At 37.4% G+C, this 133,210-nt stretch overlaps 1 protein-coding gene and 1 pseudogene across 1 annotated transcript; one reads left to right on the forward strand and one right to left on the reverse strand.

Moving 5' to 3' along the window:
* Positions 1-45,706: 45,706 nt before the first annotated feature.
* Positions 45,707-114,851, forward strand: LOC138172790 (Golgi phosphoprotein 3). Its single transcript, XM_069102659.1, has 4 exons — positions 45,707-45,949; positions 71,776-71,907; positions 90,753-90,867; positions 112,880-114,851. The coding sequence occupies exons 1-4, from the start codon at positions 45,722-45,724 to the stop codon at positions 113,302-113,304; spliced, it is 900 nt and encodes a 299-aa protein (XP_068958760.1). The 5' UTR covers positions 45,707-45,721; the 3' UTR covers positions 113,305-114,851.
* On the reverse strand, positions 84,470-86,202 carry LOC138172784 (splicing factor 3A subunit 3 pseudogene; annotated as a pseudogene).
* Positions 114,852-133,210: the final 18,359 nt, after the last annotated feature.

Consider the following 133,210-nt stretch of genomic DNA (forward strand, 5'->3'; position numbering starts at 1 on the left):
TTAGGGATAGGGAGAAAAAATGTAACTCAAAATCTTGTGGAAATGAATGTTGAAAACTAAAAATAAATAAATTTAATTAAAAAAAATAAAGCTGTCTTTACTTTAGAAAAGCAGATCAAAGAGCCTGTGCTAGCAGCCCACCCTGTGTGCTAGTGTGGTTGCAAGTGTGAAAGGGGCAGAAAGTTCATTTGTGTAAAGAAAAAGAATGTGAAGGATGGAAGATCCTGCCCATTTCATATGTAAATAATGGTTGAGATGAGCAGGAGGAGGGTAGAGAAGGGGGAAATATTTTTGTTTAAGAAAAAATCTCTGTGTGAAGAAAACATTTTTCCATTAAAATGTAAGGAAAGAAAGATTTCTGAGTCATGTGAACAACACCTGGGTCATGTGACCAACAATAAGGAGAACTAGACCTTTTTTCCAGTCCTCACTAATTCCACAACTTCTCAAAATAGAATTGTGTGCAGCAGGTGGACAGCCGAGCCCTAAGGTGCTCAGCAGTCGGTGTGAGCTTTCAGTTCTGTTCTCTGGGGTCCAATCAGTAATGTCCTTGCTGCATTGTAGACTTTGCCGGCATACCTGAATGTAATCATCAGTCAAAAAGATAGATTTTAGATCAAAGAGAGGCATTTGAAGCATTCCTCCCTGCCTCCCCATAGAGAGCAGATTATTTGCTTTTTTTTTTTTTTTTGCCTTTTGCCTTTTGGAGGGCAATTGAGGTTAAGTAACTTGCCCAAGGTTACACAGCTAGAGGGTGTGTGTGTGTGTGTGTGTGTGTGTGTGTCCGTTAAGTGTCTAAGGCCAGATCACAACTCAGGTCCTCCTGACTCCAGCCTGCCCCTTTACTCACTGCGCCACCTAGCCGCCCTAAATTATTTGATTTTCAAACACCTCAAAAACCAGAAACACAAAGGTAAATAAATACAACTAACAAAGAAAGCATATGTAATACAATAAATTGTCCCCTTTTTAGAACCTATTAAAAGGAAAACAAACTGGAAAAATAAAGCAATCTATTCAGCATGGCCTCCTGGCTGTTCCACAAACAAGACACTCCATCTCTCAGCTCTGGACCTTTTCTCTGGCTGTCTCCCATAACTAAAATGCTCTCCTCCCTGAAATCCACCTCTTGACTTCCTGGTTTCCTTTGAATTCCAACTTCTAGGGGAAACCTTTCCTAACCCTCTTAATTCCAGTGCTTTTCCTCTTTTCATTATGCCCTATTTATCTTGAATATAGCTAGCTTTGTATATATTTATTTGCATGATGTATTCCCCCTGAGATTGTCAACTCCTTGAGGGCAGGTATGCCTCTTTTGGTATCCTCAGGGCTTAGTACTGTACCTGGATCATAGTATGTATTTAATAAATGTTTATTGATTGATAAGAGGCTTTTTTTTTTTAAGGAAATAACAGGCACTATTAAAAGATGACTTTCTAAAAGCACACAAAGGGATAAAGATGAACAGATGAACGTGGAGCTTTACCAGACCTGAAACATCTTGGACTAAAATCTTAAAACTTCACCCGACACCTTACAGTTGAATCAACATATTTTGTGGGATTAAACTAGAAAACTGGAGGGCACATAAAAGGGGAGAAGGGATATAGGAACCTTTGTTAGGTAGCTGGTACAGTGGAGAAGAATGCTGGACTTGGCGTCAACAAGACCTGATTTGAAAATCCTGCTTGAAATACTTACTGGCTATGTAATCATGGGCAAGGCAGGTAACCTCTCAGCCTCAGTCTCCTCATCTGTACTATGGGGATGATAGCACCTACCACTCAAGGTTGTTGTAATAATAAAATGAGCATTTGTAAATTACTTCACAGGGCTTAAAGCATTATATAAGTGCTAGTTATTATTATTATTATTATTTATTGCAATGGATATAAATTGCAAGGATTTGGTACCCAGAAAGACCACTGTACCTGAGAGTGTACTGTGCCTATATGGACAACATGCTGTCTCAGGAGAAGGGAGTCAAAGCTTCTGGGAGCATCCAAAAGGATGGGAGGGAATGGACCCACAGATCAGGTTCTATGGCAAATGGGAAAAAAAATTAGTGTGGGGGAGGACAGGGCATAAAATGAACACATGAGCAGGGACACAGGGAAATTTCTATCAATGAAGTACTTCTGAGTGAGACATAACTGGAAAAAAAAGACCTATAATCTAATAACATTGAAATAGTTTTTAAAAAAGATTGTTCTTTAAAAAGACTAACAATTGGTAAACCTTTAGCTAACCTGATTTTTTAAAAATGAGGGCAAAAAATCAGATTAACAAAATATGAGTCAAACAAGGTGATACCACAAACAAAATGAGAAAAACTATAATGAATTATCAGAGCATACTATACAGAGTTATGTTCTAACAGCACTGAGAATGCAAAAGAATTGCTATAGATGAGTGCCTTCAAAAATATAACATACCAAACTAATAGAACAAATCAAAATCTTAATCCAATCTCAGAAGAGAAAATAGAACTAAATGGAAAAGAGCTACTAAAGAAAAAAATACTCTTGATTCTAATGGATTCCACCAAATTTTAGAGAACAATTAATATCGATACTATACAAATTATTCTCGAAAACTGAGAAAAAACACAGACAAATATAATCTTAATAGCTAAATCAGGGAAGGATAAAGCAAAGAAGGGGAGTGATCAATATCACTAATGAATGCCAGTTTTAAAAACTTGTCAAACAGACTATCGCAATTCATCTGAGAAACTATTCATGATGACCAAGTCAGATTTTTATCATGATTTAAGACTGGTTCAACATGAATAAAATTATCATTAGGCATATTAAAAATAAAAACACCCATGGGCAGCTAGGTGGTGCAGTGAATAGAGCACTGGCCCTGGAGTCAGGAGGATCTGAGTTTAAATCTGGCCTCAGATACTTGACACACTAGCTGTATGACCTTGGGCAAGTCACTTAACCCCAATTGCCTTGCCTTCCCCCCTCCAAAAAATAAAAAATTAAAACACCCCAAAAGTAATCAATTAGTAGATGAAAAAAAAGTCTTTGATAAAGTACAATACTTACGCTCAAATCCTAAAGTATAAGCATGGGGTGATTTTATTTTAATATCATAAAAGTATCCAACTGAAAACCAAAGGCAAGCCTCATATGCAAGAGGGTACACTGGTGTAAAGCAAGGATCCCCACTTTACTCACTATTTGACATAATTCTAGAAATGCCAGCAATAACAAGACAAGACAAGGGAATAAGCATTTATATAGTGCCTATTATATGCCAGGTATTATGCTAATTTATGAATATTACAGATATTGGTATCTCGGGATTCTCATAACAACCCTACAACGTATGTACTGTTATTACCCACAAGACAAACAGAGGTCAAGTGACTTGCCCGGGCTCATAAGACTATTGATTGTCTGAAGCTGGTTGACTCCACATCTAACACTTGATCCACTGTACTATCTCCCCACCAACAGGAAGGAATTAAAGGTGTGAAGATGGACAAAGAGCAGATAAAACTATCCTTATTTTGCTGACGACATGATGGTTTACTTTTAAAATCCTAGGGAATCAACAAACTAATTGAGATAATAGCACCAACAATGTGTAAGCTACAAACTAAACTCATGAAAATGAACTATTTGTATATAGTTATAAAATTTAAGAGGCACTAATGGAAAGATAAATCCAATTTAAAACAACAACATATATACAGTATTTTGGGATCAAATTACCAAAACATACAAAATATGTATATAGATTCAATTACAAAGGACTCCTTAAAGAAATAAAAAACAACCCAAATTAGAGGAATATTTAGTGTTCTTGGCTAGCTGGACCATTTCAATGTAATAAAAATGACAATGCTATCCAAGTTAATTTATAGTTTTAATACTATAGCAATCAATCTATCAAAAGGATACTTTACAGAACTCAATAAAGTAATAACAAATTGATTTGGAGAAACAAAAGCTTATAACATAAAGGGAAATAATTTTTTAAGGTAGGAATTAAGGGGAAGTAATACTTCCAGACCTCAAACTATATTATAAAGCAGAAGTCATCAAAAACATCAGTCATTGGTTAAAAAATAAAGTAGAACAATGGACCAGACTGACAAGGGAGAATATGATAGAAATTTGCATAGGTACTGCTAGGGAACATGGCAGAAATTAAGCTCAAACTAACCTCTTAGAACAAATTCCACAAAATCTATTTATCACCAATATTATATTTTTAAAAATCAAACTGTGCTAGAAACTGTAGCCAAAGAACTTTAAATTTAAATTGTTAAACTTGCTTGAGTCTTGGGACTGAGATAACAGGAGAGGGTTTTAGAAAACAGCAGCTTAGTCATCTGACAGGGAGATCTTAGCTCTTGTACTAGAGAAGTTGTTTGGAAGAGGAATATTATTTTGCAGATTGAAGAAAAGACTGAGTGATAGGCTTAAAGCAGAGTGGACTTCTGCTGGATTTTCAGGTATTGCCCTTCAGCAACCATCTGTAGTTTAAGAAAGAGGTATCAAACAGGAATAGTCTCAAGCATGGCCTCTAACAGATTGATATGTAATAAAGAAATATTTTTTTTAATTTTTAAAATACAATAGAACATAGACAATGTGAATATGTTTTTCTAAGTCAACATGTGACCTGAAGTGATCTTTGTGTATGGTTCAGTGGCCCCCATTTCCATTTCAGTTTGACCGTACTAGTTGAAGAGAAGTAAGCCTCTCTGAGGTACCTGAGTGTTCTTTGCTGGCTCCTCTCTAGAGTGAAAGGGAAAAGCAGGGATAAAAATTCAGGCTTTGCAGCTGCTTAGTTATAAATATGCTGCTTGCTGTTTGTCCTTCATTCTCAAAGAAGGCCTGGACATCAGGGAGATGATGCTATGACATGCAGGTAAATTGGATTTAAGTGAGGGAGGGCTTATGATGTTATAAATGTTAAGAGAGGTGAATGGACAACACAGCAGAAGAGCTGGCTGGGTTTGTCTGCAATTTCTAGAAAGCTGTAAGCTTTGCTTGACTGTAATTAAAAAAAAAAAAGTTCTCTTTTTTCCTGACCTCTGATTGGACAATGCAGAATCCTAGAGCATGGAGAGTTGGTTGGGCTTGCCTTGCCCAGAGAGTTAACCTGAGGAGCTATGCAGTTCCCTGGCTTAAATAAAATAAATATAACTAATATATAATATAAATAAATATAAATAAAATAACAGCATAATAAGTTCTAAATATAGATGATATAACATTATAATTCTCTTGTTTACGCCTTATTGTTACATAAATGTTTCGTGTTTAAAGTTTTGTGTGAATGAGAAATTCACTGGTGTATCACGTAGTACCAAGTATTAAGAATGTATCACCCCTAAGGAGCACAAGGGAGTTTGAGTCAAAAGATGCTTGATAGTGACCTTGTTCTGGAAATCCCACATGTGCCCATGCGAGGGCAGGTTGTCTAGGAGAGGATACCCAGAGAGAAAGGCTGTGGTCATGTCCATGCACCTGCTACACCAAGAAACTAAAACATGTAAGAGACTCGAGAAGTTATTTTGCAAGAACTATTAGAGAAACTGGAAGGCAGTTTTGATTAAAAAGAAGTTCAGAGTAGTATAAATTCCAAACATGTAAGCAATATATGAAAATTCATGCTATATAACATATTGCTTGTATTTTCTGACAATTGATATGTTGGTTAGTTTTACTGGGCTATTTTTTACCTCTTTCTAAAATATTTGTTGAAGCAGATGGTTCACTGAGGAGGAGAGAAGAGGGGAAAGGACATATTCAAATCTAAACATGATATCAAAACCAAAGGGCATCATTAGAAATAAAATAGTTTTAATTAGTAAATGGTTGGAGTAAAAAGTTTCATGTTATAATCACTCTTTTATGCTATTTTGTTTAACTTTTTTGAGGGCATTATGCTTTGTAGATAGTTTAGACATCAGTCTGTTGAGGTTCATATAATACCTCAAAACAAAAGTTAAGAAATTAAAGAATATAAAGTTTCTTCTTTCGAAATTACAATTAGGACAAAAAAATTATACCCAAAGCACAAATAAGATCATATAATGTAAAATAGACTATCTGAAATATGTAAAATTAAAAGTGTTTTCAGAAGTAAAATCAATGCAGCTAGCATAAGATAAAATATATAGACTGGAATAAGATATTTACATTAAATATTTCTGATAAAAGCCTGATATCTGATATCTAGTGGGATTTGGCAGAAATGTATGTATGTATGATATGATGTTCAATAGACAAGTAGTCAAAGGACATAGTTTTCAAAAGAAGAAATATAATTGTCATCTGAAAAAATGTTCAAAATCACTGATATCAGAGAAATTCAATTCAGAACAACTCTGAGATTTTTCGTTCCCATTGAGCTAGCAAAGACCCAAAAAGGTAGAAAGATTCATTGAGAATGGGAAAGGGAAGGTATTAATTCACCATTATTGGAGTTATTACTTACTTCAACTGTTCTGGAAAACAAATTGGAATGAGGAAAAAGTAGTTATAAATTGTTCATATCTCCTGACCTTCTACTAAGACTGTAGTCTAAGGAACATATTGAACAGTAAGAAAAATTGTAACAAAACTCATCTGGAAGAACAAAAAGACTAGAATCTCAAGGGAATAAAGAGTAAAAATATAATTGAAGGGGAACATAACATAATAAATAAGCAAAAAAACCCACAAAAAATTAACTAAAGACTGTAATCCAATGTTTAATAAACCAAAAGAACATGAATTATTGTAGTAGTGACTTCCTTTTTAAAGGAAAAACTGGAAATCAATTTGTCAGAAATTAGGTCTAGACCAATATCTAACTCTATTTAACACAATAAATTCAAAATGGATACATGGCCTGAGTATAAAAGGTCAGTCAGACCATAAAAATATCATAAAGAATGAAATCAGGTATCCTTCAAAACTATAGTTAGAATGTGGGTTTTTAAATGCATTTTATCACCCACATTTCCCATTTTATCTCACCTCTCCACCTCCCAGAGAGTAAAATCCTTTATAACAGAGAAATTTTTTTAAGTTCATAAAAATTAACTAGCAAGTTAGAAAAGTCTGACACAAGCTATAGTGTTGCACATCTGTTGTGCCCTCCCACCTCCCACCAGCAAAGAATGAAATGCATTTTCATATCTTTTCGTAACTCTTTGGGTCATTGATTCAGTGATTGACCGCAGTACCTAATCAGTGGACTCTTGGATAATCTTATCTCATAAATTAGTCTACTTTTTTAAGGAGAGAGGAAAATTAAATTGCCATTATCAAATGGGGAAAAGAAGAAAATCACAAGAATTGAAAAGGAAATAAGGAAAATTATTAGAAACTATTTTCTCCAACTATATGCTAACAAAAAGTTATCATTTAAACGAAATGGATTAATACTGATAAAAATATAAAATGCAGAGATTAAAAACCCCAGGACTAGGTATATTTATGAGTGAATTTAATCAAACATTTAATGTACAATTCTAATCACATAAACTGTTTGCAGAAATTGGATTATATTAGATATTGTCTGCCTCCTTCATCCCCTACCTTCCTCTTCCTTTCTTCTTGTGTATTCCTATTCTGCTCTCTCTTCTTTCCTCTTTTAATATCATTAAAAGAAAGCAAAACCACTCTCAGATCCTTTGTCTTTTTGAATAACTCTATGACTCTTGATGACATTAGAGTTCTTAGGAAACATTTTTTCCTCTTCCTTTATTAAAATGTAAGCACATCATCCTTGTTATAAACATTTCCAATTGCAAAAATATGTTTAACTTTTAATGTTTCTCAACTCCTCTGTATGTATTTCAGTTTCTACTCAACTCTGGTCTTTTTGTGAGGAATACTTGGAAGTCTTCTACTCCATTAAAGGTCTGTTTTCTCCCAATGGAATCGTACTCAGTTTTACTAAACTGTAAGCCTACATCTTTTTCCTTTTGGAATATTGTAATCCAAGATGTCCTTTTGTTTATAGTAGAAAATGCCAGATCTTGTGTGATCATGAGTGTGGTTCCTCAGTACTTACATTTTCCTTGTTGATGCTTGCAGTATTTCTTTTTTTTTTTTATATGAAGTTCTGGATTTTGACTATGATGTTTATTGGGGTTTTAATTTCAGTTTTCTTTAGAGAAGGGATCAGTAGATTCTTTCTATTTTTACTTTGCCCTCTGGTTCTAATAGGGCAGCTAGGTAGCACAGTGGATAGAGTACTGGGCCTGGAGTTAGGAAGACTCATTTTCCTGAGGTCAAATCTGGCCTCAGACACTTACCAGCTCTGTGACACTGGGAAAGTTACTTAACCCTGTTTGCCTCAGTTTCCTTATCTATAAAATGAGTTGAAGAAGGAAATGGCAAATCACTCCAGTATCTTTGCCAAGAAAACCTAAATGGAGTCACAAAGAGTGAGACACAATTGAACAATAACAACTGGTTCTAGTAAATGTCAGAAGAAAGATTGGAACCTATTTATTTTAGATTCTAAGCAGCTAGGTGGTACAGTGGACAGAGCATTGGGCCTGGAATCAGGAAGACTCATCTTTCTGAGTTTAAATCTAGCCTCAGAAACTTACTAGCTGTGTGACCCTGGACAAGTCATGTAACCCTGTTTGCTTCAGTTTCCTCATCTGGAAAACGAGCTGGAGAAGGAAATGGCAAACCACTCCAATATCTCTGCCAAGAAAACTCCAAGTGGGGTCATGAAGAGTCAGACACAACTGAAATGACCAAAAAAAAAGTAGCTACCATCCTTTAAACCTGTTGAGTAATTCCTGTTTCCACCTTACCTTAGAGGGGAGAGATGCAAGCTTTCTCTCCTGATAAAAACCACAGAATTTTTTTGACCAGCCTTCCTCTTGTAAGTTATTTCCTTTGCCCACAAGAGCTTTGTGGAGATAAAAAGACAAGGCAGATCCTGCTAGATTACATTAGGAAGATTATGTTTTAGCATGACCTTTATGTATATTATTCTTTCTAGTCTATTATTAGAATATCTATCTATATTATTTTATTTTATTATTATTTTCATCTTCTACAAGACACTATTTGGTGTTGTCTTTTCTTTTGTAGTAAGGTTCAGGGTTTTTGAAATCCCCTATCAATTACTCTTTCATGTAACTATTCTCCCTCAACTGCTTCACAGTAATCCTAATGTTAGGGGAAATGAGGCGGCACTTACCATTATAGCTACAGAGAGATGCGTATATGCATGGATACATTCTCGATCACTGTTAGTTCAGTTATGTTCCCAGAAAAGAATAGCACCTGTACTTATAAAAGTCTCAAATAGCAAAGAGATTCTAATATACATTAGGAAAAGATTGCAAAGTAGACATTATAGAGGGTGTTGGGACTCTCCTAGCTCAGTGGATGCCAAAATAATCTTGCCTAACCAAGGCTCCTAACTTGTGTTTCTACCTCCAGTCTCTTTCCTTTGTAATCTTTTCACCCAGCTGCCAAATTAATCTTCCCACTGTTTGCCTCTAACCCCTTCTCAAAAACCTTCAGTTGTCTATGAAGTAAAATACAGAAACGTCAGCCTGCCATTCAAGGCCTATCATGATCTGACTTCTACTTATGTTTCTAACCCCTTCACCTACCCTAAGTTCCAGCCCAATTGAACTACTAGTCATTTTCTGGTCTTATCTTTACTTCTCCCTCCTCAGTGTATTTAAGCAGGTTGGGTCTGCCTTCTGGAAGACTCTCCTTCCATATGGCTATCTAGTGAAATCCTTTGCTTTTAAGGTCCACTTCTTATGTTCCCCCCTCTAGAAAATGTTCTTGATCTCCCTACCTGAAAGTGACTTCACCATTTTCCAATTTTTTTATAGCATTCTATCTAGATCTCTCCTTTACCCCTATTGCCTCCTACTTTGTATCATACTTATTTGTGTCTCAGTGTAAATTCCTCGAGGGTAGAGATTGTTTTTCATTGTTCTTATCGTCTAGTATAATATCATAGGCAGAGAAACAGACATAGAATAGGATATTGGTAAGTGCTTGCTGAATTGGTACTTTCCTGAGGTGACTAATAAGAGATGGTGTTCAGATAAAGATCAAGCATATTTAGTTTTTTTTAATTTACTTTTTACTAATGACAAGTTTGCCAAGAAATATACACAGAATATTTACTGGAATGCTTCCTACTCTTTACCAGGAATCCAGTTATTGATCACTGAGAGTATTTATAATCAACTAACTTGCCTTTTCTTATTAAATTACATCACTAGAAGACTTCATAGAGCAAGTCTAAATGAAACTGAATTCTTGAATGTATTCATCCAACGTGTATACATTTTTTTAAATTTCATGAATGATTTCTGGAATCTTTTCTTATCCCTCAATAATTTTAAAAATTATTATTATCATTATAATAAACTTAACATTCACAAAAAGGTTAATGAGAAAATAATCAAAACAAATGAGGAAAATCTGCTAAAATCCTAAAATGTGAACTTTTACATTTTGAATATGTTTTCATATGATCAGAACTAGAAGGGACCTTGAAGATCATCATCTATTAGGGCTATCTCATCTTTGCAAATGAGGAAGCAAAGGTAAAGAGGAATTGACCCTGCTTGTGTAGTTAGTAAGTAAAACATACAGGGATTCAAATCCCAGCCCTCTCATTCCAAACCTAGGTGAAAAAAGAAATTATAGATTTTTAAAGACAACAAAAAATTTTGCTTATGACTCCTCCCAAATTTGATTAAGTAATTATAAATCTGTTTTAAAAAAGTCATTGTAAATCTATATACTATTTGTATTCTGTATTAATCTCATTTTATATGATTTCATATGTCTTTCTATGGTTCCTTTTTTTTTTTTTTAAAGCAATCAGGGTTAAGTAACTTACTCAAGGTTACACGGCCAGGTGTTTCTGGGTGGGTGCTAAGTGTCTGAGCCCCGGATTAGATCTCCAGGTCGTCCTGACACTGGAGCCGGTGCTCTCACTTGCTGTGCTACCTGGCTGCCCCACTATGGTTCCTTTTATGCTTCATAGCTGATGTGGTATAGTGTACTAGAACCGGAGTTAGGAGACCTAGGTTCGAATCCCCACTCATTAGTGTCGTGACTGGGTGGAAGTTGCTGAAACTTTCTTTCTAAGGGATGTTTGAAGAATCCTTGAAAGAAGAAACTGTTTACTTGTGCAAAACGAAAAAGTTTCTCTTGTGAATTCTTCCTCCACATGAAGAAACTGCAAAGTAAGGTTTGGAGGTTATGCTCTAGGGGGAATAAGGTCCCCCAGATATCAGGACCAGAGAAAGATGATCAAGAAGCAGAATATGGATGCTTGTTTCTGATCATCCTCTTTCTTAGCATATATTTGGACTCTAAGCCTAGAATGTAGCTGAGGGTGCAGCCCATAGGAATGTGAGAACATGCTCAATCATAGACATATGAAGTTCCTTGTTTTTCGTGATATGGAGGCCAGTGGTGTTATTAAAGGACTGGAACAGAAAAGAGAATGGAAGGACTTACTGCCCAAGGGACAGGGAGTGGCAGCAGGGCCACAGGTCTGGAAATACTGGTTCTTGGAGATGTTTTACTGTGGCTCCTCCCTGTTCCTTAGGGATCAAGACTCTCAACTCCTAAGGGGTCAAGAAGGCTGGCACATCCACAGCTCATTTATAAACAGGTGGAGGTGGCTGGGGAGGGACAAAGCCTGCCTCGAATACAATTGTCTGAACAGGTTCCTGTTAATTATTGAAAAGGGTTGAGGTAAATGTCACTTCTTGTTCCTTTGCCGTGTAAATCTGGATGGGTTGTACAGTGATTTGATGAGAATGACTAATTGAGCAACTTGCTACTGTATATATACAGGTATCATATCTACACATATATAATTTCCCTCCTACCTAGCCAGCCAAGTATCTTAATACTAGTTGGAGTGCATAGACTAAGGTTGGGGAAGCTCTAGGTCCTCAAGTGTGGCCTTTTGACCGAGTCCAAGTTTTACAGAACAAATCCTTTCGTTAAAGGGACCTAGAAGGCCACATGTGGCCTCGAGGCTACAGGTTCCCCACCCCTGGGATAGACAATCTTAACATCTGCCTCTCTGACTCACAACTTTAGTGGCTCGGACATGTAAATATATATAATTATTTTTATTTTTCTTGCTCTATTTCCTCATGCTCTTTTCCTAGGTCCAAAGTTCCCTGTCAAGTCAAGCAGCATGTATTAATTACCTACTATGTGCTAGGTGCTAAGCTCTGGGCATACAAAGAAAGACAAAATAGTCCTTGCCCTCAAGAAGTTCACAATTTAATAAGGGACGAATCACTAAGCACTGTCTACAATTGCCTAAGCTGTCCCTGTTGTACTGTAATGCCAAGGAAGGCAACTCCCCAAGGTTCAGAATACCAGCATAAGTGCTCTCCATTTTACTCAGTGACCAACCAAGAACAGAGAAGATCAAAACATGACATCATTCCAAATACAGCATTTACTAAGGGTGATTAAATAATCTCCAAGGACTACCCCACCCCAGGACCTTCCAATCATTCAATCAATTACAAAGTCCCTGTTCTAAATACTACTCCACCCCTAGGCTATACCTTCATTTAGTCCATCACAAAACCCCTCTTCTCAAATGGAGATTAGTTTCCAAACATAAGTAAAGTATATTCATTTGTTCAACCATAGAACACAAAAAGGTCAAAAGTTCCCCACCCCTGGATCACAATTGAATCTACCCCAGAGTTACATCAAGTTTAAGCACAGCACTTAATACCCAAATGGAGGTCTTTTCTTCATCTTGACACGAGGCAAGTTCTCAGCAATCTTAGTTCCTGGGGAGACAAGGCTTAGCAAGACCACAAGATACATTGCCAGTCTCTTCATTAATTCATCCTCTGTCTGCAGAACAGTCCTAGAACCCCTGAAAACATTAGCAAAACCCTCTCCCAGGATTTCTGTAAACATACAACAAGAAAATCCTTCTTCAGGGCTTCTGAACCAACAGAAAGGTTCCCAGACCCCTGCAACAACAGCACTGCCCTTCACCAGTGGACAATATTTATTCTCTGTCTGCAGGACAGTCTCAGTAGCTCTGAACCAACAGAAAGGTTCCCAGACCCCTGCAACAACAGCACTGTCCTTCACCAGTGGACAGTATTCACTCTCTGTCTGCAGGACAGTCTCAGGAGCTCTTAGCCAACAGCCAGGTTCCAGGGCCTCTTCAACAACAGGACTGTCTTTTGGCAAAACAACATCAAAACAGACAAAGTACCAGCAAAACAGCCATGTCTCCTCAGTCCTTGGCAGCTCAGGGGGCAGGTCTCAAAAGTCCAGGGCGATTCAAAGTGGCCCTCAGCAATCCTCTCAGTCTCTCTCTGCCTCCACGAGGGTGCTGCTTCCAAAAAGTTCTTCTGCCTCTCTCTTGTCTCTCCAAATCTACGTCACCAGCTCCTCCCAGTTCAGGACTCTCTTTTCACATCAACAAGTCCATCCCACAGGTGGGATTAGCAAGCTCTGGGTTTTAACACAATCAATTTGAAAACCAAGGCAATACAGGAGGATCTTTATATTCCATAACTATCACACCTGTCACACTATACATAGACATGTTTATATATGCGCATATGTAATATGTATGTATGTGCATTTGTGTATATATATAATATATAATTTTTGTTCATTCTCTTCACCTCCAAAAAAAAAGAAGCCAGGGAGGAAGGAAGATGGGAAGGAAGGAGGGGAGAAGAGGAAAGAAAGAAGGAGAAAAGAAAAAAGAAAGGAAGGTAATCCAGAGTCTTGAAATACAACCACTCAAATGGAATGATGGCATCATGTAATCCTTTGTAGTTCAGGGTTCTTTGTAGCTTGACTTTGCATACCAACAAAACAAGCAAAACCATAATGCACCCTGTTCCTCTTGATAAAGATTATTACACGTGTTTATATAAATAAAAGAACAAAACTGTATTTCAATCTTTTGAAATGAAGTTTTTAATCAATAACTGCAGATTTACTCAACAAAGCATTAATTCATGCCTGGATTATAGCAATGGACCCATGCCATCACCTGTCCCAAACAATCCAGGCAATCCCTTTAATTTTAGACTAATCTAGACCAAATTTAGACCAAAGAGCAGAGGGTTAATATAATGGAAAGAATACTGGACTGAAAACTGAGGTCATTATTCTAGTTCTGGGGTCACCATTTATTATGTGATCTTAGAAAAATTGTGTAATCTTGTTTGTTGGGAAGGCAGGGCAGTTGGGGTTAAGTGACTTGCCCAAGGTCACACAGCTAGTAAGCGTTAAGTGTCTGAGGCCATATTTGAACTCTAGGGTCAGTGCTCTATTCACTGTGTCACCTGGCTGTCCCATAATTGTGTGATCTTGACACAAGATTACATCATCTGTAAAATATTGGGATTCGACTAGGCACTTTAACTTGAAAACAGAAGGTTTGGGTTCTGCTTTTGTCTCTGACACTTATTACCTATGTAACCCTGAACAAGTACCATTCTTTGAGCCTCAGTTTCCTTATCTGTAAAGTGAAAATAATAACACCTGGTGTGCCTGCTTTACTAGTTATGGTGACTATCGAATTAGGCCAGGTGTGTGGGAAATGCTTTATAAACAGTAAAATGCTATACAGATGTAAAGGGCTATTATTTAAAAATTGAAGGGGAGGGATCACAGGAGCACTTCTTCAGAAACAATGCTAACCAACATTCTCCCCACTAAAAGAAATCAATTCTCTATCACCTGATAAAAAATCTAACAGAAAACTGATTGCCAAACCCAGCTGCCTAAAGTGAGGCTTGAGTGGGGAGAAGCTAAGATCAGGACTCAACCTCCTGAGCTACTTGAAAGACACTTCACAAATGAAAGCTGACAGCTAACATTCTCACATGTTTGGTTCATCCAAACAAGAGAATATATCTTTTAAAGGGCAGCTTTACTTCTACCTCAAAGCAACTTCCCCAGTGATAACATTTTTCTTTGGAAAACATATTATCTATATAGATAACATATATCTATATAGATTATCTATCCTGCCTTTCACTGGGGTAGAAGTTTTTGATCCCTGTAACTGCAATGCCCTATTTCATATCCAAAAGGTCCCATAACAATGTAATGACCTACAATAGGGCCCAGGAACTTACCTTGGAAATGAAAAATGATTCACCTGGTGATGTTCTGGAAATCACAGGAGGAAGATAAGATATTGTTTTGACATGGAATCCAACAGGTTTCCTCCCTTCTAGCTCTAATTCTATTCGTCCCGCATCCCATAATCCCACTATGTTTTCCCCACCAGTAAGGCTAGATCTTGGTAACAATTTAGATTTCAAGTTGCCATGATTCCCCTTGGTTTTCTATTTTCCATATTCCTATTCACTTGCAGAAGACCGAAGAAGTTGCCTTTACTCCCCTTCTTTGTCCTCTGGAAACTTCACTTCAGCCTCTTTTAAAAGTCTCAGGGGTCATTTAGGAGAGATATTGGGAGGTAAAAACCATAGGGCTTCACTGATTAGATGAGGAATGAGAGGAGGAATCAAGGGTGGCATACAGGTTGTGATCCTAGGAAACTGGGAAGAAAGTGGTGCCCTCTACAGTAATAGAGGAGTTAGGAAGAAGGAATCTTTGGAGAAAAAGATAATGTGTTCAGTTCTGGACATGTTGAATTTAAGATATCTGCAGGACATCCAAGTCAAGATGTCTAAAAGGCAGGTGGAGATGTAAAACTGAAGGTTGAGAGAGAGATCGTTGCTGTTCAGTTGTTTCAGTTGTGTCTTACTCTCTGTGACCCCATTTTGGGGGTTTTCTTGGCAAGGATACTGGAGTGGTTTGCCATTTTCTTCCCCAGCTCATTTTTCAAATGAATAACTGAAGCAAACAGGGTTAGGGTGACTTGCCCAGGGTCACACAGCAAGTAAGTGTGGTTGGATTTGAATTCAGGAAGATGAGTCTTCCTGATTCTAAGCCCAGTGTTCAATCTACTGTGTCACCTAGCTGCCCCTTTATGTATGTATATGTGTCAGTATATAGAAATATACACATATGTATGTATAGGTATATATACATTATATATGTATGTGTGTATGCATATGTATACACAGAAACATATGTGTGTATATTTATAATAGCATTGTTTTTAAGAATACCCAATGCTTTGGAGCATGGTCAAAACCTAGTAGGCCCATCCTCAAAAAAACCCTCTCTTGATTCATCCATCTCCATTAATTATCGTGTTACATTTTGCTTTCCTTTTGTAGTTAAATTTTAGAAAGCTGTCTACAAGAGGTGCCTCTACTTAATTTCCTCTCACCCTTGTCTTAATTCTTGACAGTCTGGCTTCCAACCCCATCATTCAACTGAAAATGCACTCTTCAAAGTTACTAATGCTATCTAAATTGCCAAAACAACAATATGCATATAAATGTAACATAAATTACATGTGTGTGTTCATATGTAAGAAATGGAGATCTTAGGCATCTCATTCAAGAGATATCCATGATATCTCTCTGTATTATATACCATATCTTTGGCTCAAGAACTTCTAGAGAAAACTCTGCTAAATAAAGTATTATAAGATCATGAGATCATTGATTAAGAGCTAAAAGTAACCTTGGTGACCATCTAGTCTAGTGATCTTTGGACTTTTAATCTCATATCCTTATCAGTAAACAATTTTTGAGCAGCCACTCCCAGTATTTATTTATAAATTCTATACCTGTAATACTATACTAAGGTATAATATACACTATAAATCACAAGGAATAGACATTTAAAAGAATGAGAAAAAGATGAAATAACAAGTTTAAAGGATAATTTTCATTTTATTTATGAATAATATAAAACTGTTTTTCTCAGTTCCATTTATTCCGAAATTTGACTCTACTACTTTGGCCCTTTTCTCTTTTCTCTAATCTTTACTATTTCTCATAGTAATCTCATCAACTCTCATGGTCTCACCTATTATCTCTATGCAGATGATTCTCAGATGTATTTTTCCAACCTGAATCTCACTCCAGACCTCCATTCTCAAATCTCCCACTGCCTGTCGGAATCAGATTCTCTTGGAGACATCTTAAACTTAATGTGTCCAAAATTGAACTCCCTCCAAACTTCCCCTCTTCCTAACTTATCTATTACTGTGGTGGGTACCACTTTCTTCCCAGTCCCACAGGTGCACATCCTTGGTTTCATCCTTGACACCTCAATCTCACTCCTCACATCCAATCTTTTGCCAAGGCCTATCAATTTTATCTTTGCAACATTTCTCACCTATGCCCCTTTTCTCCTCTGATACTGCCTCAACCCTCGTGCAAGACCTCATGCCTGGACTACTAAAGTCTCTCCCCACTGTAGTCTCTCCTCCATTATAATGGGAATGTAAATTTTAAAGATCTTCCCTGCCCCTAGGCTGAAGTGCACCTGGAGCCTGGGGTGGGAGGCTTGTTTTTCAGTAGATACTTCTTGATTGGCCAGTGGATCCAGAAGGTTGTTACATTCTCTGAGCCAGGAGAAGGCTATATAAGCCCTGATGTGTAGCTTTGTTTTGGGGCTCACTTTGAGAAGTGTTCTGTGATTTCATATGGATTCTGGGAAGCCGTTGTCCAGAAACCCCTGGCTTTGAAAAACCCAGATGTTGAAACCCAGATGTTGATTTGGTACGGATGTAATGGTTGGACAGTTTGGAAAGCTGTCTACTTGATCTGTTTCTGTCTTGATAATTCTGCCTGTATACTTTGAAGTTCAGGGTGCTGACCTTTTTCCCCTGAACAAGGTAAACGATATATGTCTGACTGATTAAAGTAAGCTTGTTAACCCATTTTGAGTTGCTTTCCTTTATCAAAGCAGATCCAGGAACCTGTGGTAGCAGCCACCCTGGGGACTCTGGGGTGCTTGGGGCTACATCCATTCAGCTAATATGTTGGTCTTTCTAATACTCAAGTCTAACCATGTAGTCCCTCCCCCTTCATTCTGCAAACTTGAGTGGCTTCCTATTGCCCCAGGATCAAATGCAGAATCCTCTGTGTGACTTTTAAAACCCTCCATAACTTGGCCGGTTCCAGCCTTTCCAGTCTATTTATGTGTGATTCCCTACCACCACGACCACCATGGACTCTGTGATCTAGTGAAACTGGCCTCCTTGTTTCTCCTCAAGCAAAACCTTCTATCTCCCAACTCCCAACATTTTCACTGGCTATGCCCCACTCCTGGGACTCTTCCTCCTTATCTGCTCCTCCTGTCTTACCTCAAGTCTCAGCAAAAGTCTTAGTCTACAAAAAGCCTTTCCCAGTCCTCCTTAAGTTTACTGGCTTCTCTCTGAGATTATTTCCAATTTATCCTGTAAACAGGGTGTCCTCAAGGTCTTAGTGCAGTTTTAAGCTTTAGCAGCTTAAAAAGGACACTCTGTATATCCCCTTAATACACAACTCTTTGTATATTGTCTCCTTGATTAGATTATTAATTCCTTGAGAGCCTTCTTTTTCGCCTTCTTTGTATCCACAGTGATTACCACAGTGCCTGGCACAGAGTAGGCATTTAATAAATGCTAGCTGACTTACAAACTTGTTTTTAATGACTTATAGCTGGAAAAAATGACAGAAAAATACATAGATCCAAATAAAAAAGTACATTATTATCTGTGCTTACTAAATCATGATACTTGTTTTGCAGTTCTTTCCATAAATAAAGCAAAGGATGCTTTAAAAAAAAATTTAGCTAGTGAATTTCTATATTCTGTGATATCGATCAACTATTCTTGCATAGTAGTTGAAAAGTGTTTCATCTTTGTATTTTAAACAAATGAGTTCAAAGCCCACTGAGACTTATCTGGAAAAATTTTTAAACATGGTAGGAAATTCTCTTTCCAAGCTTTTTAAGTGTGTGGACCTGAGTTTTTAAAGGTGACATATTTGCATTGTTTGGGGCAATAAAAGCTTAAATGTCATTTCAGTGTAGAGCTAAAAATGAAATAAAATTGAATTTGAAAAAATGTGTTGTCGATCATAATGGCTTTATATTATCATTACCCAATATCTCAAAGCACAATACACACTTAGGAAGAAGTCTATAGATAATAATAGTGAATATAAATCCATATTTTAAGTCATCTTATTGATAAATTTGTTTTTTTGTCTGACCTCTTGTCCAATCTAATTTTTTTTTTAACCATTTTTATTTTGTAATATAGCTGATGAAGAGTTTAAGGAGTAGAAGTGTCAATTCTACCATTTTTTCATTTGCTTTTGCTCATGTTACCAGTAACTGTTTCTTTGATGGACTCTTTTTTGAAGACATTTGTCTATTTTGTAAAGGTTTCTTTAGCTAAAACTAAATAGCATAATCCATAAATCCACTTAACTAGGCATGTATAATTTATAATACACTGTAATAGGATAAAGGCAAAGAACAAATGAGGGCATGATTGTCGACCTCTTTGCATTATAGAATTCCTACCCTTCTCCCAAGATACCTTCTGTAACCTGTGTGTCCTGTGATCATCTAACACCCAGACCAAGTGACGGTCTGTATACTAATCAATCTGTATATTAGGTATTAGTACAGCTTGATTTCTTCTGTATGGTACTGTCTCCTTCCATTTGGAGCAGTTTGTTATTGAGTTTATTCTGCTTTGCTCAGAGTTCTAAGAGAAAAAGTTCTCTAATTCAGAGTTCGGAGGCAGTTGTTTTGAATGTGACAATCTGTAGGATACTGTAATAATAGGCCCACTAGAACTCTTTTATGACTATGGCACAAATGTGATTTATCTTATTATAGACAGAAGATGAGAATTTACAAATTGTAAACTGAGGTGAGGATATTTTGCAGAGAACATCTAGTATCTGCATGAAAAAAAGATAAAGGTGAAAGAGAGAAGGAGGGAAGGAGAGAAGGGAAAGGTTTGGTTCAAAATTGCATTAGCTAAACTGTCAGTGATAGTTGCACAGTTGATGTTGAGGCTTAAGCCCAGCTGAGCAGAGAGACAGCTTTGAAACAGAGAATCAAAGAAGTGATGTGCTCATTCAGCTGAAAAGCTATGTTCATTCACTAAGGAACTTTTATGCACAGTTCCTGAGAGAGAAGTAGGATGCCAAAGCTGACAGTTCCAGAGTTGTGTTACCCCAAGCACATGGGCTTTCCTCACTGATGTTCTTCTTGACAGGTTTTGATGTAAGTCTATCTTCTCTCAGAAATGCTGAGTACATTGGTAGGAAAATGTTACTAGGATTGTGCATGGATTGTGATATATTTATTTTTTCCTGAATTTGTTTAAATATATAAGGATTTGTGATATTATTTCTTGGCCTAATTGTTGAATGGTTATGTTTGAAATCTAAAAGTGCCATTATTATAACTGGTTTTGTATAAATGGAAGCACATTTATGGGGGGTCAGGAGCTATAATAGTGAGTAAGAGAATGTATTCTCCCCATAATAAATGAATTTGAGTGTAATTGCAAGGTGTGGGTTGGTGTGAACAAGTTATCCCAGGAAATAGGTGACTTTATACTCTACGTGAGAGGTCTGAGGTGCTAGAGTACATGTAGATCAACTGTTAAGGACATATGTGACTCAGACTAGTATTTTTTGGTTCCAGTTCAGTGTTGAAACAAAATGAGATGCTCCTAAGCCATTCTACAGTCAACAAAAGTAGGTTTATTTAGCTCTAGCAAAAAAAAGGACCAATAATTTACATGAATCTATTGTCTCCTCTGATTGAATTGTAAGTTCCTTAAATGACAACTGTTGGAGAGCCTTTGGGAAAACAGGTACATTAGTGAGCTGCTGGAACAGTGAATGGTTCATCAGTTCTGGAAAATAATTTTAAACTATGGCCAAAAATGTCACTAAACTATACCTACTCTTAGACCTATGCCCCCACAAGATCAGAAATAGAGGGGAAAGACTCATATATATATGTGTGTGTGGGTGTGGGTGTGTGTATGTGTATATATATATGTAGCAAATCTTTTGTTATAATAAAGAACTGAAAACTAAAAACTTTTGTCCATCAACTAGGAAAATGACAACAAATTATCAAATATGAATGTAATAGAATATTGTTATGCTGCAAGAAATGACAAAAATGATGGTTTTAGAGAAATCTGGGAAGACTTGTATGAACTAATGCAGAGCGAAGTGAGTAGAAACAGAAGAATAATTTATACAACTAACCACAATGTTTAAAAGAAAAACAACTTTGAAAGACTGAAGAACTCTAATAAATATAATAACTAAACATTACTTCACATGGCTAATGATGAAGCATGCTCCTAACAGAGTGGTGATAGACTAAAGGTGCAGAATAAAACATATTTTCAGACCCAGTCAATGTAGGAAATTATTTTACTTGACTACATATTTTTGTTGCAAGGATTTGGGTCCTTTTTTTTTTTTGGTTTGTTTGTTTGCTTCTTTTTTTTTCTATTTTGGGAGGGGGAGATTGAAAAAAGAGGGAGGCTATCAATGAGGTTGTGCCACACAAAAAAAGAGTGTCATAGACGCATTTTTCCCCCAAATGTACCAAAGATGATAGAAGGAAAACCAGAAGAAATACAGACAAGCTTGACAGTTTCAAAAATTACATGTTGAATTTATTATTTCCTAAAAAAGTAAGCTGTATATAAGAGATTTGCAGTTTTATGTATAATCTTATAAATGCTTATTTTGCTTAATATTAGGTTCAAAATTTTTGAACTGTGAAAAAAAGAATTACAATCTTCTTGAGGGCAAAGACTTCTTTTTTGTCTCTGTGACCCAATACCTGGAACACTATAAGTACTTACTAAATGCTTTTTGACTGATTAATCTTGAAATATGACCAAGTTATCCTTACTGGTAGCCGAGTCGGCAGTGGGCTATGTGGTATAATTTGAGGGGAACTAAGAAGACCTCCCTTTTATTTACACTATATCCCCCAGCAGCCTAGTCTGAAATCATCACCAAGTCTGAAATAAGGTATTCCTCTAAGTTAACAGTCTCCTCTTTTAAAATTTGAATATCCTAGAAAGATTAATGCATTAAACTGTCAGTCATTAGCACTCGGCTTTGATGAATTTAATTATGTTTTTTCTTCCAAGCTGAGACCGTCTCACTTAAGGGATAGATCCTGGGGGAGGCACAGGGAAAAGGGAGGGAAGGATAATTTTGGAACACTAAGAGTTCATTTATAATTTCTCCCATCTGAAGGAAGGTAATGGAGTTCAGAAGTGGGAGAAAGGTGCAGAAAAGGGAGGTAGGGCACTATAAAAATACATTTCATAAAAATAAGTAGCATCAAAGAGACACTCAAGGTTTCCTGTCCTATTTTCTTTTTTTGTTTTTCAGGGAGATTGCACAATGGCTAGAGAGTTAGGCCTGGGATCAGGAGGGCCTGAGTTCAAAATCTGCTTCAGATACTAGCTATATGACAAGTCACTTACCTTCTATCTGACTCAATTTCCTCATCTGTAAATTGGGGATAATAAGAGCACCTACCTCCCAGAGTTGTTATGAGAATCAAAAATTGTATTTAAAAAATAAAATGTCCCTCCCCCCCCCCATTTTGTCTATATCACAATATATCCCGGATCTGCTGATATGCTGGGACTTTAATTGTACTTACCTCTATTTTCCATGGTGACATGCTCAAAATCAAAATATCATTTGTATGAGATTAGCTGAAGTCTGTCCATCAAACTGGCATTTAATCTTTTTTTTTTTCAACCGTAGATCCAATTAAAAAAAAAAAAAAGCTCAAACCAAGCAAACAAAATAACCCACCCAAACTGATATCTGCAATTATACCCTTTTAAAAGCTAATTACAAATCATTAGCTACTGCCTGAGGCTGTCACTTCAGTTCACATTAACTGAGATTGCCTTCTGACAAACAAATTCAATACATTCTTTTATAAAGTCATTTATCTTCAAATAGTATAGGATGTTGGAGTCATGGAAAGCTGCTTACTTTTTGAGGCTAATTTGAAAGGCACTTAGGTGACTAAAAATAGTGACAATTGAAAGGAATGGATTCTGAGAGCCAGAGGAGGCATAGATGGGGGAATCTGATCAACAAACATCTCCAGTTTACTACTGATTCTGTTCTAATGGTTTAGAATGCAAGCAGACCTCAGACCCCTATGCTGGCCTTTGTCAAAGCAGAAATAGACTATTATAACTTTGCTATTATATAAGGTACCATAGCCCAGGAAAGTTCCAGCACATCCTTATCCCAACTATACCTCTCATAAATGAGTCTTAGGTCCAGAGTAAGGCTATATTTCCCTATCAGGACTCTAGGGACATTCCTTTGCTGGGTGATTCAGCTTGAGCTCCCCCCAATGTGCCTCCCCTCAGGTTTTTCAGTTGAAAATCTTTTCGTCAACTGGTCTTAAGTAGTTTTTAGATTGGGGTACTTACTGAGGAAGTACAGTAAGAACATTTGGTAGAAAATATCACATCAAAAGTCTGCAACACACTCTCCCACAAATACATATAGAGTTTAGGAGAATGTGGGCTCAGACTTAGCACATGTGGCAAAGGGGTATCTCACAGTTCCTGGCTGCTAGAAGTCCTTTTCCTCCATTCATAGGGGAGCTGAAGAAATTCTCCTAGGCACAATGTCGTTCTTTTACCAGGCTCCTTGTGGAGTGATGAAATGATGTTCAGTCTGTCCTTGGTTCGCCATGTGAATGCGGTCATTAGCTGATCCAAGGATGCCACTAGGACACCAAAGAAATGTTGTTTTTTTCCACCTCCCCCTTCCCCAGTGGGAATGAGGGCGGTAGAAGGGAAAAAAAAATAAATGCAAGATAATTGAAAAAAATAAAATTTAATTAAAAAAACCCCATTGGGCTCTTTGAAAACCCATGATTTCTAAAAACCCTGGGCATCATTGTGCAATGACTAACTTTCATAGACTTGGCTGTTCTCAGCAATGCAAGGATCTAAGACAACTCCAAAAGACTCATGATGGAAGATGCTGTCCACATCCAAAAAAGAACTATGGAGTCTGAATGCAGATTGAAGCATACTATTTGATCTCTTTTTTCTTTTGTTTTGTTTCTTCTTTCTCATGGTTCTTCCCATTGATTCTATACTTCTTTACAACATGACTAGTTTAAACATGAAAACATGTTTAACATGAGTGTATATGTAGAACCTATATCAGATTGCATGTCATCTTGGGGAGGGGGGAAGGAAAGGAGAGAAATAGAGAAAACTGAAAACTCAAAAGCTTATGGAAGTGAATATTGAAAACTAAAAATAAATTTTAAAAATGTAAAAACCTAGGCACTTCATTTCAAGAAATCATAAATTAAAGTTAATTGAATCTACTATAACCAGAAGGGAAAGTAAAGATAGAAGGAATCAACTAGTCACCTCTTGAAAGGTACTCCCAAAAGAAAAGTCCCTGGAATATCATAGGCAAAATCCAAAGGTCCGTGTGTGTGTATACACACATACTTATGTATCAGAAATGTAAATAGCAGCAATACATATACCCATACATATTTATGTATCAGCAAACATTGAAAAAAAAGCAGTTCAAGTACCAAAAAAACACTATCCGGACCATACAAGACCTGATAGTTTTACTATAAACCAAAGGAGATCTTAGAATATACTATTCTAAAAGACAAAGATATAGTTTGCAACCAAGAATAACTTTTCCAGCAAAACTGAGTATTAACTTACAGGGGGAAAAATGAACCTTTAGTGCAGGAGGACTTTAATGAGGGAATGTATATATCAGGGGTTACAATATGTAGAACATGTTACCAACTTTGAAGTGCTCTATGGCAAGACCTCTATTAGTGAACAAAGAAGAACATGAAATGGTTACACTATTGAAATCGATGTTGCATATCTCTACTGGGCTGGAACCATGTTTGTGAGTTAATGTTAATGTTATGGCTACCATTTTGGACCTATCATATTCTTTCTTCTTTCTCAGATAGAGTTGTTCCTGCTTTTGTGTCTGGAAGTAAGCTAAATCTTATTTCAGTTCTCTGACATAAAATGAGTGTAGAACTAATTATTTTTTAAAATAAGTTTATTTTTTAGTTTTCAACATTCACTTCCATAAGTTTTCCATTTTTTCCCCCTCCCCTCCTTCTCCCTCCCCAAGATGGCATGCTGATATAGGCTCTACATATACATTCCTATTTTCACATTGGTGGTGGTGTATAGAAAAATTATAATGAATGGGAGAAACCATGAGAAAGAAAAAACAAACAAACAAAAAAAGAAAATAGTCTGCTTCGCTCTACATTCAGACTCCATAGTTCTTTCTCTGGATGTGGATGGCATTTTCCATCATGAGTCCTTTGGAATTGTTTTAGGTTCTTGCATTGCTGAGAAGGACCAAGTCTATAAAAATCAGTCATCGCACACTGTGGCTGTTGCTGTGTACAATGTTCTCCTGGTTCTGCTCACTTTACTCAACATCAGTTCATATAAGTCTTTCCAGGTTTTTCTGAAGTCTACCTGCTCATCATTTCTTATAGCACAATAGTATTCTATTACATTCATGTACCACAACTTGTTCAGCCATTCCCCAATTGATGAGTATCCACTCAATTTCCAGTTCTTGGCCACTACAAAAAGAGCTGCTATAAATATTTTTGTACACGTGGGTCCTTTTCCCATTTTTATGATCTCTTTGGGATACAGATCTAGAAGTGGTATTGCTGGGTCAAAATTTTTATAGCCTTTTGGGTATAGTTTCAAATTGCTCTCCAGAATGGTTGGATCATCTTACAGCTCCATTAACAATGAATTAGTGTTCCAACTTCCCCACATCTTTTCCAACATTTATCATTTTCCTGTTTTGTCATGTTAACCAATGGTACCTTAGAGTTGTTTTGATTTGCATCTCCCTAGTCAATAGTGATTTAGAGCATTTTTATATGACCATATATAAATTTTAATGTCTTCCTCTGTTCATATCCTTTAACCATTTTTCAATTGGGAAATGACTTGTATTCTTGTGAATTTGACTCGGTTCTCTATGTATTTTAGAAATGAGGCCTTTATCAGAGACACTAGTTGCAAAAATTCTTTCCCAATTTTCTGCTTCCCTCCTAATCTTGGTTGCATTGGCTTTGTTTGTACAAAACTTTTCAATTTAATGTAACCAAAATTATCCACTTTGCAATTCATAATGTTCTCTATCTCTTGTTTGGTCATAAATTCCTCTATTCTCCATAAATCTGACAGATAAACTGTTCCTTGCTCTCTTAATTTGTTCATAGTATCCACCTGTATATCTAAGTCGTGTACCCACTTGGACTTTATTGTATATGGTGTAGAGCTAATTCTTATATATCATTGCTATTACTTATATTGTGGGGGGAAGAAGCTGCCATAACTTAGGAGTTAGAATCTCTTCTATTGGTCGTTAGTACCTTCTCCACTTAACTACCAACTCTATTTGTTATTATTTTGAAGAGAGCAGGAAAGCTATTTAAAACTCAAAAAACAAGCCAGTCCTTACTCTATGAAAAATTTTAGAGATTAGTTCTGGCTTCACCTGGTTCTGAAAAGTCACCTGAGGGGCGGCCAGGTAGCACAGCGAGTAAGAGCACTGGCCCCAGTGTCAGGATGACCTGGGGATCGAATCTGGGCTCAGACTCTTAGCACCCACCCAGAAACACCTATCCGTGTAACCTTGAGCAAGTTACTTAACCCCGATTGCTTTAAAAAAAAAAAAGTCACCTGAGAGAAAGAGCGATTTGTCCTTATTGTGAATAGGACCTTATTATCATAGATTTGGAGCGTGAAGGGACCTCAGAAGGCATGGAGCCTAACTCTCTCATTATATAGTTGAAAAAACAGGTTAGAGAGCTTAAGGTAGTTGCCTAGGGTCCAGGGCTCCTGACTGTATGTAGATGGAGGATTGAACATTGGCCCTCCTGACTCCAAGTTCAGCATTCTAACCACTGGGATACTTTTGAAGAAGAATTAAACAGGGATCAAGACTGCCGTGAATTCTCAGAATATCATATACATTAACGTTCAAATTAAATAGAAAAACACATTCCAAAGCCAAATGCTACATAAAAAAATTTTTTTTACTTATATCCAATTTGGGGTTATCTACATATATCTTCTAGGCTATCAAGTGGTTAATAGAGTTGACTGTATAGTTTGTTATTTCCTCATTTTGTCTATATACCAGCCTGTTGAGACTTTAAAGCTTTGGAAAGAAAGATTATGAAACTGCTAAGAGTTTGTGAATATGAGGTCACAGTTTACATTCTGTGCCAACTTTTTTCATCAACTTTTTTCAGTTTGAAAAAATGAGACGGGGCGGCCAGGTAGCACAGCGAGTGGGAGCACCGGCTCCAGTGTTGAGAAGACCTGGAGATCGAATCCCGGGCTCAGACACTTAGCACCCACCCAGAAACACCTGGCCGTGTAACCTTGAGCAAGTTACTTAACCCCAATTGCTTAGGGGTGGCCAGGTGGCTCAGCGAGTAAGAGTACCGGCTCCAGAGTTGGGATGACCTGGAGATCAAATCCCGGGCTCAGACACTCAGCACCATACCCAGAAATAACTGGCCATGTAACCTTGAGCAAGTTACTTAACCCCGATTGCTTAAAAATATAAAAAAAAAAAAAAAGAAAAAAGAAAAAATGAGACAATTGAAGCATAATTATGGTTAGTTTTAATAAAAAGATGTGAGATAAAATCAGAGTACTAGAGATTAGAGATTTGAAGTTGGAAAAAAATCTGAGAAGCTATTAAGTTCAACCCCTTCATTTTACAAATGAGGAGATTGGCACCCACAAAGGTAAGGGATTTGTCCAAAATTACACAGGTGATATCAGAGCCCAGATTTTAGCCCAGGTCTTCTGAGTCCAAATTCTGTGATCTGTTCTACTATACCCAATGGTATCTGTGTACCACTACTCTCCAAAATTTTGCTTTTCTTGACAGTTTTAAATAGTCTGCTTAATTAATCTTTACTCCAACAAGTTAAAAACTTCTAGAGAAAAGTGAAGGGGATTTCCTTGATTTTTGAGTGCAGTAATTTTTCTTTTACTGTAATATAAGTAAATTGTAGCAAAAAAGTTATTATTACCAGTATTTGCAAGGTAATTCAAGGAGAATACAAGTTCCTTCAGGGCTAGAACAGGCTTACTTTTATACTCAGGGGCATGACACATAGTAGACATTTCATGTTTGTTGATTGACTGATAAATAGAGATTTGCAATCCAGACTTGTAAAATATTTTGAATTCCTAGGAGAGAGCTATGGAAAGGTAAACTACCAAAAACAAGCTGGGGTTGGTGGTGGACATGGGGGAGGGGGAGTTGGATTTCTTTTATAAATTATCTTGAAGGGTGGCAGCTCCTTGTGGTAGAAATATTAATGTATGGGGAATGAAAGGATCTGGCTGTGAATGTCAGTTCTGCTATTTACAACCTCTCTAACCTTAGGGAAGTTACTTAACCTCTATGACCTTCAAGCTTTTTATGTAAAAAATGAGGAGGCTGGACTAGAGAACTTCTATCAAGTCCCTTCCAGCTCTAAATCCTATTATCTTTTTTTTAGAGGGCAATTGGGGTTAAGTGACTTGCCCAAGGTCATATGGCTAGTTTGTGTGTGTGTTAAGTGTCTGAGGCCACATTTGAACTCAGGTTCTCCTGATTCCAGGGCTGGTGCTCTATTCACTGCGACACCTAGTTGCCCCCTAAATCCTATTATCTTAAGGAGATATCCCTTCCCAAAGACTTGAGACCAAAAGCTGGATGAGAGAGAATAGGACACTTTGGAGCCTCAGAAGTCTGCACACTGACCCTCTTTACCTATTATCAGTCAAGCAGCAAGGGAAGGAGTTTTAAGGGACAGATATCAATCTCCTCCATTCAGTAGCACCAGCTTTTATGGAACAATGCACAGGTTCTGTGTTAGGCCTGAGGGAGAAAGCCCCAGTACAAAGAGAATAAGAGAGAATCTTGGCCTCAGGGTGCTTCTTCTGGAAAGCCTAAACCACAGTACAGAATGTGCTATTCCTTCCCACAGCAAATTGCAGAGAATGTAGGATTTCGAGTATTCCATGACAGCTATAAGCCGTTGGCACTGAGCAGCCACAAAAACAAAACAAAATGAAATTGTTGACCCTGTTGCTAACAGTGGGTGTTTAAAGAGAAGCAGAGTAAAATGCATTGGTGGTTAAGAACAATGAAGTGTCAATGGCATTGGGACAGAGTAAATAGGTGAAATGAAATGACAAGAACTTTACAAAGCTTGAAAGAGAAAGAGGTCAGAGGAAATCATCTGAAACAGGAACCAGGAGAAAAGAAAACATTCATTGAGCCTAATTTTTCATTTAGAGGGGCTCCAGTTTGATGAATTAACTGAGAGTCTATGAAAAATTTGAGTGAGTAGTGACCCTTTTATTTAGTGCACTTTTATTAACACTACTTTCACTTACACTTTTCTCCCATGAGTAAACCTTGTCACTGAGCTGTAATTGTTAACTTGGAGAAGTTTGTCTGTTTTGGGTAGATGAGATCATGAGACTCCAAGACATGCATCTAGCAATCTGAGAGGGTTCTATGCTTGTAGCAGGTTCATCCATTTATGTCATATTCATCTGCCTTTCCAAACAGTACACAAGATGATCTCTGGATGGCGTGACTAAAATTTAGTTGCTAGGGGGGAAATCTTGAGATTATTTGGAAAAAAAATTTAAAATTAAAAAGTACCTCTTCCCCTTCTCTCTCCTTCTCCCCTAAGGGATTTTGAAAGAAGTTGGGATCAGAGAAGGGGGCACACTGCTAAGAGGAAAAAAAGCATGTACTATAAGTGCAATACATTTTTTAATAGTGAAAATTTTTTAACAAAGTTTTTGTTTCCCCAAGCATGTATGGAAGTTTCTTTTTATTTTCCCTTTCTCTAAAATTTAAAGTCAAAAAATGTTTTGGATTAGTTTAGTCAGGTGTGCCTTCATGATGGAGAGTGGTCTAAAAGCTCACTTCCTAATAAATACTTTAGCACTTGTGTCTGTACATTTACTCTGACCCAGTGGTCCCACAGAGGGTTCTGGTTAATTCAGTCAAACAACTGGCAAATTTAGTTAATTACTTTGGACTTCTTTGTTTCATTGAATTGACTTGTCTTGACTGAATTGAACTATCTGATTACTTATTTAAATATTATGTAGCTTCTGCTAACATCAAGATGAATAATAATAATGATAATATTTTAGTTTTAAAGATAAGTACTATTCCTGTGCATCTGTTGGGAAGAATGCATAACAAGTGATGTCCAAAGTAAGGGTATTTGCTTGTCAATTATCCCATTGGATTCATAATCATGATTTCCTTTCCAACTGAGTCCTATTAAGAAACATAATTTGCCTATACTTCACCATTTTCACCTCTTTTTTGGTTGAGGACAGGCATTGGCTTATTAGCATTTAATGCCGTATTTTTTTTTTTTAACAAATAAGTAGATGATTTTAAAACAAGCAGATTTTGGATATACTGGATCATAAGCCTATTTACCAAAGGGCTCAAAAAACAAATTTAAATTCTAAAAGAAGGCAGATGTGTGTGTGTGTTGTTGATTGGAGGTGGGGATAATGATTAGAATCAACGAAAAACTATGTAGATTATTTAAGTGGAAAACAATCAAACAGTTGTTAGCACCTGCTGACATTGATTGTGGAATTATAAAAGTTGAAAGAACCTCAAATTGTCACCTAATTCTTCAGTCTCCTTGTTCCAGCTGCCTTTGCCATGCTTAAAAAAAAATCTACAGATGAGATTCCACAGCTCTTCTAGGTAGCATGTTTAAATATTTATCCTAACATGTGTTTAAATATTTATCTTAACATATAACCTAAATCTTTTGTTACTAGTCTAAGTAGGGCAGAGCAAGTCAGAGAGCACCAATAATAAGGAAGAGGAAGGGAGTATAGGTGCCTGGCCTAAAATTATTTCGACCTTGATATTTTTTTTTTCAAAGCAATCGGGGTTAAGTAACTTGCTCAAGGTTACACGGCCAGTTATTTCTGGGTGTGGTGCTGACTATCTGAGCCCGGATCTGACACTGGAACTGTTGCTCTTCTTACTCGCTGAGCCACCTGGCCGCCCCTAAGCAATTGGGGTTAAGTAACTTGCTCAAGGTTACACGGCCAGGTGTTTCTGGGTGGGTGCTAAGTGTCTGAACCCGGGATTCGAACTCCAGGTCTTCTTAACACTGGAGCCCGTGCTCTTACTCGCTGTGCTACCTGGCCGCCCCTTGACCTTGATATTGAAGTTAATGTTGTGCCCATAAATAGTCATTAGACTTTGCCTTGGGTTTAAGAACAGTCTTTGTCTTTTGCAACTAAAATGCATTCCTTGTTGCCCATTTCTCAGTAGAAACTAAGTTGCTGCTCTTCCCTACCCAGACCTTGTAGACTTAAAAGTTTTTAAATTGACTCTCTCCTCCCCTTCTTTCCTTCTTTCCACTTCCATCACTTTCTCCAAGCCAAATAAACCCAATATCTTGAGCCAATTATGAAAATAATCACTAGGAGTTCTCATAACCAAGGTTTTCAAAAACAAGAGAGAATTAAAAGTCTGTTAACCTTCTAAAACTTTAGAAGGTCAATCTGAGTTCACAGTTAAAAAAACCTTTTCATTAAGAATAAGATGGTCTTGTGAAAAGTTCATCAATATTCTGGGTAACAAAGCTCCTGGTCTCCAAAATTATCTTTGTACCTAGCCCATGATAACTTAACAATTTAGTTTATTCATGGTAAGGGCAGATTCAGAGAATTCCAGAATCCTGCATTACAGCTTTAACTAACATGTTGATCAAATGCCAAAAGAAAGCTTGGCTAATAAAAGAAAAAGGTTTTTCATTTTAAATGTTATTGTTAAAGTAAACCTAGTAGATCTTTGCTTTTGCACCATATCTATTGTCTGCAAATACATTACTATATCAACCTTAAATACTTCTGGAGAAACTGAGATTGAGGCATGTATCAAAGAAGTAATCAACTAACCTTTCAAATTTAACAGCTCTAGATCTTATTTCTTTTAAAATTTTACTAGGATTTTGTTGGAGACTTATGACTAAACACCTAGTAACCTTTTCTATACAAATCTGTTAGTGTTTACTGTAATGTTACAATATTTCTAAATATCAATGATTCATCAGCACAGGCTTGCCCACAATAAAAGAACATTGGAACCCCTTCTCGAAGAGTTGGTCTCGTAGGAAAAAAAATGCATTCCTTGGTGGCCAATGGTCTATGGACCAGCTGATGTTGTCTGTTACAGAACCTATAACTTTAAAAACTTTACAACTTAATAGGACACTTCAGAGTTTGTGCTCCTATGGAGTAATCTTCCAAAACCTCAGGTCATCCCATAAGTGTCTATTGTTGTTCAGTCATTTAGTCATTTCCCACTCATTGTGACCCCATGGACCACAGCATGCCAGGCTCTTCTGTCCTCCACTATCTCCTGAAATTTGTCAAAGCCCATATTCATTGCTTCCATGACACTCTCTCTCCATTTCATCCTCTTTTGTCCCTTTCTTCTTTTGCCTTCAATCTTTCTTAGCATAAGAGTTTTTTCCAACGAGTTCTGTCTTCTCATCATGTGGCCAAAATACAGAAGCTTCAGCCTCAGTTCTTGTCCTTCCAGTGAATGGTCAATTTCTTTAAGTATTGATTGCTTTGATTTTCTTGCTGTCCAAGGAAATCTAAAATTGGAATAATGAGGAAGTTTGGCCTTGGAGTACAAAATGAAGTAGGGCAGAGACTAACAGTATTGTGAAGATAACTTGGTGGTCATAGCAAACAACAACCGAAAAGGCAGTTCTACAAAAATGTGGAGAAGCTCTTTGTCAGTCACTTTGAATGAGACCTGGAACTGGCTCAGATCATGAGCTTCTTACTTGCAAAATTTAGACTTAAATGGAAGAAGATGGGGAAAACCATCAGACTGTACAGGTATAATCTAAATAACATCCATTACAAATATGAAGTGGAAATGATGAATGTTAAAGGATTTGATCTGGTGGATAGAGAGCCTAAAGAATTATGGACGGAGGTTGACAGTATTGTACAGGAGGCAGAAACAAAAAAAAATTCTCAAGAAAAAGAAGAGAAAAAAAGCAAAATGGCTGTCTGATGAAGCTTTAGAAAGAATTGAAGAAAGAAGGAAGGGGAAAGGAAAAAGGGAATGATATACCCAACTGAATGCAAATTCCAGAGAATAGCAATAAAAGATGGCTCTTAGTGAGCCATGGAAAGAAATTCAAGGTCTATTAGGGCCATTCAAAATTAATGGAGATTTACTACTACTGCTACAAAAAACAATAACAGGTAGCAATGCAGTTCTTAACTTACACTATGGTGTTCCCAAAGTTCAGTTTTGTAGTTGTTTGCTTGGAATTTAAAACACACTTCTAAAGATGAATAATGTCATTTGTAATGATATTTGGAACAGAGAGAGGCCTTACTCCTGGTTCTCTTCCTATCTGCTTTTTAGTCTCCTTTGCTGAATCTTCATCCAGGTCTCACCCACAAACTTTAAGCGCCCTACTGTGCTCTGCACAGCTCCTCTTCTTCCTCATACTAGTTCACTTCATAATCTCACTGACTCCCAAGGATTCAATGATCATTTCTATACGGATGAGTTTCAGATCTGTTCATCCAGCACTCAGCTCTCTGCTCTCCAATTTTGTATCTCCAAATGCCTATCAGACATCTTGAACTGTAGGTTCTCTAGGTATTTTTTTAAATTTTTTTGGAGGGGAGAAGGCAAAGCAACTGGGGTTAAGTGACTTGCCCAAGGTCACACAGCTAGTTAAATGTCAAGTGTCTGAGGTCACATTCGAACTCAGATCCTCCTGACTTCAGGGCTGGTGCTCTACTCACTGTGCTACCTAGCAGCCCCTGGTTCTGTAGATATTTAAAACTTAACATACCCAAATATGAATTCATCGTCTTTCCCCCCAAACCCTACTCTCTCTCAGATTTCCGTATTACTGTTTAGGGCATCACCATCCTCTCAGTGTGCCAGGCTCAAAACCTGGATGTCATTCTTAACACCTCATTCTCAAGTCTTTTTATCTAATCTGGTGACAAGGCCTGTCTATTTCACCTTTGCAACCTCTCTGCAATATGCCCCCTTCTCTCCTCTGACAATGTCACCACAATAGTACAGGCCCTAATCACCTCATGCCTAGACTACTACAATAGCTTGCTGGTGGGTCTGCCTGCCTCAAGTCTCACCCTACAGTCAGCTATCAAAGTGATCTCCCTAAAACTCAAGTCTATGTCACTGCACTGATGAGTGAACTCCAGTCGTCTCCTATCACCTTCAGGAACAAATAGAAAATCCTCTGTTTTGGCATTCTACGTTCTTCATAGTTTGGTCCCTCTCTACCTCTCCAGTCTTCTTATAACTTATGTCCCCATATATATGTCTCCTCCATATACGTAGTGACATACAAAATGAGGAAAAGTGAGTGTAATCTGAAGGTGAAGAGTAGATGAAACATTTGTAATTTAAAAGGGCATGCCATTTTTAACAGTTTTAGAACTCAGTGGCACTGGTTCTATACTGCACTGTAAAATGAATATTTCCTTGGTATGTTATTGTTCAGTCTTGTCTGACTTTTGTGACCCCATTGGGGGTTTTCTTGGCAAAGATACTGGAGTACTTTTACCATTTCTTTCTCCAGCTCACTTTATAGATGAGGAAACTGAGGCAAAGAGGGTTAAGTAACCTGCTGAGGGTAATATAGCTGTAGTCTGAGGTCAGATCTGAACTCAGGTCTTCCTAACTCCAGGTTCAGCACTCTGTCCTTTGAGACACACACACATATACATACACATATTAAATTTTATTTTTTCAATGAACAAAAATGTTTTCTCTTCACCCAAATTGAAAAAGGAAGAAAAGCAAAACTAAGAGAATTTGTACATTTGTGAGAAAGAGAAGGCCTACAGGGGAATTAATAGAGCCGAGAAAGAGAGGAAAAAGCAGGGGACAAAGTCCGTGCGCTACATCTTGAAGGGAAAGGATGTTAGGTCTTCATGGGTCATCCTTTGAGGGGGAAAAGAAATGGTGAGGAAGAGATGGCCTACAGGGGAGTTAATAGAGCCGAGAAAGAGAGGAAAAAGTAGGGGACAAAGTCCGTGCGCTACATCTTGAAGGGAAAGGATGTTAGGTCTTCATGGGTCATCCTTTGAGGGGGAAAAGAAATGGTGAGGAAGAGATGCTTTGTCTACTAAACTGCTAGGCTGCTCTTCAGAGATAGAGAGGTCAGATGAACTGGGTATGAAGAAAGGCTGGAGGATGGGTGCAAGATGTGCATTTTATAAATGACTGTATGTTTATGACATAGGGGAACCCCACTACAAAATATCTGACAAATAGAAGATTTCCAAAGAGGAGGAAGTAATCAACTCTCTGGACAACTCATTCAATTTTTAGTTAACTAATGATTACGAGAATTTTTCTGAGCTCAACCAAAATTTGTTTCTTTGCAAATTGTACCTGTTGTTACTGGTTCTGTCCTCTCAGATCAAAGAGAACAAATCTAATCAATCTTTCACGTGGCAGCCCTTCCTGTGCAGAAGACAGCTATTATCTCCTGACTGAGACTTCTCTTCTTTAGGCTAAAGATGCCCAGTAGCTTCAGCTGATCTTTATATGACACAGGCTCAAGGTCTTTTACCATCTTGGCTGTCTGCTCTGGATGTTTTCCAACTTACCAATGTTCTTCTTAATCTGTGACACCGAGAACTGAACATAGCACTTTAGATAAGGTCTGACAAGGACAAAGTACAGAGGGACTCTCTTTTTTTTTATTCCTGGAAATGATTTCCCTCTTAATGAAGCCAAAATTTACATGAATTTTTAGGCTGCTATATCTCATTGCTAATTAATATAGAGCTAGCAGTCCACTAAAATGCTTAAGTATTTTTCAAATAAACTGCAATTTAAACACAACTCTCAAATATTGTACCTATGAAGTTGATTTTTTGTATCTAAGCACAAAACTTTACATTTATTCTGAATTAACATCAGCATTATTAGTTTCGCCTCAATGCTTTAGATTATCAAGACTTTTTGTCAGTCAGTCAATAAACACTTATTAAGTACACACTATGTACAAGGCACTGTGCTAAGTGCTGAGGGGACAAAGAAAGGCAAAAGACAGTCCCTGCCCTCAAGGAGTTCACAGTCTAATGGGGGAGACGCCATGTTAACAAACATGTACAAGAGGCAACAGGCAGGATATAATGGGAGGGAGGTTAACTCAGAGGGAAGGTACTAAGATTAGGGACAGGGAAAGGTTTCTTAGAGAAGGTAGGACTTTAGCTGAAAATTAAAGGAATTCAGAGAAGTTAGAAGTGAGAGATGAGGAGGGAGAGAATTCCAGACTTGGGGGATAACAAGTGAAGATGCTTAGAGTTATATGCTAGAAATAGCAAAATGGGCAGTGTCACTGGATAGCAGAGTACACAAGACTGGGGAGGAGGGATTGAAAGGTATAAGAAAACTGGAAAGGTAGGGAAGGGTCATGTTATGAAGGGCTTCAACCCGACAGAGGATATTACATTTGATTGTGGAGGCAATAAGGAACCACTGGACTTGCGAAAGGGGGCAGGGCCACATGGTAAGATTTGAACTTTAGTAAGATCAACTTGATAGCTGAGTAGAAGATGGGGTGGGAAAAGACAGAGCAGGGAGACCAGCTACTGCAATAGTCTATGTGTGAGGTGGTGGCAATGTAGAGGAGAGAAGGGGGCATATAGGAGAGATGCTGTGAAGATAAAATCAATAGGTCTTAGCAACAGATTGATTATGATGGGAAGAGAGTAGAGGATGTCACCTAGATTGTGAGCCTGTGTGACTAGGAGCATGGTGGTACCCTAAATGGGGAAGCTTGGGAATGGGGAGGGTTTTGGGGGAAAGACGATGAATTTCATTTTGGACATATGTCTATGAAATATTACAGTTTGACATATCTAATAGGCAGTTGGAGATTCAAGACTGGAGGTCAGCACAGAGTTTAGGGCTGGATAGGGTAGATTTTGCCTCTTGACTCTGTCATCCAGTTTACTGGCTTAGGCCAACCACAAATATAATTTGAAACATGTCACCTATTTCTTTATGTAAGTAATTGACTAAAAAAACACTTTAAATGGAAGAGGGCTTAGCACAGATCTCTGGGATACTTCCCCAGAGACCTCTAACCATGTTGAAATTGAACTATTAAAGTCTATTCTTTGAGTTTTACCATCCAGTCAGTTCTGAATCTCATTTTACTATTGTTTAGACTACATTTCTCCATCTTTTCCACAAGAATAGCATGAGATACTTTATCAAAAGCTTTGTTGATTTTAGGTAAATTGTATCTATTGTATTCTTCTCATTTACTAGTTCGATAACTCTGCCAAAAAGAAGGTTAGACTGATATAACCTATTCATGATGGAGCAATTCTCACTCTTTTTAACTATTTTCCTTTCCAGATGTCCAGTAAACATCTCCTTAATGATTGTTTCTAGAATTTCTCCCAAAATTTTCAAGCTCCCTCGCTTGTAGTTTGTAGTTTCTTCCCTTCTAATGAAAATTGGGACAGTACTTGCCCATGTCCAATTTTGTGGTACCTCTCTTGTTTTCCAGGATCTTCAAATAATATTTCAATATCTTTTGTTTTCCAAGATTCCCAGTGCCTCTGCAATCATATCTACTACTTCTTTCAGTATCCAAGAATGTAGTTCTTCTGGGCCAGAAGATTTGAATTCATTGACTACCTCATATTTAACTAATTTGTGTTTATCCTCTGGGATATATAGAGTGTTCAGGGAGGACCAGCACCTTTGGTGTGAAGGTCTGCTAAGCCCTTTTCAGGGCTGTTCATCCGCTTTATGCCTCCAAGAAGCTGTGGCATGCACAGTGGCCACATTCCAGTAACACCATCACAGCGGATGGGTTAAACCAGGTTGTGTAGCAGGAAGCACCCTAGCATACCCAGGATGGCTGTTAGCACAGGTTCTTAGATCTGTTCTTCTAAAGGAAAGCAACTCAAAATGGGTTAACAATCTTACTTTAATCAAACATATATATCATTTACCTAGTTCAGGGGAAAAAATCAGCACCCGGAACTTCAGAGAATACAAACAGAAGTTACAAGCTTACTTCCGCCAGCACAGTTGGTGGGCTATGGAGCAGTGAGAATAACGAGAAGAGGGTGTAATCAATAGTCATACAGAGCCAAAGATACAAGGAGCTCACAGAGTTTTTATGCCCCCCCCCCCCGAGAATGTAGACACCCCCAAAGAATGCAGACAAGGTAGAAAGATCCTACATCTAAGAAATGCAAATAATGTAGAAGGAGCCTCCCTTAATCCTGTTTACTATTTACTCTTGCTTAAGGTTAGTTACTTATTAGGGTATTATTCTAGGACCATATCTGGAGGCATAAACAAAAAAGATTACCCACCCTCTTGCTATCTGCCTGGTAACCTTTGCAGGTAACAGTATAGGTCAGGGGAATACACCTAGTGAGGTCAAGGGACCCCATAATGTTCCCTTCATAATACATCCTCTTGCTTGTCTGCCCTGTAGCCTTTCAGATAATAATATAGGGAAGGGGAACATTTCATTAGCAAAGCTGAGAAACTTCTGAAAGTTCACTACACAAGCTGACAAAAATATACAGCAGAGAAACAGACCAGCAGACAGGGCTTCCAGCTGTCTGACCATTACATCCATACCAAGTTAAACGTTACCAGAGAGGGAAGAACCAACATCTGGGTTTTCAAAGCCAGGGGGCTCAATGGCTGCCCAGAGTCTCATCTGGCCAAATCACACAACTCTTCCCAAAGTGAGCCCCAAAGCAAAGCCTCACATCAGGATATATATATATATATATATATAGCCTTCTCCCGGGTCAGAGAATATCACAACCCTTACGACCCACTGCCCAATCACAAAGTAACAAGGTGCGGACATTCCTAAAAAACAAACCTCCTGCCACAGGCTCCATGTGACCACATTCAGCCTATTAGGGGGCAGAGTATATTTTCAAATCAAGGAAGGTTCTCAGATTCACTTAAGCCTATCAAGGGGCCAAGGGCAGTGAAGATGTTTAGATTCCCATTATCATTACCGGTTGAGGGTACCCAACAGGCCTCAAACCCATTGGTGAATTAGTGGGATGTCTACCCCAAGCCAATGAAGACTTTCCCCAGGTGGAATGGGTGCATGAGAGCAACTTGTTCCAATGAGCCATGAAGGCAGTGGAAGCGGCAGCTGTGGCCCTTGGTCAGACATTGAAGACCCCACGGTCATATACTGCTTCCTGGACCATCGCCAGTCACCTTGACTTTTGTCTTGCCACTGGCCTTTGATGACTCTGGAAGAAAGAGTGAGGCTGATGACTTTGTGTAATTTTGCCTCACTGAAATCCAATTTACTTGCAATTCAAGACATCACCCATCATTCATTATTTTACCATTTAACTATTCTGGGGGCAGCTAGGTGGTGCAGTGGATAGAGAGTGCCAGGCCTGGAGTCAGGAGGACCTGAGTTAAAATCTGGCCTCAGGCACTTCCTAGCTGTGTGGCCCTGGGCAAGTCACTTCACCCTGTTTGCCTCAGTTTCTTCATCTATAAAAGAAGCTGGAAAAAGAAATGGTAAACTACTCCAATATCCAAATGGCATACTTGAGTGAAACAAGGCTGGTAGATGAAGGCCAGCTTCCTAAAGTTGGAATTGGCTATGATGAGAAACACTGTGAAGCTGTTGTAGATTTTGCTCTCAGATTTAATCTAGTCAGCAAGCTTGTATGCCTCCTAAAAGGAGTGAACGATAGGCTCATGATGATGTGACTGCCACTTGTAGGAAAGTAGCAAGCTACTATCATCAGTGCGTATGCCTCCACCATGATGAACCCTGATGAGGTAAAAAAAAAATTTTGTGGAGACCTGGAGACCCTCACCATCAATGTGCTGAAAGAGGACAAGCTTGTCATTCTGGGTGACTTTAAGCCATAGAAGACACAGACTATTAGACATAGCAGGGAGTCAATGGGAAGAATGGAGTTGGATGGTCATGTACAACTGAAGACTCGTGACCATCACATCACCAACATTGTCTTCTGTTTACCTAAAAGCAACAAAATGTTCTTGGTACACCCTAGCATCAAGCACTGGCATTTAATAGATTATATCATTGTGAAAAAAGACAGGCCGGATCTGAGAGTGGCAAAGGTGACATGTGGTGAAGAGTTCTGGAACCATTCATTCCCATTCAACAATAGCAGGGGCCCCAAGGCAAGATAAGGATCAGGAGACTCAACATCAACAAATTAAAGCACTTCGCCAAGTGTGAACAGCTTGTTGCTGACCTGGAGGGAAAGTTGAGTTAGCACACAATTAGCAATAGTGGAGAAGAAATGGAATGGACAGCTTTCCAAGACTTAGTGTACAGCGCTGCATTTGTTCACTTGGGCCAGAACACTTGGAAACATCAAGACTGGTTTGAGGAAAATGATGGGGAAATTCAGAAACTGCTAAATGAAAAAGAACTCCACAGTAGGACAGTTTGTCCATCTCTAAGAAGGCAGCATTTAACTCCATCAAAAAGTAAAGTGCAAGCAAAGCTTAGAGAGATGCAGGATTCTTAGTTCAGTAAAAAGGCAGATGAAATTCAGTTTTACACTGATAGTAACAATCCAAAGTGATCTATGATGCCCTGAAGACCATTTATGGGTCAAAGACCTATGGTGAATCTCAACTACTCAGTGCTGAGAAAGCCACACTAATTGGTGATGAGCACATGATCCTGGAGAGGTGGGCTAAAAACACTTCTACAGTGTTCTCAACAGACCATTATCAATCAGTGCTGAAGTCACTGAATCAATCCCTCTCTAGCTGAACTTCCAACTGATGAAGAGATTTTAAGCTCCTCTCATGTGGTGCTGATTCTGTTCCAGCAGAGATTTACAAGGCTGGGGGTCCAGTGCTTATACAGAAGTGGACTGAATTTTTCTGGGTTTTATGGCAAGAGGCGGTCATCCCCCAGGAGATTAAGGATGCATCTACTGCGCATCTCTATAAAGGAAAAGGAAACTGGCTGTCCTGTGAAAATCACAAGACTAGTCTCTTTCAGTAATTGCTGGCAAGATTCTTGCCAGAGTTCTTCTTAATCAGCTGATCCTTCACGTGGAAGATGGTCATCTACCTGAGAGCCAGTGTGGCTTCAGAAAGGGCTAAAGAACAGTTGACATGGTGCTTGCTACCTGACAATTGCAGGAGAAATGCCAGGAGAAGAACAGAAGTTTGTCCACAATATTCATTGACCTGACCAAGGCCTTTGATACTGTCAGTTGCGAGGGCTTGTAGAGTATCATGGTGAAATCTGGTTGCCTGTAGAAGTTGATCAATCTTGTATGCCCGTTTCATGTCAGCATGCTTGCACAGGTTCTGGATGAAGGAGGATGCACTCACACTTTCTGTGTCACCATTTGTGAATGAAGCAGGGCTGTGTGCTTGCTCCCAAGCTTTTTAGCACAATGTTTTTCAGAATGCCTTCAATGAAAATGGCATCAAGGTCAGCGGCCACACTGACAATAAATTATTTAACTTGAAAAAGTTATAAGCCAAGACTAAAGTGAAGGGAGAGTTGCTCCATGACTTTTTGTTCATAGATGACTGTGTACTCACTGTAGCCTCTGAGCCTGAGATGCAAGAGTATGGATCGAATCTCTGACACTGTGTTAATTTTGACATGACAACCAACACCAAGAAAACAGAGATCCTCCACCATCCAGCACCACACCATCCATCCATGGAATCATCAGTCACAGTAAATGGAGAAATTTGGAGTGCTGTGGATAAGTTCACTTATGCTGGCAGTATGCTTTCCAGGGATGTACACATTTATGATGAGGTTGATGCACACACTGCCAGAACTGGCTCAGTGTTTGGTAGACTCCAAAGCGAAGGGTGGGAGAGAAGACGTATTAGATTACCTACCAAACTAGGTCTACAGAGCCACTGCGCTGACCTCATTATTGTATGCCTGTGTAACCTGGGCAGTATAACAGTGCCATGCCAGAAAACTGAACTGCTTCCATTTGAATTGTCTTAGGAAGATTTTTAAGGTCACCTGGCAAGATAAGGTATCAGACACTGAGGTCCTTTCTTGAGTTGAACTGCCACCAAACATTCAAACTCTACTGCAGAGTGCAACTCTGAAAGGATGGCTATGTAGCCTGTCAAACATACATTTACCTAAAAGACTATTTTATGAAGAACTCAGACAAGGCCAGTGGTCATATGGACATCATAAGACATGATACAAGGACACTTTCAAGGTCTCTTTGAAGAACTTTAGTATCAATTTAAGACATGAGACACTGGCACAGGACTGCCCAGAATGACATGCCCTCATCAAAGAAGGTGCTGTGCTCTGTGAGCAAAGCAGAATTGCAGTAGCACAAAGAGGATGTGTAAATCTAGAGATATCACCATCCCAAATGTTCAGACAGACTGTGCCCGCCCTATGGTAGAGCCTTCTGAGTTTGTACTGGTCTGATTAGCCACATTTGGTCACACTGTACCTTGATCGGCATCATGATATCATTGGTGGTCTTCTAGTATGAAGGACAAACAACATTTATTCTTTATCGGTTTCAATATTTATATTTGTAACCTAGCTTAGCACATAGTAGGTACTTAATACTTTCTTGATGGATGGATTGATCAAGGACAATTAGATGTGTTCTTATTATCTCCTTGCTTATTTTGGGTGTTCATCTCTCGTTAGCCATTTTTGTTTTGTCATTTCCCCTGTAAGGGTCATTCTCGTTAGCATAGAAAACAAGCAAGGTTTTTATCCAGGTCCTTCCATAAACCCCCAAACCTTTCTCTCAGTCTTTTAACTTCCTCTTAGGGAGGCCTCTTGGTGTAGTGAATAGAGTGCTGGACTTGGAATCAGAAAGCCCTCTGTTCAAACACTGCCTCAGATACTGGTTAGCTGAGGGACACTTCGTAATAAGTCTCACAGCCTCAGATTCCCCATTTATAAAATGGGAATATAACAACATCTATTTCACGACAGACGGGGCTTTTGTGAGGCTCAAAAGAGATACGTGAGAAGCATATTGCAAACTTTAAAACACTATATAAATAAATATGAGCTATTGTTATTTCCTCTTTACCATCCATCGCAGTAGTCAAGGTTGTCTATCTCACAGGAAGAATTTTTGGGTATTTTTAAAAAATGGGATTGTGTCACAGAGCAGCTTGAAATCACAAGGGCTACACAATTTTCCCACTGCAATCCAGCTTACCCCCTCCTTATTACATTTTGAGCTTAGCTTGTTGTCCTGTCACATTAGGGTAGGTTCTACATTCAAAAGGGCTAGAACTCCTACCAAACTATTGGGAACTTAAGAGTTAATTAAACTTACAGGTATTCAAAGTATACAAATACATTGAATGAAACTAAATAAGAATTCAGGTGGTGTCATAAAAACACTTGATTAAGGAGTCTGGAAATCTGGGTTCTAGCCTTCACTCTGCCATTCTGTGACCTTGGACTCTCTGAGTCATAGTTTCCTCATTAGTCAAACTAGGAAGTCAGACTGTATCTTCCAAGGTTCCTTTCAGCTCTAAAATAGTATGAATTTAAATACGACTGTTCCATACCTCAATGGTACAATGGATTTGTGATCTTATCAATGTGGATATCATAATCAATCTTTTTGATTCTGTCTTATTCCTGTCCATGTCCTCCCATAAATTTTCAAGAATGTTTATTGAATATTTTGGAAGTTTTCATCTCTCTCTGTGTGTATGTATGGTTATGTACATATCAAGTAAGTAGATTGGTCAAAGATGGAATAAGGGATAATGGAAGAATGGAATAATGGAAGAATAATGGAAGAAGGAATAAAAACCCTTTTTTTCAAAGAATAAAAATCAATTTTATCTCCTTCCCATTCATACCCCCTCCTCACTGGCAAATAGTAATAATAATAAAAACAGAAGAAAAACTATGAATGTGACTATTCAAAACAAAATTCTGTATTCTCCAAGCCCAAAAAATGTTTCATTCTGCACTCTATCATCTCTACCAAGATGCAGGAAGGTAGCAGGTTATATCACATGTCCTCTGGAATCATAGTTGATTCCTCCATTGATCACAGTTCTTAAATCTTTTCAAGTTGCTTGTTTTCACAAATGTTATTAGATAAGTAGTTCTCTTGGTGTGACTCACTTCATTCCAAATTAATTCATATAAATCTTTCCAAGTTTTTCTGTAACTGTCCCTTTCAGAATTCCTTATGACACAACAGTATATCATTACATTTATATATTATATATTTTTTTCTACAGCCATTCTCTAATTTATAGGAATCTCAGTTTTCCAACTCTATGCTACTACAAAAATAAGATTATTTTTGTACATAGATGTCTTTTTCTTTTGCTCTCTTTGGGAGTATAGACCTAGTAGTGGTATTACTGGGTCAAAAGGGCATGAACAGTTTAGTGGTATTTTGGGTATAGTTACAAATTATTTTTCAGAATGGCTGGACCAATTCATACTTCCATCAGCTGTAGGTTAACCTGCCTGTTTTCCCCACGAAGACCTTCTAATAGTTGTCAGTTTCCCTTTTTGGTCACCTTTTGTTAGACTGATAGGTAAGAACCGGAACCTCAGTTTCTTTTCTGTAATTAGTAGAAAATTTCATTTCAAAACGATTTATGCAATTTACTTTTAAGATAATAGTGTCGGATTTACTCAGTCACAGATATCACAAGCTTGTAAACTCGGGCAGAAGCGCTTGCATTTATTTAGACCATCAGATCACACATCCTCCTGGATTCTCTGGATGGAACCTGGCCCTAGGCTCTTTCTGTCTTTCTTTCCAGAAATCTTAGCAGCGGAGCCATGACTTCAGCGGACAAATCACAAGATCGCAGAGCTAGACCCCGGCAGCCGCCTAGTCTAACCACTTCTTTTTGTAGATTAGGAAACTGAGCCCGGGCATTTAACTGACTTTCCCTAGACTACGCCGGCTTTAAAGGCCCCGCCCTCCCAGCTCCTCTGCGCCTCCCCCCTCCCAGCACCCGCCCCTCTCCCAGGAAGTACCGCGGGGGAGGGGCGCGGGCTGCATTCCTCTCTGCGCTGGGTCACTTTCCCAGCGCATGCCCAGAGTGGGGAAGCGGGGAGGGAAGCCCGCAGAAGGGCCCCGAGGCAGTCACGAGATGAGGGAGGTGGCTTCGAGGGCTGGGAAGCTGGGGTGGGGGGGGGGGGGGTGGGCCGGGGAAGTGGCGCGGGACAGAGTGGAATGCAGCCCGCGCCCCTCCCCCGCGGCCCCCCCCCCCCCCCCCCCCCCCCCCCCCCCCCCCCCCCGTCCCTTTTCGCTTCTTCCGGTCCCTCCCCCCCCCAGCCCCTACGGACTCTGCCACATCCTCCGGTGACATCAGCCCGCGCCGCCATATTGGAGGAAAGTCGCCGCCGCCACTTCCCCCTCGGCGCGCCCGTCACCGCCGCCGCCCCCGCAAGCAGGAGCCCCCTTCCCTGCCCGCGCGCCGGCCTTCTCCCGGCCGCCGAGCGAGCAGCCCCGAGGCCCATCCTTCATGACTCCCGCGGGCGCCGGCGCTGACGGACGTCGCTGCCGCGCTTGAAGCGGAGCCCGTGCGGGCCGTCGCGGGCTAGCGGGGAGCGAAGGCGAGGCGGCGCCCTCCGACCCGCCGCCGGCCCCGGCCGCAGCCATGACCTCGCTGACCCAGCGCAGTTCGGGCCTTGTGCAGCGCCGCACCGAGGCCTCGCGCAGCGCCGCCGACAAGGAGCGGGCGGCCGGCGGCGGCGGGGGGGGCGGCGGCGGCGACGACGCGCAGAGCCGCCGGGATGAGCCGGACGACGAGGAGCAGGGCGACTCCAAGGAGACCCGGCTGACGCTGATGGAGGAGGTGCTGCTGCTGGGCCTGAAGGACCGAGAGGTAGCGGCGCGGGCGCGGGGGTCCTCGGGGGAGGGGCGGGGCGGGGGGCCGGCTCCGGCCACCCCAGCTCACGAGAGGCCAGGGAGGCCCCAGAACCCGATCTCCAGGCAGCCGCAGATGCTGTGTGTGCGGGGAGAAAAAAGTCGTGGCCCTTTGGAAGGCCAGATAAAAGTTTTACGGGCGCTGTCCACGCAGAACGTCTAGAAGCAATTTTAGTGGCAGCTTAACAAGGACCAGAATCCTGTGCAATTTGCTTTCCTTCCCTGAACCCTGCACTCGTAGTTGGCTGAAGCTTGTCCAGGAAGCTTTCTGTGCCTTTCAATGTGTCCGGTTCTTTTATTTTTGGTCAGTAGGTGAGAAGAGATAAATAAGGAAGAATCCAGACTTTTTTACCACCAGACTTTGGCAGGGTATTATTTCCTTATGGGAAAGTTTATCGTGAGAATTGCCATTTGATCTTGCAGTAAAATAGTTTGTAAAGTTAAAAGGCTTTTAAAAATTCTTGCTCTTTTAAAAAGAAATGCTTTTAGAGTTTGATGTGCCAGAATAGTTTTTTTCAATGACCTGTAATTTTTCTTATGATGAATTGAACTTTTAAAAAGAATTTACCAGTATTGCTGGTGACATTTTGGTCAAGACAGGAGGTAAATAGACATGATTTCCTTGTCAGGGCAGTGCTACATCTCAAGTCTAGTGTAAGTTTATTTTAACTCAACAGACTATTTTTTTTTATTTTAGGTTTATTTTAACGCAACAATACGGGCCTGCTGTATTGAGGAACAAACTCAAAAGAAGAATCAGTAAATTTTACTGTTGTATATTCAGAATTTGTGAATATGGGCATAGAATTTCTGTACTGTGAGACATTTTTTCCTATCCAAATTTAACCTTTCTTTTATCTGTTAGGTTATATTCTGTGTTAACTTTTCAGTTTTCATTTATATATTGCAATTCTTTTAGAATACTGGTGTTTGGGAACATAAAAAAACTCAAATTTAACTTTATAGCATTTAGTCTAGCGCGTTGCAGTGCCTCCTACTCACTTGCTTAGCCTTGGTTCTATAAATCAGTGACTGTCTTTGACCAAGTTAAACTTGGTGTATTTTCAATCTCCGAGCATAAATGAGTAGTAATGCCTGCTTTTTAATCTGTTTCATAAATGTCAAAGGAAAATGCAGTATTGCACAAGAGTTGTTTTTAACCAGAAAACATTGATTAAACTTCTGCTATATGTCAAGCACTGGGAATACTGAGAAAGGTAAAAAGTTTGTCCTTAAGGAGCTTTAATTCTGATAGCCGAGGAAACCTGTAAAAGATGGAAGGGAAGACTCTAGTAGCTGGGGGTATGGAGGGGAAAGAAGTGGGGTTGGGGAATAGAAGAGGCCAAAGATAGACTTTCTGGGGGAAGTGGCATTCAAACTGAGTCTTGAAAGAAGCCAGGAATTCTAAGGCAAGGAGGAGGGAGAACACTTGGAACAGGTGGCTGGAGATAGAACGGCTTCTGTTAGCAACAGCAAACAGTAGGTCAGTATTGGCTGGTTCTTAAAAGTGTGTAGGAGTAGTGTGTAAGAAGAATGGAAAGGTAGGAAGGTGTCAGGTTGTGAAGAGTGTTAAATACCAAACAGGATTCTGTAATTGATCATGCAGGTAAGAGGGACCCATTGGACTTTGTTGAGTATGGGGCTACACTTTAGCAAAATTACTTTGGCATCTGAATGGATGGATTGAAGTGAGGAGAGACTTGAGGCAAGAAGTCCAATTAATTAGGAGGTTCTTTAGTAGTCCTCCAGGTGAGAGGTGATGAAGGCCTGGATTAGGGTTGTGACTATGTGAGTGGAGAGAGGGTGGATGTATAAGAAAGATCGACAAAATTTGGCAACTGATTAGATATGTGGGGTGAATTAGAGTGAGGATTTTTTTTTGCTTTTTGGAGGATGGTTGGGGTTAAGAGACTTGCCCAAGGTCACATGGCTAGTTTTTGTGTTGTGTCTGAGGTCCTATTTGAACTCGGTCCTCCTGACTCCACAGCCAGTGCTCTATTCGTTGCGCCACCTAGTGGCCTTGATAGTGAGGAATTTAAAATGACATCGAGGTTGTGAACCTGGGCACCAGGGGAGGATTCCTTGACAGCTGTAGGGGAAATTCAGGAGATGGCAAGGAATGAGTTCTATTTTGGAGATGATTATAGGGCATCCAGTTTGAGCTATTCAGTAGACCGTTGGTGACAAAAGACTGGCGGTTAGGAGACCAACTAGGGCTAGATTTATTGATCTGGGAATCAATCATCTGCATAAAGATAATTGAACTCTTGGTAGCTGATGAGACTCAAGGTGAGAAAGAACCTTTGAAGAGAATCTTCAAATTCTGGACTGACCACAGATAGTAGGATTGTGGTGGTTAAAGATCTATCAAAGGAAACAAGAAATTACTTGGAACATTTTAGCAGAAAACCAGTGTTTTATAATGTTACGGAAATACTATAACAACTTCTAGAGTTTTGAGATGACCAGTGAGAAATTTAATTGGTCTGTTTTCATTTTGTGAAGGCTTAAATCCTTTGGCTTTCTCTGCATTCTTATTTTTCCCATGAAGATAATTTATCCCCAAGCCTCTCGTTTGATTTTATTTGTTATTTTGAAATTTAGACAGTTCAGTATTTTTCAGTGGTAGAATCAGGCTCCAAGTAATTTAAGCTATGTGTTTCCTTCATTTTAAGAATGACTATGCTTTCAGTGTGATTGGTATGATTAGAGTAATTGGATTTAGAACTCACAGGGACTCTAAAGATCAAATCTAATCCTCTGATTTCATGTATAAGAAATTGAATCAAGGAGAGGTTCTCTGACATGCCTAGGACCATACAAGCAGTAATTCACACCCAGGACTCCCAGACTCTTAAAATTCAGTATCTTTTCACTATGCTCACAATAGCCCAAATGTGACTATCCAGGATAGCTTGTTGATCTCAACACTAGCCATAATTAGAGAAAAGATTTGCATCTGCTTTGAGAGGTTATACTTTTGTGGAGGGTTAGCATAGTTGATTTTGATACTCAATTTTTTTCCCCTCCATAGTAGAAAATAGTTACTAGATTCATAGATTTCTGGTATACATAACTTGGATCTCAGCAAGGCATTTAACAGTCTCACAAATGGAAATGTGTAGACTGAATGATAGTACTGTAAGGTGGGTTCCGAATTGGTTGGATGACTAGAGCCAGAGATTATTGAGAAACATCATGGTGTAGCAGAAAGAGCCCTGGTTGAAGAACAAGAGTATCTACAATATAAAATGAAAAATCCATGGCAATTAATGGTTTAGGACAGCCAGTGTAGAAGACAGGGTATTACTGGGAAGTTGATATTTTTTATGTTGGAATTCATGTATTTAAATTAAATAGCTATAAACCAAGTTTAATTGTATACATTGGTATCTTAGTATTTGTTAAGTGCCTACTATGTACTAAGGTACTGTGCTAGCTAAGTGCTATTTATAGTAAACTATTTCTTTTTTTAAAATTTAAAAAAAAATTTTTTTAATTTCATTTTTCAAATGCTTTATTAACTTTTGATTTACATCATTCATTTCTGCCAGATTTTGAGTTACAGATTTTCTCCCTGTTTTTCCCCTGCCCACCGCCCTAAAATAGCAGTCCCACAAGATATCCCCTCCTCCAATCTGTTCTCTCCCATATTTTCTCCCTTTTGACTTTTCCAGTGGATCTCTATGTCCCAGTGCCTGTATATCTTATTGCCCAATTACATGTAAAATAGTATTAATAATAGTATATATATATATTTATATTTAAACATTTGATTTTAAAACTTTGAATTCCAGATTCATTCTCTTCCTCCCTTGTCACCCACCCTTACTGGGAAGATAAAGCAGTTCAGTATGGGTTGTACATGTATGGCTAATGCAAAACAATAACATAGTAGATATATTGTAAAAGACTGACTATATTTCCCTCCCTCCTATCCCACCTCCCACTTTGATCCCGTCCCTTTTCAAAAGTGGGTGCTTCCAACTTCCCTCCCCTCCAGCCTTCCCTCCCTTCCATCATCCCCCCTCTCATCCCCTTCCTCTCTACTCTCCTGGAGGGTGAGATACCCTATTTAGTGTGTATTTCATTCCCTCCTCAAGCCAAATTTAATGGAAACAAGGTTGACCCATTCCCTTTTGCCTTCTTATTCTTCCCCTCCATTGTAAGCATTTTCCCTTGCCTCTTCTATATGAGATAGTTTACCCAATTCTGTCTCTCCCAATCTCCTCTCATTATATTCCTCTCTCACCTCTTAATTTCACCTTTTAAGTATCATTCCTTCCTGTTAAATTGGTCCTGTGCCCTCTATCTATGTATACCTGTAAATATGTATATACACATTCACATATGTATTCACATACCCAATACCCTCATATATAGACATATATATTTCTGTTCCCTTCAACTACTGAGAAAGCTTCCATAAGTTACAATTATATTTTTTCCATGTAGGAATGTAAATAGTTCAACTTTGATAAGTTCCTTATGATTTCTTTTCCCTGTTTACCTTCTCATGCTTCTCTTGCTTCTTGAATCTAAATGTCAGATTTTCTATTCAACTCTGGTTTTTTCAGCAAGAATGCTTGAAAGTCCCCTATTCCACTAAATGACCATATTTCCCCCTGAAACATGATACTCAGTTTTGCTGGGTAGGTGATTCTTGGTTTTAATCCCAGCTCCTTTGCCCTCTGGAATATCATATTCCAAGCCCTTCGATCCCTCAGTGTAGAAGCTGTCAGATCCTGTGTTATCCTGCTTCTGTTTCCACAATATTCAAATTGTTTCTTCCTGGCTACTTGTAATATTCTCTCCTTAATCTGGGAATTCTGGAACCTGGCTATAATATTCCTAGGAGTTTTCTTTTTGGGATCTTTTTCAGGAGGTGATTGGTGGATTCTTTCAACCTCTGTTTTGCCCTCTGGTTCTAAAACATCAGGGCAGTTTTCTTTGAGAACTTCCTGGAGGATGATTTCTAGGTTCTTATTTTGATCATGGCTTTCAAGTAGTGCGATAATTTTAAAATTATCTCTCCTGGATCTATTTCACAGGTCAGTGGTTTTTCCCATGAGATATTTCACATTGCCTTCTGTTCTTTCATTCGTTTGGATCTGTTTAACAGCATCTTGATTTCTCATAAAGTCATTAGCTTCCATTTGCTTCAGTCTAATTGTGAAGCAACGAATCTCCTCAGTGAGCTTTTGAGATTCCATCCGGCAAATTTTTTTTAAGGCATTCTTCTCCTCATTGCCTTTTTGAGCCTCTTTTGCCATTTGAGTTAGTCTATTTTTTTAAGGTGGTATATTCCTCAGTCAGGCTGTTGACTCTCATTTCATAAGTTTATTGCATCATTCTCATTTCTCTTCCCAATTTTTCCTCCACTTCTTTTATCTGCTTCTTAAGGTCCTCTATGGCCTGTAACCAGTTCGAGTTTTCCTTGGAAGCTTTTGATGCGGGAGTTCTGACTTCACTGTCTTCCTCCTGTTCCGTGCTTTGCTCCTTTTTGTCCCCAAAATAGGAGTCTAATGTTGGAATCTTCTGTCTTCTTTGTTTCCTTTGCCTGGTCATGTCGCCCCTCAGTCATTTGACTGGGCTTTTTGCCACAGTAGGACTCTGCCACCAGACAGGGGATCTTTCATCCCAAACACTGGGGTTTTCTCACCTGCTGGAGTTATTAGATGGGTGCCCTCTCTGAGGCCTCCACACACTCTGGCAAGCTGTATACACACCTTAGGACCTCTGCCCTAGACTGCAATCCAGATCCAAGCAGGTTAAAGCAAGAGCGATTACCCTTCAGACTGGTGCTTGGTCCCCCTACACTCTGCAGGCCGGGAGCTGAAGCTGCCATGTGGAGCAGCTGGCTGTTAAGGCTGCTCAGTGGCTTCTCGCCCTGGGGGCAAAAGCCACGCACTCCCACTTACTGGGTTCCAAAGTCCAGACTACACTGACCTCTCACTTTGTCCTTTGCCATTATGTGTTGATAAATCTGCCAAGGGCCACAGCTGCTGCTGATCTGGAGCCCCTTGGGGTCAGGCCCGCCCTGGGGCTAAAGCCTTGGCGTGGGGCTGAGCTGGCCGATTCCTGCCGGACAGCTGGGCTGTCCTCAGCCGGAGGTTAGCTTCTCTGTGTCATTTTGTGGGTTCTGCAGCTCCAAAGTTTGTTTAGAGACCCCTTTTTACATGGATTGTGGAAGGTGGAACCTGGAGCCTCGGGGAGGTCCTGCTTCTATTTTGCCATCTTAACTCTGCCCCCTGTATATGCAGTACTTTCAATGGTCTGGTGCTTCTTGCTTCCACAAAAGTACATATTTTTTAACACCAAAATTTTCCCCAGTAACTGAAATTGATTGAAATAGCATCATAGAAGCAGAGATTAGAGATTTAGATAATAAAGTATTTCTTAAGAAAATGTGAGTGAGCAGTGGTCTTTCTGTGAAGAGACCTGGTATTGCTTCCTGGTTCCAAAAGTAATCATAATTATTTAGAAATGTTTGCATAAGAAAGGATACAGTCCTTCAACACTTAGCTCTGGTAAACTTAGCTCCTTTCTTTTCTGTACTGGAGAGTTTGGTCAATAAGGCAGAGTATGTTGAGTCCTTGGAACAGCCACCAAATCCTTGGATGGGCTTTTGGTGACCAGAAAGCCCCTCCACAAAGTCTGAGGCCACCCAGAAGCTTTTTCTATTGCTATGTGGCTTGAACAGCCTTGGGGCCCCTAACAATTAAGTCTTGGAATCAACTTTTTTCTCTTTTAGGGAAAGAATTAGCCCAGAGGTGTCAAACACTTGGCCTGCATTTCTGAGTGTAGCCCAAACCAGATTAACATGTAATTGAGAAATATTTAACCAAATGAATTTTTTAAAAATTGGTAACATTACATTTTAAAACTAAGTCAATATGCAGGCCCACAGGGATCCTTATATACAGATTGGTGGCCCCAGTTTCTATTTGAATTTGATACCCTTGAACTAGCCTCACATTTATGGAGGAGGGGTTAGATATCAAGGGTTCTTATTCTCTTTCATTTCACCAGAGTGCAGAGAGCCAGCCTCTCAGAGTGCTTGGCTGACAAAATGAGATTGGATTGGATGGGTAGAAAGGTGGGACCTGTTACAGTTGCTGTGGATTCCTAGTAGTATTTAGGTTACGACATAGGAGCATAGATTTAGACCTGGAAGAGACCATAATTGAGATACAGAGAGGCTAAATGACTTGCCCACAGTCACTATATTCTAGTAAGAATTTGAGTTGGTTTTGAATCCTGGTTTCCTCATTCCAAGTACAGTGGCTTATCTACTAGACGCTTTGCCACTTCTGAATTATAACTGCTCTGAGGAGACCAATTATTACCTACTTTTGCCCAAAGGGGTACAGTTGGGGGAATGTTGGGAAATAAGGATAGTTATGGTTGTGTTGGACACAATTGACTAACACAATAAAGGTCATCTGACCAGTAGGTCACATATCTCTCGGGGCACGCCATGACCTTCTCAGGATTCCTGGTTTCCCACATCTCTTAGAAGGGGATGGGGGAGTGATTAGGCATTTATAACTTTTATATGTCAAGCACTATGATGAAGGCTTTGCAAATATATCATTTCATCTTTGGAGATTACTGACTGAGCTAGATGACTGCTAAGGTTTAACTTTTTGATCCATTTTTTTTTCCAAGAAGAAAAGTACACAGAGAATTTCATTGTGACTTGTTATTGGTTAAACCAGTTATCTTACTAAAATAATATATCAAAAGTGGGAATAATTCTGTTATTTGGAAAAGCATTTATTTATTAAAACATTAGTATTGCCCTTCTATCTTTTAATTTGAAGAATAATTGGTGTATACTGTCAGTAAAATAGTGAATGGAGTTTCATGTGGCTTATGATATTAATCTTATTAGATTCATATATGCTTTGAAACTAAATATCCTTAAAAATAATAAAACTTTAAGTGATAATTTTATTTTTAAAAGACAGTGAATTTTAAGGTTTTTAAAAATCACAATTTTCAGTAATTTTTGTGAATATTATTTAGATTTTGGTTTTTTTTTTTTAGATGAGTTAGGAACTTGGTAGGAGCTAACATTATTATCTCTGTTGAAAATGCACAGAAACCTGGTTGAAAATTGTGTACTTATGGACCTGTATTGTACATTAGTCTTGAAATTGGTCATATTTCGGGGCGGCTAGGTGGTGCAGTGAAAAGAGCACCGGCCCTGGAGTCAGGAGGACCTGGGTTCTGCCTCAGACACTTAACACAAAAACTAGCCATGTGACCTTGGGGAAGTCACTTAACCCCGACTGCCCTCCAAAAAGCAAAGAAAAAAAAAGAAATTGATCATATTTATAATAAAGTTAGCACTAGTGAATTTAGACCCAGTGTTAATACTTTAATTGCAGACCAAAGCTGTTAAGATTTTAAAAGATTTTTATTGATATTTTTATTTTTATCACCTGCCTTTCCCCCTGAATCTCTTCTCATACCCCCTTCCAGAGGGCCATCTCCTATAACAAAAATCAAAGAAGAGGAAGAAAAGAAAAAACAGCCCCAGTTCATTAAAGCCAATCAACACATCAGAAAAGAATGGTGCCTAGGTAGTCTTAGTGAGGTGGAGTCTTTTCATACTTCTTGGGGACATGTCCAATAATTGTGATTTTAAATAACGTTTAGTTCAGATTGTTTTGTTGTTCTTTTCATTTACTTTGTTGTCATTGTGTATATTGTTTTCCTAATTCTGCTTATTTCAGTATACATCAGTTCATATAAATCTTTCCATGCTTTACTAGTCATTGTTTTGTTATTTGCTGTTTTTTATAGTATAGTAACATTTCCATTATTTTTATGCACTATGGTTAATTTGATCATTTCCTAATCAGTGGTCATCTGTTTAATTTTTAGTTCTTTGCTACCACAAAATATTGATATCTATGGTATTCTTTTTATCTTTAAAGTTTTTGGGGTATATGCTTAGCATTGGAATCTCTGGGTCAAAGGGTATACACATTTTTAACAATTTCTTAGCATAATGCTTTGCCGTAAAAATTGTGTCAATTCACAACTCCAGCTATAATGCAATACTGTCTGTCTTTCTACCAGCCTTCCAGTAATGACATTTTTGGTTATCTTTGCCAATTTGCTGCATAAGAGGTTATTTTCAGAGTTGTTTTGATTTATTTCTCTTATTATCAGTGATATGCAATATTCTTTCATATGCTTAATAGTTTACAGTTCTTTTGAGAACCATTTTCATATCCTTTGATGATTATCTAGTGGAATAGAGTCAGATTTATAATATGAAAGATCCTTAGTCTCTTAGTGGGCAAATTTAGATTTTTAAGAAACCTTTAAATGTCCAGAATTTATATTCAGTGGCACATTTTGGTTTATGTTAACCAGAAACCTTTTTACTTGACTCCCTCTGACTTTAAAACTTTCTGATATTTATTGTAGCAATACATTTCTCTGCCTCTGCAAGCATATTTAGAGTGAAAATAATTTAAGATCTTGCTTAAGGAAGATTGGATAAATTTTGTTTTGTAATCATAGCAAATTTAAGGATTTCCTTGGCATAAGTGCTTTGTAAATAGTAAAATGCTATCAAATGATATTTTGACAAACTATTGCAGAACATTTAAATTGATGATTATTTGTTCTCTTGGACTTGGTGGTCTTATTGTTTGTAAAACTATGTAAACAACCTTGAAAATCCTTTAAAGTTTCTTCATATATTAATAAAATGAGAAGTGTAGTCCCTTTCCCTGTCCTTTTATATGCTAGTTGTTATTGTTATTATGACTTCCAGTGAATAACAGGGCACTACTTAATTAAAACATTCTCAGAGAAAAAAGCTCCTTCAAAGAATTTGTTATTTTAAAAAAGAAAAAGAAACGTAAACAATTTGAATTGGTATTAGTGATATTTTAGTACTCTTTATTGACCATTTCTGATATTTTTAATGTATCCTTTAAAGCCTTCTGTATTTATTTCTTTTTCTAGTGACTGGGTTGCTAACAAGGTAAATTATTGAAATGTATCCTCATTAATTCAATTATTACTGTTACATCAAACTTTCTGTACTGTAGAAAGTTGATTATGTTAGAATTGTAGGCTTAGAGCTGCAAGGGTTTTTAGAAGCTATCTAGTCTAATCCCTGATTTTACAAAAGATAAAGCTAAAACTTGGGAAAATGACTTCTCTAAGGTTCCATAGGTGGTAGGTAGCCTGTTGTTCTTTCCATTATACCATAGTGCCTTCCAGTAAATTTAAGAATCGTGTGTTATATATCTTAATTCAGTGTGGATCTTGTATTTATAATCATTGGACATGATATTTTCTTGATAGTATGTGCTGAAGAAAACACTGATCAAGTTAGTTACTTGATTTAATATTATACACATGTGAATTGTGTTGGATTTAGTGTTCTAAAATCTATTCTAGCAGGTAATTGTTAAACAGATGTGCTAAGTATGTAAAAATGAGATTATGTTGAGAAAACAGCCCCAGTAAAATAACTAAATTGGAGAAACTATCTTCTAATATTTTAAAATTATTTATCTCTAATCATCCTTTATGGTTTATTTTTTTTAACTTCGGATACTTGAAAGAGCTAATTTAGCTTTCATTTAATACATTCCCATTGTAATGGATACCTTAAAAATTCTTTGTTTGACAAAAAGCTACCCAAGCCCAAACATATTAGGTACACTCATTTTAAGCTGTGTTTAATATAAAAGTCCAGTAAAATAACTTGGATGACCCTTTCGGACTTCTTTTAGCACAGTTTATAATAACAATTTTTAATGATACAGGACCTTGGATTCTTTAACTTTACCTCTAGCTGCACCCTTTTTTTGGCTAACTACATCAAAAGATGCTTAGGAGAAATAAAAGATGAACCTGTTCTGAGACTATATGCAGTATATGAATTGGACCACTTGTAAATTGCTATAGCCAAACTGGTTAGTATGTGGCATTCCACCTCATGACCAAGAACTATGTTGGCTTAAATGGAATGAGTGGCTGTAATATACTTTTTTCCATAATCTTTGTTCTGCTGCTTGTTTATGGTGGTTAGTATAGATTTGTTGAGAGAGAAGGCTAAAAAAATCCTTTGCTGAAATGAAATTTTAAGGTTATGAATTTCAGTCCTTGCTGACCTCTACGTCTTTAAAATACTATTGTTTGTACAACTATAAAGAATGAATGTGTGGCTATTGTCCATTTATTTTAAAAAACATATTTTTGCTACATTTTGTTTTGACATCACCTACATTGCCAGCATATTCCTCCCCTGTTCTTCCACAGAGCTATCCCTGAATAAGAATAAGAAGATAAATTTAGCAAATCTAGTTAATGCATTGAGAAAGTCTTGACAGTTTGATGCATTGTTCCATACCCATTGTCTCCTACCTCTGCATAGAAATTGGGTTTATGTCTTCTGCTGCTCTTAATCCACGTGAACATGAGACATACTGATTGTTGTATTTTAGTAAGATTATTTGCCGAGTTAGCAGGACATCATGAGTATGTGATTAGCAGTTTTGGTGAGGGACAGACATAGTTGAAAAATTACTTGTAAGTAAATTCCACGTTGATTATAAATTCTAGAATAATGTATTTGGATATCAATTCTGGTTGATTGATTTTGTTGTTATTATTGTTTTAAATTTTGGATCAAGAACAGGAGAAGGAAGACGTGTACTTAAATATTTATTGAATTAATGAAAACCAGGAAGAAACTGTGGGATGAAGATGTTAACAGTATATTAAGTTACAGAAGGCATCAATGCTTTCTTACTATCGAGAATAGAATAGTTTAAATATACCTTTTGTCTTAATTCTTTATACTGGAATCATTAAAGTGATTGAAATATAGATAAACACTATTTGAATATGAAGTATAAAATCTGTTTCCATGAAAGAGTTTATAACCAGGGTACAGGTTAACGTTGTTGGTTTTCTTTTCTTTTTTTTTTTTAACCAAAATTGAGTACTTTTCTCCGTGGAATTTTCTTTTTCTTTATTTTTGCTATTTGGAGGGGGCTTGCCCAGGGTCACATGGCTAGTTTGTGTGTGTGTGTGTGTTGAGTGTCTGAGATCGAATTTGAACTTAGGTCCTCCTGACTCTAGGGCTGGTGCTCTATTCACTGTGTCCCCTAGCCTCCCCCGAGTTGTTTGGTTTTTTTAAAGCAATCGGGGTTAAGTAACTTGCTCATTTTTGTGTGTGTGTGGGTGCCGAGTATCTGAGGCCCGAACTGATCCCAGGTCTCCCGACTCTGGAGCCTACACTCTTACTCACTGCGCCACCTGGCCGCCCCTAAGCAGCTGGGGTTAAGTAACTTGCTCAAGGTTACACGGCCAGTTATTTTGTGTGGGTGTTAAGTATCTGAGCCCAGAACCAATCCTAGGTCTCCCGACCCTGGGGCCCGGTACTCTTACTCACTGCACCACCTGGCCACCCCTTTGTTTTCTTGTGAATTATGATCCAGGATGAAGATCCTTATCTTTTTTTCCTCTTTTAAAAATTTATTCAATAAGTCATATAACCTTTTTTTTTTCCTTGTGTTTTCTTGTTCCTCCAGGTAGCATCTGATGATATCATTTGTACTGTCAAATATTCCCTGTATTATGTAAAAGGTATTATTGGTATTATTAATAGAATACTTTTCCCCCATCAAGATAATGGGTATATTTCTAATGGTCTCCCTTCCTCAAGTCTTTTATCCCCTCTACCAAAAGTGTGAAACACATGTCAAACACTCCAGAGGGCAGCCCAAGCCAGATTAAATTGTAATTGGTAAATATTTAACACTGTAAAGAAATAAATGAAAGCATAGATTTTAAAATTTCCATTTTAAAACTGAGTCAAAATGTACACCCTGAAGTGATCATTATGTACAGATTAATGGCCCTCTTTCTATTTGAGTCTGACACCACTGCTGCCAAAGTGATATTCCTAAAGCAAAAGTCTGACCATGTTACTCCCCCTTACTCAGATCCCAGTTTTTGCATGTTACTTCTAGAAACAAACATAAACTCTTCTCTTTGACATGTAAAGCTCTTCACAACTTGGCCAATTTTTATCTTTCCAATTTTTTTGCACATAACCCCCTGCATGAACTCTGTGATCCAGATATAGTGCCCTTTTTGCCATTCGTGCATGACACTCCCGTTTCCTGTCTCTTTGCCTTTGCACTGTTTTTTTACCTATACCTAAAATGTTGTTCCTCCTTACTCCTTGAAATCCCTGGTTTCCTTCAAAATTCACCTCAGAGTCCATATTTTGCATAAGGCCTTTGCTAACACTTCCCTTTACTTCCCAAATATATTCTCAAGGTCTTGGGACTGTTTTCCCTTTGCAGACATATAGTAGAAGCTTAATAAATGCTGGTTGACTGTGCTAGATGCTAGAAGTTAAAAACATCAAGTTTGTTTGGTTTTTTTTCCTCTTGATAATAGCCACAGGTTCTTATTTCTGAGTCAGTCAGTTAAAAACATGTTTGAGTAACTGTTACCTTTAAAGCGTTATTCTGAGATAACACCCATTAGACTGTTAGGCCCTTGAACAACAATTGTCTTCTGCCTTACTTTGTATCCCTATCCCTTAACACAATATCTTACACATAATAATCCTTGTAAATGCTTGTTGACTTGACACACATTTAAAAAAAGGCAGAAATAGAAAGTCCTTTCTCTCAATGAACTTCCAGTTGCAGAGACAGAATTTAACATGCACAAAAAAATTGGGAGACATAGAATATATACAAATTGAGGGGATACTCATCAATTGGGGAATGGCTGAAGAAGTTGTAGTTTATGAATGTGATGAATACTATTGTTCTATAAGAAATGATGAGCAGACTACATGAACTGATGCTTAGTGAAGTGAGCAGAACCAGGAGAACATTGTACACAGTAAAAGCAACATTGTGTTGTGATCAGCTATGTTAGACTTAACTCTTCTCAGCAATAAAATGATCCAAGACAACTCCAAAAGACTAGTGATGGAAAATGCTAAGAAAGAACTGTGGAGTTTGAATGCAGATTCAAACATACTATTTTCACTTTGTTGTTGTTTTTTTTGTCTTTATCGTTGTTTTTCCCTTTTGTTCTTGATTCTTCTTTCACAACATGACTAAGGTGGAAATATGTTTAAACACAATTGTACATGTATAACCTATAGATCCAATTGCTTGCTGAGTTGGGGAGGGGGGAGGGAGAAAAATTTGCAACTCAAAATCTTACAAAAATGAATGTTGAAAACTCTTTCCATGTAATTAGAAAAAAATTGTTAAATATGTATGTGTATATATATATCTGTGTATAATATATATTTTGTGTATATACATATCTATATATATCTATGTATATACATATATCCTGTGACTACTTAATCTGTTGAGCAATAATAACTTCTGATGTTATATTTCTGTTCTGTTATCAGTTTATTTTCACTATCATACCCTTAGAAATATTTGCTATTTTTGGGCAGGTAGGTGGCACAGTGAATAGAATAGGCCCTGGAGTCAGGAGGACCTGAGTTCAAAATCCAGCCTCTGAAACTTGACAGACTTACTAGCTGTGTGACCTTGGGCAAGTCACTTAACCCCAATTGCCTTACCTTCCTTCCTCAAAAAAAAAAAAAAAGAAATATTTGCTATAAAAGGTTCCCACAACCCCCATGGCTCATTTCTCTCTTATAGTTGTGTGATTTATTTGTGAAATAAGTTTATACTTTATTTATTTTATATTATTTTATTCATTACAGTTATCTATTTTATATTTCATGATTGTTTGGTTAAGAGTCTCCCTCTTAGTCCCTCCTTGCTAAACTTAATATTTAGGTCATGTATTCATCTGGAGCTTATTGTGATGTATGGTATAAGATGTTAATCTAAACCTACTTTCTCCCAGACTGCTTTTCAATTTCCCCAGCAACTTTTGCCAAATACAGAGCTATTTCCCCAGGTTATTTAATGTGTTCTAGTTTATTGAATGCTGTGTTCTTGAGTTCATTTTGTTTCTGACTCTTCCTTTTCTAGCCAGTTCCACTGATTTTTTTTCTATTTTTTTTATCAGTATTAGGTAGTTTTCATGATTATTGCTTTATAATAATGTAATTTGAAGTCTGAAAAAGTTTCCCCATTTATTTTTCTCTCTTCCCTCTCTCCCTCACTCCCAACCAGGATTTAGATCTTTTCTTCCTCCAACTGGATTTATTTTTTCTACTTTTGTATTTTTTTAAAAAAGCTTTATTTCTAGTAAATTGACTGATGATCATATTAGTGTATTCATGCTGCTGGGAATGGACCTGTAGGAATGGTAGCCTAGTGAGCGAGAGCATAAGGGAGGCAACTTGGTGCATTGGAAAGAACTACTTGCTACTTGTGTGGCCTTAGGTGAGTTACTTAACTGCTCTGGTGAATTGAGTGGATTGGCCTACATGACCTCTGTCTTCTCTTCCAGGTCTAAATCTATAATACCTTTAAGTGTGTCTTGGCGTAGAAACAACTAGTGCATTCCAGTTCTAGTTCCAGTGTGAGGTATAAGGTTACATAGAGTTGGTAGCTAAAAAGTCTTATAGAGGATATTGATTAGTTTTGCTTGATTAGAACAGAAAGTTTAAGTTGCAAAATAATTAGGGAGGAATAGTTGTAGGGTGCAATTTATATTGTAGAGAATATTGGTTTGATCAATGAATGATGTGAAGAGGGCCTTAAGTCATACTAAATTTGCATTGACTTTGGAGCTGTTCTTGGTTTTAGTGATGTGATGAAACTGGAATTTTAGAAAGTTTTTTGTACTGTGTAGAATGGATTAGAAGAGAGTGAGACTTGAGGTAGGGAGGCTGTTGTCCTTTGTTTAAGCAAAGATTATTAGGTCATATTGCCATTTGTGTTTGTAGAAATAAAGAGATAAGAAGGCAAGATCTGATAGACTATGAGAAAGAATAATGGGTAGGATTGCTTTGGGAATTAGGGGAACAGAATGAGCTTACGGTAGTGTTTATTTAAAAAACAAAACAGAAAACAAACCCAAAACCCGATTCTTAGGACTTCATTTTTTTTTAAACACTGTCACATAATTTTTCTTACTAAAAACATTAGTTTTCTACAAATAACTTTTTGTTTTGTTTTCTTTTTTTTACAAAACCATCACCATATCCTGCTGGGAAATTTGCTTCAAAATCCTACAGCTACAAACTACTAACAATTGAGTTAAATTATAATGATTTGACAGTTAATTAACTTCTCCATATATGTTTGTTGCTAATCTACTTAACTTTGAATATAGTAGAATCTCACTTTTATACTTGTTAATTAAGTATCATATTCAGAAAAAATAAATTTAAAAAATAATCATTTCTGATAGCTTAATTATTATACTTTTAGAGATGAAAGCTGTTGTTTGAAGAAAATCTTGAAGATTATTTAGAAGTACACTATCAACGTGAGATTTCTTTGACTTTCTAGAGTAAGACTAATGCACTATTGAATGTACACTAAAAAATCTTTATAAAACAAATCATTTTAAAAATATATTTATTTTACATGTATTTGTAATCTCTCCTTCCCTACTGAATGGTAAACAAAAGAAAAATAAAACATTCATAGTCCAGCAAAACAAATTCTCACATTAGCCACATCTAAAAATGTATGGCTTGATTTTTATATTAAGCCTACCACCTCTGGAAGGAGGGTGGGTATCTTGTCACCTGGGTTTACGACATATCATTGCATTAATCGGAGTTCCAGAGTCATTTAAAGTTGTTTTTCTTTAGTGTTGTTGCTGTGAAACTTGTTTGTTCTCTTGGTTTTATCCTGGTTTTATCAGTTTTTCTAGGTCTTTTGGAAAGTCTTCCTTTTATCATGCCTTATAATATATAATATTCCATTCCATTCACATCCTACAATTTATACAGGCATTCCCCATTTGATGGGCATTCCTTTAGTTAACAGTTCTTTGCTATATCAAAAACTATAAATATTTTTTGTACTTATGGGTCCTTTTGATCACTGTGTTAGAGGGCTAGTGCTGATATTGCTGAACCAAAAGGTATTTTCTTCTTTTGAGAACTGCCTTTTTACATCCTTTGACCATTATCTTTTGGGCAACGACTGCCATGCATGTATTTGAATCATTTCTTTATATATCTTGGCTATAAGACTTTTTTCAGAGATTTGCTGTAAAGATGTTTTTTCCCCTTAATTCTTTCCCTTCTAGTCTCACAATACATAAGAAAAAGAAAGTTTAATTACATTGGTTTTGTTTGTGCAATACTAAACAAATTGCTAGTTTTTCACACAGATTAGGTGGTTTGAACTTAAGGATAAAATTGTAGGTCAAAAATTGCATAAAACAAAGTCTGACTAGTTATGCTGGATTTGTAGTCTGACTTGGTTTGAATGATGGTTTTTTGCCACTTAATGATGCTCCATAAGAGTAGCCATTGCTTATTTTTATTTTCATTTATTTATTTATTTATTTTTTTAAGCAATTGGGGTTAAGTAACTTGCTCAAGGTTACACGGCCAGTTATATCTGGGTGTGGTGCTGAGTATCTGAGCCCAAATTTGATCCAGGTCATCCCGACACTGGAGCCGGTGCTCTTACTCGCCGAGCCACCTGGCCGCCCCTAAGCAATTGGGGTTAAGTAACTTGCTCAAGGTTACACGGCCAGGTGTTTCTGGGTGGGTGCTAAGTGTCTGAGCCCGGAATTCAATCTCCAGGTCTTCTCAACACTGGAGCCGGTACTCTTACTCGCTGTGCTACCTGGCCGCCCCCGTTGCTTATTTTTAAAATAGATTTTCTATTGCTTGACACCCCCTGAAAACTGTACAAAAAAATAGCCAGCATATTTCCCTTAAGTTTTTCTTCTCTGTAATAAACATCCTCAGTTCTGTTAGTTAGTGGTTCTCTAATTCTCCTGGTTGCCTCTGGTCTGTCATCCCTCCTGAAATAATGGTACTCAGAACTTTTCATGATATTTTAGTTGTTAATTAATATAGACTATAGTGGGGTTGTTACTTTCCTTCTTCTAGATATCTTATATCTTTTGATAAAATTTTCTTAAAGGTAGTTTCCTATTCACATACTGTGATTATGGTCTCTTTTCATCTTTGTAGTCTCAGAAATTAGCATGTAGTAAACCATTAATAAATATTTATTGAATTGACAAGCAGGCATACCCTTCCCACTTTTAGGTAAATTAAGCTTTGTATTTTTTACTTAAACTGTTAAACTTAGGTGTAGAACTTAAAATTTGTACTATTTAGACTTCATTTTGTTAAGAGTTTATCTGTCATAACCGATCATTCTTTGTGGATTTTCTTACATGCCACTGATGGATTTGATAATAACACTGTACATAGTTTTTATCTAGTTAGAAAATTGTTAATCAAATTAGGGACAGAGAACCACACAGATAAAACAGTTTAGAGAAAATAAGAATCGTTCAATAACAAAATTTGGGATCATTTTTGGACTTAATTTATCCCAGCTATCTTTTTGTCCCTTGCATCTCTCTATCTTTGGTAATAAAATTAGAGAATTGAGACTGGTTCTGTTATTTCATTGTCATAGGCAACTCTGTAGTGAAAAAACTTTATCTATAAATGCTAGTCAGCATTTTCTCTGTAACTGTCTTAGTGTGTTGCTTGGGATGGTGATTTGCCCAGAGTCAGCAAGCCTTTATTAAGTGTTTACTTTGTGCCAGATGCTGCTAAGTGCTGGAGATTTAAAAAAAAAAAAAGGTAAAAAAATAGTCCCTCCCCTTAAGGAGCTACCATTCTAGTGAGGGAGAAAATATGAAAAAAAAATTGCCATGCAGCTGATATGTGTTGGAAGTTGTATTGAAACCAGGTTGTCTTGCCTTTCAAGCTACTCTATATACTATGCCACCCTGTCTCTCTAATAATAAATAATACATTGATTTACAATATGAAAATAATTTCATAAATTAAAATATGAGTCCATAGTAAAGTCATTTCATTGTAGCTCCTTTGGGTCTTAATAAATTTCATCTTATTGAATCCTGGCTCTTATGTATTGTCCACCTTCAGATTGACATCTAACTAACCATTAATGACTGCTCCTTCTGTCTGGCTTTTCAAGATGCTCCTAATCTGTTGAATTATATTGTTGTCCAGCTTGTTTCTCTTCTTCTTGTGCATAGAATAGCACAAAAGATTCTGTAAAAGGGTTTGTTAAGATTTAGATAAACATTCCCAGTTGATAAATGGTCAAAGTATATGAATAGGCAATTTTCATATGAAGAAATCTAAGCTATTTATAATTATATGGAAAAAAGCTCAAAATCACTATTGATTAGAGAAATGCAAATTAAAGCAACTCTGAGGTACCATCTCACACCCACAGTATTGGCTAACATGACAGAAAATTGTGGACTTGGGGAGGTGGCTAGGTGGTGCAGTGAATAGAGCACTGGCCCTGGAGTCAGGAGGAGCTGAGTTTAAATCCGGCCTCAGACACTTGACACACTTACTAGCCCTGTGACCTTGGGCAAGTCACTTGACCCCAATTGCCCTTCCTCCCCCTCCAAAAAAAAAAAAGGCAAAAAAGAAAATTGTGAACTAATCCAGCTATTTTGGAGAACAGTTTGGGACTATGATCAAAGGGCTGTATAACTGCACACCCTTTGATCCAGCAATACCACTACTAGGTTTTTATCACAAAGAGATCAAAGAAAGGGGGAAAGGACTATTTGTACAAAAATATTTATAGCGGCAAAGAATTGGAAATTGAGAGGATACCCATCAGTTGGGGAATGCCTGATCAAGTTAGAGTATATGTTTGTAAAGGAATGCTACTGTGCTGTAAGAAATGATGAGCAGGATATTTTCAGAAAAATCTGGGAAGACATGTGAAATGAACAGAACTGGGACAATATTATACCCAGTAACAACAATATTGTAAGGATGATTGTGAAAGACTTGGGTACTCTGATGAAGACAATCATTCAAGATGGTTAATTCCAAAGGACTCAATAATGAAAAATGCTGTACACCTCCAAAGAAAGAACTGATGAGTCTGAATGCAGATCCGAAACATACTGTTACTTTTTTTCCCCCGTTGGGTCTGTATCTTCTTTCATGTGACAAATATGAAAATATGCTTTGCATGATTGCACATGAATAACATATCAAATTGCTTACCCTCTGAGGAAATGGGAAGGTAAGGGAGGGGGAGAGAAAAATTAAAATTCAAAATAAAAGAAAAAGTTAAAAATTGTCTTTACATGTAATTAGGGGGGAAAATAACATTGTAAAAAAATTAGATAAGCTCTGTCTACAAGGCAAAGGGCAGCTAGGTGGTTCAGTGGATAGACTGAAATCAGGAGGACTCATCTTTTTGAGTTAAAATCTGGCCTCAGACACTAGCTGTGTGACTTTGGACAAGTCACTTATCCATCTTTGCCTCAGTTTCCTCATCTGTAAAATGGACTTCAGAAGGAAATGGCAGATCACACCAGCGTCTTTTCCAAAAAAACCCCAAATGGGGTCATAAAGTGTCAGACATGACTGAAAAATAACAAGGCAACATGAAGTCTAGTGAGTAGAATGCAGATCTTGGAGGTAGGATGTAGTCGTTTGTCCTTCTTTCTTCAGGAAGATGATGCCATGACCTGCAAATGAATTGGATGTAAGTGAGGGAGGACCATTCAATGACACTAGCCTCACTTTCTCCGCCAGAGCTGTCTGGGTCCAGAGACCAACTATAGATTAGGACAACTGGAGATGGCCCCCTCTTGGAAGCAGGAATACCTGATCTTATGTTTTTTTAACACTGATTGGTGATGCGACCTTGGGCAAGCCATTTAACTTTTCATTACTTCCAGGAAATTTTTGTAAGTTGCTATGCAGTTGCTAATATGCACTTGTAGAAGTACTTCTTTCTTTGGGAATTGCTTATGCTAATACACTCAAAGGTTCCCTAAAATGGTCTACAGTATCTTCTTCAAAAAAGAAAGTGGTTTGTTAGGCATGAACTATAATCAAGCCATACTGGCTCTTTTTGATCATTTAATATATTCTAGAATTTTGCTTGCTGTTGAAGTCAAAGTCCTTGGCATATAATTTGCAGACTCTCTTCTCTTTGCCCTTTTTTTTTTCCCCTGGGTTGCTAGGGTTTTTTTTAAATTAATTTGTTTGTTTCCTTTTAGTTTACAGGATTCAATTCCACAATTCCTTGAGTTTCACATTTTGTCCCCCTCCCTTCCCTTCCCCCCATGGCAGCATATAGTCAAGTGTAGGATCTATAAATACTTTCACATTATACATTAGTCACGTTATAAGGACGGATTGTACCAGCTGGAATGAAAAATAGTAAAGAGGACATAAAATCAAATAAGAGAAGGAAAAAGATCAGGTATTTTGCTTCCACCTGGATATAAACTTAGTTCTTTCTAGTTCTTTCTCTAGATGCACACATTTCTCTCCATCATGAGTCTTTTGGGATTGACTTATATCCCTGCATTGCTGAGAAGAGTCCAGTCTATCAAAGTTGGTCATCACACATACGTTGTGTCTGTAATTGTGTACAAATTTCTCCTGATTCTACTCTTCTCACTCAGCATCAGTTTGTATAAGCCTCTCCTGGTAAATATGAAGGCTGTCTGCTCCTAGTTTCTTATAGCACAATAGTATTCCATTACATGCATATACCACAACTTGTTCAGCCATTCCCCAATTGATGGGCACCCCCTTAATTTCCAATTCTTTGCCATCACAAAAAGAGCTGCTATAAACATTTTTGTACATATGGGTCTTCCTCCCACTTCTATGATCTCTTTGGGATATAACCCTAGGAGTGGTATTGCTGGATGAAAGGGTATAAAAGTATGTATAGCTCTTTGGGCATAATTCCAGATTGCTCTCCAGAAAGGCTGGATCAGTTCACAGCTCCACCAGCAATGCATTAGTGTTCCAATTTGCCCACATTCTCTCCAGCATTTGTCATTTTCCTGTTTTGTCATCTTAGTCAATCTGACTGGTAAGATGTGGTACCTCAGAGTTGTTTTGATTTGCATTTCTCTAATCAATAGTGAATTAGAGCATTTCTTCATTTGCTTATAGATATCTTTAATTTCTTTCTCTGAAAATTGCCTGTTCATAACCTTTGACCATTTATCAATTGGGGAATGACTTGTATTCTTATAAATTTGACTCAATTCTCTGTATATTTTAGAAATGAGTTCTTTGTCAGAGACATAGGTTGTAAAGATTCTTTCCCAATTTCCCACCTCCCTCTTAATCTTGGTTACATTGGCTTTGTTTGTGCAGAAGCTTTTCTCTTTGCCGTTTTCTACCCCTGTGATTTTTCTCCGATTCTCTAGAATCTTTCAGAGCTTAATTATGGCACCTCAGCAGTCATATCTGCTGGTTCTATCATTTTCCTGGGTTTTAGTTTAATTTTAACTTCGTGATGACTCATCATAGATAGCTAAGTGCTACCTGTCTCCTTTTTTACCTTAGCTTTGATTTTAAGGGGTTTTATTTTGTATTTCATTTAAACAAATAGTTTCTCTTTATTGTATAGAATACAATGTTAAAAATTGTTGACAGGCAAGTAAAGTCAAAAAATGAGTCAAAGTCGGGGTGAATCGGGGTCCTGGAAGTGCTGAAGGGAGCAGAAAGCAGAGAGCAGGTTCAGGAGTGAAGTTGTAGATGAAGTGAAAGGATGTAGACATCAGAGAAGGCAGTTTTGGAGTTGAGTGTAATGGTGGCAGTGCAGCAGTTTAAGTGTTACTGAAATTGGAAGTACAATCATCCCCATGTGTTGCTAAAGTTGTCAAGATCAATGTCAAAGAAGTTGACGTGGTGTAGGAACTGTGAAACTAAACTCTGGAGAAGGGTCATAAGATAATGAAGCAGGATATAGACTGACTGCCTGCTAGGTGCTGAAGTTAATGAGGAAGGTAGGAGTGTCCTGGTTAGTAGATGACCACATAATGATGAGGAAGGGGTGATGTCAAAGGGTTTGAACTTCAAAGGGAGTAGATTGTTGAGTGATGGTGGTAGACCTGTGATCTGGACTCCAGAAAGTTTTTACTGAAGACTTCGAGATGGTCCCTAGGCAAATTGGTATCAAGGACCATAAACAGAGGAGCATTTTCTGTTTAACTATATTTATTTAGATCCTGAAATGAAAGCTTGAAGGTGGGCAGATACAGTTGTTTATTCTAGGCTTTAGTAAAAGTTAAATCTAAATACTACTCTACAGAACTTTTAAGTGAGATCTTATAATAGATGTCATATAGTAAAGGCCAGTTTAGCCCTTTTAGTCAATGTACTTCTGACAAACAAGTATGCATAGCCTAGAAGTAATAGTTCCAGTATAAACTAAATATGTTAAACATACAGCTCTTGTGAGTTTTTGAATATCCATTCAAATACTTTCCTAACGGCAAATCATAACTCTTATATCGTATATTGAAAATTAGTTAAGACCATATTACAACAAAGATAATGAAGTGGACATCTGTGAAATAACAAGACAGCAGTGCCAATTACAGTTTATAGGAGTGTTTATTAACCTCGGTGACTGCCTCCCTAATAAGGGAGACAGCCCCAAGCCTCCTGTAAGATGCATTTTTATAGAACTAGGTGTTGCTAATCAACAAAATGCGGTTCCAAGAGGGGTACCATTTCTAGTAAGGTCTTGGGTACCTAACAAGAACAGACTTGTTTCTGGGGTATGTTTCTAGCAACACATGTGAAAAGTTCCCTCACTATTATAGCCTATCAGGTGGTTTCCAGGGACCCTGGTAGGGGCCCCTTCTGGCAGGTTTTAGGGGGCTTTGATGTATAATTTCTGGTGGGCACTTCAATAACATTTAGCTTCACTGATGATTAGAAGTTACTGGCCTAGTAGGCGGAGAAACTTTATTTTATTAAACTTAGCTGGAAAAGCAATCTTAACAGAGATAAAACAAGAATTTTAACCTTTCTTAAGTGGGGGGGAGGGGCTGGGAGAAATTTAAGTGCTTAAGGGATGCTTTTTCATTCACTCATCAATTGTACAAGGCTCTGTTAACATAGATAACAGGGGTTTAGGATGAGTAGGTTATTTTTCTGACTTGTAAAGCATTTTTTTTTTTTAAGGAAAAATTCTTTTTGCAGTGATTTCACAATCACAGACTTATTTTAGCATCCAGATAGTCTCCTCTTTCAATTGAACAGAAGTGCTTGAGTTCTAAATTATTACAGTGTTTTTGATGGTAAAGTCCCTTATTCTTGTTAGGTTTCTGAAGTGGATGAAATTTGTAAACAGAAAGCAGTGAAATTAATCAGAATACAAGGATCCATTGGATATCCTACTAAAGACACACATCTTTCCTTGAAAATGATAAAAGACTGTGTTATATCACTGTCATGTCTTTGACCTTTTGAGGGTATATTCTCAGTAGTCTAATTGGTTAAAAGGTAAGAACACTTTAGTTCCCACTCATTTTCCAGAATAGTTGGGCCATTTCATAGCTTCATCAATATAACCTATTAATTTGTCTTTTTGGGGGGGCAGCACACAGTTAGAGTTAAGTGACTTGGTCCAGGGTCACATAGCTAGTGTCTGACGTCAAATTTGAACTCAGGGACTCTTGAATCCAGGGCTGCTGCTCTATGCACTGTGCCACCTCATTGTCCCAATTTGTCTATCCTTTGACAGCCTCACTAATGTTTATTATTCCTGGCTTCTGTTATTTTTGTTAATTTGCTAGTTAGGAGAAACCTCAGTTTTATTTTGTAATCAATGATTTGGATCAGTCTTCTATGTGGTAGTTGATTAAAGTACTTTTGAAAGCTTTGCTCACCTCCTTTGTTAGACTACTTATCTATTTGGACCTGGATGTTGGTTATGTTATGTATGTATGTAAATTCCATTATGTATTTCGGATATCAGACTTGCTTCAGAGATAATTGGTGCCAGTATTTCTCATCCACTGCTACTTATTAATAGCTTTATTGATTTTGTTCATGCGCAAATTTTAAATTTATGTAATTGAAATTGTCTTTTTTTTTTATCATCTCTATCCCTTGGTTTAGTTGAGAATTCTTAGTTACACTGATAAAAGTTAAATCCTTTTGGACATATATATGTATATACATGCATACATATATATGTATTTATGTGTACACATATCATAATGTGATATTTTATATGGAGGTGGTATACAATAGTCAGATTTGCCACTGCTTTGTTCCATTCGCTACATATATAGACAGACATGAGTACTTGTAATGTTTCTTCTTTTCTATTTTAAATTGCTTTTATTTTCTTGTGACTTGTGCATACTTTCATTGTAGTATTCCTGACTAGATTGATTTCAGTATTTGTCAAAATATTTGAACTTCTGGGGCAGTTAGATGATTTGTAAAGAAAAAAGAACAATATTTAAAATCAGAAGTTTTGGTCATAATAAATGTAAGGAATACCTTATAGGGGGAGACAAAACTTTTCCTCTCAGTGGTATGCATTAAATTTCTGTTTGTGAAGCTAGTTTTTCATCTCTACTTAAAAGAATATAAGGGAACTAAATTTAGAAGAATAATTTCCCTTAAGTAGACTTTCTCAATATTTTATATAGAGATATGTTGAGATATAAATATATTTATGCTGCGATATATTTTGTATGAATATTGAGGGTATGACTAGTAAAGGGCTAGAAAGACATAGCATTTTGCAAGAAACTTTGTTGTATACCCACAGCAGTTTTGATTTTGAATTAAAAGAAAATTAAATATTTTACCACCACTATTTTTTTTTTAAACAGGGCTACACATCATTTTGGAATGACTGTATATCATCTGGATTACGGGGCTGTATGTTAATTGAATTAGCTTTGAGAGGGCGCCTTCAACTGGAGGCTTGTGGAATGAGGCGCAAAAGTCTTTTAACAAGAAAGGTAAGATAAAGGGTATTTTTGTTTAGTGTTTGGATAAGAAACTTAAACATGGAAACTGTCTCCAAATGAAAAATATTACAACTAATTAAACGTTTTGAAATTAAAGAGGAAACTTTTTTTTCTCCATCAAAACCCATATGTGATATAGGTAAACATTGGTTCAGTTAAATTAAAATGTTTCTAACATTATCTCAAAGTAGTCTGTATCCATCCTTTCTTGCCTTAAAAAGATTCCAACCTCTGACTAATATATTAGGTTATTGTACATTTGTGCTTTATAATATATTTCATTTCATTAAGCTAAGTTAGGAGAGGTCTTTTCATAGAGTGTCAGCTGTAATTACTGCTTCTGAAATCATAATTCTGAAAGAATTGGCAAAATGTTTCTTTTTTCCACAAAAGTTTGCTATTCATGAGCCAGCTATCCTGTTTCTATTTATCTTTTTTAGTAACATTTGAATACTTTCCAGAATTCAGCTTTCAACACTCTTAAGAATTAAGTCTCTGTGTAGGTAGACAGCTCTTACTTCTCTTGATGTAATGAAAGTGTTCAGTGTTGGTTACTCTATAGTGAGTCTTTCACCCCTTTCTTCCTTTCCTCCTCTTCTTAAAGCAGAGTATAGTGCCTTGGATTTTTCTCAGAAAATTCTAAAATGTTCTTGAATATAAGAAAACCATATTTATTTTGTGTAATCTGCATTACCATATTCCTTAGTGGGGAGTGTTTTTTTTTTTTTTTTTTTTTGAGGGGAAGTTTAGAACATCACCTTCTTAAAATTAAATGTGTGTATGCACACACACACACACACATATATATGTATATATGAATGAAATGAATATTCCTGTTTTGTACTGTAGAGATTCTTGATATTTATACCTTAACACTTAGAATGCTTATAAATAAAAATGTGGCACTATTAGAAAATGTGGAATTTATCATGGTACTCATTTTCTTCTTGTAGAGAAAAGAACTAGGTAGGGACCACAAAATCTTCTTTGTCCGGTTCCTAGAATTGGCTTCTTCTCCAAATTACCTCCAATCCTAAAACCAGAACTATTTGTCTGTGTAAAAGTTATTTTTTTTCTGTGTAAAAGTTATACTAAGTGTTTTCATTTTTGTAAGTAATACTATTTCATGATTTTTCATAGTGCCTGATAGAAATGTGTGTTAACCACTCTCATTTAAAAAACGAAAACACTTTTGGTAAGATTGTTAAAGGGGCTATCAGTCATTCATACCTTAGTGCTAGTTAATTTAATCAGATTGTTTTTGTCTTAACATCACAGAATCTCAGAGTTGGAAGAGACCCCAAACACTATATAATCAAATCTATATCTAAGCAAGAATTCTTTTTGTAACATACTCAAAGAAATGACATGTGAGTTTTTGCTTGGAGACGTCTAGTAAGGAGAAACCCCAGTTTTCACTTTCCCCTTAAATTTTCCTCTTTGTAATGTCTGACCACTGCTCTTAGCCCTCTGGAACAAAACATATCTAATCCCTCCTCTGTAAAACAGCCCATTAGAACAGCTATCACATACCTCAAGGTCATTGTTGCTTAGAGTAAACTACCCAGTTTCTTTATCTAGTCCTCATGTTATGAGCTGGAGACCCATTATTACCATCCTTGTTTACATCCTTTAAACGCTGACCTCCATATTCTTCCTAAAATGTTATGCCCAGACATGAAGTTTCCTAAAATTAATTTGATTAGAGAATATGAAGCTGGTGAAGTGTGTTAAAGGGGAAGGAGTGCTTATCTGGAAATCAGGACCCAATTCTTTTTTTTTTTTTCCATTTTTAAATGCTTTATTAACTTCTGATTTACATCATTCATTTCTGCCGGATTTTGAGTTGCAAATTTTCTCCCCGTTTTTCCCCTACCCACCGCCTCAAAATAGCAGTCCCACAGGATATCCCCTCCTCCAATCTGCTCTCTCCCATATTTTCTCCCATACCCCTTTCCAGTAGGGCATGGTGGATCTCTATGCCCCAGTGCCTGTATATCTTATTACCCAGTTACTTGTAAAATAGTATTAATAATAGTATATATATATATTTAAACATTTGATTTTAAAACTTTGAATTAAAGATTCATTCCCTTCCTCCCTTGTCACCCACCCTTACTGGGAAGATAAGCAGTTGAGTATAGGTTGTACATGTGTGGCTAATGCAAAACAATAACATAGTAGATATATTGTAAAAGATTGACTATATTTCCCTCCCTCCTATCCCACCTCCCACTTGTTCTATTCTCTACTTTAATCCTGTCCCTTTTTCAAGAGTGGGTGCTTCCAACTTCCCTCCCCCCCCAGCTTGCCCCCTTCTATCATCTCTCCTCTCATCCCCTTCCCCCCCTACTCTCCTGGAGAGTGAGATACCCTATTTAGTGTGTATTTCATTCCCTCCTCAAGCCAAATTCAATGGGAATAAGGTTGACCCATTCCCTTTTGCCTTCCTATTCTTCCCCTCCATTGTGACCATTTTCCCTTGCCTCTTCTATATGAGATAGTTTATCCCATTCTGTCTCTCCCCATCTCCTCTCATTATATTCCTCTCTCACCTCTTAATTTCACCTTTTAAGTATCATCCTTTCCTGTTAAATTGGTCCTGTGCCCTCTATCTAGATAATGTATACCTGTAAACATATAAACACACATTTACATATGTATTCATATGCCCATATACCCTCATATATAGACATATATGTATTTCTATTCCCTTCAACTACTGAGAAAAGTTTCATCAGTTACAATTATTGTTTTTCCATGTAGGAATGTTAATAGTTCAACTTTGATAAGTTCCTTATGATTTCTTTTCCCTGTTTACCTTCTCTTGCTTCTTGTATCCGAATGTCACATTTTCTATTCAACTCTCTTTTTTCCAGCAAGAATGCTTGAAAGTCCTCTATTCCACTGAATGACCATATTTTCCCCTGAAACAATGATACTCAGTTTTGCTGGTTAGGTGACTCTTGCTTTTAATCCCAGCTCCTTTGCCCTCCGGAATATCATATTCCAAGCCCTTCAATCCCTCAGTGTAGAAGCTGCCAGATCCTAGGTTATCCTGATTGTGTTTACACAATATTCAAATTGTTTCTTCCTGGCTGCTATTATTATTATATTATATATATTATTATAATATGCTATTATTAATATTCTCTCCTTGATCTGGGAATTCCGGAACCTAGATATAAAATTCCTAGGAGTTTTCTTTTGGGGATCTTTTTCAGGAGGTGATTGGTGGATTCTTTCAACCTCTGTTTTGCCCTCTGGTTCTACAACATCAGGGCAATTTTCTTTGAGAACTTCCTGGAGGATGATTTCTAGGTTTTTATTTTGATCATGGCTTTCAGGTAGTGCAATTTTAAAATTATCTCTCCTGGATCTATTTTCCTTTTTTAAAATTTTTATTTTTTAATTAATTTGTTTGTTTCCTTTTAGTTTACAGGATTCAATTCCTTGAGTTTCACATTTTGTCCCCCTCTCTCTCCTCCCCCGCATGGCTGCATATAGTCAAGTATAGGATCTGTAAATACTTTCACATTATACATTAGTCAGGTTATAAAGACGGATTGTATCAGATGGAATAAAAAATGGTAAAGAGGACATAAAAGCAAACAAGAGAAGGAAAAAGATCAGGTATTTTGCTTCTACCTGGATATAAACTCAGTTCTTTCTAGTTCTTTCTCTGGATGCATATATTTCTCTCCATCGTGAGTCTTTTGGGATTGACTTATATCACTTCAGGTCATCACACATACGTTGTGTCTGTAATTGTGTACAAATTTCTCCTGGTTCTACTCTTCTCACTCAGCATCACTTTGTATAATAAGCCTCCCCAGGTAAATATGAAGACTGTCTGCTCCTCATTTCTTATAGCACAATAGTATTCCATTACATGCATATACTACAACTTGTTCAGCCATTCCCCAATTGATGGGCACCCCTTTAATTTCCAGTTCTTTGCCACCACAAAAAGAGCTGCTTTGAACATTTTTGTACATATGGGTCTTCCTCCCACTTCTATGATCTCTTTGGGATTTAACCCTAGGAATGGTATTGCTGGGTCAAAGGATATGAAAGTATTTATAACTCTTTGGGCATAAGTCCAGATTGCTGTCCATAGAGGCTGGATCAGTTCACAACTCCACCAGCAATGCATTAGTGTTCCAATTTGCCCACATCCTCTCCAGCATTTGTCATTTTCCTGTTTTGTCATCTTAGCCAATCTGACTGGTGAGATGTGGTACCTCAGAGTTGTTTTGATTTGCATTTCTCTAATCAGTAGTGATTTAGAGCATTTCTTCATGTGCTTATAGATATCTTTCATTTCTTTCTCTGAAAATTACCTGTTCATATCCTTTGACCATTTATCAATTGGGGTCCTGGATCTATTTTTCAGATCAGTGGTTTTTCCCATGAGATATTTCACATTGCCTTGTATTCTTTCATTTGTTTGGATCTGTTTAACAGCATCTTGATTTCTCATAAAGTCATTAGCTTCCATTTGCTCCAATCTAATTCTGAAGCAGTGATTCTCCTCATTGAGCTTTTGAGATTCTTTTTCCATCTGGCAAATTTGGCTTTTTAAGGCATTCTTCTCCTCATTGCCTTTTTGAGCCTCTTTTGCCAGTTGTAAGTTAGTCTATTTTTTAAGGTGTGATTTTCCTCAGTCAGGCTGTTGACTCTCATTTCATAATTTTCTTGCATTGTTCTCATTTCTCTTCCCAATTTTTCCTCCACTTCTCTTATCTGCTTCTTACGGTCCTCTATGGCCTGTAAGCAGCTCAAATTTTCCTTGGAAGCTTTTGATGTGGGAGTTCTGACTTCATTGTCTTCCTCCTGTTCCATGCTTTGCTCCTTTTTTGTCCCCAAAATAGGAGTCTAACGTTGGAATCTTCTGTCTGCTTTGTTTCCTTTGCCTGGTCATGTCGCCCCTCAGTCACTTGACCCCTGGGCTTTTTCCACAGTAGGACTCTGCCAACAGACTGGGGAGCTTTCGTCCCAAACACAGGGGTTTTCTCAGCTGCCAGAGGTATTAAATGGGTGCCCTCTCTTGAGGCCTCTATGGGCTCTGGCAAACTGGATACACACCCCAGGACCTCCATCCTAGACTGCAATCCAGATCCAAGCAGGTTAAAGCAAGAGTGATTTCCCCTCAGACTGGTTGCTTGGTTCCCCTACACTCTGTAGGCCAGGAGCTGAAGTTACCAGATGGTGCTGGCTGGCTGTGCAGGCATCTCAGTGACTTCTTGCCCCAGGGGCAAAAGCCATGCACTCCCACTTACTGGGTCCCAAGTCCAGACTGCATTGACCTCTCCCTTTGTCCTTTGCATCTGTTTGTTGATAATTCTGGAAATAGCCACAGCTGCTGCTGATCTGGAGTCCCTCTGGCAGGTGTCTGGTCCGATCCGCCCTGGGGCTAAAACCTCAGCTCGTGGGGCCTGGTCTTGGCTCCCAGAGCCCTGCACTGGCCGATTCATGCCAGCCTGCCGGGCTGTCCTCAGCTGGACGTTAGCTTCTCTGTGTCATTTTGTGGGTTCTGCAGCTCCAAAGTTTGTTCAGAGTCCCCTTTTTACATTGATTGGGGAAGGTGGAAGCCGGAGCCGCTCGGAGGTCGTGCTTCTACTCTGCCTCTTCCAGGACCCAATTCAAAACCTGCCTCTGACAGCTTGCTACTTGGGTGACTTTGGGTAAGTCACTTAGTTTCCGTCGGCCTCAGTTGTAAAATAAGGAGGGGATTGGACTAGGTGGTCTGTTGTCACGTCTCTCCCTTCCAGTTCTAGATCTGTGAATTATGAAAAACTAAGGTAGGGTGAGATTCAAAAGGGGGGAAAAGGAAGGAAAATTAAGTAGTTACATTGTCATTGATCATAAATAATGAAAGTATGAAGTCAAAATTCCTGATTTTCTTGAACTGTAGCATGTTAAAACATTTATTATATTTTACTGCTTAATAAATATAGAAGTAAATATGAGGCACTAAGTTCCTACTCTTCTCTTTTATGCTAATTTCCTAAATGACTTGAGAGATGCAAAGTTTTCTTTCCTATCTTTTAAAAATTCGAACACTTAAAAGATGTTAGTGATAATTGAATAGCACTTTTATGTTTTAAAAATATTCTTGACATTTTAAGATAATTTTCCTCTATCAGATTGAATTTCCATTTAAAGAGGAACATAAATAATTCTTATCCTGATAAGTCTTTTGCTCCAAACCATTTTCATACAAATATGTATTGAAGATTGGTTCTATAACCATTCAATTTTGACTTTTATCTTATGTATATTTTTAAAAGAGAGAAGAGGATATTGGATTTTAAAGATACAGAGAGCTATTTGGAAATAAAGAATAAAATGTTTTATTTCTTGCTAATTAATAAGCTTGGGTTTTTTTAATGAAATTTTTTAAAGCTTTTTAAAAAAATGTTATCTTTCACTAATTGGAATCAGACCTACACATTCTTTATGGATCAGATTACTTCTTTAGAAGACTTGCTTTAAGTGATAGCTGTGAAATTACTTATTTAACATATTTTGTTAGATTACTTAGATGAGATTAAGTATGTGATATGTTTTGGGAAGATACATATCAAAGTAATTGGGAAATTTTTAAAAGTTTTGGTATGTAAGTTGATTAGCTCCAGTTATTTGGATTCCCTTATTTGGAAAACTTAAGTATTATGTAATTTACAGAAGCTCAAGAACTTGTGTTTTCAGTGGTTTGGGTATTCTTTTTACTGATACAGATCACAGAGCCTTAGTAGATGGTTTTGAGTTGTTGTGGCCAAAGTATATCATGAAGACTTACGGCAGATAAGTCACCCTTTGCTCTCAAAGGCCATCTCAGCAGAGTCATGGTTCTGATAGGTCCTACTAAGTCAGAAAGGCTTTAGGTATAGGTGATGGACCTGTCTAGTTTGCTGAGGTTCATGAACAGAAAGCACATTTTAGACCCTCAGAAAATAATCATTGAAGGAAAGGGAAATAATTTGCTTAAGTATTTCCTGTGTACCAAGAACTTTGCTAATCCCTGGGGGAAATGTGAGCAAAGTCCTTGTTCTCATTGAGTTCTAATATTTTAATGTAGGAGGTATGTTCTAAAGGGAGATAGCAAGGCTTCATGGTCCAGTACGTGGGGCCCTAAGGGTTGCACAGCAAGCTGAATGGCTTTACTGCAAACTCATCCATCTGCTTACTAGGAAGTGTGTGGCTCTCAGTAAGACAAAGGAAGAGGAAGACCAAGTATTTCTTCCATGTGGGCTTCATTACCTGCTTTGTATAGAAAGGCTCACAGTGCAGCAGGAGTCACACTGATGCTGCCCCACTGGGGCCTACCACTTATACAGCCTCTGGCAGACAGTTAGCCTTTCTTGCTGCCGTGGTGGAGCCTCTGCTAAAGAGAAGGAGATTATGGCATCTGAGGAAGAAGAGCATTTGTTGTAACCAAAGCCTGACTTGCCTGAGACATAACATTTAATAAAGCACATTTTTTTGAATTATACATTTAAAAGGAAAAAAAAAAGAAAAAATTTCTGATTTATCAGTGACAAGTCACAAAATGTTAGTCCCAAGTAGAGTTATTTTTCTGTGGTGCAGTATAGTTTAAATGTTACTAGATTGTTGGCTTCTGGAGGGCAGGAACCATGTATTTTTCATCTATCTGTATGTACCTTATATATACACATATGTATATGTGTGTATATATATGTATATAGTGTATATAGTATATTAAGAAACAGCATGAATTTGTAATGAAGAGGAGACCCGAGTTCTACTAGTTTTATAATCCTGGGCAAGTCACAATCTTTCTGAGCCCCACTTTCCTGGTCTGTAAAATGGGATAACAATGCTTGCTTTTTTGTTGTTGTTGTTGTTATGAGGATCAGATGAGATAATGCTTGTAAAAAGTTTATTACAAATCTTAATTAGCTATTTAAAAAGGAGCTGCTGCTATCGAGTGTAACAGTAATGATTCTTGAATTTCAGGAACGAAATCAGTGACAGTGAAACTGAACATACTGATCCAAAAAATCACAGTGTTGCTATTTAGTTTCCTCTCCCAAAATTCTACAGCAAGATAACAGGCAACCCTTGATTACCCAGAACCTATTTGAATTCATATATGCAAAACTGAACTCATTATCCCTAAACCCTCTGCCTTTTCATTCTTCCCTTCTACTGTCAAGGGTACCACCATCCACCTACCTGCCTCAGGCTCAGAACTTAGGTGCCACCCATGACTCCGTATTACCTTTCATCCCTACCTATAACCATCTGTTGCCTATTTCTGCAATTCTCTTGCATACACTACCTCTCTCTTCCAAAAGGGTTACCACCCTGTTCATGCCCACACCTCCTGAATTTTTACAGTAGCCTGCTAGTTCGTCTGATTGCCACCCAGTTCTCCCCACTCCAGTCCATTCTTTTTTTTTTTTTTAAAGCAGTTGGGGTTAAGTAACTTGCTCAAGGTTACATGGCCAGTTATTTCTGGGTGTGGTGCTAAGTATCAGAGCCCAGATTCGATCCCAGGTCATCCCGACTCTGGGGCTGGTGCTCTTACTCGCTGAGCCACCTGGCTGCCCCTGTCTTTTTTAAATTTTGCAACATTCATTTTTGGTTTTTATTTTTTTTTCCTTTTTACATTTGTATATTGTATGTGTGTATGTATATGTAATTTGTATATTTTTGCATTTGTTTTTTTTTTATGTTTAAAACTTTTTATTCACATTTTGGCTTTTACATTGCCATAGTATCCCAAGTATCTTCCCTCCCCCAAAGAGCCATCTCATATGACAAATAGCATTTTTAGAGGCCCCCCTCCCCCCCACCTAACAGATAACTGACAGCTACATTGAAAAAAATCTGAAAACAAGTGTAACACCTGTGGACTTCCTGCCTCCAAAAGAGGTAAGTTAGGAGTGAGTCATATATACAAACATAGCAAATGTGAGGATTTGTTCTGCTTGGCTAGGCTTATTTGTGGCAGGGATTATGTTTCTCCCTTTTTGATGTGGGGGGCAGACAGGAAGGTAAAATGGCATACTGGGGAGGGGCAGCTATTGATAGGGTTGTTAAAAAAAAAAAAGAAAATGATAAAAGAGGGTCATGGAAGTATCTTTAAAAATCCATAGAAAGGAACAGGAGGACATTTACAGGGAAAAATACAGACAGGAAGGAAACTTTGAAAGTAATAAGCTGAATTGATTATAAATATTTTATTTTAAAAGCAAGTTCATAACAGAGGCTCATAGTTTCACGTATATTCCTCTTTTTATGTTCTGCTTTGTACCTGGAAATGTTTTCTACCTCTTCTTCTGTTAAATTCAAGACATTTTTAAAATTCCCTGCCTCTGCAAAGAGAGGGCAAAATTAGTTATGTATTCCCTATTTCCCACTTTCCTACTATATAGATGGATGTAAAGATTGATAGATTGGAAACTCTCAGAGCCAGACTTGCCAGCAAATGGGAATCTGTACTATTCTACCTATGCTAGGGATATGCTAATAAATGTTTAACAACAAGCTTTCCTTCCAGATATATTTGTTGTTGTTCAGTCATTTCACTTGTGTCTGACTTTGTGACCCCACTTGGAGTTTTCTTGGCAAAGATACTGGAGTGGTTTGCCATTTCCTTCTTCAGCTGATTTTACAGATGAAGAAATTGAGGCCAACAGAGTTGACTTGCCCAGGGTCACACAGCTAATAAGTGCCTGAGTCCACATTTGAACTCCTGTCTTCCTTACTCTAAGCCCAGATATATGCACGTATCAACAGAACAACAAATCAAGTCCTGATTTGTAGTGTGTGTGGTCTCTGAGGTGTAAATGCTTACAGTGAAAATGTAGTAAGTCATTCAGAGCTGACTCTAGCACACCTAAAATTTTCCCTAGGACACTGGGTCTGATGCTCCTTTTGAGAAACAGATCCCTTTAAGAAGCTGGAAGGACTATAACTAGAAAACATCAACTCATTTTTTTTATGTATTCATATGCCCATATACCTTCATGTATAGACATATATATATTTCTATTCCCTTCAACTATTTTCATACTGAGAAAAGTTTCATCAATTACAATATTGTTTTTCCATGTAGGAATGTAAGTAGTTCAACTTTGATAAGTTCCTTATGATTTCTTTTCCCTGTTTACCTTCTCATGCTTCTCTTGCTTCTTGAATCTAAATGTCAGATTTTTTATTCAACTCTTGTTTTTTTCAGCAAGAATGCTTGAAAGTCCTCTATTCCACTGAATGCCATATTTTCCCCTGAAACATGATACTCAGTTTTGCTGGGTAGGTGATTCTTGGTTTTAATCCCAGCTCCTCTGCCCTCTGGAATATCCTATTCCAAGCCCTTCGATCCCTCAGTGTAGAAGCTGTCAGATCCTGTGTTATCCTGCTTCTGTTTCCACAATATTCAAATTGTTTCTTCCTGGCTGCTTGTAATATTCTCTCCTTAATCTGGGAATTCTGGAACCTGGCTATAATATTCCTAGGAGTTCTCTTTTTGGGATCTTTTTCAGGAGGTGATTGGTGGATTCTTTCAACCTCTGTTTTGCCCTCTGGTTCTAAAACATCAGGGCAGTTTTCTTTGAGAACTTCCTGGAGGATGATTTCTAGGTTCTTATTTTGATCATGGCTTTCAGGTAGTGTGATAATTTTAAAATTATCTCTCCTGGATCTATTTTACAGGTCAGTGGTTTTTCCCATGAGATATTTCACATTGCCTTCTGTTCTTTCATTCGTTTGGATCTGTTTAACAGCATCTTGATTTCTCATAAAGTCATTAGCTTCCATTTGCTTCAGTCTAATTGTGAAGCAACGAATCTCCTCAGTGAGCTTTTGAGATTCCATCCGGCAAATTTTTTTTAAGGCATTCTTCTCCTCATTGCCTTTTTGAGCCTCTTTTGCCATTTGAGTTAGTCTATTTTTTTAAGGTGGTATATTCCTCAGTCAGGCTGTTGACTCTCATTTCATAAGTTTATTGCATCATTCTCATTTCTCTTCCCAATTTTTCCTCCACTTCTTTTATCTGCTTCTTAAGGTCCTCTATGGCCTGTAACCAGCTTGAATTTTCCTTGGAAGCTTTTGATGTGGGAGTTCTGACTTCACTGTCTCCCTCCTGTTCCATGCTTTGCTCCTTTTTGTCCCCAAAAGGGGAGTGTAATGTTGGAATCTTCTGTCTGCTTTGTTTCCTTTGCCTGGTCATGTTGCCCCTCAGTCACTTGACCCCTGGACTTTTTTCCACAGTAGGACTCTGCCACCAGACTGGGGAGCTTTCGTCCCCAGTGCTGGGGTTTTCTCAGCTGCTGGAGGTATCACATGGATGCCCTGTCCGAGGCCTTCACACACTCTGGCAAGCTGTACACACACCCCAGGACCTTCACCCTAGACTGCAATCCAGATCCAAGCAGGTTAAAGCAAGAGTGATTACCCCTCAGACTGGTGCTTGGTCCCCGTACACTCTGCAGGCCAAGAGCTGAAGCTGCCACATGGTGCTGGCTGGCTATGGAAAGGTGGGGGAGAGGCAGCTTCTTGCCCCGGGGGCGTCCCAAAGACCAGACTACACTGATGTCTCACTTTGTCCTTTGCATCTGTGTTGATAATTTTGGAAATGGCCACATCTGCTGCTGATCTGGAGTCCCTCCAGCAGGTGGCTGGTCAGGCCTGCCCTGGGGTTAAAACCCCTGGCTCACAGGGGCCTGGGCTTGGCTCCCAGAGCATTGAGCTGGCTGATTCTTGCCGGCCTGCCAGGCTGTCCTCAGTGGGAGGTTAGCTTCTCTGTGTCGTTTTGTGGGTTCTGCATCTCCAAAGTTTGTTCAGAGTCCCTTTTTTACATTGATTGGGGAAGGTGGAATTTCCGCTGGAGCGCTCCTATGTTTTTGCATTTGCACATCGTTTTCTTCACTTTCCTTTATTTTATATCTATTCAGTTCATGTAAATCTTCCCGTTTCTTTGGCTTTATCATTTGTTAATCTTCTTTCGGGCATAATAATATTGGATTACACTCCATATACCAGTGTTTATTTGGCCATTCCCCAGTTAATTGGCATCCACTTTATTTCCATTTCTTTGCTATCACAGAGAGGGTTGCTATAAGTATTTTGACACACATAGGGACTTTGACCTTTAAAATTGATTTCCTGGGGTATAGTCTTTGTAGTAGAATTTCTGGGTCAAAAAAGTATGGATGTTTTAGGCATTTTACTTGCATAATTCCAAATTGCTTTCCAAAATGGTTAAACCAGTTCATGTTCCACCAAATAATCCTCTAGTGTGTCTGTCTTCTCACTTCTCCAACATTGACTTCCAATCTTCTGTTATCTTTGCCAATTTGCTGGGTGTGAATTGAAACCTCAGCAATGTATTGATTTTCATTTCCTTTACTATTAGTTACTTGGAGCATTTTCTCATTTGGTTGTTAATGGTTTGTAATTCTTCTTTTGAGAACTGATTATTTTTTGACCACTTTTGTTTGGGTAATATCTTTTGGTTTCACATGTATCGGGTGTTTATGTATGTTAAATATGAAACACTTATCTGAGAAATTTGATACCAAGATTTTTTTTTTGCAGAACTCTTTTTAATATAAAACAAAAATTTAAACATATTTCAAATCTTCACTATGTCCACAATTCTTATCTTCACAAGACACATGCTAGAATGTTGGATCACGCAGCAGTCTTTGGGAACATGTGCCTGTGTGGAATAAAAAATGTCAAATCCTAGGATGCTCAACCAAGTCACGGAGCTTGGACTCACGACACTAGAGCAGTCCCTGGCGTTTCAAGTCCTCAGATGTTTTCTTTTTCACAACATTTCCACTGGAGTCCTCATCTTCCTCCTCAGTGTCAGGCTGCCACCGTTCAGAAGCCTTCTGCAGTTTCAGTTTGGCCCACGAAGAGACAGCATCTTCAATCTGGGTCACATTAGCAAAGTGGGCTGTATTTGGAATGCCCAAGCACCTCATGCCATGAGCATGACGCCACTCTGCAAAATGCCGCTGGAAGGCCTTGGGTCCTCGGTAGGGGTAGTTGCCACAGATCTCACAGTTATAGTTGATATTGAGTCCGTGCAGCTTATACAGCCAGTAGGGAATGGGTTTGCTGTCCCAACCCAGGGGCAGGTTTTTGGGGTTGTAGATAATCTCATTCTCTTCGTCTTCACTTTCACTCTCACTTATTTGCTCTTCCTCTTCCTCCTCTCTTTCCTCTCCTGTCCGTGCCTGTTTGTGCTGCACATTTTCATGAGGGAGATGCCGCTGTTCCCCAAGAATCTCTACATATTCATAGATCTGGGCTTCAAGGAAAGCAATGTCTTTATTCCTCTCAGTGTCCCTCTTGGTTCCTTTTGATTTGGGATTCTTTGCAAACAGAGAGGAGTCAAGTGATTCCAGGGACTTGCCCTTAGTGCTGAACAGCCTCTGGGCTCGCTCTTCCAGTGTACCGCCACATTTCAGTCCTAAAGCCAAGAGTGCAGATTTCAATCTGTCCAGACCCAAGGAGGCCAACTCCTCCCAGGAGGAAAATGCAGAGAGGTCAAGATGGGCTCCAGCATGGGTCAGTGCATTGCTTGTCTCTTTCGGCCAGCCTGGGGAGGGTACCATTGTCCCACTTCTTCTCAAACTCATTCTGAATCTTCCCAAACAGTTCATTCTGGTCTTGGAGGGGCTTCACCCTGTCTGTGTAGTCCTGGAGGTACTCAAGCAGCATCTCCAGGTACCTCTTATATTCTGCATTCTTCCTTTCCTTGGGACTATCAAATAACTGGTCAAAGATAGACAGGTATGTGATATAATCCAGTTTCTCAGACGCTTTCAAGTTAATGTACTTAAGATAGCAGTCATGCAGATCCAGGTAACGGCCATATCCTTCTTCATCTGTGAACTCCACCAAGTTTTGTGCCTCTTCACTAGGATTTTCTCTGGCTTTCAGGAGCTCCTCAAATTCCACTGACATTGGCACACAAATCTCGTTTGGGTGCTTCCAGTGGAATTCTTTTATCTGTTTGAGTCTATTATAGAGTTCTGCAAATTCATTTGGTCCTGAAATGGCACTGAGCTCCTCCTTTCTTAACCCATCCTTGTCATCATACAAATCTCTCAGGTTCCCACTGACTTCCATATACCTGTCCTGCATAGCCCGAGTGCGATGGTCTGAGTTGATCTGGTCCCGGAGCGTGGACTTCTTAATGAGCATCTCCTTGGCCCTGACGTCCATGAGGCACTCCTTCTCTTCATGGTAGCGCCGCCGCTGCTGCTCCAATATGGTCTCCATCTTGCCTCCCCACCCCACCCCCCCGCCCATCCCAAGATTTTTAAGGGGCTTACATTCTAATGGGGAAACTAGCATATGTAGGGGAATCAGTCAGTAAACATTTATGGCTTTTTACTTATTGAAGGAAGTCAGGAAGCAGAGATAAGGAGGGAAAGAATTTCAGGCAGGGGTGATAGCCAGTTTCAGTGCCTGGAGCTAGGAGATGGAGTATCTTGTTTGAGGAACCTCAAGGAAAACCATTGTCAACTGAATGAAGAATAAGTGTCAGGGAGGGAGTTTGATGGAGAGTGTAAGAAGACTGGAAAGGCAAGGAGGGGCTGGGTTATGAAGGGATATATATAATTTTTTTTTTAAGCAGTCAGGGTTAAGTAACTTGCTCAAGGTTACACGGCCAGTTATTTCTGGGTGTGGTGCTGAGTGTCTGAGCCCGGGATTCGATCTCCAGGTCATCCCTACACTGGAGCCGGTGCTCTTACTCGCTGAGCCACCTGGCCACCCCTGGTTTTATAATTTTTTAATACTTTAAAAAAATATATTTATTTATTTTTAGTTTTTTTTTTCTTTTTGGAGGACAATTGGGGTTAAGTAACTTGCCCAAGGTCACACAGCTAGTATTTGTGTTAAGTGTCTGAGGCCAGATTTGAACTCAGGTCCTCCTGACTCCAGGGCTGGCCTTCTACTGACTGAGCCACCTAGCCGCCCCTATTTTTAGTTTTCTACATTCATTTCCATAACATTTTGATTTTCAAATTTTCTCTCCATCTCTCCCCTACCCCCCACCTCAAGATAGCAAGCCTACTGAATACCCTTTCTCCCAATATGTTCTCTCTTATATCCTCCCCAACTTTCTAGTGGGGCAAGATGGATTTCTATACTCCAGTGACTATATATCTTATTTCCCAGTTGCATGTAAAAAATAATTATTTTAAGTATTTGTTTTTAAAACTTTGATTTCCAGATTCTTTCCCTTCTTCCCTCCTCACCCACCCCCACTGGGAAGACAGGTAATTCAATATAGGTTGTACATGTGTAGTTGCAAAAAACATTTCCATAGTAGTTATATTGTGAAAGAGTAACTATATTTCCCGCCATCCTATCCCGCCCCCACTTACTCGATTTTCTACTTTGACCCTCTCCCTTTTCAAAAGTGTTTGCTTCTAACTACTGTCTCCCCCAATCTGGCCTCCCTTCTGTCATCCCCTTTCTTATCCCCTTCCCCCCCTACTTTCCTGTAGAGTAAAATACCAAATTGAGTGTGTATGTTATTCCCTCCTTAAGCTAAATTCAGTGAGAGTAAGGTTGACCCTTTCACCTTCTTGCTCTTCCCCTTCATTGTAACAGTTTTCTCTTGCCTCTTTTATTTGAGATAATTTATCCTATTCTATCTCCCTTTCTCCTTCTCCCAATATATTCTTCTTTCACCTCTTAATTTTATTTTTTAGATATCATCCCTTCATATTCAACTGAGTCTGTGTCTTGTGTCTATGTATACATGTACACACATACACACACTGACATATATTCATGCACACATACACCCTGCTGTACATACATATATATGTATGTGTATACACACACATATATTCCCTTCAACTATGTTTTATATTTGATCCTGGAGAAAATAGGGAGCCAGTAGAGTTTATTGAAAAGGGACAGAGAGGCATGGTCAGACCTACACTTTAGCACAATCAGCTTTTGACCTTTAGAAAATAAATCTGACTGAGTAAAAGATGGACTGAAGTGGTGATAAACTTGAGGAAGGGAGACCATCAGAAGGCTGATCCATGTTTGAGGTGGTGGGGACCTACATCAGGATTGCTTTGTATAGGTTAACTCATTTGATCCTCTCAATGGCCCTGGGACGTAGGTGCCATTATTATCTCCATTTTATAGATGAAGAAACTGAGGCAAGTTAAATGACTTGCCCATGGTAGTTACATAGCTAATGTCTGAGGTGAAATTTGAACTTAAGCCTTCTTGACTCCAGGTCCCTTGCTGTGTTCATTGGACCACTTAACTGAAGTGGACAAGGAAGGGCACTTCACTGAGTTGGGGAGTGGGGCTTTGGGGGAGTTGATTGATAGTCCAACTAGGAATATTAGAAGAATTGATAGGAGTATGGTTTGAGAGGAAAGGTGGTTTCAGAAGAAGGAGTAAAGTGCAGGATAGTTGGGCCTTTGCTGAAATAAAGTTCAGGGAAAGCCAGTCACCATTTAGGAGAAAGAAGGGCCAAGAGTGTATGTTCCTCCAGGACATAGTCTCTGTTTTCTCATCATGTTTTTCATCATCATCACCTACTTCTTTCCAGGCTATAATGCTTCCCTCACACCTTACTTAGAGATCTTTTAGATCCTCACGCTCTATTTCCTTGAAGTCTTTGGAAGCTGCTTTCTTTCTTACCTCATTCCCACAGGCTTTATTTTTGTGTAGCTACCTGAATCAGATTGCACTGGATTTTCTAGACTGACTTTGCTTTTAAATGACTCTTCCACCTATGTCATAGGCTTCATATCTCCATATCACATGTTATTTACCAAATGGATCACCAAATGAAAATCAGCATTTTTGAGCTGAAAGGGACTAGATCTTCTATCAAGAACCCTTATACTAGGGGTGGCTAGGTGGTGCAGTAAATAGCGTATGGGCCCTGAAGTTAGGAGGACCTGAGTTCAAATGTGGACTCAGACACTTGACACACTTATTAGCTGTGTGACCTTGGGCAAGTCACTTAACCCTTATTGCCTTGCCTTCCCCCCTCCAAAAAAAAAAGAACCCTTATACTATATTATAGTTGTTTGTTGTCCTTTGTTTTTGAGGAGGAGCAAAATGGCATTGCTATGTCTGGGTCATGGTACAGTGTAACAGATTGTGGCTGGTCAAACCAATATGAGCTCAGAAGGCTCTACCACAGGTTAGAAACAGATAGTTCATACGAACATAGGTCTCTAAATTTGTGCATCTCACATTTCCTTTGAGCTGCTGCAATTCTGCTTTACTTACAGAACACGGCACCCTCTTCGGTGAGGGCATGCCACAGGATCCTGTGTCAGTTTCTCCCATGTCTCACAATTGATTCCAGAGTTCTTTAGAGAGATCTTGGAAGTGTCCTTGTGTCACTTCTGACCTCAGTTTGAGCACTTGCCTTGTTTGTGTGAGTTCTGTGTAGAATAATTATTTTAGGCAAACCTGTTTGGTATTTGAACAACATATCCTCTCCCTCTCTTTCTCCCCCCTTTTTCTCCCCCCTCCCCCTCCATTGGAGTTGTGCTCCCTGCAGTAGATTTGAATGCTTGGAAGTTTAGCTTGAGAACCTCAGTGTGGGGTATGATATCTTGCCAGGTGATCTTCAGAATCTTCCTAAGACAGTTCAGATGAAGTGAATCATCTTCCTTATTCAAATATATTCCCTTACTAAAGAATCCTAATACCTATGGTATGCTATGCTATGCTATGCTATACTTAGACTAGACTAGACTAGACAAGACTTAGACTATACAAGACCCTTATACTATAACCTGATAAATGGTCATTTTAACCTCTGGTTGAGTACTACCGCTGGCCCCGCCCCCCCTACACACACTTCTCAAGGCAACCTATTTAACTTTTGAACCATGCTAATTGTTAAGAAATTTTTTCTGACACCGAGCCTAAATTGTTTCTGTAGCTAGCTACTTTTAGGTCTTTCCTCTGGGGTCCAACTGAAGTTCTAATCTCTTTCCCCTGACACCCTTTCCTTCACTTGGCTCCTTATACCCCTACCCTTGGACCTGTGAGTCCTGGACACTTTTATCTCATACTCCTCTCAGTGATAATCACTTCATTGTCTCAAGGAGATAAATCTTTGAGCCATACCTTCTTCTCCTTCCCTAACCTCTCTCCTCCCACCCTGCAGGATGGGATTCTTTCCACTATTTTACTCTTAATTTAAAATGCCTGTGACATAATATCATCAATTCTTACAGTCTTCCAAATATTGCCTTATCTGAATTATCCCCATTTCCTTTCTTTTAGCTGCCCTTATTGCTGGACATTTTTTTCCTTTTTGGGTAATTACTGATACCACTCGTGTCTTTAGAGGAACCTTCTCTATTTAAATTTTATGTTGTGAGTTTTTGGCCTTTTATTTAAAAAATAGCTGTAAATAACCACTGAATAATAAAATGTCACTGCTTAATAATGCACTGAAATGTAAAATGTGCTTTTTCATGGTTATGGGTTACTTTATTGGGGGCATTTCTGGTTATTTGATTCCTGCTGCTGGGGAGGCTAGTGGATCACTTTAGTTTCTGAGTTTTGGGCTGCTGTAGGCTTTGCTGATTAGGTCTCCTGGTCAGCCTCCAGGAGTGGGGGATTACCAGACTTAATAAGAATGATCTAACCAGCCCAGGTTAGAAAAAGGAAGTCAAAGCTCCCATGTTTGAGGAACCAACTTCCAGCCTGGGAAAGACAGGAAGACCCAGTCCCAGTAAACAAATAAGCAATTTAACTTTTCCTCAATTTTCATCAAATGATAAAATAATTTTTAAAATCTGCATTTTTTTCATTTACTACTGCTTCTGCTTTAGGTGATTTGTAAGTCAGATGCTCCAACTGGGGATGTTTTACTTGATGAAGCTTTGAAACATGTTAAAGAAACTCAGCCTCCAGAAACAGTCCAGAATTGGATCGAACTGCTTAGTGGTAAGCTGTAAAGATAAAAAAATGAACATTGAATTTTGTTAACAATTTTTTAAAATTACTGTAGTTATTTGGAAATAATCTTGTTTCATAATTATAAGCTTATTTAAATAGATTACTGTAACATTTATATAAACAAAACTTGAAAGAAATTAAGTAATGAGTTGATATGATAATGGTTTTCAGAATTCTTATTCTAGGGACCCTAGGTGTTTTGGGTGATTGGGGGAAGAACAGAGGTTGGAATAGACAGTGGGTTTTGTTTTTAGAAAAAAATATATGTAAAATAATATAAAACTTAAAAGAATTAGTTCATTATATAAAAACTAGAAAATCACATTCATTAGCCAAAATATCTCCTCTTTATATAAATCATAACTTGTATGTGAATTTATTTTCTGACCCTGTTAGTATTCAAAGTAGTATATTTAAAACTGCTTATTTTGAAAGGTTTATAATTACTTTGAGGAATCGTCTCTATATGAGAATAAACTGGATTGTTAGTGTGTGACATGTGTGTCTAGAAATGTTTCAAATGGAAAAAGATATTCAAAGATTTTGTTTCCTCAATAATGTATCAGTTAAATGAAAAAAGAAAACAAACAAGATTTCAGTTACTGACTGATGCTTATCTATTCCAACTTTATATCCTGAATAATTTAAACGGTCCCATTTACTACAAACTTTGTCACTTGGAATAGAGTCAGTTTTAGTGGAAAGTGTCTCATATGACAGTGTAATTTGTATGTACTTCAGGAGAGGTAAAGAAAGATGTCACCTCCATACCATACACTTTTTTGTTAAGTATATGTAGGAAGAACTTTGTAGATGACTGTAATCACAGGAATTTGTTTATAATAGGAAGGCTTACACCTCATATGTCTTATATTGTACATTATGGTATATATTGAGTATAGCCAGTAAAGCCAGTCTTCATCCTCATCTAAAGTGTAGCCTTTGATTGCCCCTAATGAACTTTTTGGTTTAGTACTGGTAATTGGGAGGAAGGTGATGCTATTGGAAAGATTTTTAAAGGTGCAAATTTAAGAATTGGTCAAATAACTCCTTTATTTAAAATAGAAAAGAATAAACAAGATTCCAGTGTTGTTGAACTTGGTACTTGGTAAGATATTTGGTTTTATACTTTTTCTGAAATGTTGAAACCTTCCAAGGAAACAACCTTTGAACCTATATGCTGAAAATTCTTTAACTTAGACTACTGATTTTATTTGTTACAGAAGGATAAATTTTTAATCTGTATTCAAAGATCACCTACTTCAATATGGGCATTTTACAAAAGGGTAAATGGTGGATGTTTCAGAGGATGTAGTCATCTAAAACATTATTGTACTTCCATAAGAAATCTTCTTAAGACAGTTTATCTACTGAGGGAACTAGAGTTGACTTTGAAACACATGAGCTAAAAATAATAGTGGATTCTGCTTGTTAACACTAAGATTTACATAATGCAATTTTTATTTTTTTTAATTAGATTTTTTTCACTGAACAAAAATCTGTTTTCCTTCCATAAGAAAAAGAAGGAAACAAAATTTTTGTAATATGTATAGTCAAAGAAAACAAATTTCTGCATTGGCCACGCCCCCAAAATATGCTTTATTTGGCACCCTGAGTCCACTGCTTCTCTGTCAGGAGGTGGTAGAAGTGTTCGACAGTACAATTTTTCTTAATTTGGTACAAGATTAGATTCATTTTTTTTTTTTTTGCCTTTTGGAGGGCAATTGGGGTTAAGTAACTTGCCCAAGGTTACACGGCTAGTTTTTTTTGTGTGGGTGTTAAGTGTCTGAGGCCAGAACCGAACTCAGGACTCCGGGGCCAGTGCTTTAATCACTGCACCACCTAGCCGCCCCTAGATTTATTTTTTTTAACTGCCATATCATACTCTTGGGTCATTAATATTTGTAGTTCATTCACACCAAGATATTTTCTAAATTGCCATCTAACTTTCCTATCATCTCAAACTTGAAGTTGATTTTTTTTAAACCTAAGCATAAGATTTCCCCATGACTTTTATTTTAGATTAATTCCTGTATTGCCACCTACCTAGATCTTTTTAAATGCTGATTCTGTTAATCATTCTGTTAGCATTCTGTCCCAGATTTGTTTTACATGCAAATGTAATGAGTTTGCATCTATGTCTTTATCCAAATCATTGATAAAAACGGTGGACAACAAACTGCCAAGTACCAGTCCACTGGAGACTTCCAAGTTTACATTGAACTAGTAATTAGTTAAATAGTAATTAACTCCTCTTTGGGTCTGACCATCTCTAATTCCACTTAATTGTACTATTGTGCAGCCTGCATCTCAATTTTTTGCTTCCTTTTCTGGGACCAAGAATGTTTGATTTTTGTGCTTCTGCTGAACAAGTTGTTAACATCCAAGCAATGACTTGGGTAAAATTTATGAATAGTATGCTGGATATCTTGGAGACTTACAGATGACATTCACCTGTAAGGGCTAGCTAACACACTGAATGGAAGAATCGAGATGCAAAAGGATCTTGAAAGACTAGGCAGAGGTTCCCAAAAGTGGTAATACTGCCCTCTGGGAAGTGCTGGAATGATGGGGGAGTGGGATAGTAGCCTTGGATGCAATTGGAGGGCATTGAATAAAAATAATGGTGTCAGTGGAAGCAAAAGGAAAGAAGAGAAGAACATTTTAAAAAACCATACATGTTTCATCTGTTATATAACAGAGTTAAAGCTGTAGTAGTCATGCTGTTTTCCAAATAAAAGTTATAACTGACCCAGTGGTCAAGTTCGTGAACAAGTCTTAAGCAATTGGCAGGGGAGGTGTTGTGCATTGTCGGGAAGTCTAGCATAGGTGAGTAGGAATATGGGCATGTAGTGACTTGTTTACAAAGCTACTATCAGGTTACGTGATGAAATATTGTGTCATCAAAATTTCAATGCAGGAAAGAACCCTAAAATTTACAATAAATTATTAAATTTGAGATGCATCCTTTAAAAATATATTTTTTTAGATGATGCAGATTTACTGGGAAATAAGATATACAGGCACTGGGGTATGGAAATCCATCTTGCCCTACTAAAAAGTTACAGAGGGGATGGAGGAGGATATGAGAGAGCAGATTGGGGGAAGGGGTACTCAGTAGGCTCGCTATCTTGGGGTGGAGGGTGGGGGAAAGACTGGGAGAAAATTTGTAACTCAAAATCTTGTGGAAATGAATGTTGAAAACTAAAAATAAATTAAAAAAACTAAAATAAATAAAATGATGCAGATTAAAAAAAACATTAAAGGATTAAAGAAAGTAGATTTCTGAGTAATTTTTCTTTTTTTGAAAAGGGGGTGGTAAGCCAAAGAAGTTTTGAGAACCTCTGGGCTGGAGCATTGAGCTGAATCTAAAAAGATGAAATTCAATAGAGTTAAAAAACCAACTTCACAGGTACAGGAAAGAAACATGGGGTAGATAGTAGTTTCTCTGAAAAATATCTAGGGGTCTTTGTGATACGTATGTTCAGTGTGATGTATAAGCCAAAACAGCTAATGAGATATTGTTTGGCTGCTGCTGCTGGTCCTTCATTCTCCCATCAGGTGGGTGATGCCATGACATGAAAATGAATTGGAGTCTTATTTCCTTTCTTCCTTGGGCGTCATACTCATACTGCTGTGTGTTCTGCTCAAAGGAAATGTAAAAATTGCCGAAATCTTTTTTTTCTGAAGGATCAAACCTTAAACCCAAATCACTCTGACTCTTATTGATTGGTCCACCTATAGGTTCTAGGCCAAGGCCTACTTAGTCATTGTTTGGACCCTGTTTGGCTCAGAGTGAATGTAAATAGTAATTGTTTCTGTTTTGGCCAAAAACCCTGAGGGTCTTCCCCCTTCCAGATATATATATATATATATTTTTTTTTAACCAGGTAAAGAGTCCATTTCTCTGCTTCATTTCTAACCTAGCCTTAAGTACTGAATGGGCATAGTCTCAGTCAAACCTATATTTGCCTACAGTAAGGGAACTCAGGAATAGAGAGGTGGTAGTCGTGTACTATCCTCAGATCCACAAGTTTTTAATTTGGAGCCTTTGAATTTATTTTTCATTGTTTCAATGACTATTTCACTGTAACTTTCCTTTGCAATCCTATTTTATTTTATGCATTTAAAAACATTCTGAGAAAGAAACTGTAGGTTTCATTAGATTCCCAAGAGAACCACCACACAAAAAAACTTAAGAACCCTTGTCCTAATCAGACTACATCTGAAGTATGATCTTCAGTTAATGAGACATAAGTTGGAAAGCATTTAGATTCCAATCTTGTTGATATGGAGGGGAAAGTATAGAATGCTTACCCATTTCCTTCTTCCCCTTCTGGAGGGTGAAGTCAGCCTATAGTTTACACCACCTTACCCCCTTTTTACTTCATTAGTTGATTCTACCTTATGGGGTGTAGAAATGGATAACTAGTCATTGTAGGTTTTATACAGCTAATTATTCTTAAGAGTTTCAGAAATGTCATCCTATTCTGAAAGATTAGGAAAGAGTTGAAATTAAAGTAGCCTAGAGTTATTCATGGTGTGATTCAGCGGTACTATTTAGCAACAAATAATTACTTAACTTATATAAAAGGAAAGTTAGGTAATAGTCTCAATATAAAGCATTTTGTGTGTGTGTGTGTGTGTGTGTTTGTGTGTTTTCAATCTCATTGATCAGTTTGATGAAGGACCCTGAGTCCATGTCATGGGACTTTTTTTAAGGGAACTGAGGAGTAAAAGAAAGTAAAAGGAACTGAGCTTGTAAAAGAAAATAAATACTAAGGAGTTAAAATGATGCTGTCTGTAATTTTTGGAAGAACTGTTCTGTGGAAAGGGGATTACACTTGTTCTTTTTGACTCTAGAAAACAAACCAAAGCATTGGATGGGAAGTTATAAAAAAGTTAGATTTAGGCTTGATGTCAGGAAGAACTTTCTAACAGTTAAAGCCATCTGAAAATGGAATGTGCTGTCTTGTGAAAGTTACCTCTAGAAATTCATCAAGCAGAGAGATGCTCGATAAACTTACTTATCAAGTATATTAGAATGGGGATTTCTTTGTTGGACTAGATGATTGTTGAGGTTCCTTCCAACTCTAAATCCTATGAACTTGTATGTATATCTCTACTATTTTACAATTTTTTTTTAGTGGCAAAAATAGAGTACTGATTTTCACAGGGCAGGTTTTCATAAGTTTCTTATTAGAAATTCTTAGATGGGAGTAATTCAGTAAATCCCTTCTGTTACTAAAATTACATCAGAACTAAGTTCATTATCTGGTTTCTGGATGAGTATTAGTAATTTTGTTTAGCAAAGATAACACAAATTGTTTAAAAATCCACTTTATTATAATAGAGTTTTTAGTTGCTTAACAAGGTGAATAGGTTTGCTACGTCTGTCATGCCTTTGGTAACAATTGAATTTAGCAAACATTTAAGTGTCTAGTGGTCTGTGCATCCTACTGACACATTTTGTTTACAGAAGCTTTATTAACTAAATAAATATATATGAAGCAGAGGAGAGTGTTCCAGGATATCAGAAAGAAGGGTTTATATTATTAAATACTGACTAAAATACACACACACACACACACACACACACAATGCTTTATATTGAGTTGTATACTCATCCCCAAAATCTAGTTTGATTTTGAAAATGTATAATTACATAGGTTGAATCTTCCATAAAAGTCCCATTCCAGTGATTCAATATGGCATTGAGGTAACATTGAGTTCTTCTTTGAGGGATCTGGTGACACTGAATCTTCTTATCTTATCCATGCTGGAAGTGCAGCAAGCCTTTTCTGACCCTAGTACTGCTTGGCACAGAAACTTTATACTGTGCCATTTTTCTAAGTGGGGCCAGTTTGCTCCTTCTTATGCAGCCTGATGGCTCTCCATTCCTGGGGGCTCACATATTGGTGCTGGACTTAGTGTGGACACCCATTCAGAATTTAGTCATATTGCAGCTCAGAACTCTGGAACTCAAGTGATCAAATATTGAGTGGTCACCAGTTTCAGCCTCCCCCCCAGCAGAGACTACTGACATGTGCTGCCATGCCCATCTAATGCTCAGTTTTTTGAGACTGCTAAAAAAAAGGCGTGCAAGTAGTAAAGGCTTTGAATATGGTCCTTGAAATAGATGGCAGTCTCTAAAGGCAAGCCTAGCTAATTTCAGGGAAGTGCATCTCTAGTAGGTTTGGGTCCTTGATATCCCATAAGTAGAATATTAAATGGCCCTTAAGATTTTACTGCATCCTTTCTATTCTTCTATGAGAGTAACAGAGGTGAAAAGGAGGGCAGGAGATCCTAAGAGTCACATAGATTTCAGACCACTGGTAGCTTGAATATGACAATCAGACTGTTGATATGGTATTGGAAGAACTGAACCCCAAGAATATTAAAATTCTCATGATAAATGAAGGGAGGATGGCTCATAATTTCTTATTTAGAGACAAAGAAAGGAGTTATCAAGAGTTGGTTTCATTATGCACCTAAATAGAATGTGAAACTTCATTTCATAAGAATCTTACCTCACCTTGCAATGGTTATAACATGAACAAATGCAAAAAGAGCATTATATTGCTAATTGTAGTTTTTGAACCAACATGTTGCAGAAGCTAAAGAAAGAAAATTCGATGAAGAACTTTACAAGGTCCTCCAAATCAAGTCAACGTATATTAATACCTCATGACTTCAATGCAAAAGTGGGCATAAAGACACTGAAAATTTTTGGAAAGTGTGTTTAAGGACAAAGAGGGCAAAGGCTTGTTGACGACTTTTTTAAGAAGAGAATCAGGAGGTACTAGATATGGCAAGTACTAACCAGTACTCACAATAAAGAAAGTTATCTCATCTTAAAAAACAGAAAATAACTGGTGACCAGTGTAGGCATCATTTACAAATCAGGTATCTGTGAAACAATTGACTTGCTTAGAACCAAGCTAAAAATATCAAATTTTGGAGGATAAAGAGGAGATGTTAACCATAAACAGTTAAAGTACCTCCACCTGTCCTATCCAGAGATTGGTGGTGAAAAAAAAAATGGAAAAATGTGTCATGAAAAAGACACTAATATGGACCATAACCATTTCCTCTAGAAATTCAAATGATACAAAGCAGTCATCACCACAAGAAAACTAAAAAAGCCCATACATCGCTTCAGTGAATACATGATCTTACCAGAGACACGGCAACCAAGGACCACAATGATTTAAAATATAAACTTACTAGCGAAATGTTATAGGAGATCATAGAAGACACAGAACAGTTATCACTTCATAAAACAGTACTGGTGGAGTAGAAATACTGAAAGTTTGGCATAATACTCAATTTGGCAGTCATTTTTTTTCCTGTTAATGCCACAGTTAAATTGTTAATCTGTTTCATTGGACAAAATTATCCCTAAGTTGCATTTGTTATGAAACTTAATATTACCTTTTGAAATAGAGCTAAACAATACAGTGAAAAGAAAACTGGATTTGAAGTTAGAGGACTAGGATTTGAAGCCCAGTTCTTTGGCTTGCTACTTTTGTGACTTGAGGTACGTCACTAACATCTCTGGACTTTGGTTTCCTTACCTAAAAAATAAGCCTGTTAGACCAGAGCAGGGATTTTTAACTTTTTTTGGTGCTACAGACGCCTTTGTTAGTCTTGTGAACTTTATGGACTTTCTCTGAGAATAATATTTTTAAATGCACAAATTAAAAGACATAAGACTATAAAGGAAATCTATTATATTGAAATATAGTTATCAAACTTTTTTAAAAGTTGCTGAACCCTAGGACTACACACTGGGAGTAAATAATCTCCAAGGTACCTTCCAGATTTAATCTATGAGTGTGATCTATGGATTTAAATTATTAATTAGTAGCTGAATGTGCAAGGCACAATAGTCTTATATAGCTCTGGGAATACAAAGACACAATGAGATAGTTACTACCCTTGAGGAGCTCAGTATTTTCTGATCTTATTAACAATTAGGATATTTTTCAAATAATGTAGATGTCAACCCATGCAGGATGCCTGTCCATCCTGTGACAGTTTCCTAATCCTCCTTCAGTTCTTCCCAACAAATTCACCATAGGAAGGGAGTCCATCCAGAGTTCTGGGAACCTTTCTTGTTTTCTCCTATCATCACAAAGATACTAGTGGAGTTGTTGGACTGTCCAAAGGATCGCTTTGGAATTTGATTATTTTTATATTGTGGTCTGCTTGCACACACCATGGACCTCAACATGAAGGAGAAGACCTTTAAGATCCCTTCAGGCTCTAGATACATGAGGGTATGATCTTTGTCCCTAATATACTGTATGGATAAAATAATTGAAATATCACTAAAGAAGACAGACATGAGAGGAACAGCTACACCAGATACATGCAGGTGAAATCTCAGTGGTGACACAATATTAAAAGCATTAAGGAATCAATTTCTAACCCCTCTGAAAGAGGGGGAATATTCTGAATAGCTATAAAAAAATACAGGGTGATATTATTACAAAAATGATAAATCCAGAAGACAGTAGTAACTACTTACCTATTCTCTTTTCTCGTCCCTACTATCTACACACATATTACTGGGTACCCTTGATGAAAAAGAAATAGGCTTTCACTAAGCGATTTTCTACAGTAGTCCCATTTGAAAGCTATAGAGAATACAAGATTTTTGTATTATTGTCTGGTTATGTTCTTGAAGTATTTAATTTAGAGCAACAGATAGTATGACAGACTCTTCTGCTTCCTCTAAAGTGTCCTCCTGATTATCAGTACAAGATAATGACTCTGTCTTAAGGGAATATCCTAGACAGAATTCAAATAAAGAAGGGATTCCCTATAAAATGGTGAGTTCATGTTTTCAGATGACATACTGCTTTTTACATCTGAGGCCCAAATTACTGTAGAGCTTTTTCAGTGAAGTCCATGGTCATTCAAAAGAAATTGAAACTGACTTACCAATCCACTTAGGAAAAATAGAAAAAGATGGGACAATACTGATTGCCCAGACTTTTATATAGCTGTCAGCCTGTTAAGGCATAAGTTACATAGGCCTTGGACAGATACTTCAAATAGACTATCTGGACCCAGAACTGAATATGAAGAAAAGTGGTATGGATTTCATTGGAGGAAGCTCTTTCAACTGTCTTAGATTAATATGACACAAAAACTCTTTTTAAAACACCAGTATTATTCTTCTGAGATGTCATACAAGTATTATTATACCCATTTTATAGATGAGGAAACTTGAAGGGCGGCGTGGTACAGAGAGACTTATATAGCACTTTTAAGATTCACAAAACCCTTTATGGACGTTATATTATTTGACCTTCACACAATTATCTTATGAAGCAGGTGCTATTATCATCCCTATTTTTAGAGATAAAGAAACTGAGGCTGAGTGAGTTTAAATGATTTGCCCAGAATCATACAGTAGGACATTTCTGAGGCAAGATTTGCTCTCCTAAATAAGATATACAGGCACTGGGGTATAGAAATCCATCTTGCCCTAGAAAATGGGGGAGGGAGGGATATAAGAGAGAACAGATTGGGGGAAGGGGTATTCAGTAGGCTTGCTATCTTGGGGTGGGGAGTAGAGAAAAATCTGTAACTCAAAATCTTGTGGAAATGAATGTTGAAAACTAAAAATAAATGAATAAGTTGAAAAAAAAAACCCACCAGTATTTTTCTACTATAGGCATATGGCTTTGATTTATGGAACATGACAATACCTATAGAGTCAGAATCTTAAGTGACTTAAAGAGTATTGGAGAAGATGTATGGTGGGCATAAATAGAGTTTAGCATTTTATTGTTAATGATTTGTCTTTATGAAGTGGCATAAAAGATGTGGTCACAGCATGTATGATCAAAAAGAAAGATAGGTCAGTCATGACAAGTAAAATGAAAGTTAATGGATGGACAGCCTCTCTGTTCTGTATAATATTATAGGAGGATATGGATTAGAACAGCACAGGATGAGAAGATGTGGTAAAGTTGTGATTTGAACTGTTGGGTAAGAATTCCGGAGGTGATAAAATCAAAGCTCTGCTGAAGAAAAGGCTGAGTACAAAATGCAGCAAATTAAATTTTCACAGATTTGAATTTTCACCAGTGCATTCTTCCTCTGAATAACAGGTAAAATTATAGTATCAAAGTTCAAATTGACCTTCCACATATAGACCCCTTTTATAGCATAAATGTTACCATTTAGAGACTATCAATCAGGAGTTCCGAGTATGCTTTTAATATAGGTAAATCACTTAATTGCTGTGCCTCAATTTATATGCGTATATCTATACTTACATGTTATCTGTGTGTGTGTCCATATATATGCATATACACACATATAAACAAAAAATGAATGAAAAAGCATCTATTAAGGGCTAACTATACTCCAGATTCTGATGAGTGTTGGTGATACTACTGTAAACAAGCAAAACAGTTAATAATTTTAAGCTGCCTGTATTCTGATATAGAAGACTAATTAACAGTAAGGGGAGGAGTGTTTCAGTCAGAAAGTCCCATGGATGGATTGGATTTGGATTGTGATTGGAGTTGTTGAGTTATTCATTGATATTTTCTTTCTAGTAATGGTAGTAGTGTTGATTTGATTATTCTTAGAGTTAAGAGTTGGAAAGCTGAGCGGTAAGGAGGTGAGAAGGTGTATCACCAAAGCAATTTTCACAGCACTGACAGCGACTGAATATGCCGGTGTAGTTCTGAATTGCAAAATATAATAGACTCCATATAGAAGACAGAAGCAAAACATTTATTTATTCAGACACCAGAAAAACAAATCCATCATAACAGCAAAGAAATCTATGCAAATTAACACTGGAGAGGGCAACACCATACCACAACTTCCCCCCAAGTCTCCTTGCCTGCATCTTCTCTCTCTCTCTCCCTCTATCCTCCCCCCCCATACTAAGTGCTCTGACTCCCAGCTTCTTCTGGGCTCTGCTCCACCCTTCCTGCAAATTCTTCTCACCACAGGTTCCATGTGATTACATTTGGCTTATTAAGGGGCAGGGAAGATCTTCAAATTCCCATTACTATTACAGAAGAGTGTGTATATATATATATATATATATATATATATGCAGGCCAAAAAAATAACTGGAAGGTGGGGGATGTGGGTCTGGCCTGGATATATGGAGATTAGAATACCAGGGTACTAGAGTGGAAGCTTGAATTTTGAATCAGAGTCAGAGCCTGGAGCTCAGGAATAATAGAACTTTGCAGGGAAGCATGAAGATAGCCAGGTCTGAATGAATATGGAGAATTCTCACTGATGAGAAACCCAGTGTTCCAGTCTACTGTTCATGTATATTTCTAATTTTTTTATACTTTAGATACTGTACCTTTCAGCTTTGGGGGAAGTGACTAAACTTCCAGGATCTGTGTTCTTTGAGTGCATATTCTCATTGGAAGGCTTGCTAACCTTTCCTGAATCTGTGACATTGGAAAGATATACATCTACCTAAATTATCATACCTCCATAATCTTGAATTCAGAAATTCCTCTCTAATTATATTGTCATGTTCTTCCATCTTTCCCTTTGCTTTATTCTTCCCAAGTTAGTTTTCATTTTCAGTGAAACACTTTCGATTCCTACATCTTCCTCAGTTATTGCAGTAAAGTTTTCTTGTCCCGTTCGTTCCTTCCTTCCTTTCCAGTAATTGCCCTCTGCTAAACTACCTAACTATATACTGCCTTGATCACTTGAATATCTTGCCCCTGTGTCTATTTGCTCTTCCCTTAATGATGTTCCTCTAAAATGGGTTACCTCTACCATCTGTCTTCTTAATGCCGAGCTGAAGTATGCTGCCCAGAGGAAGTCATAGCACATATTCCATCTCTTGTTTTCTCTACTTGCATGGCAAACTCCCTGCTTCATACTTTTATCATCTGTAGCCTGAATTATTTTGGTGGACTTTTAAATGGCCTTTCTACCTCGTTTCTCCTCATTCTTCACAACTGCCAAAGTTATATTACTAATGCACAGCAATGACTGTTATTACTCCTCTGCTCAGAAAGCTCCAGTAGTCTCCTGCTGCTGCTAAGATAAAGTACAAACTCCCCCATCTGGCAGTTAAAGTCCTTTACCATTTACTCTAGTATGCTTTTTAAAAATTAATGTTTTCTTCGCTTCTCCCCACCTCCACTCCCTAGTCTGTCATGAAGCATTTTAGCACTTGACTTGTTCCAGGCACTGTACTTAGCTCTAGAAATACAAAGAAAGGCAAAAAAAGGACAAAACAAAAAAACCCCCAAAACCCTGTCACTTCCCTCAAAGGAGCTCACAGTCCAATGGGGGAGAAAACATAAAAACAGCTGTGCATGGACAGTATATGCAATAAATTGGAATGGGCAGATCAGGAAAGACTGCTTGTAGAAGGTAGGATTTTAGCTGAGACTGGAAACAAGGGAGGCCAGGAGATAGGAGATGGAGACAGCATTCTGTATATGCAACATAGCCAGTGGAAATACCTAGAGTCAGGAAATATCCAAGGAGACCAGTGTCACAGACTCATAGAATATGTGGGGGTGAGATAGAAGAAGACTGGAAAGGTAGAAGAGGGCCAGGTCATGGAGAACTTTATATGCTAAACAGAGGATTTTATGTCTGATCATGTAGATAATAGAACGGGATTTTATTGAATGGGGAGCAGGGAGGAGGCTGTGTGTGAGACAGAGAGAAAGATAAAGAGAGAGAGTGTCAAATCTGCACTTTAGGAAGTTCAGTTTGAAAGCTGGGCAGAAAACTGACCAGAGTGGTAAGAGGCTTGAGGAAGAGATGCCAACCAAAGGGTGGTTGAAATAGTTCAGGCCTGAAGGGATGAGGACCTGTACCAGGATGATGGCAGTGTTAGAAGAGATAAAGGGGTGTGTGTAAGATGCTACCAAGGCAGAAATGACAGAGGTTGGGAGGTAATCGCTAGTGTGTAAGCCTGGGTGACTGGGAGAATGGTGGGGTCCTGAGCAGCAGTAGGAAAACTAAAAAGAAGGGAGGGCTGGAGGATGAAGATAGTGAGTTCCTTTTTTTGGATGTGTTTAAGATGTCTATGGAGCATTTGGTTTAAGATGTCTAATAGGAAGTTGGACATGCAGGACAAGATTAGAAGAAAAAGGTTAGGGCTGAATAAATAGATTTGGGAGTCATTAAAGATATTGTAATTGCACCCTTGGTAGCTGTTGAGATCATCAGATGAAATGGTGTAGAGGAAAAAGAGAAAAGGGCTTAGGACAGAACCTTGAAGGGGCACCTGTGGTTAGAGGGCATGATGCAGATGAAGATCCAGCAAAGGAAGCGGAAGAAGAACAATTCTGCTTGGAGGAAGAAACCCAAGATGGTAGTGCTGCAAAAACCTATAGAGAAAAAATGTATCCAAGAGAAGAGGGCCGTCAGCAGTGTCCCGAAGACTGTAGGAAGCATAAGTATTCAAAAAAGGACATTAGTTTTGTGGTCTAAAAGTTCATTGGTAACGTTGCAGAGAATACTTGCAGTTTAGTGTTTAAGTCACAAGCCAGTCTGCAGAGAATGAGAGGAAGCAAAGTGAAGATGCCCATTAGACAACTTTTTCATGGAGTTTAGCTACAAAAGAGGCTAAAGAGATACGTGAGAGCGATCTAGTGGAAGTTTTTTGAGGTTGAGAGATACGAGTATGTATGTGAGCAGTTTGGAAGCAATTAGTAGATGGGGAGAGATTGAAGATTAACAAGAGAGTTAGGAATGATAGAGGAGGCAGTCGCTAGAGAAGACAAGATGGAATGGAAACATTTGTACAAGCAGTAAGAGAGTGTGCCTTGGCAAGAAGAGCCATCTTTTCATGTGAGTCAGGTCAAGGAGGAAATAATGGGTGAAGGCATCTGTGTGGGATGAGGAGGAGGGAAGAAGAGAAATGGCCTCATTTGTTTCAGTGAAATAGGAGAGCAAAGCTTTCCTCTGAGAGGCTGGGGAAAGGGAGAGGATATTCTAGAAGGAATATCAAGCTTTATTTAGAAAAGCCATGATACCGAGAGGGATAGTGATTGGATTTAGGGAAATGTGTAAGAACTGTTTTACGCTAGGGGGAAAAACCGTAGTAAAATCTGTATAACAGACATGCTTATTAGTCAGCCAAAGTATTCCTATGTTGATCACATTCCAAAATGTGTGTCTTAGCCTGTGTGTTTAGTTGATTGCACAAGTGTCAGGAGATAGGTACAATTTTTCATTTTTGGCCCTCTGGAGTCATACTTGATCATTTCATTGTTCATAGTTTTTAAGTTTTCTGAAGTTCATTTTTACAGTTTTGTTGTTGCTATAAATTATTTTCCTGGTTCTGCCTCAGTTTGCATCAGTTCATACAAGACTTCCAGGTTTCTCTGAAACCATGCCTTTTATCGTTTTTTGTGGTATAGTAGTGTTCTATTACATTTGTAAATGATAATTTGTTCAGCCATCTCCATTTGATGGGCGCTCCCTGTTTCCATTTCTTTGCCACCACTAATCAATCTACAGTACTTTTCCACATTTATCTCACCTTAATCCCCTTCACTCACACGTAGTTCACACTGGCCTTGTGGAAATCCTTGAGACTTGTGCTTTTTGCAGGCCTCGAATGCACTCTTGTCCTCATCTCTTTGTTGTCCTAGTGTCTTTCTAAGCTCAGCTAAAGAACAGTGTCTCACATGGGGCTTTGCCGATCCCCCCAGCTGCTAATGCTCTTCCTTTATTGCAGTTACTTTTTTACATATGTGTGTATATATTGTTTACGTGTATAACACTCCTTTTTGCCTTTGTGTTTACCTTATTTAATATTAGATACTTATAAATACTTGTTCATTGATTTGCATATGATTGGATTTTAATAAAGAGAAGTAGCTTACGTACAGCAGAAGTTTATATAGGCAGGTTAATGGGAAAAAAACTTGAGTTTTTGAAAAACGATACTATTCCTTTTTTTTTTTTGTCCTGCAGTTGAGTGGTTTGGTCAGAAGGTGTCATCAGACTACCACATTTACCCAGTTTTGTGACATCACTATGAGTGAATTTAAAAATTTTCTTTCATGAGAATCATGAAGCAAACTATCAGTCTAACATAGTTTCTTCTTAAAGATTGGCCAGAAATTTTAAATGACTTATGGAATTTTTCCAGTCCTACTGATATTTTAGCCCTAATAAATGTCATCTCATATGGACTTAGGTTTAATTTGTCTTCTACTCCCATTTTGCTTAAGGCATACCAGTATACCCCAATATATTAGAATTATATGAAATTTCATATATTTACTAAAGATAACTTGGGCAAAAATTTCCTTTACAAAAAGGTTTTATTGAGATTTATAAAACAAATTCTACCCTCTTTTGTAATTTCATATAAAAAATTTTGATTGACAGTTCCCTCAAATTTCATCTCTTATGTAATGATTTGTACCAACATATAAACATTTATATATTTTGTATATGTGTAGAATTTTAAATTTGTCCTGTGTATATTCGTGTGTATGTGTATACACACGCATGCGCGTGTGAGAATGATACTGTGTTCTAAGTCAGTGGAATTTTACCTACCAGAGTAGGTAGGATTTTTAGCTTTGTCCTAGGTTTCCCTTTTAAGTTTCCTAATGAAAAGTTTATATTGTCTTTCTTTCTGTTTAACTATACCCTTCTAGATAGGACTCCTTCATTTTACCTCTAAATTTTCATTTTCTGCTACTCAGAATAGAATAGCAGTCATCTAACTTTGTGAGGATAGAAGTCTTATTGGAGGGGAATTAGACTTGTTCAGCTTGGCTGCAGAAGACAGCAGTAGGAGCAAAGGTGGATGTTGTTAAGAGGTAGGTTTAATATAAAGCAACACTTCCTGATCACTAGGGCTATTCAGAAGTGGAATAAATTGCCTCATGGAGTGATATATACTCTCCCTGGAGAGATTTAAAACAGAGACTAGATGACCATTTATCAGTAATGTTATAGAGGAGATTCCTTGTCAGTTCTGGGTTGGCCTGGATGACTTTTGAGGCCCTTTTTATACTCCAGGATCCTATGGGCTTGGGAATCTTTTTTTCTGACTTTGGCTATAGTGGTGTTATACTAGTAAATTTGAGATAGAGATGTCCCTCCTGTTTCTCCCCCTTTCCCCACTGGCCAGCCAAGATCTCAGTGGTGTGGCAATTTATTTTCTAAACTGGGCCCACAGTCACCCTCAATTTACAACTAATGGTATCCTAGCTCCCTGATTTGGGAAACAGCCAGCCTGCCCATTACCTTTTCATTTCTGGAAGCCAATCTTTTTTCCTCTCCTTTGGCAACACAGTAGCTATGTCCTAGATAAAAGAAGATAGTTTTATTTCTTTCTAGAAAGAAAATATATCAAGTAGCACTAATAATTTATTTTTTTCTTGGGAATGAAATCTGTTATGGACTGTTCCATTTTCAAAAGAATTCTTTCTATTTGATTTAGCAGTCTTTTTCCTTTTCTTATTTTTCTCTATACTCTAAAGCACAGTTCTTAATGTGAGGTCTCCTAAGTCTCTTCACGTGCTCCATAGTTTACTAGGTGAACTCTACTGCCTTCTTTTGCACAGGCCATTTTACCCCTACCTGAAATCAGTCTCTGTAGCTAGGTGGCACAGTGGATGAAGTCAGGAAGATCCAAGTTCAAATTTGGCCTTTGACACTTACTAGCTGTGTATGTGTTTGTGCTCTGGGCAAGTTGCTTAACCTCAATCTCAGTTTCCTCGTCAGTAAAATGGGGATTATAAGGGTTGTTGGGGGACTCAAATGAAATAATATTTGTAAAGCACTTAAGACAGTGCCGGATAAGTAGTATGCACTATGTAAGTGTTGTTACTATATCTCAGCCTTCTGAAATATCTTTCTATTCTCTGATCAGGTATAGCCCACTACGTGAAGCTTTTCTTTCTTAATCCTCTCCTAGTCCTTAGATAGTTATCTTTCTGGTGCATTTACCATATTCTGACTTTAATTATAGTTATTTGTGAACATGTTATGTCATTTTTCCTTCATATCACCAGTACACAGTAGGTACTTAATGTTGAATTGAATTAAATTATACCAACTGTTGTTATAATTAGGATTTTTAAAAAAGCAATTCTTTCTATGCCTATATATAATTTTTGGTAGTTTACATGTTTCTTCCCTTCAACCTGATCTCAGGATGTCCTAGATGTTTTTTTTTCCCCCCCAGGTCCTTTTTTTTTTTTTTTAAGCAATCTGGGTTAAATAACTTGCTCAAGATTACACGGCCAGTTATTTCTGGGTGTGGTGCTAAGTATCAGAGCCTGGATTCGATCCCAGGTTATCCCAACACTGGAGCCAGTGCTCTTACGCTTTGTGCTACCTGGCCGCCCCCCCTAGGTCCTTTCAGTATCTAGCCTACCCTGTTTTATCATCAGGTGGGCTTTGAAACACGGGGTGGATCCTTAGGCAAGGGTACCAAGGCTTGTTCCTCAGTCCTTCCAACACTCTGGTGGATCCACTGTAGCCTATCATATTTAAGTTGTGTTAGCTAGAACTGAGCACAAGACTTCAGATGTCACCTGAGTAAGGTAGAAAGGATGACAGTTCTATCACCAGATTGAGATAGTACAATTCTCTTAATGTAGTTTAACTTTTTTGGCTCAAGTCACACTCTTTGTGTTCCTCTTAAAAACCCTGTGTCTTTTTCACTTGAATTAATGCCTAATCATACTTTCTACATCTTCTCCTTGTCTACTTGATGAACCTAAATATGCCACTTGACATTTTCCTTTTATCTCTCTCCCTCTACCTCCTCCCTTAATCGTTTTGTCCTGTCATCATTAAGCTTTTTTTTACTGGTCTTCTCTTCTTAGATACAGTCCAATGTACTGCCTTCCTTGGAATTTTTTTCCTTCTGACCGTAAGCACCAAAAAAGAGAATGTTTCTGTATACATAACAGATTCAAAAAAATGATTTCTATGTGAAGCTGCATCTTTCGTACACCTTGCTTTGAAAAAATAGGTAATACTATATTTTACTTTTAAAACCATCTTGTTTTTCTTCCTTTCCAACTTTACTCTAAGTACTAAAAAAGGTCTATGTAACACCCGCCTCCCCTTTGCATTCCCCTTGTTCCCAGTTAAAAACCAAAAGGAAAGAAAGCTCAAACAATATCACCTTTTTGTCAGGAGATGAGTAACTTATCATAGGTCTTTAGTAACATGATTGACCAAAGTTTAAGTGTTAAGTTTTCTTTACAATGTAGTTGCCCTTCTAGAACATATTCTAGTCATTGTTCCCATTTAATTCATATTACCAAGGATTCTCTGAAGTTTTCTTTTTCTTTTCTTACAGGGCAATATTCTACATTCACTACATTCACATTTTTAGTTATTCTCCAGTTGTCTAAAAGCAATCTAAGGTACCTTTATGCTCTAGTTCTTTGCTCCCTTTAATTTCTCTCTCCCTTTTCTACCTATTAACACCGCTCATCACTGTTTCCATTTTAAGTTTGGTATGTTTCTATACCAAGGAGACAGAGAAGTGTGTGTGTGTGTGTGTGTGTGTGTGTGTGTGTGTGTGTGTGTGTGTGTGTGTGTGGTGTATGCACACAATCTTCTTTTGTTTCAGGTATCTGATGTCTACTCCCCCAACTTATTCATCTGTGTTTGTAGACTCTTCTCTCGTGTGAGAAATAGCAAATTCTGCCCCTTTTTACTCTTCTACACTAGTATATATATACCTTTTAGCTTCCATTCTCTTTCCCGTGTTCAAGTTATTTAGCTCCCTCAATATCCATTGATGACATTAAAGTTCAGAAAGGACACTTCTTTCTTGTCTCCCTTTTAGAATGTTGACAATACATCATTGTGCAGTTCTTTTGGTAGCTTCGATAAATTTACCTTTTTGAGTTTCTCTTGACTGTTGTATTTTAAAATTCCTACTCTAGTCTTTTCATCAGAAATGCTTGAAAGTCCTCTTCCATTAAAATTTCCTCTTTTGCCTACTATACGTTTATACTCAACTTTGCAAGATGTTATTTTTAGTTTTAAATCTATTTTAGCCTCTTATAATACTGTATTCCAAGACCCACCCCCTCATTCAAAATACAGGCTTCCAGGTCTTTATGTAATCCTGATTGTGGTTCCTTGGTACTTGAACTGCTACTTTCTGGATGCTTAGCATAGTATTTTTTTTCTTGAGTTTTGGCCATGCCATTCCTGGGGCTTTCCCTTATCAGTAGTACTTTTCCACCATTAAACACCTCAACCAAAATGTTACACATATGAAATTGTTATTAACAGGCAAAAGTACTAAACTTGCATGTTTAATATTGCATATGCACTTAATGTATGAACAAGCAGGGAATTCACAATGAGAATCTACAGTTACAGAAAGAAGCCTATACATTATTTGAGAAAATTATTAAATCATTAAAAATTATCTGAAAACAATACATTTCTAAACATTGTTTCCTATGAATGCATAAAGAAGCATATAATTTTTTTAAAGCAGTTGGGGTTAAGTAACTTGCTCAAGGTTACACAGCCAGTTATTTTGTGTGGGTGCTAAGTATCTGAGGCTGGAACCGATCCCGGGTCTCCTGACTCTGGGGCTGGTGCTCTTACTCACTGCACCACCTGGCTGCCCCTGGAAGCATATAGTTTTTTAAAAAGTCCTTTTTTTTTTTTTTTACCAACAGATGCTACAGGCAACATCTTTTATCTATGACATGCTGAGAGGACTATTTTATGTTAAGATTGCTGTCTCCATAGGTTTAAAAGAAAATCCCAAAAAAAATGATAGCTGTGGTAAAAGTGCTTTGGTATAGTAAAAATGACTTATAGTAAGTTTCAAATATCAAAGAAGCAGTTATCTGTAGTAGTCTTTGGACTAGTAGAAACTTTTATTTTGCCAAAATAACCATGCTTTTAGGTTTCACATTATTGTACTCTCCAACAGAAAGTGGGAGGCTTGTTAAAGTATCATTTTCATACATGTGCAATATAGGTGAACAGTATTTCTTAGTAATAGTATTGGATGTAATCTGGTTTTACCAGTTGTATACTTACTATTATAAGTAAAAACCTCTTGTGATAATACAAAGTGGTTATTAGAATGTGCAGATTGATGCAGTGACTTTCATTCACTTCTTAAAAGACACCACCATGGGAAAAAGACACCAAATAGGAAACCATCCATTTGAGATATTGGTAGGCTTAATAAAGTTGGAGTGCTACTGGCACTCTTGAATTGAACTGTAGATCTTGAGACCTGGTTCAGAGTACAATATTAAAGCAGTTGATATGATAACTTTTTGTAGACCTTCACAGACACTGGAATTTTCTCAGTAATGTATATTGATTTTTTTCTCAGTAATGTATATTGTTTAACAATGTGTACTTAAAGTCTTGGACACTAGAGAAATGTCAAATGTTCCTCTTAACATAAATAGAATTTGATCGATTACATATTGGACCACAAAATATTTTTAAATTTTAAAGTTAGTATCATTTAACAAACACTGATTAATAAATGTTTGCATTATACACTATTTAAAATGTCAAACCTAGATGGGCCCTACCTAGACATTATATTTGGGAGTGACTCAGTCTTCATACCCCCAAAGGCTGCTGTATGCAATATTTTAGGCTGCCTACTTTCTTCTCTAGAATTGCCTTCATGGATAAATCAAAAGTTAACAGTGACAAGGGATGGGCAGCAGTTTGATCCTGTGTAATAGACTAGAGATTTTAGATCTTTCCTTTTGCTTCTCAGTGAGTGGGCAGAGAATCTGATTTCTGAAAATCAGGCCCTTTTAGAGTATGTATTTCCAATTCCCTTTATGGAATCTGTGAATTTCTGGTTTGTAGGGTTTGTATATTCAGTACCACTAAACCTGCCTATTGATAGGGGTTATAACTGCTAATTTCTTTTCTTTTCTTTTCTTTTTTTTAAGCAATTGGGGTTGAGTAACTTGCTCAAGGTTATACGGCCAGTTATTTTGTGTGGGTGTTTAGTATCTGAGGCTGGAACTGATCCTGGGTCTCCCGACTCCGGGCCGGTGCCCTTACTAACTGCAGTACCACCTAGCACCCTATAACTGCTAATTTCTTAATGTTAAAATATAGCATTATTTTTTACAGTAGGTACTGAAGTAAACAATTGCATTTATTTTATTGATTACATTTTCTGCTAAGAGCAATACAATAAACTTGAAAAAATTTTAAGTTGCTTTTAATAGGAAAATTGAATAGGAATTATTACAAATTTGAAATTTGCACCAAAAATAAATCATAAAATATATAAAATTATCATTCATCAAGTGGAGCCTTTAATCTCTTCAAGAAAAGCAAATTATATTTGTTCTCAAGTAGAAATATTACCACTTCAAGTTTCTGCACTCTTAGTGCACTGAAGTGCCATGAATGATCTGCAAAGTGGTATAATTACTGTAGAAAGGAAAGGCCATTGAGATGAGCTTATCTGGTTTTAAATGAGGCATTGTAATTTTCTGTCATTCTAGACAGATAATGCTTTTTGTATTTGTCTCCCAAAAGGAAATGTACATTTAAAATCATCAGAAATTTATCCTTGACCAGAATTCACTTTACATGTTTGTTCAGAGCCTGGCAGTGACTGAGAAAGGCTGGTTCTCAATTTCATCACCTCTAAAGTTGTTTGGGGAATAGATTATTACGGTGGAAGTCAATTGTTTTTTCTAATCTGTCTCAGATTCCCAAAATGAATTTTTTAGAGAGTAAAATCTTCTCATTTAGCTTTTAGATATGCCTTGCTATCTTTGGTACTTTTAAAGATGCCAAAAAAATTAATTCATTTCTATACTGAGTTAAAGCCTGCAATTTTCTGTATTGGCTCTTTGGTTTGAAGAGTGCTTTAATAGTAGGATATGTATATTCCATTACTCTAGAAAAACATATTTGCTAAAATTAATTTTCTTGTTCACTATCAGAGTATTAAGTTTACCTTTGATCAGAAATTTTAATTATTTTCTAACTTCTGAAATCTTTTGTTTAGGTGAGACATGGAATCCGTTGAAATTGCACTACCAGTTAAGAAATGTTCGTGAAAGATTAGCTAAAAACCTGGTGGAAAAAGGTGTACTGACAACAGAGAAACAGAACTTCCTCCTTTTTGACATGACAACACATCCACTCACCAACAACAACATTAAGCAACGCCTCATCAAGAAAGTTCAAGAAGCTGTTCTTGACAAATGGGTGAATGACCCTCATCGAATGGACAAGCGCTTGCTGGCTCTTATTTACCTCGCCCATGCTTCTGATGTCCTTGAGAACGCTTTTGCCCCTCTTCTGGATGAGCAATATGATTTAGCCACAAAGAGAGTGCGACAGCTTCTGGATTTAGACCCAGAAGTTGAATGTATGAAGGCCAACACAAATGAGGTCCTGTGGGCTGTAGTTGCAGCCTTTACAAAATAACTGTTGTTGGACTCTCCTTTCATATTGTTTCTCTTCTATTGACTTCTTGTTTTCTGTAATTCGTACTTTTCTCACAATATGAACCGGATCTTGTTTTATGGAAACAATAGAGATGGCTTTTCCTGTATGTTGTGTGTGTGCAAGATTCTGCTGGTACGAGACACCTTCCTATTTCTGTTATTAAAAAAAATGCTGCCATATTGGCATTCCATTTAGTATTGAACTCAAGTTGCTTGCTGTTCTTAATGTAAATTTTTGTTTGTTTCTACTATGCTTTTACTTTCAAAGTACCTCCACTCCCACATGCACATCTTTTGGATTACCTCACTTTGAGTTGTTCCATATGTGTCTGTATTTCTAGCGTTCTGCAGTACAATTCAGACAAGTTCACAAAAAAGGCCTTTAACTCACCAAAGGTAAATATCTGTATCTATTAGGACATTTTATACATAGACCTCAGTTGAGATGTGTATTTAGCAAAGTTATTTTTAAATTAAAACAGCACATTAAATACTTATGTAAAATGCCCCCTTGAAGTTTTGCTTCTAATGTAAATCTTATTATATACATATACTATGGTTTAATAGTTAAAAATCAAAATGAAAGTTTGTGTCTAAAGGTCCAGTTGTTTCACGTAACAGGTTTGGAATGAAATATGCATTCCAGTATATTCTGTATATAGTTTGAATTGTATATTAACAGTCCCCTTCTGATCCTATTCCTCTCAATCAAAGTATTTTTTCAAGATTTTATTAGTTATACACCTGTATGTCCCCTTGCTTCAACCATTGCCATTTGGTCAAAACCGTGACCTCCTTACTAAGGGGAAGAAAGAATGTGTGTGTGTGGCTACATTTATGTTTATAATTGATCCCAGTATCTACTGAGCTGTGCCATTCATGGTACTCTGCCTATGCATCTACATTTTGGACATTTATCATCCCGTTCATATAATTTCTGTATGGAAATAGGCTTGTGACCAGTACTGATCTTGAGTATGGTTTTTTTAAAAAAAATTTTGTCTGCAAGTAAGTTAATGTTTGTCTCTTAAATGTCATTTACCTACTTAACACTTTTTGGGGGGGGACAGGGTCGGGGAGGTGGGAAGCAAATGTCAATCCTCGCAGGTGTTGCATGTAAATTGTTAGCGAGTAATGACTACAGCTCAGATGATTAAGATTTATGTAACAGGAAGCTCTGCTATGTTTTCATTTTTTATATATTATAATTATGATGATTTGCTCATTATTGTAAAATTATAAACTTTGGCTTTATAAAATTTACTTATCATTACTTTACCACTGCTTATCATACCACCATTGATTTCATAATGTAAATACTAAACATTGAAGAATAAAACATCAGATTTTTTTTATCACCATAGTACCTACTAATATTGGGGTTTCAGGTGTTTAGAATTATTTTGTTTAACATTGAGGGCAAAAATACTAGATGGTGTATAATTCTAGAGTTGAAATTTAAGGGATCCCTAATCTGTATACTAGCTTTTTACCTGAAGTAATAAATAAACTATGATCTTGAAAGTGCCTGAACCAGAGCAAGCATGTCATTTGTAATTTTGTTTTCCAGATAGGTTTCATTTGTAGGAAATTAGTAACTTGATGTTACATTGTATAATTGTAATTATTTTTTTGTGCAGCTGTAACATTTTTTTTTTTTAAAGCAATTGGGGTTAAGTAACTTGCTCAAGGTTACATGGCCAGTTATTTCTGGGTGTGGTGCTGAGTATCTGAGCCCGGATTTGATCCAGGTCATCCCGACACTGGAGCCGATGCTCTTACTCGCTGAGCCACCTGGCCGCCCCTAAGCAATTGGGGTTAAGTGACTTGCTCAAGGTTACACGGCCAGGTGTTTCTGGGTGGGTGCTAAGTGTCTGAGCCCGGGATTCGATCTCCAGGTCTTCTCAACACTGGAGCCGGTGCTCTTACTCGCTGTGCTACCTGGCCTCCCCAGCAGCTGTAACATATTTTCCATTTTTCCTCAAAGTTCACTTAAAGTGACAAAAAGTGTGAGATGCTAATTTAATGTATTTTTTCTCCCTCATAAAATGAGTAAACCATTTCCAGTATTTTGTATATCTGTTGAGGCAGGTAGCTATCACAGTAGTCAGGGAGACCTGAATTCAAATCCAGCCTCAGAATTGGCTACATGATTGGGTTAGTGGGCATAATAAAAGCACTTACCTCCAATGGTTGTTGTGAGGATCAAGTGAAATATTTGTAAAGTGCTTTACAGTTCTTAAAGTGTTACATAAATGCTGATATTATATTGTTATTATCTTGAGAGAGTTCATCACTTTACTGCATTAAAAAAAACTTATAGTGAGGTTATTTAAAAGTTTGTGTCATTTTTAGAGAATTCTTTTAGAAGGATAATATCTAGATACTCAGGCATGTTGAATATGATACTCTCCTTCACATAATGAAGTGCTTATTCCTAAGCATAGAGAGGAAAGAAGTATAATCCCTCTAAGGTATTACCTCAGAACATAGTGCACCAAGTCCTGGTGCTGCTGGATCATTTCCTTCTTGTGTATCTGAATTGGAATTCTAGTACTATTACTCATTTTTGAAACTCAAAAAATAGAGGCATAGAAGGTCACTAAGTCCCAATACTTTATTTCCTGGAAGAATAAAAATTTTCCTGTGAGAAGCAGAAGAGTGACTATGTGACTATGTTACTCTCTCTGCTTGTTGAATATTCTTTCATGGATTTGTAGATGTTGCTCCGCAGGTCTGAGAATCAAATAATCTGAGGATTTTTTAAGAGTAATCTATAAAAATCCATCTGATAACTCACACTTATCATCTGAGTTAGTTGAATATGTGGGAAAAGATTAGTATTACTTTTAAATAACGTGATCTAATAATACAGGACTGAAATTGAGCCAGAGACTCATATATTAAATTGCAATTACTAAACATTACTGCTGCCTGGATAGTTGCTGTTCTTGGCTTAAGGCAGGCCTTAATTACTGTATAAATTCATAGTTTTAGAGCTCTAAAGGACCTCAGAGTTCTAGATGTCTACCTCCCTAATTTTACAAATATGATAGCAGAAACCCACAGAGACCGAAGTGACCTGTCCAGTGTCACTTTAGTAAGTAACAGATGAAATTTGAACCCAGCGCCTCTGACTCCAGAGCTAGTGCTCTCTTCATTATACTAGAATCCATTTGGTTTACTTCTAATGTATTACTGGGCTCTTGCCAAGGGGTCAGTATCATTTTAAGTGAAAACATTCATTTAAAATGTATTCTCTGTTGCTCATTGAGACTTACTATGAGAAGTTCCCTCTTATGGGAAAAAAATGATTTTTTTAATCCCTTTTTATTTGCCAGTCACTATTCTAAGTTGTGGGGATACATAGATGAAAATTGAACAAAGCAGGCCTTTCCCTCAAGGAATTAACATTGTAAGAGGGTAGGCCCAAAATGGTGACTAGACAAAGGTGTTTCAGTCAGGGAAATCTTAGGGATGATGAATGGAACCACAAGGCAGCTGATTGACAGTCTCTTTCCAGGTTATACAGTGCTATTGAATCTGTGATTCTAAATATAGCATTTTGCAAACCTTAATAAATGTTTTTTGTTTTAGAATTAAGGCCTTAGTTGGCAGATGGCATTACTTGGCCTGCACTTTACTCAAATACATGTATCTTTATCCCTGTGCTTTACTTTTCATTCTTGCAGTTCATAAAGATTAGCTATTCCCAAAGTCTTTTATTTTATTTCTGAGTTATTAGCCTCTAGTTGGCCAATTCTTATTTTTAAGGACTTATTTCTTTACTGAGGTCTTTGTACTTTTACCATTTGACCAATACTGATTTTTAAGGAATTACTTTCTTCAGGTTTTTTTTGTGCATCTTTTACTAAACTGAATTATTTTTTCTATTTTTAAATTCTTTTAAATTTATTTAAATATTTCCCATTTGCATGTAAAATATAAGGATCTTTATTTTTTGATTGTGAGTTATTGTTTTTTATTTTTTCATTTTTCAAATGCTTTATTAACTTCTGATTTACATCATTCATTTCTGCCAGATTTTGAGTTACAAATTTTCTCCCTGTTTTTCCCCTACCCACCAACCCCAAAATAGCAATCCCCAGGATATCCCCTCTTCCAATCTGCTCTCTCCCATATCTTCTCCGATACCCCCTTCATTTTTTCCAGTAGGGCATGGTGGATTCATTTCCTTCCTCCTTTGTCACCCACCCTTACTCGGAAGATAAGCAGTTCAGTCTAGGTTGTACATGTGTAGCTAATGCAAAACATTAACATAGTAGATATATTGTGAAAGATTGACTTGTGAAAGACTCCCTCCTATCCCACCTCCCACTTTGATCCCATCCCTTTTCAAAAATGGGTGCTTCCAACTTCCCTCCCCCCCAGCCTGCCCTCCCTTCCATCATCCCCCCTCTCATCCCCTTCCCCCCTACTCTCCTGTAGGAGAAATATACACTATACAATATACTTTCCTGTAGGGAAATATACACTATTTAGTGTATATTTCATTCCCTACCCAAGCCAAATTCAACGAGAATAAGGCTGACCCATTCCCTTTTGCCTTCCTATTCTTCCCCTCCATTGAAACCATTTTCCCTTGCCTCTTCTAAATAAGATAGTTTACCCCATTCTGTCTCTCCCCATCTCCTCTCTTCTCTCACCTCTTAATTTCACCTTTTAATATCATCCCTTCCAATTAAATTGGACCTGTGCCCTCTATCTATGTATACCTGTAAGCATATATACACACATCCACACATGTATTCATACGCCTATATACCCTTCGATATACATATGCATATATATTTCCTTCAACTATTTTCATACTGAGAAAAGTTTCATCAGTTACAATTATTGTTTTTCCATGTAGGAATTTTAATAGTTCAACTTTGATAAGTGGCTTCTGATTTCTTTTCCCTGTTTACCTTCTCAAGCTTCTCTTGCTTCTTGTATCTGAATGTCAAATTTTCTAGTCAACTCTGGTTTTTTCATTAAAAATGCTTGAAAGTCCTCTATTCCACTGAATAAACATTTTCCCCTGAAACATGATACTCAGTTTTGCTGGGTAGGTGACATCTTGGTTTTAATCCCAGCTCCTTTGCCCTCTGGAATATCATATTCCAAGCCCTTTGATCCCTAAGTGTAGAAGCTGCCAGATCCTGTATTATCCTGATTGTGTTTCCACAATATTCAACTCATTTCTTCCTAGCTGCTTGTAATATTCTCTCTTTGATCTGGGAATTCTGGAACCTAGCTATAATATTCCTTGGAGTTTTTGGGATCTTTTTCAGGAGGTGATCGGATGATTTCTAGGTTCTTTCTTAGATCATGGCTTTCCAATAATTTTTAAATGATCTCTCCTGGATCTGTTTTCCAGGTCAGTGGTTTTTCCCATTAGATGTTTCACACTACCTTCTATTCTTTCATTTGTTTGGATCTGTTTAACAGCATCTTGATTTCTCTTAATGGCACTAGCAATATAAGAATTTTTAAAATGTTGAGTTCCAAATTTCCTCTTTAAGAAGATAATTTTATAAAGATGATACATGTGAAATCATGCAGACTATTTCCATGTTAGCCATATTTGTAAAAGAAAACAAAGAAAATAAAAGCATGCTTCGATCTGCAATTCTCTCTTGAGGTGTATAGCATATTTTTTTATCATGGGTCCTTTGGGATTGTTTTGGATGATTGTCTCGATTAGTGTAACTAATTCTTTCACAGTTGATCATTTTTACAATATTGCTGTTATTGTGCACGATATTTTTTTCTGGTTCTGCTCACTTCATTTTGCATGAGTATGCATAAATCTCAGGCTTTTTTGACCATTTTTTTTATAGTGCAATAGTATTCTATCACAATAATGTACCACAACTTATTCAGCTGTTCCCTAAATTGATGGTCATCTCCTTAATTTTCAATGTTTTGCTACTACAAAGAAAGCTACTATAAATATTTTTATACAAATAGGTCCTTTTCCCTTTTCTTTGATCTCTGGGAGACAGACCTAGTAGTAGTATATGCAGAGTTTTATATGTCTTGGAGCATATTTCCAGATTGTTCTCCAGAATGGTTGAACTAGTTCACAACTCCACCCACAGAGTATTAGTGTTCCAGTTTTTCTGTATCCCTGCCAGCATTTGTCATTTTCTTTTTCTGTCATGTTAGCCTGTCTGATTAGGTATGAGGTGGCATCTTAGAATTGTTATAATTTGGATTTCTCTAATCAGTGGTTAAGAGCATTTTTTCATATGACTTAATAGCTTTGATTTCTTCTAAAAACTACCTGTTTATATCTTTGACTAGTAATCAGCTGGGACATAGTTCATATTTTTACAAGTTTTGTTCAGTTCCCTATTATATTTGAAAAAATAAGGCCTTTATCAGAGAAACTTGCTGTTTAAGTTTGCTCCCTTTTTCCTTCTAATTTTGACTCTCAATTTTAGTGCAAAAGTTTCTAAAATTTATGTCATCAAAATTGTGTATTTCCAATGATTCTGTCTATATCTTGTTTGGTCATAAACTTACCTTGTCCACAGATCTGACTGATTTTTCCATGCTCTCCTAATTTACTAATGACCCTTTTAATGTCTAAAATCATTTATCCATTTTGATATAGTCTTGTTATGTGGTGTGAGATGCTGATCTACACCTAGTTTTCTGCTAAATTGTTTTCTAGAAGTTTCCCAGCAATTTTTGTCATGTTGAATTCTTCTTACCCTAAAAGTTTGAATCTCTGGGTTTATCAAACACCAAGATTGCTATGATCATTTCCTGCCCTGTATTGTGTGCCTAATCTATTTCACTGATCTACCATCTGTTTCTTAGCCAGTACCAGATTATTTTGATTATCTCTTTAAAATATAGTTTGAAATATGGTACTACTAGGCTGCCATCTTGTTTTTTTTTTTTTATTCCCTTGATATTCTTAACCTTTTGTTCTTCCAGATGAATTTTGTTACTATTTTTTCTAGCTATATAAAATAATTTCTTGGTAGTTTGGTATGGCATTGAATAAGTAAATTAGGTAGAATTGTTTTATCTTGGCCTAGCCTTTTCCTCGTCTGTGCTCCCATTTGGATTTTCTTGGCAAAGATACCAGAGTGGTTTGTCATTTCCCTCCAGCTCATTTTACAAATGAGGTTGGGTTTTTTGTTTAACACATTTAGTTCAATCTACCCATGAGTAGTTAATATTTCTCTAATTGTTTAGATCTGTTCTGTGAAGCTTTTTGTAATTGTGTTCATAAAATCCCTGGGTTTATCTTGGCAGGTAGGTGCCCAAGTAGTTTATATTGTCTGCCATTATTTTAAATGAATTTTTTCTTTCTGTCTCTTTCTGCTGGCTTTTGTTGGTAGTATGTAAAAATACTGACAATTTATGTGGATTTACTTTATATCTTGCAACTTACTGAAGTTGTTAATAGTTTCAGCTGATCTTTTCGTTGTTTCTCTAGGGTTCTCTGTACCATCATTATCATCTTCAAAGAGTGATATTTTTGTTTCCTTGTAGTTTATTTTTATTCCTTCAATTTCTTTTTCTTATAGCTGTAGCTAGCATTCCAGTTTAATATTGAATAATAGTGTTATTAGTGTCCTTGCTTAACTCCTGATCTTATTTGGAAGGCATCAAGTTTATATCCCCATTATACATAATGCTTGCTCTTGGTTTTAGATAGATACTACTTGTTATTTTAAGAAATGCTCCAATCGAAGCATATTATTTTTCACTTTCTGTATTTTTTCCTTAAGATTTGTTTCTTTCATAACATGACTAATAATGATAAAATGTTTTGCATAATTGATCATGTATAATCCATGCCAAATTGCTTCCTATCTCAGGGAAGGGAGAAGGGATATAGAGAGAATATTTTATAGTGAGGGAAAAGGTTTTTAAGTGAATGTTAAAAATTATCTTTACATGTAAATGGGGAAAATAAAATATACAAACAAACAAAAAATGCTCCATTGGTTCCTATGATTTCTAGTGTTTTGTTTTTTTTTACAGGAATGAGTTGTATAAGGCTTTTTCTGAATCTCTTGATGTAATTGTAAGGTTTTTGTTGTTTTTGTTATTGATAAGGTCAATTTTTCATAGTTTTCCTAATATTGAGCCTATTCTTCGTTACTAATATAAATCCTACCTCGTCAGAGTAAATGAATTTTGTGCTATATTTCTGTAATCTCTTTGCTACTATTTAAAAGTTTTTGCATTGACAATTATTAAGGAGATTGGTCTATAGTTTTCTTTTTCTGTTTTCACTCTCCCTTGGTTAGGTATCAAAACTACCATTGTGTTATAAAAGGAATTTGGTAGGATCCCTATTTACCTGTTTTTCTCAAATAGTTTATATAGTATTGAGATTACTAGTTCTTTATTCACTCATCTGGTCCTGGGAATTTTTTTTTAGGCAGCACATTGATGGCTTATTCAATTTCTTTTTTAAAAAAACAGAGCTATTTAAGCATTTTTTTTCTTTTGTTAATCTGGATAGTTTACATTTTAAAAACTTCATCCAGCTCACTTAGAATGACAGTTTTACCAGCCTGTAATTGGGTAAAATAGCATAATTGTTTTAATTTTATCTTTATTGGTTGTTAATTTTCTTCATAATTTTCTTGTATTTTCATTTCTTTACCCAGTTTTTCCTCTACTACTTTTGTTTTATTTTTAAAATTAATTTTTTTCCTCCCTTGAAAATATCTATCCAGTTTTTCTAAGGATTCTTTTGGGCTTGTGTCTAATATGCGTTTTTCTTTGAGGCTTTGCTTGTAAATGTTTTAAAGTCATTATCTTTTGAGTTTTGTCTTGACCTTCCTTGTCACGATATTAGCTTTTTATGATCAGGTTCTTTTTTGTTGTTGTTATTTATTTTTTCAATGTGTTTCTTGACTTTGGACTTTATATTTGAGTTGTGTCCTTCTCCATTCTGGAGGTGATTATCTTGATCTACAGGCTTTTATGTCCCTATGCTGCTTTTATAGCCAGGTCTGAGAGCCTGTAATTTTTCAGTGCTTGTAGAGCGATATGATCTGGAGAGTGCTCTGGTCAGTGCTCTCCTGGTTTACGCTCTGGCCCTTACAGAGATTACAATAATTCCTCTCTGCCCTGGATATTGGGTGATGGAGCTGCCAAGTGGTGCCAGATCCTGCACCCAGTGCTAGTACAGGCACTCTAGGATTTCTGACCAGGTTTTCAGTTCCTTTATCATCCCTGTGTGATGTGGGTGCTGCTGCTGCTACAAACACCAGCCCGCAGCTGGTGCCACTTCTGCCACAATGAGCTCCTACCCAGTTTCCACTCTGTTGTTCAAAGACCTCTCCATCTTCCACTCTGTCTTGGGCTGGAAAAGTAACTTAGCATGATGTTTTGTTGGTTATCCTCAGAATTCAGTTTGATAAGCTTTTTAAAGTCTGGTTTTTTTTTTGAGGGGTATATTGAGAGAGCTCAGCAAAAATGCTCACTTTACTCTACCATCTTGGTTCCATCCCACCATTGTCTTTTTTTTTTTTTAAGCAATTGGGGTTAAGTAACTTGCTCAAGGTTACACGGCCAGTTATTTTTTGTGTAGGTGCCAAGTATCTGAGGCTGGAACTGATCCCGGGTCTCCCAGTGCCTGGGCCGGTGCTCTTACTGCGCCACCTGGCCACCCCCCACCATTGTCTTTTGAGAGATCAAGGTTTAGATTGACTAGTTTCTTCTGCAGGATTTGGTGTCTAGTCTTACTGACTAATTTTTGAGGCTGAATGTTCTTGCTTGAGCTTAGTTAGGTTAGATTATCAGTTCAGTTTCTAGAGGTTTTGATCTTCCAGAAAGTATGGCTTTAAGAAAAGATAATTACTTTGGTAGAAAATCTCTAACATGCAGCACAGAACCTTTAGGAATTCTTCTAACTTATGTTTGCCACTTGCCAAAGTTTGCCACTTTGCTTTTCCAGAACTTCTACTTATATCCATTGTCTCAAAGAGGTAAGTTATACCATGAAGGGGAATATAGGGAAAATATTTTGACTTCAACTTAGAAGAAAGGTGCAGCAGTGAATTCTTCTCAGAATGAATACAAAAGGAAAGGTGCCTACTGTCTACCACAGCCAAGGTGTCTGCTGTCCACCATGTCTACTGTGTAGGAAGATTTGTCTAGCCCTCCCTTCCTTTGGATGGTACTGTCCACTCTAAAAAGTTATCCTTCTGCTTTTGTTTGGGGATGCTAATCCCATTGGCCTGTTTTTTTTGGCCTTGTTCAATATACACTGAAACTTTCTGATTCCTTTTTAATATCCTGTTTTTTTTTATGAGTCAGTATATATAGATTTCTCTTGCCTCTTACTAAGTAAATCTTAGGATATTTTTATTTTTATTTTTGTTTTTGTTTTCCACTACTGAATTGTGAGCTACAGAAATGAGTTCTATTTGTAAAAAGTTTTTTCTAATGTAATTGCATTTTAATGAAAAATGTTAGTATGGAGTCTGAAGGTGTTGGTTTCATCTAGAGAGTGCTAGAGTTCCTCTCCAGTACAGAACCACTCAGGTAATAAGTGGGATTGAAGAAGAGGTTAGTTAGTGACCATCCAATTCAGAAATGGTACTAGGGGATTAGTTGCAAAGAACAGTGTCTAGTGTAGAAGTTTTTAACCTGGAATCTGTAAACTTTTTTTTTGCAATTATTTCAGTATAATTAGTTTCCTTTATAATTCTGTGTATTTATTTTAGGCATTTAAAAACATTCTGAGAAAAGGTCCATTGGTTTCATCAGACTGATAGAGAGGGGCACAGCAGAAAAAAAAGGTTAAGAATCCTTGGCCTAGTTCATTTTAACTTAATGTAGTTTGTATTGTTAAATCTGTTCCCTGTGAAATCAGCCAAGTTGTGTGTTTGTTTTCCTCAAGCCTTCTCTTTCCCCTTTTCCAGTGGAAAATCCTCAGATCTTGAAAATGAGACACATGTTTTCAAGAAATATGGAAGCATTGTTTGGCAAAAGGTTAAAAAGCATAACAGTGCATGCATTCTAAAAGCTGCAGATTGATTCTCAGCTTTTAAAAAAAAGGAATTCTATTACCTTTGACCATATCATGTGGATAAAGGAAGATGCACTGAAGAAATGGCAGGTATTTTCACTTATCAAAACAACAATATTTCGCACTGAATGGAGCATGTCCTAGTATGACTAAAATTCATTTCTCTAATCATTGCTACCACTTGCCATTCATTGAAACAAACCAAGAACAAAATACTTGTGAGCTAGTAGTATGTAGATCAAACTTTTATGACAACACACTGTTGTTTTCTATCACAAGTTAACTCAATTTAAAATTCCATAGTATGATGGCGAATTTTGCCTTCAAATGGTCTATAAGAACCTGTTCGAATTGAAATGGTATAGTTTTATTTTCATAATTGAACCAGATGTTATAAGAAAACTTCCAATCTTTTCAGCTAAATATTCTGTAAGAGTATTTCACCTGCATATTTCATGATTTTTAGGAAAAATTACATTTTAAAGTTTATTTATTTTGTTTTTAACCTTAACATCATTAAAGGAACATTTCGATATACATACCATAACACAAAAAATAGGATTCCACGTGAAACTAAATCTGTTTAGTGTGTTTCCCTCACTTTAGTGTGTTTCCCTCACTAAATCTGTTTAGTGTGTTTCCCTCAACTCAGGTCCTCTTCACTCTAGGACCTTCACTGCGCTACCTAGCTGCCTCTCAGCATCAGTTCATATAAGTTTTATTTGAGTATAGTTCTAAGTAGCTTTCCAGAATGACCAAACCAATTCACAGATCCCTTCAGTATCCATATTTTCCTGCAGTCCCTTCAACATTTGTCATTTTTCTGTTTTGTTAACTTTGCAACCCTGATAAGTATAAAATAGAAGCATAGAGTTTATTTAATTTGTGTTTCTGTAATATTGATTTGGAACATTCTTTTTATACAAATAGCTTAATTTTTTTTCCATTAAAGAAATTCTTTGACCATTTATCAATTGGGGAATGGCTCTTTTTTTTTAATTTTTAAAAAAGTTTTTTAAAATTCAGTTTTTTCAATAAAAAATTTGTCCTCTCTTCTCTCATCCCATCCCCAGTTGAGAATGAAAGAAAAACAAACTATACAAATGTATGTAGTCAAAACAGATTTTTGCTTTGACTTTGTCCAAAAGATTGTGTCTATGTCTATGCCTTATTCTTTACTCAGAATCTTTTACTGATAACAGGAGGTAGGTAATTTGTTTTATCATTCCTCCTCTGGAATGATGGTCCTTGTGTTGATCAGAGTTTCTGTGTCTTTCAGAGTTGTTATTGCAATATTATTCTCATTATATAAATTGTTCTGTTTCACTTTACTGTGTATTCATGCAATTCTTTCAGGTCTCTGAAATCATCGCCTTCATCATTTCTTATAGCACTAATTCGGTTACATTTATAACATAACTTGTTCAACCATTCCTCCAATTGATGATCCCCCTTAGATTTCTTATTCTTTGCCACTTCAAAAAGAACTATAATTTTTTTTTTTACTTCCTTAGAGTTTGTTTTATTTAGGGCTAATATCTCCCTTATCCTATTCTTCCTTTAATTCTCACTCTTCCCTTCTCCCCTTTCCCACCTGTTTCCCTGTTTGGTGAAATGTCTTTGTGTGTGTGTCTGAAGCCAGATTAAACTCAGGTACTCCTGACTCCAGGGTCGGTACTTCATTCATACTGCTTGCCTTTGAACTTTTTCCTGTCTCACTACACAGCCTAGGATCCATTACTGCTCCTCATCCCAGAATGTCACCCATGGACACATTTCCCCTTCTCAGTCTGCCCTGGATCTGTGACCCGGAACTGGGTAGTGGGAGAAAAAGCTACCAGTTGTCACTTTTTCCCATACCCTGCATGAATGAAGTCAAAGAACCATGGTACAGTTGTGGGACCTTCTTCTTGCCTGGTTGCACACCTCCTTCTGCTGAAGTGTTCCATGGATATACTCTTGGCTAGATCCTGTCCCCACTGTTTGCAGACCTATCTCGCTTTGCCAGTTTCAGTGGAAGAAGTGACTGGTTATGTTTTCTTGCATTTCCTGAATAGATTTGATCTGGTACATATTTTAGTTCTGTTGAACTTTTCTCATCCCCATCCTGGGAGTAGGGATAGAGAGCTCACTATTTCTGCTTGTTACTCCACCATCTTTCCTTTGCCTAGGGATGGTTCTTATTCTTTTAAGTTTGAATCACTTCCTTTATATAGCTTGAAAATGAGATCTTTTTTCAGGAAAATTTGATCCAAAGATTTTCCCCCAGTTAACTGTTTCCCTTTCTGATATTAGATTAATTGGGTTTATTTGTGCAAAACCTTTTTAATTTTATGTAATCTAAGTTGTCTATTTTTTAATCTTCTTTGATCCTCTCAGTCTCTTGTTTGGTCATAAACACTTGCCCTGTCTGTAGATCTACAGAGTAATTTCTTTCTTATTCCTCTAATTTGTTTATAAAGTAACCTTTTGTATTTAGATCTTGCATCTGTTTGGAGTTTATCTTAGTATACAGTATGAAGTGTTGATCTAAGCTTGGTTTCTGACAGACTGCCATTCAATTTCCCCAACAGTTTTTGTCAAATAGCTAGTCCTTATTCAGGCAGCTGGGTCTTTGAGTTTATAAATTACTAGGTTACTGAGTTTGTTTACTTCTTTATATTGTATATCACATCCTTTCCAGTGATTGACTTTTCCCATTTTTACGGAATACTGACTTGTTCTGATTATTCCTGATTTGTAATACAGCTTGAGATCTGGTGCTGCCAAGCCCCCTTCCTACTTGTCATTATTTCCTTTCAGTTATCATTTATTAAGCATCTGCCATGTACCAGTCACTGTGCTAAGGGCTGGACATACAAAAAAAAGTGAAGAAAACAGTCCCTGCTTTCAAGGAACTCACAGTTGAAAGGGGAGATAATATACAAAGAGCTTTATGCAAAGATAAATAAACCGGGAAAAATTATAGAAAAAAGACAGAAGAAACTAGCATTAAGGAACTAGCATATAAGCGTTTTGTTTTTTTTTTTTTACTTATTTAGGCCTGTATATTTCTGCAAAGAATGTTTTGCTGTTGTATTGATCTATTTCCTATGTGTGTCTTGGTAGATAGAGTCTCAAATATTGTATATGCTATGTAATTACTTAATCTTCTAAAAAATTCCTAAAATACATTTGTTTTCAATTATTAATTATTTTTATCTCATTTATCACCACCTGCCACAGACATTGCAGGCAAACCAACTGAGCTGAAGCATCAGGGTACCCTGAGGGGTAAAGTGGGAGGCAACGTGTGCCAGTCAAGTAAATGTATCATCTCATCACTTTTATCACTATCTTCCTTCAGATCCTAATAGACAGCCCGGGATTAAGAAGCCATGATCTGGAGAATAGCAAATGCTTCCAGTATGGTGTCCAATGCCATCATCCTCAGAAGCAACTCCTGTTGAAAAGCAGCCTGGCAGCTGCAACTTGTCATCAATTCAACATCAGAGACTGATAGGATTTTTATAATTAAAGAAGACTCATTATGCTGCTTTGCCACTGCAATCTAAGGAATGTGGTACCTTTCCATTTGACTTGCAGTTAAACCTTACAAATACATTGTTTCCTCTAGTAGAATTTGAGCTCCTTGAGAGGAGGGACTGACTTCTATTTGTATCCCTAGCTCTTAGCAAAGAGTTTTGCACATAATAAACACCTAATAAATGCTTTTTCATTCCTTTCTTTCCCTTCCTTGCTTCTTCCCTTCTTCCCTTCCCCCCTTCCTTTCTTCCTTTTTTCCTTCTTTCTATGCATTAGTTTGTAACCTCTCCATCAGGATGTAGGAAATAATTTTCAATACTAGTCATCTGGAATTGTTGATTGTTGAATTGCTCTGAGTTTTTTAGTCTTTCAAAGTTATTTATATTTATAGTGATATTATAGTATAAATTATTCTGGTTCTGCTCACTTCACTTTTCATCAATTTATACTAGTCAGCTCTGAAACCACTTCTTTTTTAATATCTTAAGGCATAATATTTCATGGTATTATATCACAATTTATTCAACTATACCCCACTTGATAGGTACCCCTTAATTTCCAGTTTTTGCCTCTTCAAAGAGATCTGCTATAAATATTTTGAGACATAACAGCCTTTTTTTACTTTCATGGATCTCTTTGGAGTATAGGCCTAATAATGGTTAAAGGGAGACATAGTTATCTAACTTTTTAGACATAGTTCTAAGTTGACCTCCAGAATGGCTGAGTTAATTCACAGCTCCATCACTACTTCAGTGTACTTGTTTTCCTGCAGCACCTCCAACATCTGTCATTGTCCTTTCTTGTCAGCTTTTGTCAAACGTGGTTGTGAGGTAGAACCAGAGTTGATTTTAATTTGCATTTCCATAGTTAGCGGTTTGGAGTGTCCTGTCACATGGTTGTAAAGAGCTTAGATTTCTTCTCTTGAAAACTACCTGTTCATATCCTTCAACTGTTTGTCAACTAGAAAATGCTTCACATTCTTATAAATGTGAGTCAGTTCCTTATATAGCTGAAAAATTAGGCTTTTATCAGAGAAACTTACTCCAAAGATTTTTTTCTAATCTGAATTACATTGGATTTGCTTGTGCAAAACCTTTTAAATTTTATGTAATCTAAATTGGCCATTCTATCTTCAGTGATTCCCTCTATCCCTTGTTTGATCATGAACTCTTAACCCATCCATAGATTTACAAGTTTATAATTATTAGTTTATAATGTGACTTTTTGTATCTGGGTCATGTATCCATTGGGCTGCTAAGTGGCACAGTGGAGAGAGCACGAAGTCTGGAGTCAAGAACACATGAGTTCACAGGTTACAACCAAGGAACATATACGCAACAAGACTGAGCACATATTCTTCCAGGCAAAGAAATGGTCATTCAATGATATAACAGAGTTCCAGAACTTCCTGATAAAAAAAGCCAGAGCTCAGTGGAAAATTCACCCTCCAATTACGAGATGCAACAGTGACGTTGAAAGGTAAACAAGGAAAACACACACACGCTGCTATTTGATAAGAGCAAACTGGTAATAGACAAGTAGAGGGTATGAGTATAAAATACAAAACGACAATTAAAAAAAATCTTATTAAGGGCTACAAAGGGACTGCAATGGAAGAAAGGGAATGAATGAGTGGAAAAGGGTAAATTATGCCACATAAAGAGGCATAAAAACTGTATAGCAGAGGAAAAGAAGGGAGGGAGATGGGAATCATATGAGCTTTTGCCTCATTAGTTATGGTGCAAGGAGGGAATAACAACCAGTTAAGCATAGGACTCTATGGAGAAGAAATGCAAAAAGTATCATTTTAGAGGGAAAGAGGGGAGGGAAAGGAGCTTCACATAAGATTTGTTCCTGTCACTCTTAGTGCAAAGAAGAAATAACATACTTCATTAAGTATAAAAATATCCTACAGGCAGTAGGAGGGGTAAGGGCTACGAAAGCGGGGGGGGGGGGTAGTAGGGGGGGGAGAAGTAAGGGGAAAGGGAAGGAAAAGGGAGGGGGGATGATAAGGGAATACTGAGGGAGGTGGTGGTCAAAAGGAAAACTATTAATTAAATAAAACAATCATAACTGTAAATGTGAATGGAATGAACTCTCCCATAAAATGGAGATGGATAGCAGAATGGATTAGAAATCATAATCCTACAATATAATGTTTACAAGAAACACATCTGAAACAGAGGGATACACACAGGGTAAAGGTAAAAGGCTGGTGTAAAATATATCATGCCTCAGCTAAAGTAAAAAAGCAGGGGTAGTAATCCTTATCTCAGATAAAGCAAAAGCAAAAATTGACCTAATTAAAAGAGATAAGGCAGGAAACTATATCCTGTTAAAAGGCACCATTGAGAATGAAGCAAGATCATTACTTAACATATATGCACCAAGTGGTATAGCATCCAAATTCCTAGAGGAGAAGGTAAAGGAATTAGAGGAAGAAATAGATAGCAAAACTATACTAGTGGGAGACCTTAATCTCCCCCTCTCTGAACTTGATAAATCTAACCTCAAAATAAACAAGAAAGAAGTTAAGGAGGTGAACAGGATTTTAGAGAGGATAGATATGATAGATCTCTGGAGAAAACTGAATGGGGATAAAAAGGAATATACTTTCTTCTCAGCGGTTCATGGCACATACTCAAAAAAATTGACCACGTTCTAGGGCATAAAAACCTCACAGTTCTGTGCAGTAAGGCAGAAATATTAAATGCATCCTTTTCAGATCATGATGCAATAAAAATTATATGCACTAAAGGGCCATGGAAAGACAGACTAAAAACTAATTGGAAATTAACCAATTTAATCCTAAAGAATGAGTGGGTCAAACAAGAAACTATAGAAACAATCAGTAATTTCATTCAAGAGAATGATTATAATGAGACAACATACCAAAATTTGTGGGATGCATTAAAGGCAGTTCTTAGGGGAAGTTTTATATCCCTGAGTGCATACATGATTAAATTAGAGAAAAGGGAGGTCAATGAATTGGGCATGCAATTGAAAAACCTAGAAAAAGAACAAATTCAAAATCCCCAATTAAATACTAAATGAGAAATATTGAAAACCAAAGGAGAGATTAATAAAATTGAAATTAAGAGAACTATCAAATGAATAAATAAAACTAAGAGCAGGTTTTATGAAAAAAAAAAACCAATAAAATTGATAGACCCTTAGTCAATATGATAAAAAAAAAGAAAGAACAAAACCAAATTATGAGTATCAAAAATTAAAAGGGTGAATCTACCTCCACTGAAGAGGAAATCAAAACAATAATTAGGAATTATTTTTCCCAATTGTATGCACATAAATTTGACAATCTTAGGGAAATGGATGAATATTTACAAAAATACAAGTTGCCCAGATTAACTGAAGAGGAAGTAAATTACTTAAATAACCCCATCTCAGAAAAAGAAATTGAACAAGCTATCAGTCAGCTCCCTAGGAAAAAATCTCCAGGACCAGATGGATTTAGTAGTGAATTCTATCAAACATTTAAAGAACAATTGATTCCAATACTCTACAAACCATTTGGGAAAATTAGTGAAGAAGGAGTCCTACCAAATTCTTTTTATGACACAAATATGGTACTGATACCTAAATCAGGAAGAGATAAAACAGAGAAAGAAATTTATAGACCAGTCTCCTTCATGAATATAGATGCAAAAATTCTAAATAAAATGCTAGCAAAAAGACTACAGCAACTTATCTCAAGAATAATACACTTTGATCAGGTAGGATTTATTCCAGCAATGCAAGGATGGATTAATATTAGGAAAACCATCAGTATAATTGATCATATCAACAACAAAAGTAGCAGAAACCACATGATCATCTCAATAGATGCAGAAAAGGCTTTTGACAAAATACAACATCCATTCCTATTAAAAACATTAGAAAGTATAGGAATAAATGGATCCTTCCTTAAAATAATAGGTAGCATCTATTTAAAGCCATCAGCAAGTATTATATGTAATGGGGAGAAGCTGGAAGCATTTCTCATAAGATCAGGGGTGAAACAAGGGTGTCCGCTATCACCCCTCTTATTCAATCTGGTACTAGAAATGTTAGCAGTAGCAATTAGAGAAGAAGAAGAAATCAAAGGAATCAAATTAGGCAAAGAAAAGACTAAGCTATCACTCTTTGCAGATGATAATGATATACTTGGAGAATCCTAGAGAACCAAGTAAAAAACTACTCGAGACAATAAATAAATTTGGCAAAGTTGCAGGATATAAAATAAACCCACATAAATCCTCGGCATTCCTATATATTTCCAATGAAATTCAACAGCAAGAGATAGAAAGAGAAATCCCATTTAAAGTTACTGTAGACATTATAAAATATTTGGGAATCTACCTGCCAAAACAAACCCAGGGCCTATATGACCACAACTACAAAACACTTTTCACACAAATAAAGTCAGATCTAACTAATTGGAAAAATATCAATTGCTCATGGCTGGGTCGAGCTAATATAATAAAAATGACAATTTTACCTAAATTAAATTATATATTTAGTGCCATACCAATTAATTTACCAAAAAACTACTTTATAGAGTTAGAAAAAATAGTAACAAAAGTCATTTGGAAGAATAAATGGTCCAGAATATCAAGGGAATTAATGAAAAGAAATGCTAGGGAAGGTGGACTAGCTATGCCAGATTTCAATATGTATTATAAAGCAGCAGTCATCAAAACTACTTGGTACTGGCTGAGGAATAGAGGAGTGGATCAATGGAATAGATTAGGCACATGAGATTCAGAAGTCAAGGACTATAGTAATCTATTGTTTGATAAACCCTAAGACCCTAGTTTTTGGGATAAGAACTCACTATTTGACGAAAACTGGATTGTAGTTTGGCAGAAACTGGGCATAGATCATTATCTAACACCATATACCAAAATCAAGTCTAAATGGGTGCATAATCTAGGTATAAAGGTTGATACTGTAAGCAGTCTTAGAAAACAAGGAATAGTTTACCTATCAGACTTGTGGAGAGGGAAAGACTTCATGACTAAACAAGAATTAGAGAACATTATAAAATGTAAAATGGATAGTTTTTACTACATGAAATTGAAAAGCTTCTGTACAAACAAAGCCAATGTAACCAAGATTAAGAGGGAGGTGAGAAATTGGGAAAGAATCTTTACAATCTATGTCTCTGACAAAGGACTCATTTCTAAAATATACAGAGAATTGAGTCAAATTTATAACAATACAAGTCATTCCCCAATTGATAAATGGTCAAAGGATATGAACAGGCAATTTTTAGAGAAAGAAATTAAAGATATCTATAAGCACATGAAGAAATGCTCTAAATCACTATTGATTAGAGAAA

Source organism: Petaurus breviceps, unplaced genomic scaffold (genome assembly GCF_028583685.1).
Source record: "Petaurus breviceps papuanus isolate PSGF00001 unplaced genomic scaffold, PetGlider_PUasm1.0 129, whole genome shotgun sequence".
Taxonomy (NCBI): domain Eukaryota; kingdom Metazoa; phylum Chordata; class Mammalia; order Diprotodontia; family Petauridae; genus Petaurus; species Petaurus breviceps.

Excerpts from the sequence above, each read along its gene's own strand:
- LOC138172790 (XM_069102659.1), top strand. The coding sequence starts at position 45,722 with ATGACCTCGCTGACCCAGCGCAGTTCGGGCCTTGTGCAGCGCCGCACC. Across the intron at positions 45,950-71,775 it reads TGGGCCTGAAGGACCGAGAG|GGCTACACATCATTTTGGAA; the intron begins GTAGCGGCGCGG and ends TTTTTTAAACAG. Across the intron at positions 90,868-112,879 it reads TTGGATCGAACTGCTTAGTG|GTGAGACATGGAATCCGTTG; the intron begins GTAAGCTGTAAA and ends TCTTTTGTTTAG.